This window comes from Carassius carassius, chromosome 2, assembly GCF_963082965.1.
Source record: "Carassius carassius chromosome 2, fCarCar2.1, whole genome shotgun sequence".
NCBI lineage: Eukaryota > Metazoa > Chordata > Actinopteri > Cypriniformes > Cyprinidae > Carassius > Carassius carassius.
In genome coordinates, this window is record NC_081756.1 from 4,786,675 (window position 1) to 4,924,249 (window position 137,575).

General features: G+C 42.1%; 1 protein-coding gene and 2 long non-coding RNA genes across 5 annotated transcripts; 1 reads left to right on the forward strand and 2 right to left on the reverse strand.

The window, feature by feature from the left end:
* Positions 1-2,609: 2,609 nt before the first annotated feature.
* On the reverse strand, positions 2,610-75,666 carry LOC132096018 (titin-like). Its single transcript, XM_059501132.1, has 5 exons — positions 75,381-75,666; positions 54,837-55,118; positions 48,731-48,895; positions 46,382-46,663; positions 2,610-2,974 (listed from the first exon to the last, which is right to left on the reverse strand). Exons 1-5 carry the CDS (start codon positions 75,664-75,666, stop codon positions 2,610-2,612), a joined length of 1,380 nt encoding a protein of 459 aa, XP_059357115.1.
* Positions 40,918-43,457, forward strand: LOC132100764 (uncharacterized). The gene is made up of 3 exons (XR_009423119.1): positions 40,918-41,078; positions 41,613-41,733; positions 43,099-43,457. It is a non-coding gene; the product is annotated as an uncharacterized LOC132100764 (long non-coding RNA).
* A 45,639-nt stretch (positions 75,667-121,305) lies between the features above and the next one.
* On the reverse strand, positions 121,306-126,262 carry LOC132100677 (uncharacterized). Of its 3 annotated transcripts, none has more exons than XR_009423110.1 (6): positions 126,174-126,256; positions 125,830-126,008; positions 125,012-125,162; positions 122,219-122,303; positions 121,601-121,728; positions 121,306-121,465 (listed from the first exon to the last, which is right to left on the reverse strand). It is a non-coding gene; the product is annotated as an uncharacterized LOC132100677 (long non-coding RNA). The 3 variants fall into 3 exon arrangements; XR_009423109.1 differs by having other exon boundaries at positions 121,308-121,465; positions 125,012-125,127; XR_009423111.1 differs by lacking the exon at positions 125,830-126,008 and having other exon boundaries at positions 121,313-121,465; positions 125,012-125,127; positions 126,174-126,262.
* Between the last annotated feature and the right edge of the window lie 11,313 nt (positions 126,263-137,575).

The following is a 137,575-nucleotide window of genomic DNA, read 5'->3' on the forward strand; positions in this document are numbered from 1 at the left end:
AACAACTTGTAATCACGGTAGACTCTGCGTACATGATGGAATATCATACATCTCATAAGTTATTTTGCAAAAAAAATCAATTTATCCAGATTAAATGTTATTTGGGCTAAAAGTGGGTTACACATAGCCGGACTATATCGGGTCTATATTTAACCCAGACGTTGAAATGACGGCTATTGCTTACTGGGAACACTTATCTTATTTTGCAATGTGCTGCAAACCCTTTTTTTAACCCCTGTGTAGGTTTCAGAATATACAAATGTACGGTGGCCGAGAAGTGCAAAACAAATCACAATTACAAAAACAAAATAACAAATCCAAAAACACAACGACAATTCAGAAAACACAACGACAATTCAGAAAACAAAATAACAATTCAGAAAACACAGAAGTACTAACCACATTGTCCGGTAGCCGAACAACTGTCCTGGTCCACGCAGCTCTGCTCTAATAGCATTCTTTACTTCGTCTATTCTAGTTCTTTCTTCTGAACTTACCATTATTCTTCAGGTGTGTTTTTAAAGAGCGCAAGCTCATTTTAATGTTGTGGTATGTCGCCAGCATGTCCACAATCACGGCATATGAATGTCCTTCTCCAAAGTAGCGTTTAATGTGTTCCATTTTAGCAAAATTCAACATTTGATTTCAACAAAGTTGATCACAATTTATTTTTGATTGACAGGTGTCTCATCCAATCAGCGATAAGTATGTCGTTCTCAAAATATACCTACCTTTTCCGTTTTGTATGAATTGTCGTTGTGTTTTCTGAATTGTCGTTGTGTTTTCTGAATTGTTATTTTGTTTTCTGAATTGTCGTTGTGTTTTTTGAATTGTTATTTTGTTTTCTGAATTGTCGTTGTGTTTTTGGATTTGTTATTTTGTTTTTGTAATTGTGATTTGTCTTGCACTTCTCGGCCACCGTACAAATGCCACCAAAATTACAGGGTATCACCCCATTTCCATTGCCCAGGCTGTAAAAACAAGGATTTCTTTAGTCATTTGTTGTATTGATGTTTTTAAAGTATATGTGCAATTTTAACTTGATAGGTATATAATACGAAACATGCTATTTTTTCTAGTTTAGACGGCATATTCCCTGCATGAAGGTGATGAGGTCTCGACAGAGAGAGTTGCTCTTTCTGGACTCTATGTACCTTAAAACTGCAGGAGAATTTGGAGACATGTCCTGACAAAATGTCCTAAGGTTACTTAATGAAGACGTGTGTTTTGGGAGCCACGTTCCCCTGGCCAGCCTCAGTTTGTTTCATTTGGTGATCATGTTCTCTGGCCGGGGAACACTTTATGTGTGACTTTAGTGAATGAACTGTTCATGCTTCAGGTCTAGTGTTTCAATCATGATCAAACAAAACAGAGGACTTCATTCTCCATCCTCTTTTTATTTTTATTTTAGTAAACCTGCACAGAACTGTGTCCCTGGAAAATGGTTAGAAAAAACTGGAAGTGATTTAAAGGTAAACTACTTTAAACTTTTTTTAAACACTGTAACTTCAAATACTTTGTGTGTGATTATGAACTATTCTTTATCTTGTATTATCACTGAATAAGTAACAATAAAATCATCTATTTAAACGGAGAGTTTCTGTGCAAGATTATGGGAATGACTGCGGTCTCTTCATGATCATGGTGTGAGTTAATAGTTAAACTGACAAAATATTAAATTGACAACATTGTTAAAAAAAATAAAATAAATAAAAGTGAACATTCATTTTTAACAGTTGTATGCTGTTCAGCTATACTGCATGACAAACATGTTATTGAAAATATATATTTAATATGCAGTACCTCTGGTTTATGGTAATGGAGGCTTATTTTGATTTCCCTGTGGTAAGTGTTGATTAAAATTGACGTTATACACCTTTCTGAAACAAGATAACCTCTCAATCATTTCACATACCTCACGTAGGTGTAATCTTGTAGTTACTGACTTGCTGAATTGTGGTTTTGTGATTAACTGATTTGAGTCTTACTCCTGTGTTTGACTTAGTTTATATGAATTGTTTTAGAGGAGAAATGTAAAATGAATTGTTTTCCTGTTTAGAAGAACATGCCAGATCTTAGAAGATGGTGGTTTATAGTTCTGATGGAGAACTTTCATCTAGTAGAGTAATCTTATTAAATTGACTTAAATGCTTTTAATGCAACTGTTAAAATAAAACCCAAAAGTCTTATTTTCATTAATGTGCATTTGCAGTCACTGGAAAAGATTGCACATTGGACTGAAGATGAGAAACAAACTCTTAAAGGAACTTTTACCCCCGTCTTCTGCATACCAAGGAATATAAATATTGTTTAGATTTATAGAGGGCACATTAACTTCTTTCTAATACAACTCTGTGTTTGCTGCTTTAAAACATGAGTTGATATTTGCACGGATCTGATCCGGTAACGGCTGAACACAAAGCAGCTTCACGCTCACAGGTGAAATGACAAAAATAACAACGTCACGTTTCTGAGGAGAGTCGGTTCCCTTAAGATACATTCAATTAAAGACATCTGCGACTCGTTTTGTATTATAATCAAGACATTTCTTATACTATTGAACATATTCAAATCTTATCATACCGTCAAAATATAATCCCGGCCCATGTCTAGTCACAACTGAATCTTATTCTGATGTAGTAGAGAGAGTTTAGGAAGATGATGATATTAAACTCACCCGTCACAGAGAGAGAAACAGCAGAGCTTGATTGTGATGAGTTTGGTCTATCATCTCTCCATCCTCTACACGTGTACTGACCCTCATCAGATGATTCAGATCGTTCAATAGTGAGAGTGTTTCTGTCTACAGTGTAACGCTCAGGCAGCTGTGATATTGAAGTGTAGTATGTGTTTCCTTTCCACCACTCATATCTCCAGTTATTGTAATAAGATGTTATCACACACGTCAGAGTCACTCTCTCTCCAGTGAATACTGTTTTGTCTGGAGTCACAGTCAGAGTAGATCTGGGTAAACCTGTGAACAGAAGAAAATAAACTCTGAATATCTGACTTCATGTAGTTGATAGTGATACAGTTGTGATTAAAATTTACTGTTATGATTAAAGTTGCAATAAAATATTTATTTATTTGTTTTGTCAATTCAGCTGTATTCTGAAATGAGAAAGTTTTTAAAACATTATTGAACAGTTCTTGTTCTGGTCGGTAGGTGGAGCTGTTTTCAGTCAGAGGTTTCAATAAAGCATTTATTTTAGTTTAGTTTATTTTTTGGTGCACGACATCTGATCCCTGAGTCATATGAATTTATTTTATTTATTTATTTTTCTCTCAACAGTTATCAATCCATGACTATGGTACACAGTCGTCCAGTGCTGCTCTTCGAGAATTTGATTTAGTTTGAACACTTTTAATGTAAATCCTATCTTTTACTCCTGGAGATAACATGCTCAGTGTGTTATTGTTTAGTGGGAGATTGCTGTTCTTCAATAATTACATAAAATAACATGAAATCACATCTACATCCTCTAGATGTCTGCAGTGATCACTCAGTGTCTCGTCAGATTGATGTGGAGACATTCAAACATCATCATTATAACAAAACAATGAACCTTTTTCTAAGTTTAACTTGTTTTGTGCCATTTTTGCAGTCATGTTACAATATTCTGATAAATTATGTAACAGAGGAATTATTATTATTATTATTATTATTATTATTATTATTCTCATTTGTTTATGTAGTAATATTCATCTCAGATGTGTGTCCTCATGAACCATCATGACAGATCACAGTTACACATTGTGGATGTTTTAAATAACCTGAACATCACAAAAGAGTTAATGAAACACTGTCATTTTTGCAATAGACTACAATAAGCTTTTTATTTAATTTGTTTTTATTTTATTTAACTTTCATCATAAACTGCAGAAACAGCAGTGTTTTAGCAGCATGAGGAGCTACACATATAAATGATGCTGAGTGAAGATGAACAACAGCAAAATATGGACATGAATTATCAGCAAAGAGACAAATGTGTGATCCTCATGTGATCCATGTAGACAAATAAACTACTACAACACTATTCATATTTAATAAATCAAATGTAAATCAGTAGAGCACAATACCTTGAGTGAGTCCAGAGTGGATGAAGGACATCAGCACTAAACACAGAAGAAACAGATATGAATCATTTCCATTGGTTCAACACAATGCAGATCACAGAAACATGTCTAGAGTTTCAGCTGAAAGTGTTTCTCTGTTTTGATGCTCCATGAGAACCGATGGAGGATATTCTCCATCATTTAACACACACAATGTCATCACAGCATGAGTCTAGAATACACTGAACCTGTCCCTCGACTCCACATACTTTTATTAAAATCTACATTTGTCTCACACATGTTTTCAGTCAAGTGTGTTCAGATCGAGGTTTTCAAGAGACAGTGTGAAAAAGTCTAGATTTAAATTCAAAGAGACAAAATAGTTTATGAATGACCCGGCGTCTTAATTGTATCAGAAATGAGCCGATGTGAACATTATAGAGCACTAGGGATACGCCGGTATCACATTTTCCTGTTGCGATTAATTGCTCATGCTTTTACCACGGTATACAGCATTATTAAATATTGGAAGACCCAAGATTAATGAATGTTCAGAAGATTTTTTTCATTGGCAGTTTATGTTGACGAATGAATTAAGTAAGGAATAATTGACGACAGGCCGTTGAATTATTAGAAAAATAATGCACACCCGAGGTGGTGATGCGGTCACGACGTGAATATACTGTTACCACACCTCAAGACATCGATCCGATGAGTTATTTAAAGGGATTCGTCCGGTTTTTGTATTGTGAGCAGTGTTGGGAACGTTACTTAAAAAAAGTAATTAGTTATAGTAACTCACTACTTGTTCCAAAAAGTAACTGAGTTAGTAACTGAATTACTCTATAATAAAAGTAACTCATTACCAGGGAAAGTAACTATTTGCGTTACTGTAAAAAAAAAAAAAAAAACGTTGCTATATGTCAAAGAATTTTTTTTTAGCAGTTTTCACAAGTCAGTTGAAATGAGTAGAACAGACAGGTGTTCGTACATAACTTTCGAGATTTATTGCACGTCAACAGAAAGCAAGAGTTTTATCCTGCACTCTTTGTAAGAAAAGTGTTTTTGGCCACTAGCTTTGTAGATGCGTGTGTCACACATTACATGTACACATTACATGCACGTTCTTGCCTTTGACTACAATGAATTTGAAGTAGTGCTTATATCTCCACCTTGAAAATGCCAACTTTTCATCAGATTGCTCCTGACTCGCCATTTCTCCTGCTGCTGCGAATCTCTGTGTAGCTGTTGCGTCTTGCGTGTGTGTGACTGTGTGTGTTTTTGGCGCCGCTGGCGCGTGTGTGTAAAAACGCTGGCGCGTGTGTGTAAAAACACTGGCTCTGATTGGCTACCATGAAACACATGACTCTGCCTTAGCCAATCATAATCGCTTATCTCGTTATTAACCCACCTGCTCACTCGCTGTGTGAGCCAGGGCTGCGTTTGGATTGCATATTAAATCAATGCATAGTAACGCACCGCATTTAACGTTCAGTAACATTAACGGCGTTGTAACGACGGGAAAAGTAATTAGTTAGATTACCCCGTTACTGAAAAAATAACGTCGTTACCTAATGCCGTTCTTTTAAACGCGGTTATTCCAAACACTGATTGTGAGTAGGACTATTTCTAACGCATCTCATCCGTCTTTTGTTGGTACCGATAACGGAGGCTTGAGCTGTTGATAGCATTCTAATGCAGTTATTACTTGAGTTATTAGAAAGAGAGAGAGAGAGAGAGAGAGAGAGAGAGAGAGAGCGTTTGTGTGAATAAGGCTAACGTACCTCTGTGCGTCTCTAAACTCTCTTCTGCTGCAACTTCTGTAAACAGCGCTGTTATTACCTCTCTAGTGATGTGTCGTTCTTGAACGATTCGTTCATTTTGAACGAATCTTTAATGTGACTCGGGAAGAACGAGTCGTCTCGGGGGATGATTCGTTCAGTCGCGCATGCGCAGTATTCTATAGGTTCTGTTCTGCTAGTAGTAATTCACCTGTGTCAGGCAATGCAATCTGAGCCGGAAAGAGAATTGGGCCCGGTTCCCCAAAACGTTCTTATCGCTAAGTAGTTCTTAATCTATTCCTTAACCTCTCTCTTAACCTTATGGCACGATTCCCGACACGTTCGTGCGCTAAGCATATCTTCTGTAAGTCACACTTTCGTAAGGTTGGTCTGGACCATTTGTAAACTCTCTCTTAGCGTTGTTTGAGCTCAAGACGCTAGTCGTCATCACTGTACAGCAGTCTTTAGACATCAGCACAGCGCAGTACAAGTCAAACTATGGTATGTTGACAATGTTATGGCTCAACAAGGATTTTATGTTATGGAAATTTTAAGACTCATAATAAATTATGTTTGCAATGGATACAGGCCTATTTATGAAGTTGACTTTATGTGGTATCAGAACTAATATGGTGGTAATTAGCCTAGGCTGTTTCGTAATGTAATTAAAGCATTTAAATTGGCAATCACTTTTGATAATTAAAATCTGGCAAACAATTTGGCTCTAAATGGCTAAGATCTATAAATGGGTAAGCGTGGTGGTGTCCAGTAAGTGACCAACTATGGCAGCGATCCAACGTGTCCTTGTATTGAATCAAAGACGGAGCCGTTTAGTCTATGTCAATTTTTTATTCGGCAAAACTTAAGCCCTTTTGACATTTTGCCTGACGGCTATATATAAAAAAATTTGCCTCCCAAGACAGCTCATTATGAAGCTGCTGGACCTTCTCAGACCTGCGCTTGCCAGACTAACGCGGCGGAATTTTGCTTTAGGCCCTGAAGTCCAGCTGCTTGCAGGGCTAAGTTTTTTTTTTTTTTGCTACAAAGAGATTCATCGAGGTCATGGGAGAGGGCTACGGCCTGATCAAGACCTCGGTGTAGAGGTGCGTCCACACTGTCACCAACGCCCTTCTGCGCCACACCGGGGATTACACCCTGGTGTATGGCACACTCATCCCTATCGCCAATTCATCAGTGATTGATCAGGCATAGGCTACTTATCGCGAAAGGGATATGCGGCCATAAACGTGCAGGTTATAGTGGACCATATATATATATATATATATATATATATATATATATATATGTGATCTCTGACCTGGTGGCTAGGTTCAGCCAGGCCCGGCTGCAGGATGAAATGACTGAGGGGGCATGTGAAATTGTTAAGGGGGCTTAACTTTATTACACCATCAATGATTAATACACACTGAGATCTCGCTTTGCAACGACAGATTTTTAAATACAGCGCTCCCTAAAACACTTAAGTTTAAAATATTCTAACTGACTCCCGAGAGTAAGATTTTTCAAGGCGACAGTTATTTTAGAACGTTCCCCCTTAATGTTTCCATGGCAACGCATCATATTTGTCATGTGAAACACCGCAGCCACAATAATAACACTGTATAACAGATGTAGGCAATCCTTCATTTCGTTTTTCCTTTTTTATTCGAAATATTCACAAACTTACTTACCATGTCATCAACTATCTGATATTCCGATTCTCAAATATGTTTAAGTGAGTGTGTTTGGTCGTTGAAAAACCTTTATAACAATAGAGTAAACTTTATAGTTAGCCTACTTCCACTGTGTTTGACTGATATGAAAAACACACGTCATCAAATTATATTTGAATAGATTGTTATTGCTGCTTCCACAGACTCCAAATGTAGGCTATTGTTTTACCAGTGCTTATGTGTAGCCTATTTAGATGTCTGAAATCTAAAATAAACATTATGAGGTTGAAAACACTGCATAGTTGTGATATATGAGAGCGCTGAGCTCGCCCGTCTCTGGCTCAGCGCCAACCAACGCGACACTACCACTTGCTTCCACAGACATCAGTGTGTATTTTACAAACTCCAAATGTAGGCTGTTGTTTTACCAGTGCTTATGTGTATTTAAATGTCTGAAATCTAAAATAAACATTATGAGGTTGAAAACACTGCATAGTTGCGATATATGACAGCGCTGAGCTCGTCAGTATCTGGCTCAGCGCCAACCAACGCGAAAGACGTTTGAATCTGGCAGTAATGTCACGAGTCACAACACTGAACATTCTAAATCCCATGGGGATAAGGTTCAATTATTATTTAACTCAAAAGGTTGAACATTTTATTTTTAACCATGAATACAAAAATGAAACAGAGGGGGCACAAGTCAGATCTGAGGGGGCATTGCCCCCTTTTTCCCCCTTGTGGCGCCGGGCCTGGGTCCAGCAAAACTTCAAGTTCCTCTGACGAGAGGCTTGGTGCCCTTTTTTACGTTGCTTCCCCAGCATATTTTGTATCTAACTCTCTCTCTCTCTCATGTTCATTGTAGATAGGTTGCTTTTTATTGAAAACATAAACCAATTGCAATCAATACCGCATTAAACAGAAGTAACTGCAGCTGCTTGCCAATCAATTCTGATTGTAAAGTACCTTACCATTAATATACAAGTGTATTATATAATTTTTAGTCGTTAAACCCATGTCAAGAAAGGCAAAAGTCACACAAACGGGATATGGAGGGTGGATGATTAGCGAGGGATTCACAACATATCGTGTGAACATATTACTGACCATTTGATAATTTAATTTATAGTCTATATTCTATTCTATGTATTTTTTAGATATTAGTACTCATTCATTAGATACTAGTACCTATTAAATAGACACTAGTACTTATTCATTAGATACTAGTACTTATTATTAGATACTAGTACTTATTTTTAGATACTGGTACTTATTTATTAGATACTAGTACTTATTCATTAGATACTAGTGCTTATTTATTAAAAACTAGTTCTCATTCATTAGATACTAGTACCTATTAAATAGATACTAGTACTTATTTAAAAGATACTACTACACATTTATTAGATACTAGTACTTATTCTAAATGTTACTAGTATGATTTTTTATTTTACTAGTATTTTTTTTTGTTGAACTCTACTGTAGCCATTTGGACTAGTCATAACATAAGACGAGTAAAAAAGCAGATCTGACTAGTAAGATAAGAATAGTTACTAGTAGTGATTAAAAAAGGTACTAGTGTCTAAAGAATAAGAACGGGTACCTAATGAATAACTATTATTCACTAGTATCTATTAAGTATCTAGTATCTAGTATACATAACCGAGACGTTCCCTTTCAGTCGGTCACTCTCGATGCCACGTCGGTAACCGACGAATATGGGATCCCTATCAAAGCGCCATGGGTGCTGCCCCTTCCAGTGCCCTGTGCGAGCCGCCTGCGCCCCTATTAGGTGTAGGCCGGGGCTCAGAACAAGTAGCTCCACTCACCGTTGTCAAAGCACTCCCTCACTGGGTGAGATTGGATAACACTGGGAAAACGTACCCGGTCCGCTTGGAGCCGGGACGCTGCGGAAGCCCCATCCTTCCCGAAGGAGGTCTCGGAGGCAAATACACATATAGCATCCTTTTAGGAGTATGTGGAGAAATTTGAGGTGATTAAAACCCTCTTGGGAAGGCAGAAGTCTGGCGGAAGGCGGAAACACGGGCTCTAAGGCTATACCGTGGACTATACACATATGAGTACCGCTTAGGTCTCAATATGGAACCCACCCTTCCATGGTTCTCACGGATTCATCATGAAGGTCTGGCGCCGGATGTTCCGCCGTGTCCAGCTGCCTAGGGTGATGGAGGATCTCAACAGGGTCTACAGTACAGACACTCTGGAGCGGTTTACTCTCTGGAGCGACACTAACTCTCAGTGCCACTACCCGTTTGAGGTGAGAACACAGGAGGATACCGGCTCTACACGAAGGCTATAGAACCTAGCGAACGTGTTAGGGGTCGCCCAGCCCGCATCTCTACAAATATCTGTCAGCGAGGCGCCAAGAGCCAGCACCCAGGAGGATGCAACACTTCTAGTTGAGTGAGCTCGCAACCTGAATGGGCAGGGCACATCCTGAGCCTGATAAGCCAGGGTTATGGCATCCACAATCCAGTGGGCCATCCTCTGCTTAGAGACGGCACTCCCCTTCTGCCAGCCTCCGTAACAGACAAAGAGCTGGTCTGAGGTCCTGAAGCTTTGTGTCCGGTCGACATAGCACCTTGATGCTCGGACGGGACAAAGCAAAGCCAGGGCTGGGTCTGCCTCCTCCAGGGGCAGCGCTTGCAGGTTCACCACTTGGTCTTTGAAGGGTGTAGTGGGAACCTTGGGCACGTAGCCAGGCCGGGGCCTCAGGATTACCTGGAAGTCAGCCTGCCCGAACTGTAGGCACGAATCGTCGACCGAAAATGCATGCAGGTCCCCTACCCTCTTGATGGAGGCCAGTGCAAGCAGGTGCAGAGTTTTCAATGAAAGAAACTTTAGCTCAACTGAATGCAAAGGCTCGAATGGGCCCTGCTGTAGTGATTTAAGCACTAGAGACAGGTCCCAAGAGGGTATACAGGGGGCCGGGAAGGATTTAACCTCCTGGCCCCTCTAAGGAACCTGACGATGAGGTCATGTTTACCCAGAGACTTCCCATTCACGGGCTCATGGTACGCAGCAATAGCGGCAACCTGGACTTTGAGGGTGGAGGGAGACAGCCTTCGCTCCAACCCTTGCTGCAGAAAGGATAGCAGTGTGGGGTGTGCGCAGCCTGCCTGCGCCCAGCTCCACGGCACCACTTGGAGGCTGCTGCAGATGCGGCGCGTGAGTGGGGGCAGACGCAGGGGGCTGCCCTCGGTGACGATCAGGCTGGGGCACTGCAGCCGGCGGGTGGGTGGAGGCAGCAGCTGCCCGCCGGGGCAGGATATGTCAGATCGCTGAATCGTCATCCGACAGCTCTCCCTCCGATGCTGAGATCGACATCTGGTCGGGGGGAAATCCAACTGGATGCCGCTGGTACGCTCCACTGGATTGGAGGTGCAAGAGGAGTGGTGATCCCCAGAGGGTTGGTTCCCTGCGGTTTGCAGCTCTGAGATGGTCATATTCCCGCAGTGAGAACATGACTCATCCACGAAAGCCACCTCAGCGTGCTCGACCCCCAGACACGTGAGGCAGCGATCGTGACCATCACCCGTTTCCAGGTAACGACCGCACCCAGAAACGCACGGGTGACACGTCATCCTTACCAGGACGATCCGTCGTCTTTACAAAGACGCACCCGTGAAGCTCTTTTAGAGAAATTTGCTCTTTAGGAAAGGCTCTTTTAGTGCTGAGGCGCACAGGGGAATTGGCCGCTTGCAACACGACAGGGATAGTGCAGCCTGAAGTGTGCAATCCACTCGACACAGGAACGACCGCCGCTGAAGCGCTGTCTCGCCAACACACGAAGCTTCGGAGAGCGTGCTGAACTCGTAGTTCACAGCAGACACAGTTGAGCAGAGCGATACTAACGCTCGGCTCCGAAGCGAAAAGCTGGTATGCATTGCACCTGCTGCCCTGTTATACTCACGCAGTGATCAGCGGCAGCTGGATGCAATAATTGCATGCCAATGTGCATTGGCTCGTTTAGTTTACACTCGAAGTAGATTGGTCTATCAAAGCGATATCCCATATTCGTCGGTCACCGACGTGGCTTCGAGAGTGACCGACTGAAAGGGAACAGAATAACTCCGAGTCCCTGTTCGTTTGGAGATATCTTCAACCTCATTAAGAACAAGTAAGAACGCATTTGGAGATATCTTCATTTAAACAGATCACTACATAAACATGAGTATCTCTCCACTGTCCAATCAGAGTCCACATGGTAATACAACACGCAGAATAAGAGCAATGTGAGAGCAGAGATAAAAGCATATATTGTCGCAGTCAGTGTTTATTTTCATCAACTTTCATCAGTAAAACGTCTATCTGAATGTTATTCAGCTACATCTACAGTGAAAGCTGAGTTTCCTGGAACTTCATCAGTGAGTCTCACTTGTGGAGTTTCTGCGCGAGGGCGCCCTCCGGCAATGAGTATGAATTAAAAATAAATTCATTGAGTAGTCATTATTGCTTGCAAAACCCTAATTTGAGTAAAAATAGCTAAAATAATTAAGAACTTTGAAGTAAAAATTGGCAATATGGACACCCTTGGTAAATATGATCAAAGAAGGCTGTAAAAATTAATCTACATTGTTAATCATTTTGATCCTTTATTTAAAAAAAATGCAAAAAATTCTAACCTTTCATTGAATAATAATAATTTAAAATGGGGGGAAATATCATTATGAAATAAATGTTTTTCTCTAATAACCATTGGCCATCCAGAATCACTCCAGACCCTTTTGATTTCCAGCTTCTCCTCTTCAGTTCACTCCTCTCACTTTCTGTAGGGTTCAGGTCAGAGGACTGGAAGGGCTATAGCAGAAGCTTGGTTTTGTGCCCCGTAACCCATTTTTGTGTTGTTTTTGAGGTTTGTGTTTGGATTATTGTACGGTTGGAGGATCCAAACATGGTCCATTATAAGATTTCTAACAGAGTAAGTCACTTTTAGATTTTTTATATGTTGGTATTTGATAGAATCAAAGATGCCATGTATCTAAACAAGATGTCCAGGACCTCCAGCAGAAATATAGGCCCACAACATAAAAAAACAGCTGTATATTTCATTGTACACATGGGATACTTTTTATCCCTGTGTTCATCAAACCCATCTTGAGTGTTTGCTGCTAAACAGCTCATTTTTAATTTCATCTGACCATAGAAGCCAGTCCCATTTGAAGTTCCAGCTGTGTCTGATACATGAATATGCTGGAGTTTGTTTTCGGATGAGCTAGGAGAATTTTTCTTGTAACCCTTCTAAACAACATGTGGTGATGTAGGTGCTGTTTGACAATTTTTTTTAAGGTTTTCTGAGCCCGAGACTCAACTATTTTCTGCAGTTCACCAGCTGTGATCCTTGGAGAGTCTTTAGCCACTCAAACTCTCCTCCTCACCGTGCATTAGGACGATAAAGACACATGTCCTCTTCCAGACAGATTCATAACATTTTCTGTTGATTTTAAATTCTTAATTATTGCTCTGATGATGGAAATGAGAATTTACACTGCTCTAGCTCATTTGTTAAAGTCACTTTCTAATTTGTGAAGCTCAATTATCTTTTACTGGATATCAGAAATATATTCTTTGGTTTTTCTCATTGTGATGGATGATTAAGGACATTTGGGCTTTGTTTTCCCTCCTCTTTATATTTCTGTGAAACAGGAAGCAATGGCTGGATAATTTCATGTTTATAATAATGCTGGAGTGCTCAAAATTGTGAATATGAATGGGAATATACTTTAGAGTTATTTTACTCATAAGAATTTCTAGGGGTGTTCTTAATTGTGGCCAATGTGTATTCGAGAAAAAACATTTTTTTCATAATAATATTTCCCCCCATTCTTATTATCCAATGAAAGGTTAGATTGTTTTGTGAATTTTTATAATAAAAGATCAAAAGGATTAACAATGCAGAATAATTTTCACAGTCTTCTTTGATCATATTTACCAAGGGTGTCCATATTTTTGGGCATGACTGTATATGAAAAAAAAATAATAATAAAGTTAACATACAGCTCGTGGATGATATTTATTGTTTTTACTGGAGGAGAAATAGGAAAATAACAGCTAATACAATTGGTGTCGTATCTCCATCCTGCCAGCAGAGGTCACTCAAAGACCAACAAACACATTAGGCTATATATTTACGAAATTACAGTTAAAAAACTGACAAAAATATGTTTTCTATGTGCTTGTCTACAAATAATTGTTTCTTTTCTATTTGGTTTTCTAACAAAAAGTACATCCATCTCCTTTTTTCTGTTTCCTTTTTAATCTCTCTCCTATATGTTGCTGGCTCATTAATATTCAACATACAATTACCATACTGGACAGAAATGAAAATTTAAAAAGTACTAGTATCTATTAAGTTCAGGATATCTCTGGTCTAAAAAGTTACTAGTAACTAAAAATTAAGTACTAGTTCTATTTTTTGTGAACACGAATAGGTTAATTAAATACTAGTCATTATTGGAATAATTACTAGTGTCTAATTATTAAGTACTAGTATCTAATGAATAAGTACTAGTCACTTTACAAAAGACACTAGTACCTAAAGAATAAACACTAGTAGTTAATGAAAATATACTAGTCTAAAAAATAAGTACTAGTAACTTGAAAAAAGATACTAGTACAGCTTATAGATTAAACGTTAAAAAGGCTTTCCATACAAGATGAACTAATCAATTCTCTTTCCGGCTCAGACTGCATTGGTTTAGCGTATGGGTCTGTCACGTGATTAAGGAATGACTTGAAACCGAAGACTTGTCAGACAAGAGATGAGGTGAGCTAATCACAGACTGAAGACCCCGGCAAAAAAATGAATTAATCTTTTCTTTATCTTATAGTATTTTAGTTTTGTATTGTTTGTAGTGTGATCAATGTTTGCGTAAGTACTAGATGTGTTGGGGAAGTAACACGTAACATTTTTATTACATTTTGCTAAAATGAACGAAATGACTTGAAAAAGGTTCGTTCATTTTGCTGAAGGAGACTCAAAAGTCAGAGTCTGTAAAATGATCCGAACTTCCCATCTCTATTGAGAAATGTCATGTGTAGCCTTTAAGTTGCTAACTGATAACATCATCAGGGCAGCGCTGACAACACCTTCTTGTGCAAACTGCGTGACCGTTATTACTGTTAACTATGTGAAGTGATCTGGAACTGTAATGCGGTCAGAGAGCTGCCTGGAACTACATTCACTGTGCGTTTCCCAGAAAATAATGTCACACCTCAGAACGTTCATCAGCCAATCAGATTCAAGCATTCAACCGCCCATAGTATAACTAATGTTAACTAGTGAAGCCCTAATGTAAATTGTGAACGAATAATAAAGAATCAAAACTCTAGGGCAGTGGTTCCCAACCTTTTTCAACTGGCGGCCCACACAACCAAACATATATGTTTGCGCGGCCCACTGCAAAAAAGATGAACTGACCCCGCTATTATTGGGTTAATAACTTAGTACTCAGAAGCTAGATTGTTAACTGTATTTAATGAATGAACTAGGGCTGTGTGATATGGACAGAAAAACTATCGTGATTTCTTTGATAAATTTTGCTATTTCACACATATATGCTTTATAGTCATAAATGCATTTAGGATGAATTTGAAACATATTTCCGAAAGAAAACCAATTAGAGCTTTATCAAAAAGTTGTAACGTGTCTAGAACAGACATAAGTCAAAATAATCACTACACTCAGGTGTTGAATTAGATTTGTTATACATTATACAGGTTCACACGTTTGCAGTGTGTATACAGTATGTGTATGCAAGGCAGAAGCAGCATAGAGAGTGCATTATTGTAACACGAAAGCACATTAAAATAATGCACAAGCGCGAATCTTTCCGCTCACACGCAGATTTCTTTTGCTCTGTCACAAAACCAGACGTGCTTGCTCAGATACACGCTGCTCTCGCGCTTAGAGTGTGCGCACTTAAAACGTGTCTCCTCTCACTTAAACTCACAACTCTCTCTATGCTCATGTGCTAGATATTAATTATTTTCAGACGTTTTTATTTCTAGCCTTTTACCGCGTGCAGTTAGAACCAGGGTTAGCCTATTAAGTCTAAATATTTATGTATTTGGTGCTGTGATGAACACCATAGCAGATACACAAATTTGAATGTCTATTTAAATATGTTTTAGAAAGTAGTGCAGCTGCTTTATTTATGGGGTTTCCAGGGTAACAGCTGCATTTCATTATTTAGCGCCATCTGCTGTCAGAGAGTGAATGTGCTTTCATGCAGCGCGTCTCTCACGTGTTCCTCATGTGTTTGATTACATCAGAACACACGCTCTTTCAAGCAGTAAATGTTGTTGTTGTGTATTTTGACCAGTTGATGGGAATAGTATTCTTAAAATGCATTCCAAATTATGAATAATTTTTTATATATAATTATTCATGGTATTTAGAAGTGCCCACGATAAAAATATTGTGCATATTAATTACAGTGATATATCACATTACTGAATACCGCATATGTCTATAGGAGCGTTAATAACTCTCATGCAGTTTATATTTAATTCACACTGGAAGCTGGATTGTGTTCTCGTACAGAAAGTCAAATACAGTAATTGATTGTTGTTCAGAAGAAATAACACAATATTGATGTGCAATGTTTCCCTTCTAGCAAACTATCCAGCTATCAAAGCTAAACTGAATAAAAACAAACGTTTAGATTGATGAAGCATGAAGACAACAAATATGTGATGATATAATAATAATATATGACAAATAATATATGGTTTATATGTGTGTAATCTTCAGGTAGGCTAAAAAAATAATAAAATGTGAAAAACGCAGTGCTAATTTATCTATTATATTCAGGGGTGCACATAATTTTTTCAGCCTGGTTCTCATAAGAGAACCTGGAGATTTGGTTTGGTCCTCACACTGCATATAGCGTGACCCATTAAATCCAACTATAAAACATTTATTAATAATATTTATAATATTATTACACTTTATTTTTTTTTATTAAATAATAGTTAATAAACTAAATAATAGTGTGTCATAATATTATTAAAAAATAAAAAGCAGTCTTAGTATTAAATACAAATGCATTTATTTTATAGTAAATAAACTTAAAAATAAAATGCTAATATTTACTACTACTTTGTTTGATTGCCTCTTTCAGGAGAATCGATTTATGTATTCCCCAATTTTAAGTCGCTTTGGAAAAAAGCATCTAAAAATAATATACAAAAGCATTTTCATCATATTCAAGCTTAAAATCAGCCGACTTTTATTTTGGCGGATTGCCTGTCTATGATCATAGACAGTAAAAGAAATGGACAAAGCGACCCCATTGGAACTCAATTGAGACAAGTGAAGCCAGAGGTGGGGACAAGTCACACATGGCGAAGTCTAAGGAAGTCTCAAGTCTTAACCATCAAGTCTCGAGTCAAGTCTCAAGTCACAGTTCAGATAAATCAAGCAAGTCAAGTCAATTCAAGGGTTCACCCTAAGCAAGTCAAGTCGAGTCCTGATAAGTTTCAAGTCAAGTCAAGTCACAGTACTAAAATAAAAAAATGTTGATACATATTTATTTTTTGCAAAGAAAAGATGAAATTGTAAACATATATAATGTATCTTATTCATTATACATTTGCAATATATATGAATCACATGTATATCTGTGCTACATTAATATCTGAAAATAAAATAAAATTGAGATTACACAAAACATTTAGAGTCTAAGATGCATAATCCAATCTGTCTAATTCAGTTTAATTGAAACAGTCTAAAATGTGGCCGCATAATAATCCCCCCATGACTGAACACACGTTCGACAGGTGCGCTTGAAGCAGGCACAGCTAATACCCTCATTGCGATTTGGAACAGTGAAGGCATTTTCTCCCTGTTCATTCCCCAAAACAAAAGGCAGTTCTGGCCATCACAATTGTCCAGGTAATGGTTGAGCTGGGCCGCAGGGCTGAAATGAGTGGATTTCTTCTGCTTTTTGTGGTATAAGAACAGCCCAGTTTCATCACCTTTGATTTGCTCTTCTTCATCTCCATCACCTGTCTGTTCCATATTAGTATTCTATGCCTCCTGGAGAATCAGATCTAAAACACAAAAATGTAAAAAAACAAATAAACCTACACAACATTCTAGAGAATTTACTAAATGTTCTGACAAAATGTTAATTGCTCTAGTTTATTTAAGAATATTCAATTTTAAAGATTTTTTTAAGCAGTCAGAAACTGAATAAATGATTCAATGTCTCATTTTAATACTTATACATGATAACTGCTCTCTCTGGGCCAGCAGCAGTGCCAATGCAGAATTTAATGTTTGCTGTGATCGTACTTTGAACATTGTCATTTAGGAATAAGATTACTTGGGTGTTTAAATCAAGATTGCAAACTTTTAATGGTTTATTATGCAGCACTTCCAATTTCTGAAAATAAATAAATAAAATACTACTAATAAATGTAATATTTACAAGTATGGGGTCTCATTATAGAATTAGCCTATAACTTACTTTTTACTTCCATGGTCAACTGCTCCTTCAGCTTGTCATCAACCAATACATCATGCTCTATCCACATAACCCCAAAGGCTGGATCAAGAACAGCTGCTTTGACATAAACAGGATCAGAGAATGGCAGGATTCCTTCATTGGTCTCTGGCTGAGACATGTTTACACTGACAAAGATTCCTTTGAATCTTCTCTGCAGTGATCTTTGAAGACTGTGGATTAGGTTGACCAAGTATTGTGTTCCTTCTTTCTGATTTTCCAAGTGATTGTTGAGGGAGAGAACACAGGGAATCACAGCACTTATGGTTACAACTTTCTCTCCTTGAGTGAGATCAGTGGCATCAGCAAAGGGCTTCAGAATGTTGACCAGTTCTTTAATCTGAGCCCACTCTCTTAGAGTAAAAATAGTCTCTCTGTGCCCTCTAACATCCAAGACCTTGCACAAAGTTTGGTAGTCACAGCTAAGCAAGGACTTCAACTGTCGGAAAGTCGAATTCCATCGAGTAACAACAGAAGCAGGCACTCCACGTTGGCCAAATTCTTTCTCAAATTCCTCCTTAAAAGAAGTACTTGTGTGGAGCAGAGAACTGATCCGCGATGCTTTGGCCAGAGCCGAACTGACAGCCCTGGTCTCTTTAAGACCATCACCAACAACCAATTGTAGTGTGTGTGCAAAGCACTGCAGTCTATGCTGACTTTTGGAGGTCAAGGTCTCATTCAGCCTCTCCTCTTCATCCACTGGAAGGGCATTCCAAAGTTCTGCATCATCAAGGCAGTCATCATCATCCTCATCTGCTTCAAGGGAACTGGGAAAACATGTGGTGAATGCCTTCTTCATATTTGGTGCATTGTCACAAATTATATGATCAATCTTTTGTTTGATTTTATACTGATCACATATTTGTTCAAATTCTTCACAAATTCTCTCTCCCGTATATGACCGCTTGAAGCGGTTGCAAGCTAGTAGATGAGATTTCAAAGTTATAGCATCTGCTGCAGTGTTCATCCAGTGAGCGGTGACACCAAGGTAGCCTCTCATTCTTCTGTCTGACCAGATGTCCACAGTGACAGATAGATTTTCAACTGTGGCCATTTCAATTATTAGTTTTGATTGTCTCTCAGACACCACTGTGTCAAGTCTTGAGGTGATGGTTCTGCGGCTCACTGCAGTATATTTTGGGTCCATAATGGAGAGAAAGTGAATGAAGTGCTTGTTGTCAGTGATAGACAGGGGCATGTTGCAATTAATGATCAGATCAGATATTATTGCTTCTGTAATGGCTTTTTGTCGAGGATGGTTGACTGGATATGTAGTAGTCTGGGGCACAATGAACTGTGACATGGATGGCTGCTGTAGATCGCTACAGTGTATCTTGGATTTGAGATATTCATCATATCTGCATGGATAAAAAAAAACAATCAGGGAAAACTGTAAACATTAACATTAACTGTTAACATTAAAACAAATTTATTTTCGTATGCACAAACATTCTTTACATTTTTTTAAATACTGTAATTTAAGGAAAATCTAAATCTAAATTAATTTAAGTGATGATCATTTACTGATGTATTCACGTAAAGATTGGTTCCAGCATTCACACATTATCATATGTTTACACAGAAATGTAAATACTTGTAAGTTACTGATAGAATGTAAAACTTAAGCATGTATAAGGACTAATAATCTTATAAACTAATTACTGTGACTGAAAAACTGCCTAATATGTAATTGCGCTGAAATTATTCTTGTCTGTGTGACCAAAAAAAAAAAAAGAAACTTGTAGGTGCTAGTGATCACATCGGCGCCTCCATGTTAGCCTGTCATGCAATATGGTATCAGCACAATGCTTTTTAGTTTCCACACGCAGTCCACTAACACTTGAAAATGCGCACATTTAATACAGACATTATAGCCTACATGTAATATATGGAGCGTCCCGCTCATTTTAAGATGCCAATCAAAATCAAAAATCAGGCTACAGCACTGTTATAGCCAAATACCCCAAATAACTATTCCAAATAACATCTATTTACGAAACGTATCATAATGATAATGGTCACATTTCTAATAAGAAAAAAACATAATATGCATCAAGGCCAAATTATACCAAACATAAAAGATTAATTCATTACAGTATCGTTATAGATCTTAGTGACACTGACTGACAAGAAAGAGATTACTTTCTTACCTTTCCTTGTGGTTCTTGAAATGTCGAATGGAATTTGACGTCGTGGTTGTCGTGTCGGATATTTTTGCGTTGCATATTTTGCATCTGGCAAATCTTTTTTTATTAGCATGGTCCAGTTCAAAGTCCTTATAGCCAAACAAGACTATTTGTGGAGCTCGACTAACATTACTGTCTTCCATGTTTGGCGCGGTTTGAATTGTGCAGCGTTAAAGGCACAGACGCTGATTAGTGGTGCTGACGTCACAATAAGAATATATATTTTTTTAAATTAATTTTATTGCTGTTTGATTATTATAAGTTCAAGTTATTGTCGAGTATTCCACTTCAAGTCAAGTTAAGTCCTGAAAATTGTGACTCGATTGAGTTCTTTAGCGTGAGTGAGCAGGAGTAAGTATTCTGATTAATTATTTTGTATAGTACTTTAAAATGTAACGCCAGGGCTTGTATCTATGGGCTTCTCTCTTGACCTCTCCCCGATTGCCTGCGAGGTTCTCCTCCTGTCTGTACGGTAATTTCTCTACTGTGCGACAGTGAGTCGAGTGGTTATGACGCAATCGTTAGCTTATTTCTACAAAAACTGTTTCTACGGGGCCATAATGTAACATAGAAGGTAATGGAGCCCTTTATACATTGTCGTGTATCTTTAGAAATAAATAATGGACAAACGGAGTCTTTAAACGACTCAGATGTAAAGTTATTCGCTGTCAAAGTGACGCCAAAATGAATGGGAGTCAATTGGATGCTAACGCAAGTGAAGTTCTGCTACAAGATGGCGGCACGCAGCCGACTTCAACTTCCGGTCGACTTCCCGCCTGTCTATGATTAAAGAGCGTCAGTGGATGAATGTCACAGTTTTTAATTGTGCTTTGAAACGGTAGGCATTGCCTAGATTTATGCTTTCAGGTTGAAAATAAAACTTATATAGTACAGTTTGTGATCTAAAATGGTAATTGTGCATTAACAGCTGTCAACCATGTGGGTACGCAAATGCGCTGTCAGAACATATTTATATTACACATTTTTTATTTTGGTCGCGGATGCGGACCTGCGGACCACTTATGTGCACCCCTGATTATAGTATTGAAATGATAAAATATATTTAATATATATAAAAGTATATAATCCACTATATAGAGAAAATATAGAGAAAAAATATAGAACACAAATGTTTGTTTATTGTCCAGCAGTATATTTGATTTAACCAATTAAAAGAGATAAAACAGCAATATAATAATAACCTGTCCATTAGATAAAAAGTACTATATTATATATATATATATATATATATATATATATATATATATATATATATATATATATATATATATATATATATATTATTATATACATATATATAATTTCTGTAGTAAAACAGTTGCACACTTGTAAACACACATTACAAGCAGATATGAACATTAATGTGATGATTGTTTCTCATCACTGACTCTTCACTGGAACAGAAGACCAAACCACATCAGGTCAAAGTGTTTGAGAACACAGCCTAACTTCCTGTTTGACTCTGATATCATCGACTCCACCCTCATCTTGTGTTCAGGACATTCTGAACCAGAGAGAATTTATAATATATATATTTTTTTTTTCAAAAACTACAAGTTAATGTTATCACATTGGACTAAAACCTACTGACTTTGCTCAGAGAGTAACAACTTCACAACATTTTTTGTATGTTGTGAAGTCTCCCCCAACTTGTTACACTTTCTGTGTTCCGGGTCAAAAATGACCGGCCTACAAAAAATTCCTTATAAATCTCTCATTATGCTCTATATCACTAAATATTAAATTCAATATTTTTGTCAGCTTGTTTTCTTTCAATTGGGACAGGGTTTGATTTTATTTTTTAAACTGATCGATTGCAGACATCATTGATCTGAGCCTAAAACACACTATAGTGTGATAAACAGTGCAAATTATTTTCATATTTTATTGCTTAGTGACAAAATGATCCACAAATAATGATTTTTTCCTCTCAATCACTGAGGTGCTTAAGCTCAATATAAATAACACCTAATTTACAATCACTTTTTAAAAGGGCTGCCTTTCAAAGTGTTATAGGGTTTTCAGCAGCACAAGGGTTAATTGTGACACTATAGTGGCTGTGAAAGAATCTGAACACTTAGTGTGTTTTCACATGAAGTATTTTTTTAAATGAACCAAACTCAGTTCAGTTAAAGAACCAGCGGTGAGTATGTATATGAAGTATATTAAGAAACAATAAATATGTTGTTCAAAATGAAGAGCGAACACACTTTCTGACTGTCAAGTGTTAGAGGAACATGTTCATAAGTTAATGATGAACTACAGCTGTGGTTTTTCTGCTGAGAACTGACTTCACACATCTGCTAAAAATGATGTTGAGATAAACTGATTAAAAATAAGAGAAAAGGTGTCTCAGAAAACAGAAGTTCGTTCAGAGAAACATTTGAGCTTCATTTTTTGGCAAATGTGACGTGTTTGATAGACTGTGTTTTCTGCAATGAAATTCAGTCATTTTAAAGAGTGATTTAACGAACTAACATTTTTTTTTTTGGGGGGGGGGACTATATGCACAATTCATTTTCAATAAGAGTAGCAGAAAGAATTAAAAGTGATGAAAACTTGTGTTTGGTCACTGTTCTCAAACTCTTGATGTCTCTGAAGGAAAGTCTATTTAAAGAAACAATATCATACAACACCAAACTCATATTAAACAAATACATCTGAATTAGCTGAACTACCTGAAATATCAAGAACATGTATTATAACAAAACCAAGCAAAAGCACACGTCCACAGAGCCTCCATCTTTCACAAGCAGCACAGATAAATACATGTTCTCTGAACTCTGGATCTGATCCACATGTAACATATCATCACATTAATCTGAACAATAAAGAATATGATAAACAGCAAGATGGTGGATTCATAGACCCTCCTACACACAGCACAAGCATTAATCTTCAGCTGAATACTGTATTAAAAACAGAAGATAGTGTAGAATATAATGAAATACTCACAGAGTGTGAGAGACAGTGCACTGGAGCCCATACTGACACATTAACAGACTGTTTTAACTAAATCAGACACTTCCTGCTTTTCACACTTCAAGAAGAGATGAGGGAGGAGACAAACTCTACACACAAATACATGAAGAAATAGGAAGAAAACCAGACCTATTCGAAGATATTTACTCTTTTATTAAAGTTGTCAAAGCTGTTTTTCTCCTTGAAAAGAGAAAGTCTTCAGTAATTGTTCTCACACTGCTTTGTTTTGTTCGTTCACAGCCAAAGCCTCACAGATTATGGACAGATCAGAGAATAGCAAGTAGATCATGAGCTGACTTCTAATGTAGTTCTGTTCATGTAAGACCCGCTCTTATCTGAGTTATTCTCTCATCAACAATTGCAATTACAATGTATGCAAGATGGCAATGCGTCCACACGCAGGGGCTTCCCTCTGTCCAGTCAGAATGGTGTTTTCGTGTTTTTTGTCTTGTGAGTCACAGTTTTTTTGTATGTCTTCATTGTGTCTACCTGTCTTTAAGTGTGCATACAGTCGTGAGTTTTTGCTGGATGTTGGCAGAACCACATTTTTAGAGTTTAACTCTGCGCACGTGGAAGAGCAGTGGGACCTCTGTCTGCTCCTGAGGCCTTCACCATCATCGACTCCCAACTACTGCATCTCGCCCAATAAGTGGTGTGAGAGGAAATAGTAGAGGGGTTAGCGTGGAGGTATTTGTGTTTACATCAATGATGTGTGGTTCCACGATGCTGTTTGATGCTTGTGATCTGCAAACACTGCTCACCCCTGCTGGAGTTTATGATTGTTAAGTGCCGATCGTTCTATCTGCCGAGGGAATATACAGCCATACTGCTCGTTGCTGTATACATTCCTACGAACCACAACAACAGCAACAGGAACGATGCACTAAATTAACTGAACCAGCTCATCAGTGAGAAGCAGACAGCACACCCTGAGGCTTTTCTCATCATAGCTGGGGATTTCAACCATGCAGACTTAAAGAGTGTGTTTCCAAAAACACACCAACACATTAACCTTCCAACACGAGGTAATACAATTTTAGACCTTGTTTACACAACACAGAGAGGAGCCTACAAAGCCCTCCCCCACCCCCACCTCGGAGCCTCAGACCACATCCCTGTCATGCTAATGCCTGCTGTAACAGACCGCTCATTAAAGTCACCAAACCAGTTCACAAACAAATTCAAGTGTGGCCTGAAGGGTTGTCAGAGGGTCTTCAAGACTGTTTTGACACCACTGACTGGAATATGTTTAAGCAGGCTGCCACATATAATAGCACCACTGACCTCCAAGAGTACTCAGAGACTGTCACTGCCTACATCAACAAGTGTATTGATGATGTAACGGCCACATACACCATCACTGTCCGGGCCAACCAGAAGCTGTGGATGACAGGAGAGGTCTACAGTCTCCTGAAGACGTGGAGCGCTGCCTTCAAAGCTGGAGATGAGGTGGGCCTGAGGACAGCTAGGGCCAACCTATCCCGCGGCATCAGAGAGGCTAAAGCCCCTTTCACACTACACGTCGGACCCTGCAAATTGCAGGAACATTGCCGGGTCGCCTTCTGTGTGAAAGCAAACACGTCCCGGGATTGATTCCGGCATTGAACCCGGGTCGGGGACCTAGTAACATTGCCGGGTTTAATCCCGGGACGAGCGCTGCGTGAACAAAAGCCAGATCTAATGCCGTGTCATAGTGATGACGCATGTTATCGAGCGACTCTTTTACCGGCTGTTTTGAAGGAAGATCAATGTTTGCAACAAAAAAATATGTGCAAACTGTAATGAAGCAGAGATCAGTTAGTTCCTCACTTTCCGCGCTGACGCCGAGATCGTTTGCCAGCTTCAGTGAAAGTATAACGTGCCTAAAGTTTTCGTCATGCCCTGATGTCACCTGTCATTACGAGACCTTTACGGGTTGTGTGTAAAAGCACGGACATATCCCGGGTAATAACTGGCAGTGTGAAAGTGCAAAATCTAGCGACCCGGGAACAATTGCCGGAACACTTTATCCGTGTATTTGCCAGAATTGCAGTGTGAAAGGGTCTTAAGAGACAGAACTCCAGGAGGATAGCCAATTGTTTCAGCAACAGAAGAGACACTCAGAGCCTGTGGCAGGGGATACAGACCATTACGGACTACAAGCCCCCACCGCAGACCTGTGACAGCAACATCTCCCTGCTGAACAAGCTGAACGCCTTCTTTGCTTGCTTTGAGGAACAAAACAGCACCACTCACACATATAGACAAAAAGGACTCAGAATGCTGTTCATAGACTTCAGTTTAGCATTCAACACAATCATCCATAAACAGCTCATTCACAAACTGATCCAGCTGGGGCGCAACACTTCACTGTGCAACTGGCTGTTGGACTTTCTGACTGGAAGACCTCAGATAGTACGAGTCGGCAGTAACACATCCAGCACCATCACACTGTACACTGGGGCCCCCCAAGGATGTGTGCTGAGCCCGCTCCTCTTCACTCTGCTGACACATGACTACACACCGTCACACAACTCCAACCTCTTCATTAAGTTTGCGGATGACACGACTGTGGTGGGTCTCATTAGCAGATGATTCTGCAGCCAGATGACCCCAAAAGGGAATTTCCATGTAGGTCAACTGGATGTTGTTAGACCAGCCTTAGACCTGACCTGAGTAGATCATTGCAGTCTTGGTACAATATTTATAATGTTTAGGATTAATTACATATATTTTACATGTATTCTGTTATGAACAATGCTTTGGCAATACAGTGTGTACCCAAGTATGTCATGCCAATAAAGCAATATGAATTTAAACTAATATAAATTTAAGAAAACAGAGATTCTTCAATGTGACATTGAACATGTTTTCTAAGAAGGGAAGTAAATGAAAATGACATGAACATGTTGCTGGGAATCTTTTGCTCTTGTGGTAATATTTTGAGGTTTATGAAACTAGAGATGCAGAATAAGAATAACTATCTTCCCCGCTTTGGTTAAAACTATAGAGCAGAAACAGAGCAGAAGTCAAACCACAACCATCAGCTCAACCTTTATTAGGCCTCTTTTAACACTTCTGTCATTTTCTCACTTCAAGCAGCTTCTAAAGTCATCAACGCACAAATAAAGATGTGTCTTCAGTGATGAGCTAAAGAAGACAATGCAACACATGAAAATGTGAGGTGTATTGTAACAGTATTTTCCACATGGCTGCAGAAAAATTAGGCCCACAATAGAAACAACCCACAAAATGTTGTGACTTCCACTACAAGGTACATTATCTACCAAACCACAACACTGAGAGAAGCATCTGCAGAACTCACTTTGACTGTGAACATTGATGCTATGATTATATTAGAGATGTTACCATTTTTTATGGTTATCGTATTTCTACAAACATTATCTAATTATAATAATTGAGACACATAATTATTGCATATTTATAAATATGTACAGAAACACTTGCAAGAAGATCAGACATGATTCTGCAGCCAGATGAGCCCAAAAGGGTCGACTGGATGTTGTTCACCAGCCTTAATTTGGGTGAGCCTTACCTCTGTTTACTGTAATATTACTCCAGCTAAGTGAGAAACCATGGTATGATTAAAACCAAAACCATTATCAGAGAAAGTAATGTTGGTCTTGGCTACGATGTGGAGAAGAACAACTCTCGCGTCAAGATCGCTGTTAAGAGTCTGGGGCCGGATACACGAAACTGTAATTTTCTTCTTATTTTTTAACTTAAAGAAAAAAAGTTCAGAATATTTTGTATTCCCAAAAATTATTCTTAAAAATATATTTTATATAGAATAAAGTAAAAGACAAAACTAAAAAAGAATCTTCTTAAAAATCATTGTGAATAACTTTTTTAATTTAGGACAACCCCAGACTTGTCTTAAATCCCAAAGAATAAGAATTACTGAATGAAGTTATTGGGTTATTTCAAATTAACTGTTATATTTAAGAAATACAACAACACTAGCAACGTATACATACACAGCAGGACTATTAATAGGGATGTGCACAAGTTTTCTGAAGTAACAGATGACTGATAATGTAAACAATGATCGGTCATGATTAGCCTATGTATGTGTGACACTACTTTTTGCTGACTTAAAAACTCAGTAGCATCTCTACAAAATCGAGTCAGATATGAAAGCGCAAAAACACACCACAAAAATGAATGAAACAGATCGCTGCAGCTTGAGACAGGCTATTTTAAAAGTAACTTCAAAACGCATTAAAAAACATGAAGCTGAGTGCCGGTCAAAGTTGCGACGAAAAGAGTGTGCTTATTATGATTATTAGCAGTGTTGCCAAGTCCGCTTATTATAAGCAACTTTGGGCTTGTTTTTCTGTAAAGTCAGATGGCAACGAGTACTAGCCAATCAGAGGCAGAGCAGGGCAATCTGTTTTCTTTTTCTGGTTAGGAAATGTCGTCATTGTGTGACGTAAACTTTAAATGAAAGCGCACGAGTTGCGACTGACTGGACTATAGGAGAGTTTTTTGGAGGAACAAATGTCTGGGACAAAGTGGGCAAAATACGGTTATAAATAAAACAAAGAATGGAAGAAAGAGAAAGGAGTAAAGAATGGATTAAACCCCATCGTGGGGGAAACTCAAAAGCAATGTGCAGAGTAAGTGTGAAATATGTGCGGACCATGCAGACCTCGTACAACATGCTAACACAGAGAAACAAAAAAAATGCAGCACCGTTCTCCTCAATGAGGCTTACGGTCATTGGGTTTCGCGGTCTCCAAACAGAACGAGTCAAGACAGAGAGCTGAGCTGATGTAGCTTGTCACACATCCATTAAATCAGTGGATCACCTTGGGGAGTTAATGTGCTCAACTTGTGATAAAGACATCAAAATGCAAGGCATTAATAAACCATGCCATTGCTCCGTGTTTGTTCACAGAACTTCAGAGGGATATTGGAGGTGCTGATTACTCACTTGTTTTTGATGAAAGCACAGACATTTCATCTGTCAAGCAACTGTGTGTGGTAATCCGCTACTTTAGTATAACACTGAACAAAGTTGTGTCCACCTTTTTGGGTTTAATAAACTTGGAGGGTGAAATAGCAGAGGTATTGCCTCCACTCTGACCTGTTTTCTACAGAGTATTGGACTGGAAATCAAAAGGTGCATTGGATTAGGTAAAGATGACTGCAGTGTCATGGTAGGGAAGAGGAATTCAGTGTACACTCAACTTCTACAGAAAAACCCAAATCTCCAGCTGCTCAAGTGCTTGTGCCATTTCATACAGCTGTGTGTAAGCAAGGCAGTGGAGATCCTCCCACACAACCTTGAATACTTGGTCTCTCATTCTCACAAACAGTGCTCTTTGCCGCCGTGAGTATGCAAAGATCTACAGTCTCATCAATCCTAGTGAAATCCCTTTGATCCTTGTTCAGATGGCAGGTACACGGTGGCTTTCCATCCATGATTGCTGTTCACACATACTCAATCAGTGGGATGGATTGAAGCTTCACTTTCAGCTAACCAAAGAACACCAGAGATGTTATGATGCTGAAATCCTGCACCAGGGCCCCGTTCTTCGTATGTCGCTAACTCAGTTAGCTGGATTTGAATGTTGACGATTTGGCGTGATCTTGGATCGTTTGGTTCTTCGAAGCTCATCCCGGAGCTGCTGTCATAGCAACAGGTCCGTAAGCTTAAACCTGCTCGGGAGCAGCTTATTTCATGTAAACAGGATTAGATCGCTTCTTTTCAACCAGAACTGATACTCAAAATATGTCTGTTACCACCGCTACGTTATTACAAGAGTATCGTACCGATCCAGGGACAATAATTTAAAATAATAATCATTTAAAAAATTATTTAAAAATAATATAAAAATGCTGTGTAGTCCATAACAGCCTACTATAGACAGCCAGTTTTACTCACTGAAATATTTATTTGTCATAAAACTATTACTTCATAACTGTATTAGAGTCTTACACACATGCTATACAGATAATAGAGTCGTGCATTATTTTGAGTGATGACTGCTATTATAAGAGTGGCTTGATGGAGCGCAGGAGATGCAGATAACATGATATTAAGAAACTTTCATTAATGCTTTCACGTAACAAATCTGTCCAAATATAAAATGAAATGAATAGATAATTTCTACATTGAAATAAAAATGTAAAGACTGCACAACTATTATAAATTGTGAATATAAATAATTGGGAATCATGAAAAAAATTCTAATAAAATAAAAACATGCATCTATTATCTGTTTCATGTATCTATTATAACATTTATGTAGTTTTGTTTGCTTGGCTGTTTCCTTATGAAAGTCCAGAAATTTGTAAAGTTTTTTGTCGGGTGTCATTTTAAATTATATGACATCATTACATTGCCGTCTTGCCACCAGCCAATCGCTGCACTGCTGATCATGGTTTCGAGTATCGATACATATCCCGTTTTAAGCCAACACATGAACGCGCAATTATCTCAACCCAGCGATACTAATCATACACAACAGGTGTGTTCGAAGAACCCAATTAGCCGGATCATGATTAGCACGATGATATCATCTTGGATGTGTCATTTGATCTCGGATGTAATAAGCGACGTACGAAGAACGGGCCCCAGATGTACAGTGATCCTGTTAACAAACTGTACCTGCTGTTTTTAATGCCTTTTCTAGAAGAATTCAACAGGATCAACAAGCTGTTCCAGCAGGACAGGGGCAATCCATTCAAGATGTTGGAGTGTCTGCTTCTTTTCTTTCGCTGCCTCATCTCCAGAGTGGTGAGACCTGGAATGATCCCCACATCAGATGAACAACTGCTTGCAATTGACATTACAGACCCCAGTGTTGTGTTACCTGTGGGTGCAGTCAATAATGGGGTCACCTTCATGATGGCATTGGATGAAGCAAGAATGGAGAGCACGGCTGAGAGAAATATGAAGAGCAGGTGCCGTGACTTCTTGGTGGAGGCGGGCAGACAAGTGCAACAGAGACTCCCAGCTAACATCCAGATATGGAAATCTATGACTGTGTTCAGTCCGACTGCCATCCTGTCACAAACTAAACCACAGCTCAGCTCAGTCTCAATGCTGAAGCTCTACTCTGGTGATCTCGCAGCTCTTGAAACACAGTATCAGGCTGTTGCATATCTCCCATGGACAAACAAGGACGACAGCCAGGCAGAGGCCTTTTGGGTTGAGGTGCTCAATTACAAAGACAGCAGTGGAGACCACACTCACAGATGAGCCTGGTCAAGTCCAAACTGAGGAACAGAATGGGACAAGAAACTCTCAGCAGCATACTCCACATAAAATACAGACTGAGAAGAGAAGGCTTATGCTGCAAGCCAAGAGATGTTCCAGTGTTTCAATAGTCACATGTACTCTGTGAGTGGAGCATCAGAGAGCAGGGAGATGGATGCAGATGAAGACAGTGAAGATGAATTTTAATTAAGGTAAGCGCTGTTACTGTATCTTTTTTTATTAGAGCCAGGATATGATGCTAAGAAGGAAAGTTGTTTTTGATGAATGATGATGATCCTCAATGTACTGTAATGTTTAATAGGATTTAGGGAATCCTAGATATAGTGTTATAGCTGAAGTATAATTTGACCGTATCCCTTATTAGAAAATCTTACCTTTTCTTTCTGCAGCACAAGCTCTGGCCTCTACACATGAAGGAAACAGCAGTGGAGGTATGAAGAAACACCTGAAGACATCAGTACAAGGCCATGATCTACAGAGAGTGAAACTGCCTCCTCTGTCCCTGTCCTGTGGCGTCTTAATCTCATACGCACTTTGACATTTGACTTTGATTGGCCTTCTTTGGGTCCCCCAACCCATTCTCACCCCAAAGGCGTCAAAAACCGAAGAATGGTCAAGCGCCCCTAGCGTCACTTTACTGACGCCAAATGTGCCTATTGGCGTCGAAATATCGACGCCCTACGACCTTCATTGCTTTCAGTGGGAAACGTTTGGCGTCAGAACTTCGACGCGATGACATGAGATGTTTAACGCTATGAAATCACGTTCAAGAAGTCTCATTCAGCACACATCGCAATACTTGCCGTCAGTTCCACAGTTTGGGTGAGTAGTCGTAAATACGCTCTTTTAATGCCTTTTATAAAATGTATTCTGTCTTCTTTATTAATCAGATTAGCGCCATATGTTTAATCGCTGTATTATATCGGTCATCCGCGGCTGTCTGTGAGTTTCATTGCATTTAAATAAATGAACACAGCTGCTAACTGGGGTGATTAAACTCTATCGGTCACGTGACTTGCCATAGACCTTCGATCCGATTTATATTAATTTCAGGTTCAATGATGTTGTATTTGTAGTAAAATCATGGTAATCACGACACTTACAGTAGTAATAAATGAAATGTGAAGTCAAAACACAGTAAACGGGACATTTACCATGTTTTTACCACAGTAACTGTAGTTTTACCATGGTATATTAGTAACCAATACAACAATACAATAATCACTAAACCAGCTATGTTTGTATCACTGTAATGTTAGTGTTTTTATGTGCTCTTATATGACAGATATCATAGTAATCATATGTTCTGTACCATGCTTTTAATACCTTTTAATGTAAATCCAAAAAAAATAAAACATTATAAAAAAATAATAAAAAAATGTATTTTTCCATCTTGCAGTTCATTCATATCAGTTTATATCTAAATATTTTGCTCACAGATCATTATTAACATTCTGTATATTATTCAATTTTATTTTCTCTCCCCTTTTTTATTATTTTTATTTTTAGCTGAAAAGACGTAAAGGCAGTCAGTCCAGTGGTGTTTCTGGAGAGGTATTCCTTTAGAAATGGAGAAGACAGAAAGCTGCGGAGGCAGACATTTGCAGCAGTAAGTCTGTGATAGTTTGTCTCTTTTATCAAACATTCCTGCTGTTATAATTTGTACAGCATTTGTTGTTTCTTAAACTGTTGCACTGTCCAAATACCCACACTTGCCATCTTTGCACTTGACCACTTGATTACTTATTTGACGTCTTTCCTGTATTTGGCCTAGTGTTCGAGTGAGCATGATGACCACAAGTGTGTGTGTCGAACTTTTCATGACCTGATGACTGTGTTTCCCAATCCTGATCCTGGAGAACCCCAACACTGCATGGTTTTGGTGTCTCTCTTATCTGACAAACACAGTTTTGAGGCCTTGGAGTCTTCACTGATGAGCTGAATCAGGTGTGTTTGAACAGGGAGACATATCAAATGTGCAGTGTTGGGGTTCTCCAGACCAGGATAGGGAGCCACTGCCTTATGGGACACACTTATGTGTTTACAGAAATTTTTAATATCTAATAATTAGTAATATTTCACATACTGTACATTGATCTCGGCAACAAGTCTGACGATTTACTCCAAAACATGATGCATGATGGGATACACTAAGCGTTGTATAGTGCTCCAGAGCAGTATTGGAGAGGTTTAGTGTGTGTTAAGGATGCTGTGCTTTGGCATTATTAAGACCGGGGACAGTCTGTATAAAATGTACTTGGTACATCAGTCTATATTTTATATCCCATCAGTTTTCTAATGTTAAATAATGTTAAAAGGTGGTTTAACTCCCTCTTGTGGTCATTGTCCTGAAGCTCAGGGGAAGAGAAATAAATAAACTGTGTGTGCATTTTTGTAAATTGAAGGATGCAAATTGAAAACCTGTACCCACAGTTTAAAATCGTCCCCATGGATTGTAAAACTTATTTATTTTAATAAATTTATTTTTCTCTTTCCAGAACCTGGGGGGGGGGGGGCTTATGGCGTTATATTTTAGTCAAAAGTTATGAGCGTGTAAGACACGGGCATTATGTTATTTCACTCGCGCAAAAATGAACCTTCATCTGGCATGATAAAAGTACTCGCGCACAAATTCATCAACCGAGAGGTGTACAGGTAGCTGTGAGCGAGCGCCTGGCTTACTCTCATAGGTTAACTCTGCTTGTACAGTGGAATCCTGCTCGCGCAGTGGATTTCTGCTCCCTCGAGTCTACATGACTTTTGACAATTTGGGGGCGGAAACCAAGGAGGGCACTGACCCTCTTATGATTGGTCACTTTCACACAGGGACATCCTTGTACCTTGATTGACAGCTCTCATTACAGGAAGCACGGAGTTGGGTTAAGTTACCAACGACATCTTCGAGCGCATCTCCGGTGAGTCGTCTCGTCTCGTCTCGTCTCGTGTCGTGTCGTGTCGTCTCGTCTTGTGTCGTGTCGTGTCTCTCCAGCACCACATCGAGAGAGATCCAGACCGCCGTGCGTCTGCTGCTGCCGGAGAACTGGACAAACACGCCGTGTCTGAGGAACAAAGACCGGGACCAAATACACCAACATCATCAACGAACCCGAAGACTCTTGAAGAGCACCACATCATCTGGAGAAGAGGTCTTTCTGTTAAATCAGAAGAATTTCTATAACTGTTAATTCATAATGTGATGTTTTTCTATATATTTTCATCAGATCATGTACATTTGTGGTCATGGTAGAACAAGTTTTATATATGAGATTAGGATAAATCACTTTTTTATATATATGATAGTTTATTGAACATTTTTATAAACAAGGAAAGGTTAAAAAAAAAAAAAAATACTCCAAGGCCCAAACGAAGCAAAAATGTAATTTGGTGCAGATGATAATAGTTATATGGAGATAAAATTCTGAAAGATGATAATGTAAATCAATGAGATCTTTAGAACAGTGTAACAGAATATTTACATAAATGATATTTAAATACTTATAATGTTGAAGATATAACACAACACAATGATAATTGAGAGAAGAACAAATACAGTTATGTTTGGATAATCAGGTAAATATAAGCTGCTTCAGTCCAGTAAGTGTTTGACTTGAAATATTACTAACACTGTAAAAGTTACTTTTACCTTAAATTCTGTAAAGATTTAACAGCAAAGAGACATTTATAGAATTACACTCAAACTCCTTTTACTCCGACGACAGAAAGCATCTAGCATCATAAAAACAGCATGTTGTTCAGGTGTAATTTGACATTATAATTGTTGTTTGTGGTATTTAAAGGGTAACTTTCAGTAGCTTCCAGTGAATCTGACACACATGAAGAAACTGGTTTTGGAGTCGATGATGAGCAGGAGCTCTTTCTGTGTGGAGTTAGTTCTCTTGTTCTCCATGTGTTGTGTTCACAATCTAATCTACAGCGCAGGTGAATCAGAGACACTGGATTGAGTGAGAGTGTGAATGTGTGTGTGTTAGTCTTGTGATGGACTGCTCGTGTCCAGTGTGTTTCCAGCCTTCAGCCTGAGACTCCAGCATCCTGTGACTCTGAGCTTTGGAGAAGAGACGATTATTCCTCTGTTACAGCCGACTGCCTTTGGGCTTCACTAGATTTAACTGTCAAACACACACACATAAAACATTTATATTCAGCTCAATTTGACACTTTCTGTTTTGCTTCCACTGCAGGTATTGATTTATGAATCAAATAATATTTATAGATAAATATGGATCTATATAACAGATATAAAAGACAGAGTAAAGGTTTGTCTGAATGTGAATTGTTTGAGGAAAAAGACATTGGGCCTCATTCATGAAACACGAGCAGAAAAGATTTTTTTTTAAATCATTCGTAAAGCAGTTCTGACGTAAACTTTCAAATCATGAAAATGTTTTTATTTTAGTTATTATTTTTCTTCATGATTATTTTACTTTCTTTTATGTTTAGCCCTTTGAATGTGGGAAGTCGTGGCCTAATGGTTAGAGAGTCGGACTCCCAATCGAAAGGTTGTGAGTTCGAGTCCCGGGCCGGCAGGAATTGTGGGTGGGGGGAGTGCATGTACAGTTCTCTCACCACCTTCAATACCATGACTAAGGTGCCCTTGAGCAAGGCATCGAACCCCCAACTGCTCCCCGGGCGCCGCAGCATAAATGGCTGCCCACTGCTCTGGGTGTGTGCTCACAGTGTGTGTGTGTGTGTGTGTTCACTGCTCTGTGTGTGTGCATTTCGGATGGGTTAAATGCAGAGCACAAATTCTGAGTATGGGTCACCATACTTGGCTGAATGTCACTTCACTTTCACTTGAATTACCATTGTGTTATAAACTTGCCTTGCAACAATTGTGATGCATTTCAGTGGAAAGTTAACGTCGTCTAGCTGAAGTGATGGTGATTTGTAAATAGTCTTGAATGCATAAAGTCATCATATATTAGCCTCTGATTGGTTTTATGAATCTGTTGCATGACTGGTAATCTTGTGTTGACTGAGTGACAGCACAATAAACTGAAGTACGCTCGTTGTGAAAGCTTGTTAATTACTCATTGTTTTACCATTTTAAGTTGTTTTTAATAATCTTAGTGTTTTAACTGTCACGTGCTCACAGTCAGCCTGTTTAACTTAACCCCACAATTCATGTTATGAGTACGTCTCTTCTTTACTTCCTTTCCTTTCCTTCCTCTCTTCTTTTTAACATGGTTTTATAATGTTGATTGAGAGATATGACATTTAATATTCAGACAATACATAGAAGTCATCATAATAACTGACTGTTAAAACACACGTGTTACATTGTGTCATGTTTTGGTTCTGTTTCTAAAGTCTGTACAGACTGATGTCTCTAATGTATGTCTGTTTTAAATTATTATTATTATTTTATTATTGTGTAAGATCTTGCTCAGAAAATTGATCCTGGACTGAGAAGACTGGGCATGATATTGTGGTGAATAGTATATTGCAGAATTAAATATTTTAATGAAATATGATTGCCCGTAATCTGCATTTCATAAACAAGACGTGATAAAGAGGACAGCAGCTGATGTTTCATGTTTCACTAATATTACCTTTTGTTGATTTATTATCATTTTTGTAGATTATATTTAGTTGATTATATCTTGTAACGCCAGATCTGTGGAAATGACTGGGATTTTTCTGCTTGTGATAAAGCGGCCTTTGTTTTTACATAATGTCCAATCTTTCCTGTTTTTAAGCGATAACTATTTCTGTTAACCCAGCAGTGATTCTGTTCTCTGTTTACTATTTCAGTGAAGCTGAAGAATTGAATCGAGTGATAGAGAAACAACTGAGAAAAGAGGAGAGAGAATCAGGTGAAGTGATGCTGCATTCATCACAATGTGTGCTTTACATATTATATTATTATATTATATTATTATATTACTTATATTATTTATATTTAGATTTCTCGCATATCTATAATTTGTTTCTCAGTTCAGATGGGTTTTATTGACATGAATTTTTCAAGAAACATTTTTTGTTTCCAAATCTTTGAACTGTATGAAATAACAGAATTTTGAACATTAATTGGTATAAAGATTTATATAATTATATTTCTATTGTATATGTGTGTGCTCTCTGTTGTCACTAAGATCTTTTAAATATGAAATTTAAAATGAGAGAATAAAACATGTTCAACTAAACGTTTCTTATTTCATTCACTTCTCTCTCTTTCTCTCTAAGAGTCGCTGAAGATGTTGTTCATCAAGTTCTTTTTGAGGTTTTTGTGTGTGTTCAAGTTCATCTGTTGTAATATATTATTTTATACAACCATAAATCTACGCCAGAGTTATCCTTGTGTCTTCCCTCTGTTCTTGAAAATGAGGTTAGTCTAGTGACTGAAAAGACTAAACCATGATTCCTTCTTTATTTTATTGATGAGTTATTATATTATGATACTTAGACCCAATAATTACTCAACATCCCTAGGAACACGGTTTAATTGCAATAAAGAAAGTCGTATTTGGGTCAAATAAACCTTAAATAAAAACCTCTAAAACTCTTAAGTAGTTAAAACCGGGTGAAAATACTGCCTTTGTGCACTTTTATCGGTTCTCCAGATCTAGGGTCCTGGAAATGTGTTCCTGGGACTGCGGTTATCCGACTCGATACGAGACGCTGTCACAAAAACACTAGGGTCCTAGAACTGTGCTCCTTCAAATGTGTTCCTGAAAGAGCGGCCTCCAGTATTGCAGACAGACAATATTGAGTTTTTAGGAAGCTCTGTTTTTGCACAAATTCCTCATAATTTACTCGTATATTTACTCAGGTTTGATGAATGAGGTCCATTGAGATGAGAGACGGATCAGACAGAAGTGTTACCTCTCGCTCTGTAGCATTTGTAAAGCAGCACGACTGTCACCAGCAGATACGGACAAGCTGTCAGAAGAAAACTGAGGATGATGATGACAGAAATCTGATCTGAACATGACCCTGAAAAACAGACACACAAGCACATTATTGAGAACATTACAGAGCTCCTAAAGACTTTCAGCAAGTTTGTTGGGGAAAACAAAACATTTTTGTAAGCAATTCTGATAGTGGCCGGGGGCGTGGTCAACATGGACAAATAAAGGCAGAGGGCAAATTTGTGTGGATAATCAGCAGAGTCAGATAACTAACGTACACACCATTGCCGGAGCCTTTCTCGTTCTCGAGTCAAGAATCGGTTGCATCGGTTTTCGGATCATAACTACACTGAACCGAGAACCGTTTCTGTCGGTTAACAGTTAACAGCTTAAGTCATTTGTGGATTAATGCGTATTGGAGACGCGAACCGTTTTAAACGATTCAGTTCGATTTGGTGAACTGGTTCAAAAAGATCCAGTTACAGCGAATGATTCATTCGCGAACCGGATATGACAAACTGCTTTGTTTTGAACTCTCTCACATTAGACACGGAAGAGAAGACAATGCTGAATAAAGTCGTAGTTTTTGTTATTTTTTGACCAACATGTATTTTCGATCCTTCAAAAAATTCTAACTGACCCTCTGATGTCACATGGACTACTTTGATGATGTTTTTCTTACCTTTCTGGACAAGGACAGTATACCATACACACAGTTTCAATGGAGGACTAAATCTAAAATATCTTAAACTGTGTCCCGAAGATAAATGGAGGTCTCACGGGTTTGGAACGACATGAGAGTTATTAATGACATCATTTTCACTATTCATTTAAGTTACGATGCTTTTGGGAAACAGACCGTAATATTAAGCAGGGGCGCCATGTCACTTTACATTATGAAACAAATATCTTATATTCGTATGCACATCTGCACCTTTTGTTGTTTTTGCTGAGAGAATTCGCTAAATAATTCAGTCAGAGAAAAGGTAAACAAAAAACCGTGTTTCAGTTATGACTCTTCTGCACGTCTCTGATTAGCCATTGCATTCATAAGTGCAACAGAATCATTTATGATTGGTTATCATGAAGCATTGGCTCAGAAATCTGACACCTCTGATATTAAGAACAATTGTACGATCGTTTTTACAAACTTCTTAGGCTTACAAAGCTTTTGGGAAACTCAGCCCAGGCTAGTAGAATTTTGTGAGTGCAGGTTGGAAGTAAATTAATATTTATGAGATAAACTAAATGTTTCAACTGGTAGGTTGCAGAATTCATGCCTACACAAAAGAAAGCTCTGTAGGCTCTGCCTCGGTACAGTTTGTGTAAAGCCATTCATTCATTCATTTTATGATCGTTCGCTATTGTTTCACGTGCGTTTCCCAGAAATGCGGTTATGTTAAGTGAATTTTGGGGAAACGCACGTGAAACAATAAGGAACGATCACAAAATGACTCGCAAACCTGGCCCTGGCCCTGTTTAATGAAGAGAAAGAGAAAATGTAGTAGAAATAAACATGTTAAGAATACGTAGAAGCGTAGGACTCTTATTATGTTTTTAGGACTATTATTTTGTTGTAATGTTCGGTTGACCACAGCGGAGAGGGGCGTTTAATTCCCGCCCACGTGTAGAAATCGATAATTCAAGTTGTTTATTTGTTTCCTGTCCTTGAAAGTAAAAACGAAAAAATGAAGCCTAAGTCTTGATTTTTCGTTTTGTTTGAATAAATGGAAAAATGAAAAATGTGGCATTTTATCATTTTTAAGATTTCAATATTAAATGTAAAAACGAATTATACGCAGGTACTCGGACCGTACATGGCCCGGATCCCGATAACGCTCACTCTTAGCACGCTAAGAAGACTCGAAAGATACACTGTAAAAAAAAACTGTTATTTTACGGAATTTTACTGTTTTATTTTACAGTTTTTTCCACGTAATTTTGAAATACAGTTTAAAATTGTACAATTGCAGAAATAGACTGTAAATTTACATATCCTATGTAAAATCACATGAAAAACATGTCAATGTGCATAACGCCACAAAAATATTTTTGAAGATTTATTTTACATAACACACCAAAAACAGTGCGCTATATGTATGTTTATGTGCAGTGTGTGTGTGTGTGTGTGTGTGTGTGTATATATATATATATATATATATATATATATATATATATATATATATATATATATATATATATATATATATATATATATATATATTTATATATGTGTGTGTGTGTGTGTGTGTGGCATTAATAATATAATGTCATATTTTTTAATAGATTAAAAATATAAATAACAACTGTACAAAAGTTCACGTTCATTATTATTATTATTATTTTTATTATTATTATTATTATTATTGATATAATATGTATATGTTGCCTACATTGCGTGCTTGCATAAAAGAGCAGGTGAATCAGTTTTTGAACAGGTTTGTTGAAACATCCTTCCCTAAAAAATCAATTCGAGCAAAAGAATCGTATTTCCATAGTACTGTCAACTGATATCTTCAATCTTCATCTTCTTCCGCTTGTCAAAATAGTTCTGCTCAGTTTGGTGTTTTATTACGCATTTATTCTCATAGTACCGTTTCATAATGTGATATAATACTATAATAATATGCTGATATTTAAATTACAAAAAAAAAAAAACATTTTAAATAATCGTTATTTTAAATAATTATGATGTTTACCTTTTTGAATCGTTAAACCAGTGTTTCAAACTTCGGCGCTGACCAGTGCCGTTAGTCGTTAAGTGTGGATAACTTCTAACGTTATTTTGTCCCTGAGGGAAAAACAGGCTGACTTTAAGGAAAGTAGTTAGCTGGTTGTCTACGATACTGTTATTAAATATTATTATCATTTGTGGTTTACGAACTCATGAATTTAACAGTTAGCACAGGTAAGTTAACGTTAAATTCGAATATGTAACGTTAGATATGTTGCCAACTTTACCGAACTTCGAAGCATAATGCAGTGTTTTCAATCAGTTTTGATATACATAATCGTAGGCGTCGTCTAAAAGCTCAAAAAAAATCTTATTTTTCGAGGCGAGATTGGATGAAAATTCTGAATTTAAAAAAGATTCATTAGGACCAGCGCTTAAAGTGACGCGCGATTTGAAACGTTATGTTCGTCGGGCACTTAACGTTATCCCTCTTCAAGCACTGGTTATTACGCTTGTATAAGGAAATTCACTTAACTACTTTATTTTGTCTGCATGTTTTACTCTTTTAATTCCAGATATAGTCTCACTGATGGTCTGAAATATTGTTACAGTCAATATTTAATCACTTTTTAATAAATTATTTATGTTGGTTACCCTTTATATCTGTCTATTGGTTAAGCAAATATTAAAATTATTTCAAAAAGCTGGTGGTTAAAACCACTGACCAGTTAAAATTGTGAATGAAAAAACAATGTCTGCAGTGTGTCATCTGAGAATTAATATAACCTTTGTAATCTTGTAATCTAACGTTACTCCTAGGGAAAAAAGTTTCACAACTTCTGTTTTAATCACCCTTCTATAATTAAAGACTGTTATTGAAGCTTATAGGGTTTATTGATGCTCACTGATGGGGTGAACAGGTGACACAGATAAGGTTCAGAACTATAGATATAATACATTTATCAATATATTTCTTTGTATTTTTGTAGATTTCCTAAAATTTCACATTTACATGCTTTTTTTTCTCCTTACAGATAAGTTTTGTGAGCGGCTAAAACCAAGGTCAACATGAAAGGGTGAGTTGCACAATGCAAAGATGTTCACAGATTACACTTGTAATAGTTACGGTGTTTCTTTGAAAACTCACAATTCACAACATCAAGGGCTACACAGAAATGAGGCACACTACCTATTAGCTTGTTGCTAGCAGCTTGCACTTACGGTTCAGAAATTACGATGCATTTAAAATGTAATCATCAGCAGTTATCTTCTGTGTCACAGGCAGGGACCTTTTCATGTCAATTTACTAGCTGTCAGAAAAATAATTGTGTGTGGTATGTTTGAATATATTTAATGGAAAACAATTTAATATTTGCAGTAAGTTTATCACAGTGTCAATGTCAATGTCACCTTTATTTATATAGCGCTTTAAACAAAATACATTGCGTCAAAGCAGCTGAACAACATTCATTAGGAAAACAGTGTCAATAATGCAAAAATGTAATGTAAAAAAATGTAAAATCAGTGTAACTGATCTCTTCTTTTTCTTATGCATGACAACAGGAAGTTCCCCTTTTGACTGCAGAGAACTTTGTTTTCTGTTGACCAAGTCATAGTTAACGGCCACATCACCATCTTCTACGACGCTCTGAAGCTGATGTTTGCTTCATACTACTGCTTGAACATTTCATACCCAGGAAACCAAGGAGAAACGCAAGAGATTGTGCAAAGGTAAAAACACACACTCATAAACTCACTCTCACACGTGTGTTCTCACACACAGTCACTCACTTTTTCAACACACACTGACTTACGCATCCTTACATACACTCACTCTAACACACACTCTCACACACAGTCACACACGCACCCACACACTCACACACATTCACACATGCATACTCACACACACAGACACTCACATACATGCAGTCACACACACATCCTCACACTCACATAGACAGACTCACAAAAGCATCCTCAAACTCACACACTATCACATACACATTCTCTCACATGCATTCTCACACACACACTCAGTCACACATGCATCCTCACACTCTCACATATACACACTGTCACACACACATCCTCAAACTCAAACTCACATACTCACAAACACATGCTCAGAAATGCATCCTCACACACACACACACACACACACACACCTTCGCACACACAGTTACACACTTTCACATACTCTTACAAATGCATCCTTACACTCACACACTCTCACATACACATTCTCACACACGCATCCTCACACACACACACACACACACACACATCTTCACACAGTTACACACTTTCACATACTCTTACAAATGCATCCTTACACTCACACACTCTCACATACACATTCTCACACACGCATCCTCTCACACACACACACACACACACACACACACACACACTCTAATACAAACATCCACATACTCTAACATAGACAGTTACACATGCATCCACACACACACTCACACGAATCTTCACACACACAGTTACACACTTTCACATACTCTTACAAATGCATCCTTACACTCACACACTCTCACATACACATTCTCTCTCACACACACACTCTCACATAGACAGTCACACATGCATCCTCACACACACTAACACACTCTCACGCGCATCCTCACACACGCTTCTAAGGCTGCATGATTAATCACATGCGTTTTTCAGGCGTGTCTCGTCAGTAAAGCCGGTCCTGTGATTAGTAGTAAATATCCATCACCTGTTTTCAAATCAGCAACATTTAATACACAGAGCTGTAGTTCACTGACAAGCTCCACAATATCCTGTTCATAATCGAATGCGATTCATCTGCAAACGCATCTCACAACCGCATGTGATTAATCGTGCAGCCCTACATGCATCCTCACACTCTCATCCTCACACAACACACTCTCTTACATTGTCACAACCTTCGCAGTCTGCCTCACACACAACCTCTCACATACTTATTTATAGCAAACATCCACCACAAGCATGCCCTTTACAAGTTCTTATTTTCCTGCTTTCTTTTTATATATATTCACAGCATATGTTACAGTCCATGTTTTATTACTAAGGATTTTTTTTTTCATTCAACAGATGCCTTTTTAAGATGAACCCCGAGAAGGGACCGGAAGTGGATAAGACCACATCGAGAAAGAAATCGTCAGTCAGTCCAAAGGTTCTTTCACTGATTAACAAGATTGCGGACTATGAAAGGATGGAGTAAAACTTTGAGTGTCAGATCTTCCTATATTGACTAGCAGAAATTCTTGACAGTGTCACAGACTTAAAATACTTGCTGATTATTTGATTTCATGGTTGAATTATTTTTTTTCATGCATCATCTGTTGTCAAGATAAATTAATCAGTTCACAGGTGGTTCAGTTTTAAGGACAATTTAATTATTAATTTTTATTTGTTTACCAAACTGCTATACTGTTGCAGTTTTGAACAATTATTTTATTGTGTGTTGTTGCAGTTATGATATTTTATATATATACCGGTATATATATATTTTTTTTATATACTGTTGCAGTTATGAACAAACTGAATTGGTATGTTGTTGCAGTTGTGATCTACAGTAATTTAAACCTTTGGGCTTATTTTTTTACTGGAATATTGTTGCAGTTATGATCGTTTGTAATAATATTTTTTATACTATTGCAGTTATGGACAAATTATTGGAATATTGTTGCAGTTGTGCTATAATCTTTATACTGGTATATTGTTGCAGTTTTGAACAAAGAATATTAGTAAATTGCAGGTCAATAAATTATTAAAACACATTTTCGCACTCATGGCTGATTATTTGAAGTTAAAGTTTTCAAACTTTATGATAATTTAATGTTTTTTTCTCAACTTTCCACAATATTTATGTAAAACATCTTATTAAACATTAAAAGCTGAAGAAAATACAGAAAATCTCATGTAAAATTACAGCAAAAAACTGTATTTTTGAATTACGGAAAATTACCGTTACTTAATGTGCCCGTTATTTAACGGTATTTTTCCGGCACCCCAGCTGCTGGAATTTTACCGTTTTTTACTGGATTTTTTTTTACAGTGTATATCTTTTTGTTTTTGTTCCTAAGTGTGTTCCCCGAAGTGTCCCTTAGGAAGCTTCTTAACACGCTGCCTCTTACATCCGACGTTACAATGTCGCTGTCCTGAGTGAAAGTGCTGAACTAGTTGGCATCGATTGCTCAGGAATCAATTTTCCACTTCACGCTAAGGTGCATTTCGGCATTAAGAAAGACAACACGTTCTATGCAAATGAAACATTCCTCAAATTATTCCAGTAACATTTATTTTAACATAGTTTAAGTTATCAGTAGAATATAGACTCTAAATTAAATTATCAAATGGTCATTAAAATGTTCACACGATATGTTGTGACGGTTAGACGAACCAGGTATCCCTCGCTAATCATCCACCCTCCTTATCCCATTGTGGCACTTGTGCCGCTTCTTGACATGGGTTCAACGGTTTCTAAAAATTCTGTAATACATTTTTATATTAATGGTAAGGTACTTTACAATCAGAATTGATTGGCAAGCAGCTGTAGTTACTTCTGTTTAATGCGGTATTGATTTGTCACAGTCTTGTCTTTTTTGTCACTGTCTTCTGTGAGTGTTGTGTTTTTGTGCCATGTGCTCTCTCCTGTCCTTTTCTGACCACGCCCACTTTGTAACCTCATCATTATTTTAGTTGCTTCACCTGTGTTTCTCCCGGACTCATTTACCTTCACTCTGCACACCTGTAACTCACTTACACACACACACAGCTGTTCCCTGTTGGTTCCTTAGTATATATTCTTTCATCACCCACCACTCTGCCTGGCTGTATTGTTTAATGTTACTTGTGATTTGTAAGTGTTCCTGGTTCTCGTGTTTTTTGCATCTTGTGTTTGTTTTTGCCGTGTTGGCCTTTTTGTTCTATTAAAGTTAATCTTCCCTGCATTTGGACCCAGACCCTGTTCTTTCTTTGCTGGCCCGTGACATGATTGCCATTGGTTAATGTTTTCAATAAAAAGCAACCTATCTACTGAGAGTTAGATACAGAATATGGTGGGGAAGAAACGTTAAAAAAGGGCACCAAGTTTCTCGTCAAAAGAACTTGAAGTTTTGCTGGACCTTGGCACCAGGTCGGAAATCACACCCCTATGGTCCACTATAACCTGCACATTTATGGGATGCCAGCAATGGTGCACCTGTGTGACGAGTGGGGCGGGGCCGAGGGACGTGGGAGCGACCTGTTCGACCCACCGGCCTCGCTCCCACGTCCCTCGGCCCCATCCCACTCGTCTCAACCTGTAATCCCTGGTATTGCGCAGAAGGGTATTTGTTCAGTGTGGACGCACCTCCACACCGAGGTCTTGCTTAGGCCGTAGCCCTCTCCCACGACCTTGATGAAGCTCTCTGTAGCAAAAATACTTAGCACTGCAAGCAGCTGTACTTCAGGGCTTAAGGCAAAGTTCAGCTGCGTTAGCCAGGCAAGCACAGGTCTGAGAAGGTCCAGCAGCTCCATAATGAGTTGTCTTGGGAGGCAAAAGTTTTGCTGAATAAAAAAATTGACATTGACTAAACGTCTCTGTGGCCAGCGCCGTCTTTGATTCAATACAAGGACACGTTGGATCGCTGCCATACTTGTTTGCTTATTGGACACCATGCTTACCCATTTATAGATCTTAGCCATTTAGAGCCAAATAGTTTGCCAGATTGTTATCAAAAGTGATTGCCAATTTAAACACTTTAATGACATTACGAAATAGCCTAGACTAATTACCACCATATTTCTGATACCAAATAAAGTCAACTTCATAAATAGGGCCTGTATCCATAGCGAACATATTTTATTATTAGTCTTAAAATGTCAATAACATAAAATCATTGTTGAGCCACAACATTGTCAAGTTTGACTTGTACTGCGCTGCGCTGATTTCTAAAGACTGCTGCACAGTGGCGGTGACTATGTCTTGAGCTCAAACAACGCTAAGAGAGAGCTTACGAATGGTCCAGAACAACCTTACGAAAGTGTGACTTACAGAAGATATACTTAGCGTACGAACGTGTCGGGAATCGTGCCATAAGGTTAAGAGAGAGTTTAAGGAATAGGTTAAGAACTACTTGGTGATAAGAACATTTTGGGGAACCGGGCCCATGTCAGTATGACTTGTTAGTTATACTTCAGTTCATGTGAGTTTTGTGAAATAATAAACACATCTGTCAATAACTAATTGCTCATTAATAAAACTAATGACACAGTAGAACAAACCACACTTTCTCTCTCATGTCACACACACGCATTTTAGGATCTATTTTCTTTTTAATGGCAGTTACATGTCTAAATGTAAATGTAAGTGTTTATTTTATTTACTCACCATTAACAGCGAGATCAATTCGGTTACTCTCCTGTGAGGATGAAGGTCTTCCATTTATCCATACTTTACACGTGTACTGATCCTGATCAGACTCAGTAGCTCCTCTGATAGTGAGAGTGTCTGTGTTTACAGTATAACGCTCAGACGACTGTAACTTTACACTGTCTTTATACCACTCATATCTCCAGTCTCTGTGAGACTCAATCACACACTTCAGACTCACTCTCTCTCCAGTGAAGACAGGACTGTCTGGAGTCACAGTCAGTGAAGATCTTCGGGAATCTGTAGAAGAAAAAAAAAGGTGAAAATGTATTACAAATTTCAGTTAGGGATAATAAAAAAAAATCCTCCTGAGGCCATAAGAGGATGCATCAAGCGAAATATTCTGCACGTTTCTTCAAAGCGTTATAAAATAATACGACTATCTTTGAAAAAAGTGCATACTGTTTAAAATAATGTTTATAAACTACATATAATTAATAAAGTTTCTTAATTAGAAAAAAAAAAATCCATGCATGAATGTGTAGTTTAATACAATGGACCGAAAAACCAATCACAAAAGTAAATTACATTTTCATTTCAAAACATGAATGCAGTGGTCTAGAGATATGTTTTTTAAAAGTTGAACTTACATTAATTCTACATGACTTTCTAAACATGACTCTCTTGTGCGAGACGCAAGTGCATCGCTGATAGATGTCTCTCTAGAAAATGTGATAAATATGTGTTCTGTGTGAACGGCTTGGTTTCAGTTTTGATGTAAACAGCATCTTCTCCACACTGATGCTCTCGTTTTTCACAATATATTGAATGAACAACGTAGCAGCGCTGCATCGAGTGTGTTCAGCTGGACAGACTAACACAAGCATTAAAGTGCATTGACTCTTACATCATCTGAACACATTCAGTGAAATATTTCATATATATAAAAATCTGGATTACTTAGCAAAATCAGCAATTTATGTCATAGAGGCCATCAAGACATGGGTTATGAATCATTATTTCTAAATGTGCATTTGTTTTTCATGATTTATCAGCTCTATTACTTAGAAGATTGGATATGTCAGGCCACATTGCTTTTTAGTCTCAAAATTAATAACATCAGACCAATAAGATAATTTGCTAAATGTACTGTTATGTCAACAGTTCGAACATATTTGCAGTCATTGGCTGTTAACTTTTAAACAGAAGACACTCAAACCTTAAAGGGGGGCTACAATGGTGTTTCATGTATTCAGAGTTGTTCACAGTGTTTAACATGAGATTATGTGAAACTGTGTTATGTACCATTTAAATGGCCCATTTGACCTGCAATCACCCTACTGTACACAAACTGTACCACTGTACTGTACACTCTACACTGTAAGAAACGGGCTGTGAAATTCAAGGTAATTTACCAGCAGCAAGTGACAAGTAACTTATTTATAACTATTCTCTCTGTGTGTTCAATTACAGTAGCAACAATGAAACTTCAAAGCACTTCTTTTTACAGCAATACTGTTTTAAATATAAAATGAATCCCCAACCCCCCCATAATACTGAACTTCATAATGTGAAGTCATCACACTGCATTTAAACATTTTTGACAAACTGACTTAACACACCCCTAAATGAGGACAGGTGTAAGCTAACACATAAGACAAAAATACGTAGGAGAATAGAGATCAAACAAAAATGTTTTATTTTGAATAAAAAATGTGGGAAGGCTTCAACTGAGGTTCTTTCCCAGTTTGGGGTATCATTAGTCTCTTCCTTCCAACATGTGAACCAAAAGTATCCCACTGTCAGTGGAGAAGAGAGGAAAAAGTTGTGCATGGTTATACAGGTTACAGTTTGCACATTACAATGTATTATAACATGTTGTATGTCAGTACCATTCAATTCAAATAAGGGCTGTTTTTTCAGAGGTAAGAAGTTCAACTAAAAACTGTCTGGAAGTAATATAAACTCTTAATGGATAAATTCCATTAGAAGGAATTCTTAAAAGACCATTATGCTATCAGAATCCCACCTCTATCTAGTTATTTTGCCCGTCAAAGTCAGTGAAGTCTCTCATGAAGTCAACAACACGTGGGTTCATATATGTTGTCTTACACTGTACATTTTTCCCACTTTTCCTGCTTGTCTGGACCTTGCTACTGCACTTGCTGGACTCAGGATTAACATTCGATCAACTGAAGACCTATTGTGTGCTGCGATCTCTGCTAGTGTCATATACATTTGCTAAAATCGTATGTTTCTTTCTCCCAGGTCCTAGAGGATTAGCAACTTCAAATGAATCTTGATACAAGATTATGGATACTGAGGATGGTGATTCCTGTAACAATTTATTGTTTTTGATGACTTTACCATCTCTCAGGTCTTCCGGCACGTCTGGGGTTGTTGGTGTGTCTGATTTTGCCAGGAGATATTGCTCTTGAACTGAGGTCTGAGAGAGTAATCCCTTCACTGTATCTTTAATGGACACATACTGGCAAAACCTCTCTTTTCCATTTGAACTAATTCCCATATAAACTGTTGGATCAACATGATTGAATTTACACTTGAAGAATGATTTTCGTGTCTGATCAGTTCTAAATACTCCCTCATTGCATCTTTTCAGGAGGTCATTTTTTGAAAGATCATCAAGGAGATGCGCCTAATATTATTTTCAGGGACATTTAACTGTTAAATCCTGATCCATTTTAGACAAAAGATGGGTTGTGTTGTAACTGTGCACCTCCTGGAACTCTCCAATTAGCTTCTGAATCATACTAGCTGGCAACAGCATTTCAGCTTGCATTTGAAGATAAAAGAAGGCCAGGTTGTTCATAAAATCATTCTCATCTACGAACTCATTACTTGCATGATTTCCATCCAACTCCGGTAGTTCTGGTACATATGGTTTCAAAGAGCACATAGCTACTAGTAATGGCACAGTTCAACTTTTTCACAGTTCGGTTTGTTTCATGGTTTTAGAGTCACAGTTTTCGGTATGGTTCGGTATGCTATGTTTATGGAGAATCTATATTTAAAAAAAAATCGAACTACGAGCAACAGCACAAATAAATACAACAGAGTAAAGATGCAAAAAAAGATGCACTTTAAGAGAATGCACTGATGTACGTTCAGCCGGCTATGTCTGCTGTAGGATACTTAACAAGACGGGCATTCTAACATAATTTTTTCAATTTAAACACAATACTTCAGGGGCCTGTCTCACAAAGGAGGTTAAGTGAAAACTCTGAGTATGTTAACACTGAAATGAGGGAAACTCTAGGTTTTCTGTTTCAGAAAGGGAGTTTTGACAAACCCTAGAAAGGTAACTTGGTAACTTACTGTATGAACCTAACCTGGTCAGGAGCAGCTTTTCTTCGGTAAACCCAGGGTTTCTTTCGCCCTCCTCCCCTTTTTTAAACATTTCATTGAGGCACGCTGGAAAAATGCTCTTCTTACTAAGTGTTTTTTTTTCTTCCCCCCCAATGGGTCTAAACAAAATGCTGAATTGAGAAAAGGTTAATTGAAACAAATTGTCCAAAAGTTAAAAAATACATATATTTGGTTGCTTAGACAATTGGTTGCACCGAAAGGCGTGGCACTTATATGAAAATATCACAGTTTCAGATTGGAGCTGGAGAGATAGGCTATTACTGACACTGTAATCTGGACATTCATGGAGGCTGTTCTCGTTTGTCCAGAGTGCCAATTTGATATATTGGAAAACCTTTAAATGAATATGTTTCCAATTTGTGTTTCAATAATCTTGTTTTCCTTAAGCTCCTCATATTTATGGAGAAAAAGTTTTTTAATGATCATTTCCTTAATTACCATCTGCAAAATTAACAATATATTAAAGATACCACAATATAATGATGCCAGGGTAGCTTGAATACATTTTATTAGGCTGTATCAAACATAGAATAAGAAACATTTGCATCAATCATTTTGGGTTGGCACTGAAACTAAACACACACACACACACACACACACACACACACACACACACACACACACACATATATATATATATATATATATATATATATATATATATATATATATATATATATATATATATATATATATATATATATATATATATATATATAAACCTTTAAATGAATATGTTTTGCTATATATGTGTCCTATTGGTCCTTCTTAAGATTTATGTTTGATATGTTTTATTAAAGAACTGTCTGGTCTATTCACTGCAAATATGTAACAGAATTTCAAGAAGATAATGGTTACCTTACTATAATTGGCTGGCAGCCTGCTTCAAATGCAGTGTGTTGTCATATTAGGCTACTATGTTTTTCCTATAGTATAAATAGTTATTGTGATTTTCCACAGGACATTAGCAGTTAACTGTGATTTTATATCAGCTGTTTCTTGCTACTGTGATTTTCTACAGGACATGCCTGTGTACTGTGAATTTTACAGTACTTCTGTTTTTACTGCTACTTGCACTAACACAGTAAATCACTGTAGATTTCACATGAATTTTTTACAATGTATTATTCTTTTTCTTTTTTCCCAGCTGCAACATGCTTTGGCAGAACAAATGTACAGTTTTTGTCATGCCAATAAAGCTGAGTAATATAATGTAGCGATCTCATAGACTGTAAAAAAGAGTGATCCAGTAATAAAACTTTTATTAAAAAAAGTTGTGCATGGGGAAATACACAAGATTATCTGCTCTGATTAGTGTACTAGTGGTCTGTGTGTGTGTGTGTGTGTGTGTGCGTGTGTGTGCACGGATGTGCGCGTGTGTGCGTGCGTGTGTGCATCAAGTGACACATTAATATAGCTTTTTATGCACTTCTGTTCAAAATCAGTTTGATTTTTTTATGATTTTTACCGGAGTCTCTTATGCCCATCAAGGCGGTATTAATTTGATAATAGGTTTCCTATTTTAATATAGTTTCAAATGTTATTTATTTCTGTGACGCAGTGCTGAATTTTCAGTGTCTTCAGTGTTACATGATCGTCAGAAATCATTCTAATATGATTTATTTACAGTGTTCAAACTGGTTTTTTTTTGGAACCTGTGATACTATTTTTTGATTATTTTATGAATAAAAGGAGGAAAAATAGCATTCATTCTAAATACTGATTCCAAACTTTTGAATGGAAGTGTGTGTATGTGTATATAAAACTTATATACTTATATATATATATATATAAAGTCAGGTTGATACACAGCTGATAGTCCTACTGAATAGACTGTTAGAATTTGTATTATGGCAAGAAAAAGCAGCTAAGTACAGGAAAACGAGTGGCCATAATTGCTTTAAGAAATGAAGGTCAGTCAGTCCGAAAAATTGGGAAAACTTTGGAAGTGTCCCCAAGTGCAGTCACAAAAACTATCAAGCGCTACAAAGAAACTGGCTCACATGCAGACCGCCCCAGGAAAGGAAGACCAAGAGTCACCTCTGCTGCAGAGGATAAGTTCATCCGAGTCACCAGCCTCAGAAGTCGCAGGTTAACAGCAGCTCAGATTAGAGACCAGGTCAATGGCACACGGAGTTCTAACAGCAAACACATCTCTAGAACAACTGTTAAGAGGAGACTGTGTGAATCAGGCCTTCATGGTAGAATATCTGCTAGGAAACCACTGCTAAAGAAAGGCAACAAGCAGAAGAGACTTGTTTGGGCTAAAGAACTCAAGGAATGGACATTAGACCAGTGGAAATCTGTGCTTTGGGCTGATGAGTCCAAATTTGAGATCTTTGGTTCCAACCACCGTATCTTTGTGCGAAGCAAGAAAAGGTGAACGGATGGACTCTACATGCCTGGTTCCCACCGTGAAGCATGGAGGAGGAGGTGTGATGGTGTGGGGGTGCTTTAATGGTGACACTGTTGGGGATTAATTCAAAATTGAAGGCATACTTAACCAGCATGGCTACCACAGCATCTTGCAGCGGCATGCTATTCCATCCGGTTTGCGTTTATTTGGACCATCATTTATTTTTCAACAGGACAATGACCCCAAACACACCTCCAGGCTGTGTAAGGGCTATTTGACCAAGAAGGAGAGTGATGGGGTGCTGCACCACATGACCTGGCCTCCACAGTCACCGGACCTGAACCCAATCGAGATGGTTTAGGGGTGAGCTGGACCGCAGACAGAAGGCAAAAGGGCCAACAAGTGCTAAGCATCTCTCGGGGAACTCCTTCAAGACTGTTGGAAGACCATTTCAGGTGACTACCTCTTGAAGCTCATCAAGAGAATGCCAAGAGTGTGCAAAGCAGTAATCAAAGCAAAAGGTGGCTACTTTGAAGAACCTAGAATATGACATATTTTCAGTTGTTTCACACTTTTTTGGGTAACACTTTAGAATACTGTTTCTTACTTACTACATAACTAACAAGGAATTATTGAAGAACTAACAGGTGATTCATGAACACTTAACTCACTACTGTTAACTACTAAGGAAGATGTGTTAATTAATCAGTATGTAATATAATTTTATGATTGTGTTAAGTAACAGTTAGCTAATCAAAACTAATGTATTCTGTGATACCTCCTGAAGAACTACTATTAATTATCTACTAGTTAGGGTTCAAGAAAAATAACTATGAAGTAACTACTAATGAACAGTTTTACACAATTACATTGAATTGTGACCCTTTCATATAAATGTTATTAGCAATTGTAGTAATAATATAAACATGCAATATTAATAAAGCAATGCATTTTATGGTTTTGCTTCTGTAGTGAGTGGTTTTGTGAGTGTGTTTTGTAGGAAATCAGCTCATAGGAACCCCACCATGACTCCAGTGCCTTGTGATAACTTACCTTAGTTTTTATATTTTATATACAGTACTGTATGTGTGCCTCCTCAGCATATACCACATTATCATTAATTCAATTTCTGTATGTAAGGCAAAGCCTGAGGAAAAGTGAAAATACAGGTATCCAATTTGTAATTAATAAAGATTTATAAAATAATTATGCAGGACTTATTTTGAACCTGAAACATTAAGCCTATTCTAAAGTGAAAATATTGGGAACCCATTAGTAATTAATAAAGAATTATCAGATAATTCCTGAAAAATTACTTAGAATCTGAAACATTATTCCAAAGTGAAAATATTGGCAACCCATTAGTAATTAATAATTAATTATCATATAATTCTGCAGTACTTATTTTGAACCTGAAACATTAAGCCTATTCTAAAGTGAAAATATTGGGAACCCATTAGTAATTAATAAAGAATTATCAGATAGTTTTGCAGGACTAACAGAATTCTAAAGTGAACCTATTAGTAAATAATAATAAACTACATCATTTTGACAAAAAAAAAAAACCTATAAAAGTAATCATAAACTTTGTAAAATACTCTCATCTGTTTATTTCAGATGAGAACATTTCTTAATATAGCATATTTTATTCCATTTTAACATGCATATTGCCCACATTTTAACTAATTTAACAAACATTTCATAATCAAAAGTTAAACATTTAGAAGCAAACAAAATCCATATTTCATTTCCAGTATAGGCTAATAAGTGGGCTGTAACAAAGTTGCTACTGTAGTAGTACTTTGTACACTTTGTACATACTTGTCATTTTGAAAAGGGCTACTCATAATTTTACTGGAGTAATATTTTATTGAGGTATCTGTACTTTTACTCAAGTACTTGATTTGTGGGACACAGCCTGATTATTATAGTGATTTTTTTTTTTGCGTATAACTGTTCAGTAGTTGTTATTTCATAGTTATTTTTCTTGAACCCTAACTAGTAGATAATTAATAGTAGTTCTTCAGGAGGTATCACAGAATATATTAGTTACTGATTAGCTAACTGTTACTTAACACAATCATAAAATTATATTACATACTGATTAGTTAACACATCTTACTTAGTAGTTAACAGTAGTGAGTTAAGTGTTCATGAATCACCTGTTAGTTCTTCAATAATTACTTATTAGTTATGTAGTAAGTAAGAAACAGTATTCTAAAGTGTTACCCTTTTTTATGTATATAATTCCACGTGTTAATTCATAGTTTTGATGCCTTCAGTGTGAATCTACAATTTTCATAGTCATGAAAATAAAGAAAACTCTTTGAATGAGAAGGTGTGTCCAAACTTTTGGTCTGTACTGTATATACATATATATATATATATATATATATATATATATATATATATATATATATATATATATATATATAACAATTTGTCCCCCCAATGTTCAAGACATAGTTACAGCCTTGATGATTACAAATAATAATAATAATAATAATAAAATTATAAATAATAATAATAACTTATTTGTGTGCCCCTATTAGCCTATTTCTCTATGCGACGGGCTGGTCCTGCTGATTTGTATATTCAGTCAACATTTATGCTCTTTAATTTACACATTACCAAATTTTACAGTATACAACATTTACATAATTTAAAAGTATATAAACTTTCAATAAAATCCTAAATGCTAAATTATGAGGACACTGATATTAAACTCACCCGTCACAGAGAGAGAAACAGAGCTTGATTGTGATGAGACTGATCTTCCATCTATGTGTCCTCTACACGTGTACCGACCCTCATCAGATGATTCAGATCCTTCAATAGTGAGAGTGTTTCTGTTTACAGTATAACGCTCAGACGACTGTAACTTTACACTGCCTTTATACCACTCATATCTCCAGTCTCTGTGATCAGACTCAATCACACACTTCAGAATCACTCTCTCTCCAGTGAATACAGCAGTGTCTGGAGTCACAGTCAGAGTAGATCTGGGTAAATCTGTGAACAGAAGAAAAAAGGGACTGAAACAAAACTAACAGTAACAAAATTGTAAATGGTTTACACAATTATACAGTTCAATTATTATGTCATATTTGATAACATCAGTCATGTTCTGGTTTGTTGTGGTCAGTTTTGTGCTCTCAGTGTTTTCTGGAGGCTCTGGCTCCGTCTCGTCCTCAGACAAACACCTCTGACTCGTCATAGAAAGCAGAATGAAGCTCCTGCTGAAGGAGAGCTGAACACCTCCAACTACAACCTCATATGAGGAGACACTGAATCTCAATCAACTTCAGCAGACGATCTGAAGACTTCAGCAACTCATTTAACATCATCATCTGGAAGTCACTTCACTCTCTCTGACTTCAGGACTAAACTCATCTCTATTGAACTCTGTGACTAAAGTAATCATTAGGTGTGTAACGATACACTCATGTCACCATTCACTTCAACACATGACACTGATCTCACTATATACTCGAAACAAGACTGAAACAGAGTTAAAATATCAAGTTTTATATTTAATTATTGTATCTAAGGCATAGAAAAAGTTAACAAAAATAAATGTTTATTAAAATGCTAAATTTGGTGTTATATCAGGAATGGAGTTGAAAAGGCTTTGGTTTGGTGCTTCTCTCTCATGAAGAGCACAAAAGAGACACCAGAATAGAAATTTACATTTACATTTATTCATTTAGCTGACGCTTTTATCCAAAGCGACTTACAATTGCTATATATGATGTCAGAGGTCGCACGCCTCTGGAGCAACTAGGGGTTAAGTGTCTTGCTCAGGGACACACTGGCGTTTCACAGTGAATTCGAACCTGGGTCTCTCACATCACAGGCATGCGTCTTTTCCACTGCGCTAACACCAACCCCGGAAAGAAATATTGCAGAAATATTGATGATTCTGCAAATAATACAGTTTTATATTATAAACATCTGATTTTACTCTGACTACATATGGTAGAGGTTTTAAATATTGCTTTTTATTGAATAAAATATTTGTATTTAATTGATTAATAATAAATTAATAAACATGGAAGCTCAAGTGTGTGTCCTTCTGGGTTCATTATATTTTGTGTATCATATTTGATGCTAAATTAAATATATTTAAATATCTGGTTAATCTATAAATGATTCACTGTTTCTATCCATGATACTGACATGACAATGCTCTCGTGTTTCTGTTTTGTGTTTAAGGACTTTTATTTTGAAGTTTTTCTCATTCTTTCTGTGTTCACTTCCTGTTTCCCTTCTTGCTTTGCCTACCTTGTTTGTTTCCATGGTTACCCTCCTCTGTTCCCATGGCTACTCATTGTCTACACCTGTCTCTTCTTGTCTCTATGATCCAGTGTTTCTCTTCTTTGTTGTCTGGTATGGATGTGTGCTGCACATTTGTTTCAGTTCCTGTATTTGGTTTCTCTTGTTCATTGCTGGATTTACTGTTGTCTTGTTTAAATCAGCATTAAACTGCACTTGGATCCAAAATGATGTTTTACTGAAACAGCCACGTTACAGAAACAGCAGACCATTGATAGATCTAGTCGTATTAATTCAGCTTCAGCAAGAAACTCATTCACTCGAGGACCATCGAAGACTTTCTGGACATTTCTGATCTAACTGAGCGGCCTGACTTTCCTCTCATTGATTTCTTCTGCCATGAATCAACAAGCGTTACAATCTACACTGATCTGTGATGATCCTCGAGGATCTCTGAGTCAGTTTCTAGAATGACACTCTTTGTGTGACACTGATGTTAAAGAGGAGAGATGTGGAGAGGAGACTGATGTCTCTCCTCGTCTGATTCACTGCAGGTTTAATCTGATTCTCAAACAATCATGACACTTACTGTCAACAAGTGTGTTATTGTCTGCTCTCTTTAATTTAACAGTGTTTTATATTTGATGCTGAGAACTTAAGGAGCTTCTAGATTCATTGTCACAACTGAATCTTATTCTCTGTAGTAGAGAGAGTTTATGAAGATGATGATATTAAACTCACCCTTCACTGAGAGATAAACAGAGCTTGATTGTGATGAGACTGATCTTCCATCTATGTGTCCTCTACACTTGTACTGACCCTCATCAGATGATTCAGATCGTTCAATAGTGAGAGTGTTTTCTTTTACAATGTAATGCTGAGACACTTGAATGTTTGAGTTTCCTTTCCACCACTCATATGTCCAATTATTGTAATAAGGTGTTATTACACACGTCAGAATCACTCTCTCTCCAGTGAATACTGTATTGTCTGGAGTCACAGTCAGAGTAGATCTGGGTGAATCTGTGAACAGAAGAAAATAAACTCTGAATATCTGACTTCATGTAGTTGATAGTGATGCAATTGTGATTAAAATTTACTATATTATGATTAAAGTTGTTATAAAATATTATTACCCATTTGTTTGTTTTTTCAATTCAACTGGATTTTGAAATGAGAAAGTTATTAAAACATTATTGAATTATTGAAACATTATTATTTACGTTCAGTGTACATTGATTTGATAAGGTCATATGTTTTACTTCATATACCATTTTCAATAAGTTTGTAGAATGGTCTTTGGTGCCAAATTGAGTCAAAAGTTGTTTTTTTAAGTCAAAACATGCATATATTTTACCTTTATCTTGGTTAACATATTTTTCAATAAAAAAAAAATAAAGTTCACTCTCTCTCTCAAAATTTTGATTTGTCATTTCAGTCATTCTAACAGCTTGTCAATGTCAAAATGACTGAAATGACAAATCAAAATTTTGAGAGAGAGAGTGAACTTTATTTTTTTTTTATTCACTCTATATTTTTATTCACTCTATAGGCTTTGATCTGAACTTAGCACATACTATGTGCAGGCGCGCAGATGGCGGGACGGGGGGGACATGACCCCCCCCAGGTTCAGAGTAACCAGATCTGTCCCCCTCACGGTCTTTTTTAGCAGCCAAGGACTACTACTATAGACCACGGTTCAAAGTAACCTACCCAACAACTGATCAGTAAAAAACAATAGTGTTCTATTGTGAAAAAATGGACTCCCAAGAAGCAATAGTTTATAAATAGGGGTCCATTCCACCACCAGCACCACTCACCCACCTGGCAAGGATTATGTATGCCAGGGCAACCATTCTTCAAACTGTGGGTATTTAGAGTACAGTTACCTTAAGCAGACAAAAATTGACAGTTCCGATACCTTTGTACCTCAATTTGAAATGATCCTTGTACAAAGGGAAAGGGGTTTAACTCTCAGCCGCAAATCCCTCAGGTTTATATCTCTCCAGTAGATGTTGCTTTAGTTTCTTTTTAAATATAAATAATGAAGCAGATTGTTTTAAATTAGTATCCAGCTCATTCCATAATTGTGGACCACTGTAACAAACACTAAACCTAGCACTTGTACCTCAGACAGTCACAGTACCTTTGTACCTCAATTTGATGAGGAGTAGAGGGTATTTAAAAAATCAGTTCCCTTTATATCTTCTTAATAAATGTCAATATTAAAGTCACCCATAATAATACTGTTTTTTTCATCTGGTTTATACTGAAAAGGAGATTATCAAAGTGGTTTCTAAATGTTTCATAGTCAGAGTTTGGTGGTCAATATATTACTCCAGTGATGATACATGCACCACTCGACATTTTAACTTGTAGGAATAATGAATCAGTGTGGTCATCATCAACTGTCAAATCATTAAACTCCTTCTCAGAATAATGAGAGTTTACATACAACGTTTGCAAACACCTCCTCCCATTCTACCCTGCCTATTAACACAATACAATGAGTATCCATCTATCTAAAAGGGTTTGCTCACTCATCCATGTTTCACTACAACCGATGATATCAAAACTTTTTCCTGTGCTAGCAAGAAGTGCAACAAGATCGTCATGATGCTTTTTAAGACTTCTAATATTTAGATGCATTACAGAAAAGGAAAGTCATAGTTTTGTTTCAGATCTTCAGGTTTGTAATAATCACAGCTTGTATTAGTAGAGGTACAGAGGTAATGTTCAAATTTCTCATATACAGTACTACAATTTATGTCTATCACACCCATTGTTTTATACTAAAATTATATTTCGGTTGCATAAATATATTCCATACAGAAAACCTAGGACCATACTCTTCTTTTTTATTGAGGCACCCGGTGTATAAAAAAAATAAAATAAATAAAATAAAAACAGTTGGACATCCATCCAATCATTCACAATGTCCAGTTACCAACTCTCCATTTAGGATGTAACTTACACTCACCTAAAGGATTATTAGGAACACCATACTAATACTTTGTTTGACCCCCTTTCGCCTTCAGAACTGCCTTAATTCTATGTGGCATTGATTCAACAAGGTGCTGAAAGCATTCTTTATAAATGTTGGCCCATATTGATAGGATAGCATCTTGCAGTTGATGGAGATTTGTGGGATGCACATCCAGGGAACGAAGCTCCCGTTCCACCACATCCCAAAGATGCTCTATTGGGTTGAGATCTGGTGACTGTGGGGGCCATTTTAGTACAGTGAACTCATTGTCATGTTCAAGAAACCAATCTGAAATGATTCGAGCTTTGTGACATGGTGCATTATGCTGCTGGAAGTAGCCATCAGAGGATGGGTAAATGGTGGTCATAAAGGGATGGACATGGTCAGAAACAATGCTCAGGTAGGCCGTGGCATTTAAACGATGCCCAATTGGCACTAGGGGGCCTAAAGTGTGCCAAGAAAACATCCCCCACACCATTACACCACCACCAGCAGCCTGCACAGTGGTAACAAGGCATGATGGATCCATGTTCTCATTCTGTTTACGCAAAATTCTGACTCTACCATCTGAATGTCTCAACAGAAATCGAGACTCATCAGACCAGGCAAAATTTTTCCAGTCTTCAACTCTCCAATTTTGGTGAGCTCGTGCAAATTGTAGCCTCTTTTTCATATTTGTAGTGGAGATGAGTGGTACCTGGTGGGGTCCTCTGCTGTTGTAGCCCATCCGCCTCAAGGTTGTGCTTGTTGTGGCTTAACAAATGCTTTGCTGCATACCTAAGTTGTAACGAGTGGTTATTTCAGTCAACGTTGCTCTTCTATCAGCTTGAATCAGTCGGCCCATTCTCCTCTGACCTCGAGCATCAACAAGGCATTTTCGCCCACAGGACTGCCGCATACTGGATGTTTTTCCCTTTTCACACCGTTCTTTGTAAACCCTAGAAATAATTGTGCGTGAAAATCCCAGTAACTGAGCAGATTGTGAAATACTCAGACCGGCCCGTCTGGCACCAACAACCATGCCATGCTCAAAATTGCTTAAATCAAACTGAATGTCAGAATGGGAAAGAAAGGTGGAGTTCAGGAGATTGTCTTGACCAGGACCACACCCCTAAATGCATTGAAGCAACTGCCATGTGATTGGTTGATTAGATAATTGCATTAATGAGTAATTGAACCAGTGTTCCTTTTTTTTTTGAAAAATTGCTTTTATTAAGCAGACATTTCAGTACAATACAAAATTTTAGATACCAATCCAGACTGCGGCCATACCCCCCACCCACCCACCAAACCACCAGGCAGACACACACTGTGCCGAGAGAAGCAAGACACTGCAGTGGCAAAAAGTTCAAAGTGCAATACTCAATCACACTAAGAAGAAAAATAAATAAATAAATCAAAATATACACAAATTCAAAATAAATTATACATAAAAAAGTAGATACAAAAGATTTAACAATGTCAAAGATAGCACTCCAGGTTTTCAAAGTTTTTGTCGTTGCTCCATGAATACGAGCTGTAGATAGTTCCATAGAAACAATGTCAAGCAAAGATAAGCCCCATACACTTCTGGTCATTGAATGAGGAGTAACACAGCGACTAACTAACATTTTTTTTGCAGCATTAAGAGCAGCTAAAAGTAAGTTTCTCTGTTGTGGAGACAGCGACAATGTTGAAAAATTATTTAAAAAGAAAAGATCTGGAGTCAAAACCACATCCTTTTCTAATAGAAATGCTATATCATGAGCAAGCTGAGACCAGAAAGAAGAAAGTGCAGAGCGTTCCCCCCGAAAAAATGTAAATATGTACCAAGAACCCCTTGTGGACATAAATTGCAATTTGGGGGAGGTGACATGCATATAGAAGCGTTTTATAGGGGACAGATAGAGTCTGTGTAATAATTTCCAATGGATCATCTGATGATTTGGATTTTTTGAGGATGATATGATTGTCTCCCAAATTTGATCGGAAAATAAAGTTTGTAAGTCACCACTGATGTCCTTAGACTAGATAGTTGTTATGGATAATGGTTTGTATGTGTGACAGAGTGACCTGTCCCTGTTGGTTAGCGCAGCACACACAAATACACACACACACACACACACACACACACACACACACACACACACAAACACACACACACACACACACACTCTTACCTCATCCTCCGTTCCCTGTTGGGGCGTTGTGGGTACACACGCACGCCATTAGCACGCTGGTCATCATACACGTAAACATAGCCACTCCATTTCCATCCCCGTTAGAATCCCTTCTGCACATAACAACATGCATACATACCTGAGTTGTGTTTGTTTCTGTTTCCATGTTTTCTGTTTCGTCATGTTATATAAATACATACCTGTGTTCGGTGTTTGTCAGCGTCTGGGTTGCCGGTCTTTCGTGTTGCTTCTCCACCATCGATCGACCGAACCCGAGTGTCACCCAGCGGCCTGGATAAATAGTGCCAGGACCGCTGTGTGTGGCCGCATCGACGCGAAGAAACCGGAAGTCGGCTCGTCCATTGTCTTGGTTCGTTAGGGGGGGATAATGGAAATTTGTTATTATTAATATTATGCTAATTTTTATGTGTCTACATTTTGTATTTGTTATTTTTGATCATTGGAGGAGTTTGCGTATATATATATATATATATATATATATATATATATATATATATATATATATATAATTTTATTTTTTGGTTTTCTTTTCCTTTTGTATAGTGGTTATTGTTTCAGTTTTTTTTTTCTTCTTTGTTACTTTTGTATATAGCTTTTGGTCGTTTGTGTACTGGGACTGTTTCACCTCTTGAACACCGTAAATAAACATCACTTTACACCTTACATCTCTGCGAGTATTGCCATATCTTTTTTTTTTCTTTTTTTGGCAAACACAGTTTCGCCTGACAGCGGGCCTGTGAAGACTCGTTGTCCCACAGTATGTTTGTTGAAGGAGAAAAGAGTAAATAACTGAAGCAGAAATAATAGAATTATCTGTGGGGAGAATAACTTTTCGCACGGGATGTAAAGGCAATTGTGACAAAATATATGCAACTCTCTGGATGCAATTTGATTGAAAGGCAAGGTTGAATAACACCTAGGAAGCTGCATCAATGACAGATCATGGAACACATTTTCCCCAAGCATTCCAGGCCTGTTGAATAGGATCTGGCATAAGGGTATCATCCCAGCCCTGGACTTCATCCAGCATTGTTGTATGATGACTTTAGCTCGCGTTGTAAAGGGGGAGATGTAACGCAAGGGGTCATAGTGACTGGCGATGACTTTATATATATTGCACAGGGTTGTTGCTTTATACTCCACAGCTCGGGATCGATACCCCAATGAATCAGAGGGACCGTGCCAACTCAGACCCAGAGCTCCTTCTTTAGGATCCAAATGGTCTTGATTGATCCACAGTTCAGCACTTTCAGATGTGGCTTCAGGAGGAAGGTGTCGGACATCAGGCTGGTTACTTGCCCACTGTCTGATTTCAAATCCTCCACTCCTCAGTAGAGAACGAATTTGGTCTAGGAAGTTTTTTGCTGGGGAAACTCTCTAAACAGTTGTCCACATAGAATGACTGAAGTATAGAATCCACTATATCTTCATATCCTTCTTGGTGATCATGGACATGCCTTTGTAAAACATATATTGCGCAACATGGACTACATACTGTTCCAAAGGGCAAAACTTGCCATTCGTAGATGTGAGGTGGGTTTGACCTCTGCATGTTGTGCCACAGGATGCATAGAAGAGAACGGTCTTCTGGTAGTAGCCTAACGCGGAGGAACATAGATTTGATGTCCCCACTAATTGCCACTGGGAATTGACGAAACCGTAGTAAGACACCAAGTAAGGAAGGGCCAAATTGTGGACCAGCAAGAAGTTGACTATTAAGTGAAACACCTTTATATTGATAGGAGCAATTGAAAACTATTCTTTTCTTTCCATTATGTTCCACGATATGATGAGGAATATACCATGAATCATTTGATTAGTCATGAGAAAGTTCCACTTTGGAAACATACCCAGATTTCTCCAACTTCGCAATTTCTTGGTCATACACAGCAGGAGTTGTGGGATCTCTCTGGAGGCGACGCTCAATACATCTAAGAGAAGACATGACTGCATTTGGTGAGGCTCGTAACTTTATGGCGGAAGCAGCACGCAATAACGTGGCATACCTTTTCATACTATCCACATCAACTATTTTAGACTTGGAGGCCAACAAGTCCATAGCTCCTTGGTCCTGCTTGGACCAAATAATGACCTTTTCATTCTGGAAAGGAAGGATGTATACCTTCCATAGTTTCTCCACATCGTGGCGAAGTTCTTCTAATGGATTAGAGATGGTAAAAAGACACTGCATCTCATCGTTGTTAGGAATCGGTATTGGGCCTTGAAGTACACAGCCTAACCTAGTCTGGATTGCTTCTGGAGATTTAGGAGGCCCAAAATACACCTGAACGATTGGGTTTATCAGGTGTGGATAGTCTGCACCAATAAGAATAAGTTGTTGGACATTATTGAAAGCTGGAAGGGGTAAGTCCTGAAGATGTCTGAAACACTTCTGCAAGATCTCAACAGGATAAGTCTGTTCTGCCAGTCCCAATCTGGTGGCAGAAAAGGCATTGGAAATTGAATACTTCTTCTCTGGATTGACCATGGAGGATATCTCAAAGGTTACAGAAGAGCCTTCAAGAGCGAGAGTCTCTTGACGTACAGTTCTGACAATTAGGGACTTGGTTACCCCATTGAGGCCCAAATACTCAGATTCTTGAGGTAGCAACATGGTGCATTCTGATCCATCATCCAGGATGGCATAGGTTTGCAAGGATCTGCCTTTGTAATGGAGAAGTACTTCAACAACTTTAAGCAGTACCTTCCCAGAACCTCCAAGGCGACTAAGATAAAATGTACCATTATCTTGGTCGCGAAAATTAACTCCATGAAGAATACCAAGATGTCTGCCTTTGCACTGTGGACAAGGCTTTTGTAAGTCACAGTTGACGGCTAGATGTTTAAGCCCGCATCTCCAACATCTTTTGTTCTCTCTAAGCCATGCATCCTTCCTGCTGTCATCTAAAGATTTAAAAGAAGTGCACAGGCCAATGAAATGGTCTCCACTGGAACAATATGCGCATGAATACTTTGAATTCCATTCTCCCTCTCTCATATTCTGGGGTTGCTTAGCTGTGGATCTTGGCTCAACAGAATTACCGTTGACTCTGTACAAGACTGTTCGTGTGTTAACATACAGTAGGTCTTTGGACACTCAGCCTCTTCTTGGAGCAAGGCGGAAAAGGTAATACGTTTGTAGCTTTGGCCCTTTAGGATTGTACGGGCATAATGGGCAAAGTTTGTCACATGCTCTGTGGGCAGTTTACCGAGTAGTTGCTGTACATGAGAAGCGCAGGATAATTCAGATTTAACTTGTTCTTGGCCAAAAGATTGGATCATGCCAACCAAAGCTCGAACCTTCAGTGCGAAGCTACTAAATGCTCTGCTGTGGAGAGCTAGGATGGCTTTGATTTCTCTCAAAACTAGTTGGTGAGGTTGCCCATATTTCTGCTGTAGTGCAAAAAGAGCCATGCGGTAAGGCCTAGGATCATTAGCATAAGCTAAAGCTAGATCACGAGCTTGCAAAAAATTAAAATGATCCAGTCATGGGGGCAACAGTCTAAGCAGAGACGCCCATACTTCCCTCTCCTTAGCCACTTCTTCCAGCTCTTCCGGGGGGACCCCGAGGCGTACCCAGGCCAGTCGGGAGACATAGTCCCTCCAGCATGTCCTAGGTCTTCCCCGGTGCCTCCTCCTGGTGAGACGTGCCTGGAACACCTCCCTGGGAAGGCGTCCAGGAGGCATCCGAAATAGATGCCCAAGCCACCTCAGCTGGCTCCTCTCAATGTGGAGGATCAACGGCTCTACTCTGAGCTCCTCCCGAGGGACCGAGCTTCTCACCCTATCTCTAAGGGAGCGCCCAGCCACCCGACGGAGAAAGCTCATTTCGGCCGCCTGTATCCGGGATCTTGTCCTTTCGGTCATGACCCACAGCTCATGACCATAGGTGAGAGTAGGAACGTAGATTGACCGGTAAATCGAGAGCTTTGCCTTACAGCTCAGCTCCTTCTTCACCACGACAGACTGGTACAGCGACCACATTACTGCAGAAGCTGCACCGATCCGTCTGTCAATCTCACGTTACATCCTTCCCTCACTCGTGAACAAGACCCCAAGATACCTGAACTCCTCCACTTGAGGCAGGAACTCTCCACCAACCTGAAGTGGGCAATCCACCCTTTTCCGACTGAGAACCATGGCCTCAGACTTGGAGGTGCTGATTCTCATCCCAGCCGCTTCACACTCGGCTGCAAACCGTCCCAGTGCACGCTGAAGGTCCTGGTCTGAGGAGGCCAACACGACAACATCATCCGCAAAAAGCAGCAACGAAATCGTATTGTGACAAGTGGGGCGGGGCCGAGGGACATGGGAGCGAGGCCGGGGGAGTGATTGGAGATGAACTACACCTGTTCGACCCACCGGTCTCCAGGGAGCGGAGGAGTCGGCGCCGTTCGCCAGGTGGCCGGAGCCTGCTGCCTCCGCCGGAACGGGGAGGAGCAGGGAACGGGGGACTCCTGCCGGCTGCCCAAAACCGGAGGAGCCGTCGCCGTCCACCGGGCGGCGGAGGAGTGTCGTGCCGTCCGCCGAGGGCCGTCCAGTGCCACCGCCAGGCACCGCGGAGGAGATCACCCAGCTGGTGGAGGGCCGAGCAGCGGTGCGTCTGGGAACCGGAATTTTTTTTTTTTTTTTCCTCTCTCCCCTCTCTCGTCTCTGTCGCTCCTCCTTCCATCTCCTTTTCTCTCGCCTCGTCTGTCCTACCCCCAGGTTCCCGCAGGTCCCCGTGAGCGGCCCCCCCGGAGGGAGGGGGGGGGGGGAGTAGAGCGCAGTCTCGGGAGTACCCCCCGGCCTGCGAGGGGCGATGGGGGTATGTGACGAGTGGGGCGGGGCCGAGGGACATGGGAGTGAGGCCGGGGGAGTGATTGGAGATGAACTACACCTGTTCGACCCACCGGTCTCGAGGCCCATGGAGGAGATGGAAGGATATAAAACTGGAGCGACGACAGTGAAGGACGAGAGAGGACCAGGCCTGGGCTTTTAGTTGTGTTTTGGTTTTTATTTTATGCGCACCAGTCGTCCGTGAGGGGCTGGTGCGCTGTTTTGTGTTTATTTTGTAATTAAAGTTTCATTTTGATTGTTCGCCTGTTCCCGCCTCCTTCTTCCCGACGATTAGGAAGGTTATATCATTACACGTATGTTCCCCAAACCGGACACTCTCCGGCCCTTGGCTGCACCTAGAAACTCTGTCCATGAAAATTATGAACAGTACCGGTGACAAAGGGCAGTCCTGCCGGAGTCCAACATGCACCGGGAACAGGTCTGACTTACTGCCGGCAATGCGAACCAAGCTCTTGCTCCTTTCGTACAGGGACCGAACAGCCCTAAGCAGGGGGCCGCCGACCCCATACTCCCAGAGCACTCTCCACAGGATGCCGCGAGGAACACGGTCGAATGCCTTCTCCAAATCCACAAAACACATGTGGACTGGTTGGGCAAACTCCCATGAACCCTCCAGCACCCTGGAAAGGGTATAGAGCTGGTCCAGTGTTCCACGACCGGAACGAAAACCACTCTGTTCCTCCTGAATCCGAGGTTCCACTATCGGCCGAATTCTCCTCTCCAGTACCCTGGGATAAACTTTCCCGGGGAGGCTGAGAAGTGTGATCCCCCTATAGTTGGAACACACTCTACGGTCCCCCTTCTTGAAAAGAGGGACCACCACCCCGGTCTGCCAGTCCAGAGGTACTGTCCCCAACCGCCATGCAATGTTGCAGAGGCGTGTCAGCCAAGACAGCCCCACAACATCCAGAGACTTGAGGTACTCAGGGCGGATCTCATCCACCCCCGGTGCCTTGCCACCGAGGAGCTTTTTAACTACCTCGATGACTTCAGCCCAGGTGATGGACGAGTCCTCCTCCGAGTCCCCAGCCACTGCTTCCTCAACGGAACACAAGTTGGTGGGATTGAGGAGATCCTCGAAGTATTCCTTCCACCGCCCGACGATATCCCCAGTTGAGGTCAACATGTGCCAATCTCCACTGTAAACAGTGTTGGTAGGGCACTGCTTCCCCCTCCTGAGGCTTCGAACAGTTTGCCAGAATCTCTTTGAGCCCAACTGATAGTCTTTCTCCATGGCCTTACCGAACTCCTCCCAGGCCCAATTTTTTGCCTCCACGACTACCCGGGCTGCCGTCCGCTTGGCTTGCTGGTACCTGTCAGCTGCCTCCGGAGTCCCACAAGCCATCCAGGCCCGGTGTCCACCACCGGGTTCGGGGATTGCCGCCTCGACAGGCACGGAGACCTTATGGCCACAGCTCCTAGCAGCCGCAGTGACAATGGAGGTGGAGAACATGGTCCACTCGGACTCAATATCTCCAGACTCCCTCGGGATCCGGTCGAAGCTCTGCCGGAGGTGGGAGTTGAAGATCTCTCTGACAGGGGGCTCGGCCAAACGTTCCCAACAGACCCTCACAGTACGTTTGGGTCTGCCGAGTCTGTCCAGCTTCCTCCCCCGCCATCGGATCCAACTCACCACCAGGTGGTGATCAGTTGACAGCTCCGCCCCTCTCTTCACCCGAGCGTCCAAGACATATGGCAGAAGGTCTGATGACACGACCACAAAGTCGATCATCGACCTCCGGCCTAGGGTGTCCTGGTGCTACGTGCACTGATGGACACCCTTATCCATTGATGACATTCAAGAGGTGACATTCCAAGTCCCTAAAGCCAGATTCTGTGTCCAGAGATCGGGTCGTTGGGGGTCTCGCCTTTGACTGTTGCCCGATCCACTATGCACCGGCCCCTTACGCTCCCTCCTGCGGGTGGTGAGCCCACAGGAGGGCTGGATACGGATGAAGGAATGGAATTGTGTTCATCTGGGTAGTGGGAGCAATTGGTTGAATATAGGAAGCAGGATTGTGTATAACCAGATTCCCTTCCTGATCTACAGACTGTGGTTGAATTTGAGGACTTACATTAGCGGAGGATACATGAGGAATCGCCAAGCTAGAAGATGGTCCTAACGGCTGTGAATACTGCGAAATAGCATACAGTGGCTGAGGAGGTAACTGTGCTGATGTTACTTGTGAGGATAACTGAGTATGAGCCGTCGAAGGGAAAAAAAGACTACATGATATACCTGGCTCTGGTGAACCAATTGTATCAACACTGGCGATGTTTGCACTTGAAGGGAATGACATTTAAGAGGCTCAGGAATCAATGGAACAATAGAAGGTTGTAACATTACTTGATTGTAATTGTGAAGTTCTATCATCTGTGCGCATATGTTGGGGTGGATTATGTAACAATGAGGAAGGAGGAAGAGTCAGAGAACTAGGCCTACTCAATGGAGGCGGTGAAGGAACAGTTGAGGAATTGCATTTCTCACATGTACGTTTCTGTTCAGCATTCTTAATACATGCAGGCAATTCCTGAACAATAGATTTAGTAGCAAATGCATTATCATCATCAGAAGCATCATCAAAAGACTCAGAAAATTCAGAACGTTTAGAGGAAACGTACTCGGTTACTAAACGTAACCTCGGTTCTCTCTAGAAGAGCTCTCTCGTACTGCGTCTTAGCTAAGACGCTACGGGAAAAGTCTCTTTTCACGAAATACTGAAGCAAAAATTATCATTAATTTTGTATTTTTGTAAAGCACATTTGCAGCAGTACACAGCCATAGGCGAGACGGCTTGTTCGCTCATTGGCTTGTTCTGCGGCAACTGCACAGCCTATCGAGCGCAGGCTGATGCAACATCAGACCAATAAGGGCGCTTGGCGCCCTTCTTGCCACTTCCCGCTGAAACGGGTGTGGCCCAACCTATAAAAGGAGCTCGAAAAGTTTGACTCACCTGATTTCTTTCATCGCCGAAGCGAACCCGAGTGAATCGTGCGCACGGCAGAGAACGCAGTACTCGTTCGCTCTTCTAGAGAGAACTGAAGTTATGTTTAGTAACCGAGTACATTCTCTTATGAGAGCTCGCTCATACTGTGTCTTAGCTAAGACGCTACGGGAACCCAATGCAAAACGCCGTGCGCGCAGGGATCACACACCAATAAACCTGAAGCAACGCCCAGGATTTACAGTGCACAGTCACCTGAGGGACTCACAGAGAGTCCAGGACAGAAAAGGGGGAAAGCCCTCCGTCCCATATCTAGCAGCATCCGTAGATGCGGCAATATGACATCACACAGCTGCGGCAAAGCCTGACCAATGTGGCAATGCGGGTCTTACGCAATACTGCCCATATAACAGTCGGCAGCGCATAGCGCTCATGAACTCAGAATTCCCCTCAGGGCCCTGATTCGACTATACTGACAGCAGCCTTGCTTGCAAGGCGGGAACCTCCAGGTTATAGAACCTGATAAATGTAGACGGCGAGGCCCAACCTGCTGCCATACATATATCCTGCAAGGAGATCCCAGTAGACCACGCCCACGACGAGGCGACGCCTCTTGTGGAGTGTGCTCTGATGCCCAACGGGCACTGAAGGCCCCTGGAAGCGTAAGCTAACGCTATGGCGTCAACTATCGATCTGGATAGAGTCTGTCTCGAAACAGCCATTCCCTTGGAACGTCCACCGAACGAGACAAACAGCTGCTCCGTTTGCCGAAAGGCAGCAGAGCGAGACACATAAGCTCTTAAAACCCTGACAGGGCAAAGAAGACTCGAGTCTCTATCCTCTCCTGACACCGGCAGGGCAGACATGGCAATAACCTGAACCCGAAACGGCGTGTTGAGGGATTTCGGCACATAACCGTGCCTAGATTTGAGTATGACCCTTGAGTCATTAGGCCCAAGCACATGCAAATCACCCACACGCTTCACCGAAGCGAGAGCCAACAAGAATAATGTCTTGAACTACAGATGCTGAAGGCTAACCGATTGGATAGGCTCAAAAGGGGACCCTTCATGGCCTCCAAAACCGCCGCGAGGTCCCACATAGGGACTGACGGAGGTCTGGGAGGATTCAGCCTCCTAGCTCCTCTGAGGAACCGGATGACCAAATCATTCCTTCCTATTGACTGACCGAGCACTGTTTCAGAAACGCTGCGATGGCTGCCACATAAACTTTGAGCGTGGATGGGGCTCTGTCCCTATCCAACAGCTCCTGTAGGAAGGAGAGAACCTCCGTCACCTCACAACTAAGGGGTGAATATCCTCGAGCTGTGCACCAGCTGGAGAACACCGACCACTTTGAGGCATACAGACGTCGTGTCGACGGAGCTCTAGCCTGAGTGATGGTATTCAGCACTCCCACTGCGAGATCAGTGGGTAACCGTTGAGCGCACACACCAGGAGACCAGGACAACTAGAGCCCCAGATACAGATCCCCTGTAAAGACCTTGTCTCAGAGGAGCACCAGGACAAGACCACAGGAAACAGATGATTCTTCTGCACAATCTGACTTTGCTGCAGCCTGGAATTGAACTACTGGTTTCGTCTGGTCAGAGGAGAACTGCCCCCCCAACTGAGCCTGGTTTCTCCCAAGGTTTTTTTCTCCATTCTGTCACCGATGGAGTTTCGGTTCCTTGCCGCTGTCGCCTCTGGCTTGCTTAGTTGGGGACACTTCATCTACAGCGATATCGTTGACTTGATTGCAAATAAATGCACAGACACTATTTAACTGAACAGAGATGACATAACTGAATCCAATGATGAACTGCCTTTAACTATCATTTTTGCATTATTGACACTGTTTTCCTAATGAATGTTGTTCAGTTGCTTTGACGCCATGTATTTTGTTTAAAGCGCTATATAAATAAAGGTGACATTGACATTGACATAGGTTGGGCCACACCCGTTTCGGCGGGAAGTGGCAAGAAGGGCGCCAAGCGCCCTTGTTGGTCTGATGTTGCATCAGCCTGCGCTCGATAGGCTGTGCAGTTGCCGCAGAACAAGCCAATGAGCGAACGAGCCGTCTCGCCTATGGCTGTGTACTGCTGCAAATGCGCTTTACAAAAATACAAAATTAAGGATAATTGTTTGCTTCAGTATTTCGTGAAAAGAGACTTTTCCCGTAGCGTCTTAGCTAAGAAGCAGTACGAGAGAGCTCTCGTAAGAGAACTACTAACTGTGACATTTTAGACATCATCTCACCAAGCATACCCTTAAGTCCAAGTATTTCTTGTTTAACATCCTTATCGATTAAATCATGTTGAGACGGTTGGTAAGCAGATAAACATGGGCCAGGTCTTGAAGATGGATTTCCATACTGGGTTTGGTGATGATCACTTACAACTAGTGTTGGTGAGGAAGGAGGAGGGGGAGTACATTCTCTCACCATACAGTCAGCAAAATGGGCAGGAGGTCTTCTCCTTCTTAGGATGCGCCGGATTGCAGGTCTTGAGTGGTAATCCATTCCACCAAATTTCTACGTTCCAGCTCGAAGGACCATTATTAGGATTTCAGATGTTAATATATCCAAAGTTCATCGGAGTTTTTTTAAACTTGATGGTGTGTCTGATTAAAACACAGGACAGATACCAGTCCTTTGCTCTCCTTTATTTTTAAGTTCAAGATGATTATTCATAAACAATTCCCATGGCATGGAGATGGACATATGTTAATGGATGGACAGGATGAACTGGATGGGCAATATGTACAAAATGTACAAGATGTACAATATGGTCTTAAGTCACTACAAACAGTACAATAAAATAAATCAACTCAATTAATCAACAAACATTTCAACAACACATACATATATATACTCAATCCAGACAATAAATTGGCAAACAAACTTACTTAAAGCATCCTAAGGAAAGGACTCAAAGGACATGGTTGGGTGTCCATTCAAACACCCACACCTCACCAAAGGAAGAAAAACAATGGAAGGAAGTGAGGTATACTTATAGACCTTGACCAGGAAGTGTATGGGTAATGTAGTGCACTTGCATGGGTATTGTAGTCTGCTTGGAATTGTGGGATATGTAGTACAAATATATATATATATATATATATATATATATATATATATATATATATGGGAAAGAAAAATAAAAATTAAAGATAAGGGTCAAATTTACAACAATGAAAGCACAGACTTTGAGATGACAAATAACTGACGTTACAGTGGTGTAGTCTACTACGTGATACCCACTTTTAAAAAGCAAAAAGCGTGAGGATAAGTAACAACTTTGTTTTGTGTCAGAATTTTCAGACTTTCATTCATAAATTCACCCGTTTGTGTTTGCAAAGCGACAGGGATTGAATCGCGGAATTCAGTCACAAATAGAACTTGCTGTATAAAGCAGAACGTCACGGAATTCGGCCATTTTTGAATGAATAAATCAAAAGTAGAGCTGTACATTTAATCAATATGGATATGGACTATTGTCTGTGAATAATAAAGGTGTTCAAATATCAGTTGATCAGGTGTTCAAAGGGAGTCTTAAATTTAGGGGCCATCTCTAAAGTTACATGCGATATTGGTATACACTTTTCTAATGTCAGTGGCATTTGAGGAGAATGACTTACATTCATAAAAACAGCTGTAATTATTCATCTAGGTGACAGCAATAATGCACAATTGAATTGAATGTTGGATATTTATTAAAATAAACTGTAAATCATATGTAAATTATGCTACTTTTTCACATGGGCTCAAATGCAAATTTGAAGCTCAATAGCATTTGAGGAGAAAGACTTGCAGTCATAAAACAATTGTAATGTGTTCATTTAGGTGTCAGCTACAATGCACACCTTATACATTTTTTATATATATTAAAATAAATTATAAATCATTAAGGGAAAAAATAGGCCGTTTATCACTTTCAGGAACATTCCTGTGAAAGTTTTTTTTATTTTTTTATTTTTTCAGGTTCTCTTATGAAAATTACCCATGGTTTTAACAATAACACCACAAATCAACGTTCTTGTAGCCATGGTAACTGCAAATTAACCATTTGTTACTTCAAATAATAATTTACAAAGTATTAATATACTGTAATTTTTTTTTTATGTTGTTGTTGCTATAAAAACAGACCTAAGCCACCAATAGCCAGGGAAATACAAAATAAGCAATTTATGTACGTTATTACAAATGCCTACAAAGGGAGCCAAATGCCATGTAATTGCTGCTGTTACACTTACAGGACAATCAAATCCTTGTTTAGGCTACTGACCAAACATTTAATTCAAATATTCACTTCATCTTTCATTTTGGCCACCTTTTTGCTATAGATGACACAGCCTTTATAATTTCTTCAACAAAAACATGCATATCACAACCCTTACAAAAATAAACCATGGTTTTATCATAGTAAAACTGCTTAATTTCCTTTTGCATGATTTCTTAATGCTTGAGACTATAAAATAAATTAGAGTCATAATAAAGTTATAGCCATAGTTAAATGACGAGAGCTACAATTGTAATTTGTAAATAATACAATTTATTCATTTACTTTTTTATTTGATTAAAGTTCTTTTTTCACCCCTATAGTAGGTGTTTTTTTTCCATCCATCATCATATTTGAGGAAGGGGGGCAGAACAATACAATCCTGCTTAGGGCACCTGTTTGGCCAGCAGCGGCCCTGAAGGTGTTGTTATACACGTCTCTGGGAATGTGTGCTCTACTACACACACACACACACACACACACACACACACACACACACACACACACACTGAAGCACGCATGGTGTTTTCAGCTCTTCACTATATTGACACATGATGAAGCCTACACATGTGCACAGCACGCTATGAGAGGATTTCACCATTTCATTTGTATTCGTATCGTATACACTGACAGAAATGGCAATGTCTTTACGACAACCTGTCAAAATAAAATTTCGGTATAACTTGAAATTTAAACAGAAATATAGTACTATTGCACAGTAGAGTATGCTATACTTCACAGAAACTCTGTCCACAACCCACCAACATAAACGTTTGGTCTAACTCAAAGAAATGATGTAAGAAATTGCACAGTAAAATATACTTAAAAAAGGAAATACTAAAACGTTATTTTAAAGGAATATCACACAAGTTTTCATAGATAGAGTTTTAATTTAATCTTGCCAAAACAATAACACCACATTTTTCAAAAACAGTTTCTAAAAGGACATTTGTATTTGTGCCTATAATGTTTATTCATTCATTATTATTGTCAGCTAATAAAACCTATGCTTCAGGGACCATATTCATATAACATCTAAGGCTAAATGTAGCTTTTGACTGCTTGAGTTAGATGGTGATTAACACTAAACTGTAGAAAATCAGTTGAGTCTCCCCATCTGTAAATGTCATTGGCTATTAAAGTCTTGTGTTTCTTATAATAAATTGACATACTGATAACACTGAACTTTTATAATGCTCTTAATTACATGTCGATGCATACTGTATGCATTAGTGAGTGTGGTGCTGCTTAATGGGGTATGGTCACTTATTCCTTATATGAACTGTTTCAAATGCAAGACATTGATTGTATGAGATTAAGTTTGTAAATGATAGCCTTTGCCCTTTTGAAGTTTGCACATATACAGTAAGTCAGTTTGCAGTTTTCCCTATTGCTCGTGTGCCAGCGATTATCAATCTGTGTGCCACTGTTGCCGACCCATGCTCTATACAGTCTATGATTAATATACATATTATTTAATTTTGATAGAAACAGCATTACAGTATCATTACCACTGTTATGAACTCAAAATCTCCTTATGAGAAAAAAAACTGCACTAAATTAAATATCAGGTTTGCTCGTTGTTGGTGTTAATTTCCAATTTTTGCTAACAAATGAAACACTGATTTGTATATTCCGTCAACATTTATGTTCTATAATTCACATATAACACAATTTCATAGTGTACCACATTTAAATAATTTAAGAGTATCATACAATTTCAATAACGTCAAATAGGTTTATTTATGTGAACAATGATATTAAACTCACCCTTCACTGAGAGAGAAACAGAGTTTGATTGTGATGAGTCTGAACTTCCTCTTCTCTCTCCTTCACACGTGTACCAACCCGAATAAGATGTTTCAGCTCGTTCAATAGTGAGAGTGTTTTTGTCTACAGTGTGACGCGGAGACACTTCAGTGCTGCCTTTCCACCACTCATATCTCCAGTCACTGTGATTAGACTCGATCACACATGTCAGAGTCACTCTCTCTCCAGTGAATACTGTATTGTCTGGAGTCACAGTCAGAGTAGATCTGGGCGAATCTGTGAACATGTAACAGGTATGGAAAGGTAATGTTCATTTCATATATAAAATTACACAAAAACTGTTCAAGATGTATACCTGAATATGTCTGTCTGTGTGTGCACTTTCCCCTTTAAATTTCTGACGGAAGTATTGGTCTTAATTTCCTGTCTTTCGTCTCCTCTTCCCTTTCTGCGCTGTCTGTGGATGGGAAAGGTGGGTTTCTAATTGGCTCTGATCAATCCAATTTCATATTTGCTTTAAAAATCACTTTTATAATTTTATACTCTATTTAAATCATATTTTACATGCATATTTGATTATTTCTGTATTTTCACTTAGTTGAATCATTTTTCTGTGGATCGATGCACTTGAAGCATGTGCTAATTGTATTGCACTTGACTTTCATTTAACAGAAAAGACAGGGGCGAAAACACACTGTTATGTTTTATCAGGTATGTTGTTTTGTCACTTGTTTAATTTTGTATGAAAATTTTATACAATTTTCTCTTCCCTTTCTGCGCTGTCTGTGCATGGGAGAGAAAAGGCAGGGGCGAAAACACACTGTAAAAGACTGTGTTATGTTTTATCAGTAAATGAAGAACCGTCAACTGATGTCAGTCTGGTTACTAAAGAAAAACAACAACACAGATGACACCGGTCACAAACAGAAGAAAATAAACTGAATATCTGACTTCATGTAGTTGATAGTGATCCAATTGTGATTAAAATTGACTATGTTATGATAAAAGTTGTAATAAAATGTTTTATTCATTTGTTTGTTTTGTCAATTCAGCTGTATTTTGAAATGAGAAAGTTATTAAAACATTATTGAACAGTTCTTGTTCTGGTTGGTAGGTGAAGCTGTTTTCAGTCAGAGGTTTCAATAAAGCATTTATTTTAGAGATCATTATGATTATAATCTTCAGAGAAAATGGTAAAGTTCATCTATCCTCTAGGTTCTGTTGTCAGACTCCTTTAACTAACACTGTATTGAATGAACATCATCAAGCACAACTTTAAGAACAGATGATTCTTCTGCACAATCTGACTTTGCTGCAGCCTGGAATTGAACTACTGGTTTCGTCTGGTCAGAGGAGAACTGGCCCCCCAACTGAGCCTGGTTTCTCCCAAGGTTTTTTTCTCCATTCTGTCACCGATGGAGTTTCGGTTCCTTGCCGCTGTCGCCTCTGGCTTGCTTAGTTGGGGACACTTCATCTACAGCGATATTGTTGACTTGATTGCAAATAAATGCACAGACACTATTTAACTGAACATAGATGACATCACTGAATTCAATGATGAACAGCCTTTAACTATCATTTTTGCATTATTGACACTGTTTTCCTAATGAATGTTGTTCAGTTGCTTTGACGCAATGTATTTTGTTTAAAGCGCTATATAAAAAAAGGTGACTTGACTTGACTTGACATTAAGTATAGTTAGTACACGAGATCTGAACCCTGATGTGCTGGTGGCTTAGGACAGGGGTCCTCGAACCTTTTGGGGCCACTTTGAGAACCCTTGATTTAGTTTGAACACTCAGATCACATGATCAAATACTGTTTCTCCTCTTCTCTTCTGTAATATCAATCACTTTATCAATGATTTTACTCTACAAATGGTTTACAAAGTATATATGAATTAATTCGATTTTAACTAATATTTGTATTTTTTTTTAAATAACTTTTTGTGTAAATTCTGTCTTTCAGTCATGGAGATAACATGCTCAGTGTGTTATTGTTTAGTGGGAGATTGAGGTCCTTAAATAATGACATAAAATAACCTGAAATCACATCTACATCCTCTAGATGTCTGCAGTGATCACTCAGTGTTTCGTCAGATTGATGTGAAGACACTCAAACATCATTATAACAAGAAAACAATGAACCTTTTGTATAGTGTAACTTTTTGTACTAAAGTAATATTTTGCAGTTATATTACAATATTCTGACAAATTATGTAACAGGATTTATTTATTTATTTATATTTGTTTACACATTTATGTTGTAATATACATGTCATTATGAACATTTATGAACATTATTCATCCAGATCAGCAGTTACACATTGTGGATGTTTTATAGTTTCCGCTTCTACAACGTCTTTTTTTGTTTTGTTTTCTGCTTTGTGGCTGATGTAGTGACTGCATTTGACAAAATTGATGAAAAAAATAAATAAATAAAAAATTAGGTTTTGTGAACCATTCATGTCCATTGTGAGTTTTGTGGAGAGCCTGTTTTTATTGTAGAGCAGTTTCTACAAAATCATGAATTCCATGCCATTTATATGAGAGGAACATATATGTTGTAATTTGGCATCTGAAATAAATCTGAACATCACAAAAGAGTTAATGGCTCACAGTCATTCTTGCACTAGGCTACAATAAAATTTTTAATTATTTTAACTTTCATCATAAACTGCAAAAATAGTGATGGACATGTGACCGAGTATGATGACACACACTTTGAATTAGTGCTTTGCATTTATCCCATCCAAAGTAAACACACACACACACACAGACACACACACAGACACAGCAGTGAACACACAAACACACACACACACACACACACACACACAGCAGTGAACACACACACACACGCACAGCAGTGAACACACACACACACACACACGCACAGCAGTGAACACACACACACACACACACACACACAGCAGTGAACACACACACACACACACACGCACAGCAGTGAACACACACACACACACACACACACACGCACAGCAGTGAACACACACACACACACACAGCAGTGAACACACACACACACACACAGCAGTGAACACACACACACACACACACACACACAGCAGTGAACACACACACACGCACACACACAGCAGTGAACAAACACACACACACACACACACAGCAGTGAACACACACACACACACACACACACACGCACAGCAGTGAACACAAACACACACAGCAGTGAACACACACACACACACACACACACACACACACACAGCAGTGAACAAACACACAAACACACAGCAGCAGTGAACACAAACACAAACACACACACACACACACACACAGGAGTGAACAAACACACACACATAGCAGTGAACACACACACACAGCAGTGAACACACACACACACACACACACACACACAGTTGGGGATTCGTGTGTTACTCAAGGGCTCCTCAGTCGTGGTATTGAAGGAGAGAGAGAGCTCTGTACATTCACTCCCTCCACCTACAATCACTGTCAGTATAAGACTCGAACAAACAACCTTTGGGTTACGAGGCTGACTCTCTAACCATTAAGCTACAACTTCCCCCACAGCAGTGTTTTAGCAGCAAGAGGAGCTACACATATAAATGATGCTGAGTGAAGATGAACAACAGCAAAATATGGACATGAATTATCAGCAAAGAGACAAATGTGTGATCCTTATGTGATCCATGTAGACAAATAAACTACTACAACACTATTCATATTTAATAAATCAAATGTAAATCAGTAGAGCACAATACCTTGAGTGAGTCCAGAGTGGATGAAGGACATCAGCACTAAACACAGAAGAAACAGATATGAATCATTTCCATTGGTTCAACACAATGCAGATCACAGAAACATGTCTAGAGTTTCAGCTGAAAGTGTTTCTCTGTTTTGATGCTCCATGAGAACCGATGGAGGATATTCTCCATCATTTAACACACACAATGTCATCACAGCATGAGTCTAGAATACACTGAACCTGTCCCTCGACTCCACATACTTTTATTAAAATCTACATTTGTCTCACACATGTTTTCAGTCAAGTGTGTTCAGGTCGAGGTTTTCAAGAGACTGAAAAAGTCTAGATTTAAATTCAAAGTGACAAAATAGTTTATGAATGACCCGGCGTCTTAATTGAAAGTGAAAAAAGTGACGTGACATACAGCCCAGTATGGTGACCCATACTCGGAATTTGTGCTCTGCTTTTAACCCATCCAAAGTGCACACACACAGAGCAGTAATAACACACAAACTGTGAACACACACCCGGAGCAGTGGGCAGCCATTTATGCTGCGGCGCCCGGGAACAGTTGGGGGTTCAGTGCCTTGCTCAAGGGCACCTAAGTCGTGATATTGTAGGTGGAGAGAGAACTGTACATGCACTCCCCCCACCTACAATTCCTGCCGGCCCGAGACTCGAACTAACAACCTTTCGATTTTGAGTCTGACTCTCTAACCATTAGGCCACGACTTCCAGAAATGAGCCGTGGTGACATTACTGAGCACTAATCACTCTCATGCAGTTTATATTTAATTCATACTGGAAGCTGGAGTGTGTTCTCAGTAATTAATTGTTGTTCAGAAGACAGAAATAACACAATATTGATGTGTGATGTTTCCCTTCTAACAAACCATCAGCTATCAAAGCTAAACTGAAAAAAAAACAGAAACGTTTAGACTGATGAAACATGAAGACAACAAATATATGATTGAATAATTATATAATAATAATAATAATAATAATAATAATAATAATAATAATAATAATAATAATATGGTTTATGTGTGTGTCATCTTCAGGTAGGCTAAAAAAATTAAACTATGGCCCCATCCACACGGAGACGTGATTCTGTGAATACGTTCAAATCTTTTATCGGATAGGCATTTCGTCCACATGGATCTGGTGTTTTGAAAGAGTGGAACTGATATTTTTTTTAAACCAGGTCCCAGAGCGGATAAATTTGAAAACGCCGCCTTTGCGTTCTCATGTCGATGGCGAATCTGTGTATTTTATATTTTCTGAAACGATGACGTCATTAGCCCACGTCTCGTCCCTAGTCACACATAATCCATGTCTTCTTCTCCATTTTAAGTGTATCTCTGTGGCAGAATTACAGCGCCACATGCTGGTCTGGCATGTATACTACAGCGTTTGAGATCGTTGAGACGTGGAAAAAAAAAGTTAGGATTTGGGTAAACTCCGTTCCTGTGTAGATGGGGCCTCTGTGAAAAATGCAGTGCTAATTGATTTATTATTGTATTGAAATAATAAAATATATTATCTGCCCTATTCTGTGATCAAAATAAGAAAATGTGTATGAGCCACTTGTAAGTATATAAATCACTCATAATCACTCATAGAACACAAATGATTGATTATTGTCCAGCAGTTTATTTGATTAAAAAACAATTAAAAAAGATAAGAAAAAAATTAATATAATAACCTGTCCAGTAGACAAAAAAGTACAATATCACACACACACACACACACACACATATATACACTTGCACACTTGTAAACACACATTACAAGCAAATATGAACATTAATGTGATGATTGTTTCTCGTTACTGACTGTGATAACAAGCCGAGCAGTCACAAGGAGGATATTTTACATATATATATATATATATATATATATATATATATATATATATATATATATATTCATATGTTAATGATGAACTACAGCTGTGGTTTTTCTGCTGAAACTGACTTCACACATAAAAATGATGTTGAAACAAACTGATTAAAAATAATTGAAAAAGTGTCTCAGAAAACAGAAGTTAGTTAGTATGGACAATTAATTTTCAATAAGAGCGGCAGAAATAATTAAAAGTGATGAAAACTTGTGTTAGGTCACTGTTCTCAAACTTCTGAACCTCTGATGGAGAGTCTATTACAAGATAAAATGAACTACCTGAAATATGAAGAACGTGTATTATAACAAAACCAAGCAAAAGCACACGTCCACAGAGCCTCCATCTTTCACAAGCAGCACAGATAAATACATGTTCTCTGAACTCTGGATCTGATCCACATGTAACATATCATCACATTAATCTGAACAATAAAGAATATGATAAACAGCAAGACGGTGGATTCATAGACCCTCCTACACACAGCACAAGCATTAATCTTCAGCTGAATACTGTATTAAAAACAGAAGATAGTGTAGAATATAATGAAATACTCACAGAGTGTGAGAGACAGTGCACTGGAGCCCATACTGACACATTAACAGACTGTTTTAACTAAATCAGACACTTCCTGCTTTTCACACTTCAAGAAGAGATGAGGGAGGAGACAAACTCTACACACAAATACATGAAGAAATAGGAAGAAAAACAGACCCATTCTAAGATATTTACTCTTTTAGTGCATTAAAGTTGTTAAAGCTGCTTTTCTCCTTGAAAAGAGAAGTCTTCAGTAATGGTTCTCACACTGCTTTGTTTTGTTCGTTCACAGCCAAAGCCTCACAGATTATGGACAGATCAGAGAATAGCAAGTAAATCATGAGCTGACTTCTAATGTAGTTCTGTTCATGTAAGGCCCGCTCTTATCTGAGTTATTCTCTCATCAACAATTACAGCGGCTCGATTAATGACAACTAAACTGCTTTTACACAATGATCGATGTAATGAATAATTAATCCAGTGTATCTGTTATTATATTCTGACATTATCTGAATATTTATTTCATTAAAATCATTATTTCTCTAACAGATAAAAATCAGAAAAATTATTTGTTGTCACAAAAGTTTTGTTGTATAAATCACCATTATAGATCATAGAATAGCAAATAAATCAATATTTCATGTAGGTATTTCATGTTGTATAAATCACCATATAGATCATAGAATAGCAAATAAATCAATATTTCATGTAGGTATTTCATGTTGTATAAATCACCATATAGATCATAGAATAGCAAATAAATCAATATTTCATGTAGGAAGGAGCCAGAATCAAAACCCTGTGTAACTGTTGTTATAGAATTAAATAAACACATCTATAAATGTAAAAAGTGTTTTTTTAAGTCAAACATAAGTGATGCATTCAGTCTATTAAATCATGTACTCGGATGTACTGACGATTTGCCGGAACAATATTTAAAATATTTATTTATTCTCTAAAAGGAGTAATTACATGACAGCGTTTACTTTTAGAAGTGAGAAGTGAAACCAGGAGACTCTGAATCTTTAGCAGTTTTCTTTATTTCTGTTTGATGCTCCAGTCATTCAGTCTAATAAAGCAGACACATGTTAGTTTATATACATTTTAGAGAGCAGTCCTTAAACAAAGGATGTAAACAGTTGTTAGGAGCCTGACCAGTTTCACGAGGCCCGATCAAAACAGTATAATTGTACCACACAGATACCTCACAGAGATAAAAATACATCCTCAACATTAGTATTTCTGCTCATAAACATTTCCACAACTTTAAAGACTGGAGCATGGTCATCAAAATCCATCAAAACATGATCAGCTCAGATACTGCGCTTGATTAACTCTCAATATGAAGAACAAGAACTAGAAGAAGAATATGTGTATATACTGTTTTATTTGTTTTTATTCTGTTATGAAGGCTCAGAGCTTTCTCTCCCGACAGCACGCCAAATATGCTTAACTTTATTTAATTATAAGTAAATGTGAACTCATGAAAGCAATATGAACTGGAACAGATTTTCTAAATAGAGTAAATGAAAATGACATGCACATGTTGCTGGGAATCTTTTGCTCTTTTTGTAGTATTTTGAGGTTTATGAAACTACAGATGAAGAATAAGAATAACTATCTTCATCGCTCTGGTTAAAAATATAGAGCAGAAACGTCAAACCACAACCATCAGCTCAACCTTTATTAGGCCTCTTTTAACACATCTGTCATTTTCTCACTTCAAGCAGCTTCTAAAGTCAGCAACGCAAAAATAAAGATGTGTCTTCAGTGATGAGCTAAAGAAGCCAATGCAACATATGGAAATGTGAAGCGTATTGTAACTCAGAAATTTAATTTTAACTATATATGGACTCAGAAAAATAAAGCCCACAATAGAAACATCCCACAGAATGTTGACTTCCACTACAAGATTCATCACCAAACCACAACACTGAGAGAAACATCTGCAGAACTCACGCTGACTGTGAACATTGATGCTATGATTATATTAGAGATGTTACCATTTTTCATGGTTATCAAATATCTACAAACATAAAATAATTATAATAGAGACACATAATGATTGAATATTTATAAATATGTACTTAAGAAACACTTTCAAGAAGATCAGACATGATTCTGCAGCCAGATGAGCCCAAAAGGGTCGACTGGATGTTGTTCGACCAGCCTTAATTTGGGTGAGCCTTACCTCTGTTTACTGTAATATTACTCCAGGTGTGAAACCATGGTATGATTAAACCAAAACCATTATCAGAGAAAATAATGTTGGTCATCTTTTATCTATAATAGTGTTCATGACCTCGGACCACAGATAATGTTACTTTCTTCAAGTGTATACAGATCTATAGTAACTAAAATTGGTCAAATAAATAAATACAAATTAAATAAAACCATACTGCCTTATTTGTGGCAATAGGGAAAAAGATTGGTGTGTCCCTCGCCGTTCTGAAGAAAGCGATCGATGTGGAGAAGAACAACTCTCACATCAAGATCACCTTTAAGAGTGTGGGGCCAGATTCAACTAAAAACTATTTTCCTTCCTATTTTTGAACTTAAAGAAAAAAAGTTCAGAATATTTTGTATTCCCAAAAATTATTTTTAAAAATATAACATTTCTTAAGATTGTTTGTAAGACAAAACTTAAGAATCTTCTTAAAAATCATCATAAATAACTTTTTTAAATTCAGGACAGCCCCAGACATGTCTTAAATCCCAAAGAGAAGTTATTCAATTAATTTATTGGGTTATTTTACATTAACTGTTATATTTAAGAAATAAAACTACACTAGCAACATATACATACACAGTAGGACTATTAATAGGGATGTGCACAAGTTTTCTGAAGTAACAGATGACTGATAATGTAAACAATAATCGGTCATGATTGGCCTATGTATGTGTGATGCTACTTTTTGCTGACTTAAAAACTAAGTAGCATCTCTACAAAAACGAATCAGATAGGGAGCTTTAATTGGACACTTTTAATTTTAGCCTATAAATATTCTTTGTCAGTATTCAGCGCATGAACGTACCGATACACAGGACGCATTTGCTGTAGCTTTGCAGAAACACATACTGAAAGCGTTAACTCGAATGAAAACACAAAAACATGCCACCAAAATGATTCAAACAGATCCCTGCAGCTTGAGAGAGGCTATTTTAAAAGTAACTGTTCAAAAACATGCCCATTAACACGCTCATTTTCCAACTCCCCTAGAGTTAAACAGTTGAGTTTTATCATTTTCAAACCCATTCAGCTAATCTCCGGTCTGGCGGTAACACTTTTAGCTTAGCTTAGCATAGATCATTGAATCCAATTACACCATTAGCATCTCGCTCAAAAATGGCCAAAGAGTTTTGATATTTTTTCTATTTAAAACTTGACTCTTATGTAGTTACATCGTCTACTAAGACCAGTCAGAAAATGACAGGTTACGATTTTCTAGGCCGATATGGCTAGGAACTATATAAACTCATCACTTTTAAAAAACTACAATTAATAAACAACTTGTTTGGACTACAATGCATATTTTCCAGGATTTATGATACCACAAATATAGACAAATGGGACGAGACCTGGTTGAGCTGCACTAAAGAAGGCAGGAGTGTTATTACTATGTCGGAGACACGCTAGCTTTCCCAAAGTAGACTAACTTAAAATGGTTACAATCAAACACATTTAAATAACGCTCAAAAACGTATTTGATTATGACGCAAAATTCACACTGAAGCTACCAGTAAGGAGCTATGGAAAGAGGTTTCACATTTCCCGAGCACTGTCCTAGCTCACCGATCACAGCACAAACTGGCCCAGATCACCAATCACAACACACTGGCCAAGCTCTCCGATCACAGCACACACTGGCCCAGCTCACTGATCACATCACACTGGCCCAGCTCACTGATCACAACACACACTGGCCCAGCTCACCGATCACAACACACTGGCCCAGCTCACCAATCACAGCACACACTGGCCCAGCTCACCGATAACAGCACACACTGGCCCAGCTCACCGAACAAAACACACATTGGCCGAGCTAACCAATCACAACACACTTTCACAACACACACTGGCCCAGCTCACCGATGACAGCACACACTGGCCCAGCTCACCAAAAACAACACACACTGGCCCAGCTCACCGATCACAACACACGATCAAATCACACACTGTCCCAGCTCAACGATCACAACACACACTGGCCCAGCTCACTGATCACAACACACGATCACAGCGCACACTGGCCAAGCTCACCGATCACAACACATGATCACAGCACACACTGGCCCAGCTCACCGATCACAACACACAATGGCCCAGCTCACTGAAAACAAAACACACTGGCCCAGCTCACTGATCACAACACACGATCACAGCAAACACTGGCCCAGCTCACCGATCACAACACACAATGGCCCAGCTCATCAAACACAACACACGATCACAGCACACACTGGCCAAGCTCACCGATAACAACACACAATGGCCCAGCTCACCGAACACAAAACACACTGGCCCAGCTCACCGATCACAACACACAATCACAGCACACACTGGCCCAGCTCACCGATCACAACACACAATGGCCCAGCTCCCCGAACACAACACACTCTGGCCCAGCTCACCGATCACAACACACGATCACAGCACACACTGGCTAAGCTCACCGATCACAAAACACGATCGCAGCACACACTGGCCAAGCTCAACGATCACTACACATACTGGCCCAGCCCACCTGAACACAACACACACTGGCCCAGCTCACCGATCACAACACACGATCACAGCACACACTGGCCCAGCTCACCGATCAGTACACACACTGGCCCGGCTCACCAATCACAAAAAATGATCACAACACACACTAGCCAAGCTCAACAATCACTACACACACTGGCCCAGCTCACCAAACAGAACACACACTGGCCCAGCTCACTGATCACAGCACACGGTGGCCCAGCTCACCGATCCCCGCAAACACTGGCCCAGCTCTCCGGTCACACCACACTTGGGCCCAGCTCACCAAACACAACACACACTCACCCAGCTCACCGATCACCGCACACACTGGCCCAGCTCACCGAAAGCAGCACACACTGGCCCAGCTCACCGATCACAACACACACTGGCCCAACTCACCAAACAAAACACACACTGGCCCAGCTCTGCGATCGCAACACACACCGGCCCTGATAACTGATCACAACACGCACTGGCCCAGCTCACTGAACACAACACACACTGGCACAGCTCACCGATAACAGCACAAACTGGCCCAGCTAACTGATCAGAACACACACTGGCCAAGCTCACCAAACACAACACACACTCGCCCAGCTCACCGAAAACAACACACACTGGCCCAGCTCAACAATCACTACACACACTGGCCATGCTCAGCAAACACAACAAACACTGGCACAGCTCACCGATGACAGCACACACTGGCCCAGCTAACTGATCAGAACACTCACTGGCCAAGCTCACCAAACACAACACACACTCGCCCAGCTCACCGATCGCCGCACACACTAGCCCAGCTCACCGAAAGCAGCACACACTGGCCCAGCTCACCGAACACAACACACAGTGACCCAGCTCACCGATCACAACACACACTGGCCCAGCTCACCGAAAACAACACACACTGGCCCAGCTCACCGAACACAACACACACTGGCCCAGCTCACAGTTCACAAAACCAATGGCCCAGCTCACCAAACACAACACACACTGGCCCAGCTCACCGAACACAACACACGATCACAGCACACACACTGGCCCAGCTCACAGTTCACAAAACACACTGGCCCAGCTCACAGTTCACAAAACACACTGGCCCAGCTCACCGAACACACACTGGCCCAGCTAACAGAACACAACACACACCGGCCAAGCTCACCGATCACAACACACGATCACAGCACACACTGGCCCAGCTCACCGATCACAACACACACTGGCCTAGCTCACCGATCACAACACACGATCACAGCACACACTGGCCCAGCTCAACGATCACAACACACACTGGCCTAGCTCACCGATCACAACACACGATCACTACACATACTGGCCCAGCTCACCTGAACACAACAAACACTGGCCAAGCTCACCGAACACAACACACACTGGCCCAGCTCACCGATCACAACAAACGATCAAACACTGGCCCAGCTCACCGATCAGTACACACACTGGCCCGGCTCACCGATCACAACAAATGATCACAACACACACTGGCCCAGCTCGCCGATCACAACACACACTGGCCCAGCTCACCAAACAGAACACACACTGGCCCACCTCACCGATCACAGACCAGCTGCAAACACTGGCCCAGCTCTCCGATCACAGCACACTGGCCAAGCTCACTGATCACAACACATACTGGCCCAGCTCACCGATCACAACACACACTGGCCAAGATCACCAATCACAACACACACTGGCACAGCTCACCGATACCAACACATACTTGCACAGCTCAAAAATCACAACATGCACTGGCCCAGCTCATTGAACACAACACACACTGGCCCAGCTCACCGATGACAGCACACACTGGCCCAGCTAACCGATCAGAACACATGATCACAACACACACTGGCCTACAGTAGCTAAACGATCACAACACACGATCACAGCACACACTGGCCCAGCTCACCGAACACAACACACGATCACAGCACACACACTGGCCCAGCTCACAGTTCACAAAACACACTGGCCCAGCTCACAGTTCACAAAACACACTGGCCCAGCTCACCGACCACACACTGGCCCAGCTAACAGAACACAACACACACCGGCCAAGCTCACCGATCACAACACACGATCACAGCACACACTGGCCCAGCTCACCGATCACAACACACACTGGCCTAGCTCACCGATCACAACACACGATCACAGCACACACTGGCCCAGCTCAACGATCACTACACATACTGGCCCAGCTCACCTGAACACAACACACACTGGCCAAGCTCACCGAACACAACACACACTGGCCCAGCTCACCAAACAGAAAACACACTGGCCCAGCTCACTGATCACAGCACACAGTGGCCCAGCTCACCGATCCCTGCAAACACTGTCCCTATGGATTGGCCTATGTATGTGTGATGCTACTTTTTGCTGACTTAAAAACTAAGTAGCATCTCTACAAAAACGAATCAGATAGGGAGCTTTAATTGGACACTTTTAATTTTAGCCTATAAATATTCTTTGTCAGTATTCAGCGCATGAACGTACCGATACACAGGACGCATTTGCTGTAGCTTTGCAGAAACACATACTGAAAGCGTTAACTCGAATGAAAACACAAAAACATGCCACCAAAATGATTCAAACAGATCCCTGCAGCTTGAGAGAGGCTATTTTAAAAGTAACTGTTCAAAATCATGCCCATTAACACGCTCATTTTCCAACTCCCCTAGAGTTAAACAGTTGAGTTTTATCATTTTCAAACCCATTCAGCTAATCTCCGGTCTGGCGGTAACACTTTTAGCTTAGCTTAGCATAGATCATTGAATCCAATTACACCATTAGCATCTCGCTCAAAAATGGCCAAAGAGTTTTGATATTTTTTCTATTTAAAACTTGACTCTTATGTAGTTACATCGTCTACTAAGACCAGTCAGAAAATGACAGGTTACGATTTTCTAGGCCGATATGGCTAGGAACTATATAAACTCATCACTTTTAAAAAACTACAATTAATAAACAACTTGTTTGGACTACAATGCATATTTTCCAGGATTTATGATACCACAAATATAGACAAATGGGACGAGACCTGGTTGAGCTGCACTAAAGAAGGCAGGAGTGTTATTACTATGTCGGAGACACGCTAGCTTTCCCAAAGTAGACTAACTTAAAATGGTTACAATCAAACACATTTAAATAACGCTCAAAAACGTATTTGATTATGACGCAAAATTCACACTGAAGCTACCAGTAAGGAGCTATGGAAAGAGGTTTCACATTTCCCGAGCACTGTCCTAGCTCACCGATCACAGCACAAACTGGCCCAGATCACCAATCACAACACACTGGCCAAGCTCTCCGATCACAGCACACACTGGCCCAGCTCACTGATCACATCACACTGGCCCAGCTCACTGATCACAACACACACTGGCCCAGCTCACCGATCACAACACACTGGCCCAGCTCACCAATCACAGCACACACTGGCCCAGCTCACCGATAACAGCACACACTGGCCCAGCTCACCGAACAAAACACACATTGGCCGAGCTAACCAATCACAACACACTTTCACAACACACACTGGCCCAGCTCACCGATGACAGCACACACTGGCCCAGCTCACCAAAAACAACACACACTGGCCCAGCTCACCGATCACAACACACGATCAAATCACACACTGTCCCAGCTCAACGATCACAACACACACTGGCCCAGCTCACTGATCACAACACACGATCACAGCGCACACTGGCCAAGCTCACCGATCACAACACATGATCACAGCACACACTGGCCCAGCTCACCGATCACAACACACAATGGCCCAGCTCACTGAAAACAAAACACACTGGCCCAGCTCACTGATCACAACACACGATCACAGCAAACACTGGCCCAGCTCACCGATCACAACACACAATGGCCCAGCTCATCAAACACAACACACGATCACAGCACACACTGGCCAAGCTCACCGATAACAACACACAATGGCCCAGCTCACCGAACACAAAACACACTGGCCCAGCTCACCGATCACAACACACAATCACAGCACACACTGGCCCAGCTCACCGATCACAACACACAATGGCCCAGCTCCCCGAACACAACACACTCTGGCCCAGCTCACCGATCACAACACACGATCACAGCACACACTGGCTAAGCTCACCGATCACAAAACACGATCGCAGCACACACTGGCCAAGCTCAACGATCACTACACATACTGGCCCAGCCCACCTGAACACAACACACACTGGCCCAGCTCACCGATCACAACACACGATCACAGCACACACTGGCCCAGCTCACCGATCAGTACACACACTGGCCCGGCTCACCAATCACAAAAAATGATCACAACACACACTAGCCAAGCTCAACAATCACTACACACACTGGCCCAGCTCACCAAACAGAACACACACTGGCCCAGCTCACTGATCACAGCACACGGTGGCCCAGCTCACCGATCCCCGCAAACACTGGCCCAGCTCTCCGGTCACACCACACTTGGGCCCAGCTCACCAAACACAACACACACTCGCCCAGCTCACCGATCACCGCACACACTGGCCCAGCTCACCGAAAGCAGCACACACTGGCCCAGCTCACCGATCACAACACACACTGGCCCAACTCACCAAACAAAACACACACTGGCCCAGCTCTGCGATCGCAACACACACCGGCCCTGATAACTGATCACAACACGCACTGGCCCAGCTCACTGAACACAACACACACTGGCACAGCTCACCGATGACAGCACAAACTGGCCCAGCTAACTGATCAGAACACACACTGGCCAAGCTCACCAAACACAACACACACTCGCCCAGCTCACCGAAAACAACACACACTGGCCCAGCTCAACAATCACTACACACACTGGCCATGCTCAGCAAACACAACAAACACTGGCACAGCTCACCGATGACAGCACACACTGGCCCAGCTAACTGATCAGAACACTCACTGGCCAAGCTCACCAAACACAACACACACTCGCCCAGCTCACCGATCGCCGCACACACTAGCCCAGCTCACCGAAAGCAGCACACACTGGCCCAGCTCACCGAACACAACACACAGTGACCCAGCTCACCGATCACAACACACACTGGCCCAGCTCACTGAAAACAACACACACTGGCCCAGCTCACCGAACACAACACACACTGGCCCAGCTCACAGTTCACAAAACCAATGGCCCAGCTCACCAAACACAACACACACTGGCCCAGCTCACCGAACACAACACACGATCACAGCACACACACTGGCCCAGCTCACAGTTCACAAAACACACTGGCCCAGCTCACAGTTCACAAAACACACTGGCCCAGCTCACCGAACACACACTGGCCCAGCTAACAGAACACAACACACACCGGCCAAGCTCACCGATCACAACACACGATCACAGCACACACTGGCCCAGCTCACCGATCACAACACACACTGGCCTAGCTCACCGATCACAACACACGATCACAGCACACACTGGCCCAGCTCAACGATCACTACACATACTGGCCCAGCTCACCTGAACACAACACACACTGGCCAAGCTCACCGAACACAACACACACTGGCCCAGCTCACCGATCACAACAAACGATCAAACACTGGCCCAGCTCACCGATCAGTACACACACTGGCCCGGCTCACTGATCACAACAAATGATCACAACACACACTGGCCCAGCTCGCCGATCACAACACACACTGGCCCAGCTCACCAAACAGAACACACACTGGCCCACCTCACCGATCACAGACCAGCTGCAAACACTGGCCCAGCTCTCCGATCACAGCACACTGGCCAAGCTCACTGATCACAACACATACTGGCCCAGCTCACCGATCACAACACACACTGGCCCAGCTCACCGAAAGCAGCACACACTGGCCCAGCTCACCGATCACAACACACACTGGCCCAACTCACCAAACAAAACACACACTGGCCCAGCTCTGCGATCGCAACACACACCGGCCCTGATAACTGATCACAACACGCACTGGCCCAGCTCACTGAACACAACACACACTGGCACAGCTCACCGATGACAGCACAAACTGGCCCAGCTAACTGATCAGAACACACACTGGCCAAGCTCACCAAACACAACACACACTCGCCCAGCTCACCGAAAACAACACACACTGGCCCAGCTCAACAATCACTACACACACTGGCCATGCTCAGCAAACACAACAAACACTGGCACAGCTCACCGATGACAGCACACACTGGCCCAGCTAACTGATCAGAACACTCACTGGCCAAGCTCACCAAACACAACACACACTCGCCCAGCTCACCGATCGCCGCACACACTAGCCCAGCTCACCGAAAGCAGCACACACTGGCCCAGCTCACCGAACACAACACACAGTGACCCAGCTCACCGATCACAACACACACTGGCCCAGCTCACTGAAAACAACACACACTGGCCCAGCTCACCGAACACAACACACACTGGCCCAGCTCACAGTTCACAAAACCAATGGCCCAGCTCACCAAACACAACACACACTGGCCCAGCTCACCGAACACAACACACGATCACAGCACACACACTGGCCCAGCTCACAGTTCACAAAACACACTGGCCCAGCTCACAGTTCACAAAACACACTGGCCCAGCTCACCGAACACACACTGGCCCAGCTAACAGAACACAACACACACCGGCCAAGCTCACCGATCACAACACACGATCACAGCACACACTGGCCCAGCTCACCGATCACAACACACACTGGCCTAGCTCACCGATCACAACACACGATCACAGCACACACTGGCCCAGCTCAACGATCACTACACATACTGGCCCAGCTCACCTGAACACAACACACACTGGCCAAGCTCACCGAACACAACACACACTGGCCCAGCTCACCGATCACAACAAACGATCAAACACTGGCCCAGCTCACCGATCAGTACACACACTGGCCCGGCTCACCGATCACAACAAATGATCACAACACACACTGGCCCAGCTCGCCGATCACAACACACACTGGCCCAGCTCACCAAACAGAACACACACTGGCCCACCTCACCGATCACAGACCAGCTGCAAACATTGGCCCAGCTCTCCGATCACAGCACACTGGCCAAGCTCACTGATCACAACACATACTGGCCCAGCTCACCGATCACAACACACACTGGCCAAGATCAACAATCACAACACACACTGGCACAGCTCACCGATACCAACACATACTTGCACAGCTCAAAAATCACAACATGCACTGGCCCAGCTCATTGAACACAACACACACTGGCCCAGCTCACCGATGACAGCACACACTGGCCCAGCTAACCGATCAGAACACATGATCACAACACACACTGGCCTACAGTAGCTAAACGATCACAACACACGATCACAGCACACACTGGCCCAGCTCACCGAACACAACACACGATCACAGCACACACACTGGCCCAGCTCACAGTTCACAAAACACACTGGCCCAGCTCACAGTTCACAAAACACACTGGCCCAGCTCACCGACCACACACTGGCCCAGCTAACAGAACACAACACACACCGGCCAAGCTCACCGATCACAACACACGATCACAGCACACACTGGCCCAGCTCACCGATCACAACACACACTGGCCTAGCTCACCGATCACAACACACGATCACAGCACACACTGGCCCAGCTCAACGATCACTACACATACTGGCCCAGCTCACCTGAACACAACACACACTGGCCAAGCTCACCGAACACAACACACAATGGCCCAGCTCATCAAACACAACACACGATCACAGCACACACTGGCCAAGCTCACCGATAACAACACACAATGGCCCAGCTCACCGAACACAAAACACACTGGCCCAGCTCACCGATCACAACACACAATCACAGCACACACTGGCCCAGCTCACCGATCACAACACACAATGGCCCAGCTCCCCGAACACAACACACTCTGGCCCAGCTCACCGATCACAACACACGATCACAGCACACACTGGCTAAGCTCACCGATCACAAAACACGATCGCAGCACACACTGGCCAAGCTCAACGATCACTACACATACTGGCCCAGCCCACCTGAACACAACACACACTGGCCCAGCTCACCGATCACAACACACGATCACAGCACACACTGGCCCAGCTCACCGATCAGTACACACACTGGCCCGGCTCACCAATCACAAAAAATGATCACAACACACACTAGCCAAGCTCAACAATCACTACACACACTGGCCCAGTTCACCAAACAGAACACACACTGGCCCAGCTCACTGATCACAGCACACGGTGGCCCAGCTCACCGATCCCCGCAAACACTGGCCCAGCTCTCCGGTCACACCACACTTGGGCCCAGCTCACCAAACACAACACACACTCGCCCAGCTCACCGATCACCGCACACACTGGCCCAGCTCACCGAAAGCAGCACACACTGGCCCAGCTCACCGATCACAACACACACTGGCCCAACTCACCAAACAAAACACACACTGGCCCAGCTCTGCGATCGCAACACACACCGGCCCTGATAACTGATCACAACACGCACTGGCCCAGCTCACTGAACACAACACACACTGGCACAGCTCACCGATGACAGCACAAACTGGCCCAGCTAACTGATCAGAACACACACTGGCCAAGCTCACCAAACACAACACACACTCGCCCAGCTCACCGAAAACAACACACACTGGCCCAGCTCAACAATCACTACACACACTGGCCATGCTCAGCAAACACAACAAACACTGGCACAGCTCACCGATGACAGCACACACTGGCCCAGCTAACTGATCAGAACACTCACTGGCCAAGCTCACCAAACACAACACACACTCGCCCAGCTCACCGATCGCCGCACACACTAGCCCAGCTCACCGAAAGCAGCACACACTGGCCCAGCTCACCGAACACAACACACAGTGACCCAGCTCACCGATCACAACACACACTGGCCCAGCTCACTGAAAACAACACACACTGGCCCAGCTCACCGAACACAACACACACTGGCCCAGCTCACAGTTCACAAAACCAATGGCCCAGCTCACCAAACACAACACACACTGGCCCAGCTCACCGAACACAACACACGATCACAGCACACACACTGGCCCAGCTCACAGTTCACAAAACACACTGGCCCAGCTCACAGTTCACAAAACACACTGGCCCAGCTCACCGAACACACACTGGCCCAGCTAACAGAACACAACACACACCGGCCAAGCTCACCGATCACAACACACGATCACAGCACACACTGGCCCAGCTCACCGATCACAACACACACTGGCCTAGCTCACCGATCACAACACACGATCACAGCACACACTGGCCCAGCTCAACGATCACTACACATACTGGCCCAGCTCACCTGAACACAACACACACTGGCCAAGCTCACCGAACACAACACACACTGGCCCAGCTCACCGATCACAACAAACGATCAAACACTGGCCCAGCTCACCGATCAGTACACACACTGGCCCGGCTCACCGATCACAACAAATGATCACAACACACACTGGCCCAGCTCGCCGATCACAACACACACTGGCCCAGCCCACCAAACAGAACACACACTGGCCCACCTCACCGATCACAGACCAGCTGCAAACACTGGCCCAGCTCTCCGATCACAGCACACTGGCCAAGCTCACTGATCACAACACATACTGGCCCAGCTCACCGATCACAACACACACTGGCCCAGCTCACCGAAAGCAGCACACACTGGCCCAGCTCACCGATCACAACACACACTGGCCCAACTCACCAAACAAAACACACACTGGCCCAGCTCTGCGATCGCAACACACACCGGCCCTGATAACTGATCACAACACGCACTGGCCCAGCTCACTGAACACAACACACACTGGCACAGCTCACCGATGACAGCACAAACTGGCCCAGCTAACTGATCAGAACACACACTGGCCAAGCTCACCAAACACAACACACACTCGCCCAGCTCACCGAAAACAACACACACTGGCCCAGCTCAACAATCACTACACACACTGGCCATGCTCAGCAAACACAACAAACACTGGCACAGCTCACCGATGACAGCACACACTGGCCCAGCTAACTGATCAGAACACTCACTGGCCAAGCTCACCAAACACAACACACACTCGCCCAGCTCACCGATCGCCGCACACACTAGCCCAGCTCACCGAAAGCAGCACACACTGGCCCAGCTCACCGAACACAACACACAGTGACCCAGCTCACCGATCACAACACACACTGGCCCAGCTCACTGAAAACAACACACACTGGCCCAGCTCACCGAACACAACACACACTGGCCCAGCTCACAGTTCACAAAACCAATGGCCCAGCTCACCAAACACAACACACACTGGCCCAGCTCACCGAACACAACACACGATCACAGCACACACACTGGCCCAGCTCACAGTTCACAAAACACACTGGCCCAGCTCACAGTTCACAAAACACACTGGCCCAGCTCACCGAACACACACTGGCCCAGCTAACAGAACACAACACACACCGGCCAAGCTCACCGATCACAACACACGATCACAGCACACACTGGCCCAGCTCACCGATCACAACACACACTGGCCTAGCTCACCGATCACAACACACGATCACAGCACACACTGGCCCAGCTCAACGATCACTACACATACTGGCCCAGCTCACCTGAACACAACACACACTGGCCAAGCTCACCGAACACAACACACACTGGCCCAGCTCACCGATCACAACAAACGATCAAACACTGGCCCAGCTCACCGATCAGTACACACACTGGCCCGGCTCACCGATCACAACAAATGATCACAACACACACTGGCCCAGCTCGCCGATCACAACACACACTGGCCCAGCTCACCAAACAGAACACACACTGGCCCACCTCACCGATCACAGACCAGCTGCAAACACTGGCCCAGCTCTCCGATCACAGCACACTGGCCAAGCTCACTGATCACAACACATACTGGCCCAGCTCACCGATCACAACACACACTGGCCAAGATCAACAATCACAACACACACTGGCACAGCTCACCGATACCAACACATACTTGCACAGCTCAAAAATCACAACATGCACTGGCCCAGCTCATTGAACACAACACACACTGGCCCAGCTCACCGATGACAGCACACACTGGCCCAGCTAACCGATCAGAACACATGATCACAACACACACTGGCCTACAGTAGCTAAACGATCACAACACACGATCACAGCACACACTGGCCCAGCTCACCGAACACAACACACGATCACAGCACACACACTGGCCCAGCTCACAGTTCACAAAACACACTGGCCCAGCTCACAGTTCACAAAACACACTGGCCCAGCTCACCGACCACACACTGGCCCAGCTAACAGAACACAACACACACCGGCCAAGCTCACCGATCACAACACACGATCACAGCACACACTGGCCCAGCTCACCGATCACAACACACACTGGCCTAGCTCACCGATCACAACACACGATCACAGCACACACTGGCCCAGCTCAACGATCACTACACATACTGGCCCAGCTCACCTGAACACAACACACACTGGCCAAGCTCACCGAACACAACACACACTGGCCCAGCTCACCGATCACAACACACGATCAAACACTGGCCCAGCTCACCGATCAGTAAACACACTGGCCCCGCTCACCGATCACAACAAATGATCACAACACACACTGGCCCAGCTCGCCGATCACAACACACACTGGCCCAGCTCACCAAACAGAACACACACTGGCCCACCTCACCGATCACAGACCAGCTGCAAACAATGGCCCAGCTCTCCGATCACAGCACACTGGCCAAGCTCACTGATCACAACACATACTGGCCCAGCTCACCGATCACAACACACACTGGCCAAGCTCACCAATCACAACACACACTGGCACAGCTCACCGATACCAACACATACTTGCACAGCTCAACAATCACAACATGCACTGGCCCAGCTCATTGAACACAACACACACTGGCCCAGCTCACCGATGACAGCACACACTGGCCCAGCTAACCGATCAGAACACATGATCACAACAGACACTGGCCTACATTAGCTCAACGATAAAAACACATGATCACAGCACACACTGGCCCAGCTCACCTGAAGACAACACACACTGGCCCAGCTCACCGATGACAGCACACACTGGCCCAGCTCACCGATCACAACACACGATCACAGCACACACTGGCCCAGCTCAGCGATCATAACACACACTCGCCCAGCTCACCGATCACAACACACGATCACAGCACACACTGGCCCAGCTCACCGATCACAACACACAATGACCCAGCTCAAAAAACACAACACACACTGGCCCAGCTCACCATCACAACACACACTGGCCCAGCTCACCAAACAGAAAACACACTGGCCCAGCTCACTGATCACAGCACACAGTGGCCCAGCTCACCGATCCCTGCAAACACTGTCCCAGCTCTCCGATCACAGCACACACGGGCCCAGCTCACCGATCACAACACACACCGGCCCTGATAACCGATCACAACACACACTGGCCCAGCTCACCAATGACAGCACACATTTACTCAGCTAACCGATCAGAACACATGATCACAACACACACTGGCCAAGCTCACCGATCACAACACCCACTGTCCCAGCTCACCGATCACAACACACACACCGGCCCTGATAACTGATTACAACACACACTGGCACAGCTCACCGATCACAACACACAATGGCCCAGCTCAACAAACACAACACACACTGGCCCAGCTCACCGATCACAACACACACTGGCCCAGCTCACCAAACAGAAAACACACTGGCCCAGCTCACGGATCACAGCCCAGCTCACTGATCACAGCACACAGTGGCCCAGCTCACCGATCTCTGCAATCACTGGCCCAGCTCTCCGATCACAGCACACACGGGCCCTGATAACCGATCACAACACACACTGGCACAGCTCACCGATGACAGCACACATTTACTCAACTACACTGCACTGCAGCTACACTCAAGCACACACTGGCCCAGCTAACCAATCAGAATACATGATTACAACACACACTGGCCAAGCTCACCGATCACAACACACACTGGCCCAGCTCACCGAACACAACACACACTCGCCCAGCTCCCGATCACAACACACGATCACAGCACACACTGGCCCAGCTCACCTGAACACAAAACACACTGGCCCAGCTTACTGAACACAACACACTGGCCAAGCTCACCGATCACAACACAAGATCACAAAAGACACTGGCCTACAGTAGCTCACCGATCACAACACACGATCACAACACACACTGGCCCAGCTCACCGATAACAACACACGATCATCACAACACACTGGCCCAGCTCACCTGAACACAACACACACTGGCCCAGCTCATCGATCACAGCTCACACTGGCCCAGCTCACCTAAACACAACACACACTGGCCCAGCTCACCGATCACAACACACACTGGCCCAGCTCACCTGAACACAACACTTACTGGCCCAGCTCACCAATCACAACACAAACTGGCCCAGCTCACCGAACAGAACCCACAATGGCGCAGCTCAACGATCACAGCCCAGCTCACTGTTCACAGCTCACATTGGCCCAGCTCACCGATCCATGCAAACTTTGACCCAGCTCTCCGATCACAGCACACACTGGCCCAGCTCACCAAACACAACACACACTGGCCCAGCTAAACGATCAGAACACATGATCACAACACACACTGGCCAAGGTCACCGATCACAACACACACTGGCCCAGCTCACCGATCACAGCACACACTGGTCCAGCTCACCGAACACAACACATACTGGCTGAGCTAACCGATCCCAACACGCACTGGCCGAGCTAACCAATCACAACACACGATCACAGCACACACTGGCCCAGCTCACCGTTCACAAAACACACTGGCCCAGCTCACCGATCACAACACACACCGGCCCTGATAACTGATCACAACACACAATCACAGCACACACTGGCCCAGCTCACCGTTCACAAAACACACTGGCCCAGCTCACCGTTCACAAAACACACTGGCCCAGCTCACCGATGACAGCACACACTGACCCAGCTAACCGATCAGAACACATGATCACAACACACACTGTCCAAGCTCACCAATCACAACACACATTGGCCCAGCTGACCGATCACAGTCCAGCCCACCGATCACAACACACACCGGCCCTGATAACTGATCACAACACACACTGGCCCAGCTCACCGATCACAGCCCAGCTCACTGATCACAGCACACAGTAGCCCAGCTCACCGATCCCTGCAAACACTGGCCCAGCTCTCCGATCACAGCACACACGGGCCCAGCTCACCGATCACAACACACACCGGCCCTGATAACTGATCACAACACACACTGGCCCAGCTCACCGATGACAGCACACATTTACCCAGCTAACCAATCAGAACACAAGATCACAACACACACTGGCCAAGCTCACCGATCACAGCCCAGCTCACTGATCACAACACACACACCGGCCCTGATAACTGATTACAACACACACTGGCACCGATCACAACACATACTGGCACAGCTCACCGATCACAACACGCACTGGCCCAGCTCACTGAACACAACACACACTGGCCCAGCTCACCGATGACAGCACACACTGGCCCAGATAACCGATCAGAACACATGATTAAAACACACACTGGCCAAGCTCACCGATCACAACACACACTGGCCCAGCTCACCGATCACAACACACACTGGCCCAGCTCAACGAACACAACACACACTGGCCAAGCTCACCGAACACAACACACACTGGCCCAGCTCACCGATCTCAACACACACTCGCCCAGCTCACCGATCACAACACAAGATCACAGCACTCACTTGCCCAGCTCACCTGAACACAACACACACTGGCCAAGCTCACCGATGACAGCACACACTGGCCCTGATAACTGATTACAACACACACTGGCACAGCTCACTGATCACAACACATACTGGCACAGCTCACCGATCACAACACGCACTGGCCCAGCTCACTGAACACAACACACACTGGCCCAGCTCACCGATGACAGCACACACTGGCCCAGCTAACCGATCAGAACACATGATTAAAACACACACTGGCCAAGCTCACCGATCATAACACACACTGGCCCAGCTCACCGATCACAACACACACTGGCCCAGCTCACCGAACACAACACACACTGGCCCAGCTCACCGAACACAACACACACTGGCCCTGCTCACCGATCTCAACACACACTCGCCCAGCTCACCGATCACAACACAAGATCACAGCACTCACTTGCCCAGCTCACCTGAACACAGCACACACTGGCCAAGCTCACCGATCACAACACATGATCACAAAAGACACTGGCCTACAGTATTTTAACGATCACAACACAGGATCACAGCCCACACTGGCCAAGCTCACCGATCACAACACACACTGGCCCAGCTTACCGAACACAACACACACTGGCCAAGCTCACCGATCACAGCACACACTGGCCCAGCTCACCTGAACACAACACACACTGGCCCAGCTCACATGATTACAACACACACTGGCCCAGCTCACCGATCACAACACACACTGGCCCAGCTCACAGAGCAGAACACAGTGGCCCAGGTCACCGATCCCTGCAATATCTGGCCCAGCTCTCCGATCACAGCACACACGGGCCCAGCTCACCGATCACAACACACTGGCCCAGCTCACCAAACACAACACAACACACACTGGCCCAGCTAACCGATCAGAAAAGATGATCACAACACACACTGGCCCAGCTCACTGATCACAACACACACCGGCCCTGATAACTGATCACAACACACGATCACAGCACACACTGGCCCAGCTCACCGATGACAACACACACTGACCCAGCTCACTGAACACAACACACACTGGCCCAGCTCACCGATCACAGCCCAGCTCACCGATCACAACACACACCGGCTCTGATAACTGATCACAACACACGATCACAGCACACACTGGCCCAGCTCACCGTTCACAAAACACACTGGCCCAGCTCACCGATGACAGCACACACTGACCCAGCTAACCGATCAGAACACACACTGTCCAAGCTCACCGATCACAACACACACTGGCCCAGCTCACCGATCACAGCCCAGCTCACCGAACACAACACACATCGGCCCTGATAACTGATCACAACACACACTGGCACAGCTCACCGATCACAACACACACTGGCCCAGCTCACCGATCACAACACGCACTGGCCCAGCTCACCGATGACAGCACACACTGGCCCAGCTCACCGATGACAGCATACACTGACCCAGGTAACCGATTAGAACACATGATTACCACACACACTGGCCAAGCTCACCAATCACAGCACACACTGGCCCAGCTCACCAAACACAGCACACACTGGCCCAGCTCACCGAACACAGCACACACTGGCCAAGCTCACAGATCACAACACAAGATCACGGAACACACTGGCCCAGCTCAACGATCACAACTCACACTGGCCCAGCTCACCGATCACAGCCAAGCTCACTGAACACAACACACACTGGCCCAGCTCACCGATCACAACACACGATCACAGCACACACTGGCCAAGCTCACCGATCACAACACACGATCACAGAACACACTGGCCCAGCTCACCGATCACAACACACACCGGCCCTGATTACTGATCACAACACACGATCACAGCACACACTGGCCAAGCTCACCGATCACAACACACACTGGCCCAGCACACCGATCACAGCCCAGCTCACCGATCACAACACACACCGGTCCTGATAACTGATCACACGATCACAGCACACACTGGCCAAGCTCACCGAACACAACACACACCGGCCGAGATAACCGATCACAACACACGATCACAGCACACACTGGCCCAGCTCACTGTTCACAAAGCACACGGGCCCAGCTCACCGAACACAACACCCACTGGCCCAGCTCACCAATGACAGCACACACTGACCCAGCTAACCGATCAGAACACATGATTACCACACACACTGGCCAAGCTCACCGATCACAGCACACATTGGCCCAGCTCACCGAACACAGCACACACTGGCCCAGCTCACCGATCACAGCACACACTGGCCCAGCTCACCGATCACAACACACACCGGCCCTGATAACCGAACACAACACACACTGACCCAGCTCACCGAACACAACACACAGGCCCAGCTCACCGAACACAACACACACCGGCCCAGCTCACCGATCACAACACACACTGGCCCAGCTCACCGATCACAGCCCAGCTCACCGATCACAACACACACCGGCCCTGATAAATGATCACAACACACGATCACAGCACACACTGGCCCAGCTCACCGTTCACAAAACACAATGGCCCAGCTCGCCGATGACAGGCACACACTGACCCAGCTAACCGATCAGAACACACACTGTCCAAGCTCACCGATCACAACACACACTTGCCCAGCTGACCGATCACAGCCCAGCTCACCGAACACAACACACACCGGCCCTGATAACTGATCACAACACACACTGGCACTGCTCACCAATCACAACACACACTGGCCCAGCTCACCGATCACAACACGCACTGGCCCAGCTCACCAATGACAGCACACACTGGCCCAGCTAACCGATCAGAACACATGATTACCACACACACTGGCCAAGCTCACCGATCACAGCACACACTGGCCCAGCTCACGGAACACAGCACACACTGGCCCAGCTCACCGATCACAACACACGATCACAGCACACACTGGCCAAGCTCACCGATCACAACACACGATCACAGAACACACTGGCCCAGGTCACCGATCACAACACACACCGGCCCTGATAACTGATCACAACACACGATCACAGCACACACTGGCCAAGCTCACCGATCACAACACACACTGGCCCAGCACACCGATCACAGCCCAGCTCACCGATCACAACACACACCGGTCCTGATAACTGATCACAACACACGATCACAGCACACACTGGCCAAGCTCACCGAACACAACACACACTGGCCGAGCTAACCGATCACAACACACGATCACAGCACACACTGGCCCAGCTCACTGTTCACAAAGCACACGGGCCCAGCTCACCGAACACAACACACACTGGCCCAGCTCACCGAACACAGCACACACTGGCCCAGCTCACCGATGACAACACACACTGACCCAGCTCACTGAACACAACACACACTGGCCCAGCTCACCGATGACAACACACACTGGCCCAGCTCACCGATCACAACACACACCGGCCCTGATAACCGAACACAACACACACTGACCCAGCTCACCGAACACAACACACAGGCCCAGCTCACCGAACACAACACACACCGGCCCAGCTCACCGATCACAACACACACTGGCCCAGCTCACCGATCACAGCCCAGCTCACCGATCACAACACACACCGGCTCTGATAACTGATCACAACACACGATCACAGCACACACTGGCCCAGCTCACCGTTCACAAAACACACTGACCCAGCTAACCGATCAGAACACACACTGTCCAAGCTCACCGATCACAAACACACTGGCCCAGCTGACCGATCACAGCCCAGCTCACCGAACACAACACACACCGGCCCTGATAACTGATCACAACACACGATCACAGCACACACTGGCCCAGCTCAGCGATCATAACACACACTCGCCCAGCTCACCGATCACAACACACGATCACAGCACACACTGGCCCAGCTCACCGATCACAGCACACACTGGCCCAGCTCACCTGAACACAACACACACTGGCCCAGCTCACATGATTACAACACACACTGGCCCAGCTCACCGATCACAACACACACTGGCCCAGCTCACAGAGCAGAACACAGTGGCCCAGGTCACCGATCCCTGCAATATCTGGCCCAGCTCTCCGATCACAGCACACACGGGCCCAGCTCACCGATCACAACACACTGGCCCAGCTCACCAAACACAACACAACACACACTGGCCCAGCTAACCGATCAGAAAAGATGATCACAACACACACTGGCCCAGCTCACTGATCACAACACACACCGGCCCTGATAACTGATCACAACACACGATCACAGCACACACTGGCCCAGCTCACCGATGACAACACACACTGACCCAGCTCACTGAACACAACACACACTGGCCCAGCTCACCGATGACAACACACACTGGCCCAGCTCACCGATCACAACACACACCGGCCCTGATAACCGAACACAACACACACTGACCCAGCTCACCGAACACAACACACAGGCCCAGCTCACCGAACACAACACACACCGGCCCAGCTCACCGATCACAACACACACTGGCCCAGCTCACCGATCACAGCCCAGCTCACCGATCACAACACACACCGGCTCTGATAACTGATCACAACACACGATCACAGCACACACTGGCCCAGCTCACCGTTCACAAAACACACTGGCCCAGCTCACCGATGACAGCACACACTGACCCAGCTAACCGATCAGAACACACACTGTCCAAGCTCACCGATCACAACACACACTGGCCCAGCTCACCGATCACAGCCCAGCTCACCGAACACAACACACATCGGCCCTGATAACTGATCACAACACACACTGGCACAGCTCACCGATCACAACACACACTGGCCCAGCTCACCGATCACAACACGCACTGGCCCAGCTCACCGATGACAGCACACACTGGCCCAGCTCACCGATGACAGCATACACTGACCCAGGTAACCGATTAGAACACATGATTACCACACACACTGGCCAAGCTCACCAATCACAGCACACACTGGCCCAGCTCACCAAACACAGCACACACTGGCCCAGCTCACCGAACACAGCACACACTGGCCAAGCTCACAGATCACAACACAAGATCACGGAACACACTGGCCCAGCTCAACGATCACAACTCACACTGGCCCAGCTCACCGATCACAGCCAAGCTCACTGAACACAACACACACTGGCCCAGCTCACCGATCACAACACACGATCACAGCACACACTGGCCAAGCTCACCGATCACAACACACGATCACAGAACACACTGGCCCAGCTCACCGATCACAACACACACCGGCCCTGATTACTGATCACAACACACGATCACAGCACACACTGGCCAAGCTCACCGATCACAACACACACTGGCCCAGCACACCGATCACAGCCCAGCTCACCGATCACAACACACACCGGTCCTGATAACTGATCACACGATCACAGCACACACTGGCCAAGCTCACCGAACACAACACACACCGGCCGAGATAACCGATCACAACACACGATCACAGCACACACTGGCCCAGCTCACTGTTCACAAAGCACACGGGCCCAGCTCACCGAACACAACACCCACTGGCCCAGCTCACCAATGGCAGCACACACTGACCCAGCTAACCGATCAGAACACATGATTACCACACACACTGGCCAAGCTCACCGATCACAGCACACATTGGCCCAGCTCACCGAACACAGCACACACTGGCCCAGCTCACCGATGACAACACACACTGACCCAGCTCACTGAACACAACACACACTGGCCCAGCTCACCGATCACAACACACACTGGCCCAGCTCACCGATCACAGCACACACTGGCCCAGCTCACCGATCACAACACACACCGGCCCTGATAACCGAACACAACACACACTGACCCAGCTCACCGAACACAACACACAGGCCCAGCTCACCGAACACAACACACACCGGCCCAGCTCACCGATCACAACACACACTGGCCCAGCTCACCGATCACAGCCCAGCTCACCGATCACAACACACACCGGCCCTGATAAATGATCACAACACACGATCACAGCACACACTGGCCCAGCTCACCGTTCACAAAACACAATGGCCCAGCTCGCCGATGACAGGCACACACTGACCCAGCTAACCGATCAGAACACACACTGTCCAAGCTCACCGATCACAACACACACTTGCCCAGCTGACCGATCACAGCCCAGCTCACCGAACACAACACACACCGGCCCTGATAACTGATCACAACACACACTGGCACTGCTCACCAATCACAACACACACTGGCCCAGCTCACCGATCACAACACGCACTGGCCCAGCTCACCGATGACAGCACACACTGGCCCAGCTAACCGATCAGAACACATGATTACCACACACACTGGCCAAGCTCACCGATCACAGCACACACTGGCCCAGCTCACGGAACACAGCACACACTGGCCCAGCTCACCGATCACAACACACGATCACAGCACACACTGGCCAAGCTCACCGATCACAACACACGATCACAGAACACACTGGCCCAGGTCACCGATCACAACACACACCGGCCCTGATAACTGATCACAACACACGATCACAGCACACACTGGCCAAGCTCACCGATCACAACACACACTGGCCCAGCACACCGATCACAGCCCAGCTCACCGATCACAACACACACCGGTCCTGATAACTGATCACAACACACGATCACAGCACACACTGGCCAAGCTCACCGAACACAACACACACTGGCCGAGCTAACCGATCACAACACACGATCACAGCACACACTGGCCCAGCTCACTGTTCACAAAGCAAACGGGCCCAGCTCACCGAACACAACACACACTGGCCCAGCTCACCGAACACAGCACACACTGGCCCAGCTCACCGATGACAACACACACTGACCCAGCTCACTGAACACAACACACACTGGCCCAGCTCACCGATGACAACACACACTGGCCCAGCTCACCGATCACAACACACACCGGCCCTGATAACCGAACACAACACACACTGACCCAGCTCACCGAACACAACACACAGGCCCAGCTCACCGAACACAACACACACCGGCCCAGCTCACCGATCACAACACACACTGGCCCAGCTCACCGATCACAGCCCAGCTCACCGATCACAACACACACCGGCTCTGATAACTGATCACAACACACGATCACAGCACACACTGGCCCAGCTCACCGTTCACAAAACACACTGACCCAGCTAACCGATCAGAACACACACTGTCCAAGCTCACCGATCACAAACACACTGGCCCAGCTGACCGATCACAGCCCAGCTCACCGAACACAACACACACCGGCCCTGATAACTGATCACAACACACACTGGCACTGCTCACCAATCACAACACACACTGGCCCAGCTCACTGATCACAACACGCACTGGCCCAGCTCACCGATGACAGCACACACTGGCCCAGTTCACCGATGACAACACACACTGGCCCAGCTAACCGATCAGAACACATGATTACTACACACACTGGCCAAGCTCACCGATTACAGCACACACTGGCCCAGCTCACGGAACACAGCACACACTGGCCCAGCTCACCGAACACAGCACACACTGGCCAAGCTCACAGATCACAACACACGATCACAGAACACACTGGCCCAGCTCAACGATCACAACTCACACTGGCCCAGCTCACTGATCACAGCCAAGCTCACTGATCACAGCATGCACTGGCCCGGCTCACAGATCACTGCACACACTGGCCCAGCTCACTGAACACAACACACACTGGCCCAGCTCACTGATCACAACACACAATCACAGCACACAATGGCCAAGCTCACCGATCACAACACGATCACAGAACACACTGGCCCAGCTCACTGATCACAACACACAATCACAGCACACAATGGCCAAGCTCACCGATCACAACACGATCACAGAACACACTGGCCCAGCTCACCAATCACAACACACACCGGCCCTGATAACTGATCACAACACACGATCACAGCACACACTGGCCAAGCTCACCGATCACAACACACACTGGCCCAGCTCAACGATCACAGCCCAGCTCACCGATCACAACACACACCGGTCCTGATAACTGACCACAACACACGATCACAGCACACACTGGCCAAGCTCACCGAACACAACACACACTGGCCGAGCTAACCAATCACAACACATGATCACAGCACACACTGGCCCAGCTCACCATTCACAAAGCACACAGGCCCAGCTCATCGAACACAACACCCACTGGCCCAGCTCACCGATGACAGCACACACTGACCCAGCTAACTGATCAGAACAAATGATTACCACACACACTGGCCCAGCTCACCGATCACAACACACACTGGCCCAGCTCACCGATCACAGCACACAGTGGCCCAGCTCACCGAACACAGCACACACTGGCCCAGCTCCCCGATGACAACACACACTGACCCAGCTCACTGAACACAACACACACTGGCCCAGCTCACCGATCACATTATAATTTAAAATATAATGGGTCACCATACTTGGCTGAATGTCACTTTCACTTCACTCACTTCACAGCACACACTGGCCCAGCTCACCGATCACAACACACACCGGCCCTGATAACCGAACACAACACACACTGGCCCAGCTCACCAATCACAACACACACTGGCCCAGCTCAACGATCACAACACATTTGATGCAGGAACTATTTGAGCCGTTCATGCCAGACTGGGGAGAGAGGTGTTGTAATAATGTAAAATATGTAGAAAATAATGTGTTTTTCGAACAACCTTGTATGAGAGCCTGTTTTAGTACACCCTCAAGACACAATAAAGACTTTGTAAGAGAGCATAATAGGATCCCTTTAAAATAACATGATTCAGGACCAGTGCCACAACTTTTCCCACCCCCTCACCCAAGAGTGTGAAACTAGATTTTATTTATGAAATATAATGGTTTAATTAAAAAACTGCTGAAAATGCATAGGATTTCTTGCATTAATATGATGCTACTATAGCAACAATTTAGGACAGTATGTTTCACAAAGTCGCATTTTAATTGTTACATCTCTGACACAATTTTCCTTTTAAGAAGTGCAGCACTACTGAGTAAGATATGATGGAATATATTTTTTATAGACGGCTAGATGATAGTTGGTTAATTATTTTATGTATTGGGTTTGCTGCTGTTCAAGTTGTTCTAATTTAAAATTATGAATCTGTTAACTAAACCTTTAATTTCTGATTAACTCAAGAAGTATGTGTGTGTCGATATGTGTTTGCTTAAAAACTTATTTCAGTATCTTCATCATTTCCTCCAACATGACCAGTCACCTATAAATATTCTGCTACAATTCTCAGTTGGCATATTCGGTGCAAACCTTGCAGTACTTCTATTAATATATATTTTCTAGATTCTGATCGTCCACTCAGTATATGTCACTAATAGCGCCTCTGTGGCCCTTTCTGACCGAACACAGCGGGAACCATCACCCGAATATTAGTTCCGCCCGGACTCTTTTCTCATACGGACCCAGTACTTTTAGGTCTCAGCTGTGGCTTATCATCTCATTAGTTATTGCCTTTAATAGGCGAAGACTTTCTTTGTTCATTGCTAAGTCTTATCGTTCCCTATGGTCGTAATTCTGAGCATTTATCTCTGTGTTGGATTTTCTGTGTATGACTCTGGACTGTGTACCCCGTTGACGATTACTGCTGCCTGCCATTGCGACCATTGCCTATCTATTGAACTGTGTTCCGGATTACCTACGTTGTTCCTGTTTTCTGGTGATTATTCCTGCCTGTTGACGATTCTAAATAAAGCTTTGCGGATGGATTCGAATGTCTCTGACTCCGTGTTACAGAAGACTTGACCACCTCAGGATCCAGTGGCTTTAGATAGAGTGGTTACTGAATTGACACGACAAGCCTCCCTGTTGACTGTGCATCACCAACAGTTAGATCGGCTGACCACCATGACCGAGGAATTGGTGCGGTCTATGCGGCCGCTCCCACAGGCTGTGCCACAAGATCTCACTGCAGGCCCCACCGCGCCGCCTTCTGCGGTCTTCACCACGGGAATCCACGCACCCCGCTTGGCACTTCCAGAGAAATATGACGGCTCCCCAGGCAAGTGCAGGGGCTTTCTTATGCAGTGTGCCATCTAAGTGAACTAGCTGCCGCCAGGCTCAGTGACAGAGAATGGCAAGGTTTCCCTCGTCTGCACCCTTCTCACCGGTAAGGCCTTGAGCTGGGCAACGGCTTTGTGGGAGGGCCAGCAGATGGTTTTTCCGTCGTATCAGCACTTTCTCACCAAATTCCGAGAGGTGTTTGACCACGCTGAGGATGGCAAGGAGGCGGAGGAGGAACTATTAAACCTTCGCCAGGGATCTTCCACCGCTGCGGATTACGCTCTCACGTTTCGCACGCTAGCAGCCCAGGCGGGCTGGGAAGGAAAACCCCTTAAGACCATGTTCCGTCGAGGGCTTCGCACGGACCTGCAGGCTGAGCTCGCTTGTCGGGATGAGAGCAAGAATTTGGAGGAGTATATGGAGATGGCGATCAAACTGGACCATCTGCTCCGCTCTCGCAGGAGTCGTCAACCACGATTACCTCTCGCCTCACCCCAGTCTTCGGCTCACGCCCTGGAGGAGCCCATGCAAGTGGGATTTTCCCGCCTCTCTGATGAGGAGCGCGAGAGAAGGATGAGAAATCGTCTATGCCTCTACTGTGGTCAGTCTGGTCACTTCCGAGCTCAATGTTCCGCTCGTCCTCCTAGAACCACCAGCACTCGGGTAAGCCACAATTCCTTGTCACCCTCTCTCTTGTTGGATGTGTGCTTGATCATCCATGGCCGCCACATCAAGACTAAAGCCTTTATTGACTCAGGGGCGGCCGGTAACTTTATTGACCAAGACTTTGTTAATCGCCATCGCATATCTCTTGTTCCATGTGACCCTCCTATGGCGGTGGCAGCCCTGGATGGAAGACCACTAGGTGCTGGAAAGACCTACCACATCACTGAGGCCATCACACTGATCACCAGCTCCCTGCACACCGAGACCATCCAGCTCCATGTCACTCAATCACCTCACCACGCCATTATTCTTGGCCACCCCTGGCTCACCCTCCACAATCCACAAATTTCCTGGAAGGATCAGGACATCATCCAGTGGTCCCAATCTTGTCTCCAGCGGTGTCTCAAATCCCCACAGAGGAACCATCACGTGGTCCCAGTTCCCCAACCTGAAGGTCAACCCCCGCAGGACCTTCCCGAGGTTTACTGGGATTTCCACTCGGCATTCAGCAAATCCCGGGCCACCCAGATTCCACCTCATCGGGACACGGATTGTGCCATCGAGCTCTTACCTGGAGCCACGCTCCCCAAGGGTCGTGTAAACCCCCTGCCCCAACCCGAGACTCTGAGCATGCAGCAATACATCGACGAAGAACTCGCCAAGGGGTTCATCCGACCCTCCACCTCACCTACCTCGGCGGGCTTCTTCTTCGTAAAGAAAAAAGACGGATCCTTGCGTCCCTGCATCAACTACCGAGCCCTCAACGAAGTAACCAGCAAGTACCGTTATCCCCTACCCTTGGTACCCTCAGCCCTGGAACAACTCCGCACTGCCCGTATCTTTACCAAGCTCGACCTGAGATGCGCCTACAATCTCATTCGCATCCAGGCAGGTGACGAGTGGAAGACGGCCTTCTCCACGACGACTGGCCACTATGAATATCTGGTCATGCCCTTCGGTCTGTCCAACAGTCCCTCCGTCTTTCAGGCCCTTATCAACGATATTTTCCGAGATATGCTCAACAAGTGCGTCATAGTCTACATTGACGACATACTGATCTACTCCAACACCCTGTCTGAACACGTTCAATACGTACGAACTGTGCTCCAAAGATTAATCCAGAATCAGCTGTACGCCAAACTCTCTAAGTGTGCCTTCCACCTCTCCACCGTCTCCTTCTTAGGATACATCATCTCTGCTGAGGGAGTCACGATGGATGACAGCAAGGTTTCCGCCGTGCTACACTGGCCTCGTCCCCAAACCGTCAAGGACCTCCAACGTTTCCTGGGGTTTGCCAACTTCTATCGAAGATTCATCCGGGGTTTCAGTCAAGTAGCAGCTCCTCTAACTTCTCTCACTCGCAGTGGAGGTGGATCCAATAAGCTGGCATGGTTTACGCTCTGCGAGAAAGCGTTCCAAGTCTGAAGACTCGTTTCACCTCGGCTCCCATCTTGAAACACCCAAACCCCCGACGTCAGTTCACTGTGGAGGTGGACGCCTCCAGCACAGGTATCGGAGCAATACTGTCACAACGCCAGGGAACCCCGGAGAAATTGTACCCTTGTGCCAACTAATCTCGCAAACTCAATCCCGCGGAACGTAATTATGACGTCGGGGACAGAGAACTGTTGGCCATGAAAGCGGCCCTGGAGGAATGGAGACACTGGTTGGAGGGCTCGACCATGCCCTTTCTCATTCTAACCGACCACAAAAACTTGGAGTACTTGAGAACCGCCAGACGTCTCAATGCCCGCCAGGCCAGATGGTCGTTATTCTTCTCCAGGTTTCTCTATACTATAACCTATCGGCCCGGGTCCAAGAACGGTAAGGCGGACGCACTCTCCCGCCAATACGACTTGTCCCAATCAGACACCTCTCCGGCTACCATCATTCCCATCTCCCAGATCGTCTCCCCCGTGCAACGGGACATCATGGCCGAGATCACTGAGGCCCTAGAAACAGACCCTGCTCCTCCGGAATGCCCTCCTGGACTGACCTACGTCCCGGCTCCCCTACGGCATCGCGTACTGACACTGATCCACGAGAGTCCCAGCACCGGCCACCCCGGCATCCAGGCGACCAGGGAACTCGTTCTCAATAAGTTCTGGTGGCCTTCCATGACTCAACAGATTCTAACCTTTGTCAAGGAATGTGTCACATGCAACCAATCCAAATCCCTACGCCAGCGCCCTGCCGGTCTGCTCCAGCCTCTCCCTATCCCAGAAAGACCATGGTCCCACCTGGCCGTCGACTTCATGACTGACTTGCCCCCTTCTCACCACAACACCGTGATCCTCACCATCATTGACCGGTTCTCAAAGTCATGCCGCCTCATTCCGCTTCCCAAACTTCCCACTGCATGGGAGACGGCTCAAGCCTTGCTCAACCAGGTCTTTAGATTTTATGGTTTGCCCGGAGACATAATCTCGGATCGGGGACCCCAATTCACGTCCCGTGTGTGGAGGTCCCTCTGGTCTCAGTTAAATGTCAACGTCAGCCTCACGTCAGGGTACCACCCGCAATCCAATGGACAAGTGGAGAGGCTGAATCAGGAACTCTCCCGCTTCCTACGAGCTTACTGTCACCTCCATCAGGAGGACTGGAGTGAATACCTCATGTGGGCCGAATACGCCCAGAATTCCCTAAGGAAGCCCTCCACCCAACTTACCCCATTCCTCTCATTACCACAAACTATCACAGACTTACTGCTGCAAATGTCTGCCTCCGCAGCTTTCTGCCTTCTCCATTTCTGAAGGAATACCTCTCCAGAAACACCACTGGGCTGACTGCCTTTACGTCTTTTCAGCTAAAAATTAAAATAATAACAAACGAGAGGAGAGGGGGACCAGGACGAGGCCACTCCGGCAGAGACTCCTCCCCTAATGGACGCAGAGGAGAACATTTATCAGATCAACCAGATCTTGGACTCTCGGCGCCGAGGCGGGGTTCTCCAGTATCTCGTGGACTGGGAGGGATACGGCCCCAAGGAGCGGTCTTGGGTCAATTCTAAGGACATGCTCGACCCCCAACTTACTGCTATGTTCCACCGGGAACACTCGGAGAAACCCGCTCCTCGTCCTCGTGGTAGACCTCGGCGCCGAGGAGGAGCTCACATCGGGAACCGTTCGCAGGGGAGGGGCTCTGTCACTAATAGCGCCTCTGTGGCCCTTTCTGACCGAACACAGCGGGAACCATCACCCGAATATTAGTTCCGCCCGGACTCTTTTCTCACACGGACCCAGTACTTTTCCGTCTCAGCTGTGGCTTATCATCTCATTAGTTATTGCCTTTAATAGGCGCAGACTTTCTTTGTTCATTGCGAAGTTTTATCGTTCCCTATGGTCGTAATTCCGAGCATTTATCTCTGTGTTGGATTTTCTGTGTATGACTCTGGACTGTGTACCCCGTTGACGATTACTGCTGCCTGCCATTGCGACCATTGCCTATCTATTGAACTGTGTTCCGGATTACCTACGTTGTTCCTGTTTTCTGGTGATTATTCCTGCCTGTTGACGATTCTAAATAAAGCCTTGCGGATGGATTCAAATGTCTCTGACTCTGTGTTACAGAAGACTTGTAAATGCAGAATATAAATCTGAACAGATCACAACTGTTGTTGGTTGGATTTCTTCAACTCACTGTAAAGCTTTCTGAAAAGAAAAGGTTTCTCCCTGCAAAGCTGTCACAGGAGAAGATCTAAAAGATCACAACATATTCAATGGCTTTGTTCTGAATCTCCTCTATCTTAGTAAGTAATGAAGCTGATGCTGAGCCCTATATTATTCTACAATCTACAACAATCAATAAGAGAATGTCTTGTAGCTGGACTCTGATTTGACGTAACGAGTGAAGTTTAGAATAAAATACTTATTGTATCATATTTGGTTAACCAAAACTTATATTTCAACAATACAATATTCTGCATGGAAACATCTACAATATTTCACTTATCTCAAAGGAACAGGATCTGATGGAGATGATAGACGTAAACAAAGACCATGGCAAAAGCGGCTGCAACAGAGGGCAGCTCGTTTAGGACTTCTGTTCCTTCAATGACAATTTTAATGTCTTTGGGTGGATGGAGAGGATCGTCTTTTCCAGTGATAAAGATTGCCATGGTTATCTGCTCCGATTCCTCAACTTCATTTTCCTGCATAAAAAGAAAGAGAAAATAAGTACGTTATAGCACCATTCTCACTCCAAAGGCGTCAAAAACCGAAGCATGGTCAAGCGCCCCTAGCGTCACTTTTATGACGCCAAATGTGCCTCTCGGCATCGAAATATCGACGCACTAAGACCTTCATTGCTTTCAGTGGGAAACTTTTGGCGTCAGAATTTCGAGGCGAGGACAAGAGATGTTTATCCCTATGAAATCACGTTCTAGAAGTCTCATTCAGCACACATCGCGATACTTGCTATCAGTTCCACAGTTTGGGTGAGTAGTCGTAAATACGCTCTTTTAATGCCTTTTATAAAATGTATTCTCTCTTCTTTATTAATCAGATTATCGCCATATGTTTAATCACTGTATTATATCGGTCATCCGCGGCTGTCTTTGAGTTTCATTGTGTTTAAATAAATGAACACAGCTGCTAATTAGTGTGATTAAACTCTATCTGTCACGTGACGTGCCATAGACCTTCGATCCGTTTTATATTAATTTCAGGTTCAATGCTGTAAGTTGTATTTGTAGTAAAATCATGGTAATCACGACACTTACAATAGTAATAAATGAAATGTGAAGTTAAAACACAGTAAACGGGACATTTACCATGTTTTTACCACAGTAACTGTAGTTTTACTTTGGTATATTAATAATCAATACAACAATACAATAATCACCAAACCAGCTATGTTTGTATCACTGTAATGTTAGTGTTTTTATGTGCTTTTATATGACAGATATCACAGTAATCTTATGTTCTGTACCATGCTTTTAATACCTTTTAATGTAAATACAAAAATAAAACATTAAAAATAAATAAATAATAAAAAAATGTATTTTTTCATCTTGCAGCTCATTCATATCAGTATATATCTAAATATTATGCTCACAGATCATTATTAACATTCTGTATATAATTACATTTTATTTTCTCTCCCCTTTTTTATTATTTTAATTTTTAGCTGAAAAGACGTAAAGGCAGTCAGTCCAGTGGTGTTTCTGGAGAGGTATTCCTTCAGAAATGGAGAAGGCAGAAAGCTGCGGAGGCAGACATTTGCAGCAGTAAGTCTGTGATAGTTTGTCCCTTTTATCAAACATTCCTGCTGTTATAATTTGTACAGCATTTGTTGTTTCTTGGAGTCTTCACTGATGATCTGATGAGTTGAATCAGGTGTGTTTGATCAGGTAGACATCTCAAATGTGCAGTGTTGGGGTTCTCCAGGACCAGGATTGGGAGCCACTGCCTTATGGGACACTTATGTGTTTACAGAGATTTTTAATATCTAATTATCAATATTTCACATACTGTACATTGGACAGCTTTCCGTGGCAAAAAGTCTGACGATTTATTCCAAAACATGATGCATGATGGGATACACTAAGCATTGTATAATGCTCCGGAGCAGTATTGGAGAGGTTTAGTGTGTGTTAAGGATGCTGGTTTTGGCATTATTAAGACCGGGGGCAGTCTTGTGCACACACTGTCACATACACACACTCTCAAGTGGCCAAGACTGCAAGTGTGGGTATCTGGACAGGGTCAAAGTCTTAAATAATGTACCCTAAACACAGTCGCACATCACAGTCTTAATAATTCAGTTTAACACTTGTATGATATTGTTTCATCTGACACTATCAGAAGAATTCATATGACTATACCTTGCTATTAATTACTTGCTTTCAATAATGGATGCATTTAACATTTAATTATACAGCATCTTTACAGAGGCTGCTTTTATGGTCTAAACAAAACCCAGTGTAATGTATAAGTTGAATGTAATTTAATAATATTTCCTTCCTTTCTGTCTTACAGGATTGTTTGCAGATAACACTGTAGTTTTTCGTATTGATAAAGCATTGTGTTCTCTTTTTCAAGCTTCATACAGTAAACTTTACTTGGTGTCTTCCTAATGCTTTTATCATTAAAAAAAGCATCAGTTCTCATCAGGAGTTTTAGTAAAGGAGATATTCATACACAGTCATCCCCTAGTTCCAGTCATGAAGTTAATTAATGATGTTATTGTCAAAGGTAGCAGGTGGTTTGTTTTCCTGAACACTTTCTCTGTCTTCCATTGTTCGGCCAATCAGTGTTTATTTGATGCTGTGCTGATAGATCTATATAGATGATATTACACACTTGACGTGCATGTCTTCATGGTGTTATTTTGTGAGTTTGAAACATTTACATTGTGTTGTATAACATTTTGGTCAATTTAATTTTTAAGAAAATTGATCTTTTTCCAGTGTTCTCTAAAAGACATACTGTATTTACTGTTTTTTTTTTTTAATAAAAGCATTTTCATTTGCATACTGAAAATAGTTAACGTTTACAACATAACTGCCTTTTTATTCTTTATAGTGGCTAAAACGAGCTTGGTGACAGAGTAATTTGGGTACGTCTTTAAATGAGTTTGACATATCAATAAATAATGGAAGATCCTTACAAAAATATGCATGTTCATTATGCTTTATGTATTTATGTGTTAATTCATTCATTCTGTTTTTATTCCTAGAGTTCAAATGGTAGAGAATGGTAAATCACAGAAACACAAATGTGAACAATTTTAACTTTTAAACACAATGTAATATACAATGTAAATTTTAGAAGCACATCATTTGATTAGTAATTATATTTGTCTTTGGTCAAAAAAAAATCTTAAAAATGTGTCATATTTAATGAGAGGAATCTATCTGTTGGATACAACTGCGACTGCTGGGGATGTGCACATCACTATTGCCCAATTTTTGTCAAGCTTGACAACGGAGGAAGGTGTAAACGTTAATAAAACAGAATCTTATAAATATAGCAAATTTAATCTATTGAAAAACGAAAGGTCTCCTTTACCTTATTAGAAATGCAAAATTTACTTGGCAGGAGCCAGGCCTTTCTCCAATTTATATTTGTTATAAAGGAACCCCAACAGAATTTCCCTCTTGGAACAATCTTTCTCTTTGTCTGAAATATTTTGCGGATATGTCTGTTATTGCATTTCCGATCTAAAATACCAATACCCCCCAAACGTAAAGACGGATAAACGCTGTTGCCTTTACTTTTAAAGTAAAATTTAAGGTGACTTGAAATTAACTGAGTTAAACCTACTGGGATGGCTCTCATCAAATTATTATATTCCTTTGGTGGGACTGGAAAATTATGAAGATTCATAAATTGTTCGTAAGTTAAAATATTACCAAACTTGTCAAACACAGATAGAATAGAGTTCAAGTTATTATTAAACCATCTAGGGAAAAAAAGTGATTTATTTCTAACCGTTCTATAAGCATTATTCCAAAGGAGAACTTTATGGGGGGAGAAACCATGGACAAAACACAATTTCCAGGAAAGAAGTAAGTCTGATGATAAAATGAAAGATGATGAAAGTTAGATAAGGAAATAGATAACTTGCCAGGCAGAAAATTACATTTCAGTAAGAAAGATAGGCCACCAAGTTGGTCAAATATCTTATTTGGGATAAAAAAAAATGAAAGACATCTGTCATAAATGGATAAGGAAGTGTGACGACCCCGCTGCTCAGCTTTGATGTCATTGGCTGTGAATTTTTAGGAGAGTCTGTGGTTGGACTATCTTTTAACCCATATTAAACAGCGCATCATGTTAAAAAGTATGTTTTGCTGCTATCATCACATTAGTAATATATTAAGTCAACAATGAAGTGTTGCTATCTTGAGAAAAATGATATCTTTAGTGAGATCCTAACCCTAAGCATAACTTCAATGAACTACAAAAAACAGCCCCTAGTTTTGCCTTTCCATAGATAGAACGACGGAGGCTTGTGGGTAATGTAGTTTAAAACTTTTTATTAACTAAACAAAATAAATTATTTATTTTAAGGAAAACTGGATATCTAAATATGTTCAATGTGCAAACCTCTATGATATATTTGAGAGGCAGGCTGAAATGTGGTATTTTACAGTGAGCAATATTTAAAATGCCTTTATAATAGCTTTCCATTTATATCTGAAAAATGAGCTCAACATTATTTTATCAGCATAGCATAAGTAATAATCCTGCCCATTTTTTCTTTGATATGTTAATTGGACTCTGATTTACAGCCATTTGAAATGTACAGTTTTGGGCTCTTCCGGGGGGTGCTACTGGGCCCCTGGGGGTAGAAGGACAGTAAAACCTACATATATGTATTCTCCTCATCATGGACAACAAACTGAGTGGAGTCACATTTATATCTGACAGTTTTCAGAGTCCTCTGTTTTCTATTCTTACATCATTGCTATTATACCTTTTGACAGGACATTGTGAGGCCATCTGATGAAACATGGAAAAATTAGAAAGAAATTATTTAATAATGAAAATAATAAATTATTTCTTTGATTTTTGAAGTAAATGGCAATAAATATAATGGATGAACCTGCAACAACTTGCCTTTATCGATTCCCCACTGTAGCAGTAATCAAGGACGATTTATACACATTGTGATACTTCACTATTACAAAAGGACAAATTCATGCAGTGCTAAGAATATATATATATATATAAACTAATTAGCAAAAATCAGTGTAAAAATGTCCTCCTCACCCCCGTATCTTACTCCTCACGTGCTTGTCATCAGTAATGTGCCTGCTCTTGGTTTGAATACAGTACAAGACCACGTTGATCATTCCTGCTACATTCTCAGTTATCCCTCAAGTGTTTGTAATAATAAAGCCCATGGCACCATCTTGTAATGCAAAATAAATAATCTCGTAACTCCCTTTATTTCACAAAAAATGTGCATATGTGTTACTAAAATATAAAAAATAACTTTCTGGTGTACTGATGTCCCAGATGTTATTAATCCGACCAAAAATGTTTATGTCTTAAGTGAAAAATAATCCCAATAATTAATATGTAGTTTTTCCAAGTCTAAAATAAACACATATGAGCCTACCTAGTAAAATGATGTGTTTACCAAGAATCTTCAGAACACAATATTGACCATTTTCATTTTATTGAAGCATAGACTATAAAGATGATAAAGTAGCATCAAGACAAATAAGATTCAAGGAAAATAATTATCATCAAAAATACATTAACCTCATATATTAATCAGTTCACACAGAGGAGTGATGAAATGTCCTTAAAAGTAAAAAGATTCCATCCAGTCAACTGTGACACGTCATATGATACAGTACATATAAGACATGTGATACTGTTCCAGAAAACAATGATTCCTTATCATCACATCTAAACTGGTTTCATCTCCCCATCATGATCTTCTTCTCGTGTCTGGAAACAGTTTGTGGTTGATATCCAGCACTGATGTGGTGTAGCTTGTTCTCAGCCAGAGGATCTCTCAGTCCTAACATCCCAGACCTGGTCAAAGTGAAAAACAATCCAGATGAAGTTGTTTAATGGACAGAGAGCTCAGCTTATGTTGCTTAGCATTATGTATGCTGTGTGATTGTAGCAGGGTGAGCAACTATGACTCTTGTAGTACTGTACACTTACCATTCTTCAAGCTGTTTTAAGACCTTTTGAGAAGCTTTTTCTCTGAAGACAATTTACCACATCCTCTTCTTTCACTCCTTTCAAGAGCATCACTTGGTCAAAACCCCTCATTTGGCTGATGAGATCATCTGTACAAATGGAAATACTGCAATTAAAATTTCACAAAGTTACAGAGGCAAAGGACTTGCTCATGAGACTGCATTAGCATGTGTAGCTCTCAGAGACTCTATAATTCATCTATTGTTGCAGTAAATGTGTCTTTCTTCCTCTAGAATCTTTCTCCAAAGTTCCTGACTTCTCTAACAAATGTGTTTTAGTCTGTGCAGTGTAAGGCCTGGCTTCAAACTAATCAACTATCATTTCAAAATTCATAACATAACATTTACAAAACAATGAGATAATGTCAATTGGGGTTTATATCAACTAAACCAATTTCATGACACTTGTCTGCTTTTAAAACAGGTGGTGTGTTTTTAAAAATATGAGATTAAAAATGTCCAGTCACATGCTGTAATTGTAATAGTATAAAAAAAATCAAGGCTGACATGAACAGTCCTGTGAGAGATCATCATAAAGTGCTGTAACAAATAACACAGCATTGCTTCAACACACACATACCAGAGGACTTCTGTTTGTTTGAGCACAAGATGGCCGTCTTCATTTCTCATCCTGAGCAAATATTGTCCTTGGTCTTCCTTCTCTTCTGTGAAACAAGATAATCTCTACTTACTCTGTGTGCAATTAATATTGCTCATTAAACATTTGGGCCCAGTTTCCCGTTAAGGACTTAAAATAAACCAGGACTAGGCTAATTCTACTTAAATTAATCCACACTAAACAACTGACTTTCTGAGATGTTGCTTAAATTTGGATAAACTAGTTCTAGACTACAGAGTCTCAGATTAAGGTAATCAAGGACCAGTGAGATCATCTTTTGGAAACCCGATTAGATTAATGGCATGCACATGTGGCTAAGGAGAGGTTGCTATAAAAACCTGGTATGGAATACTTGTAATTCATTATTCTTAAGGAGTGTGTGGAACAGGAGTCACTACACTTAACCAAAAAATGGATAAAGTCCGAAGAAAATGCTCAAAAAACTTCAGTGAATTTGAGAAGACCCTTTTTTAAACAAATTGTATCAAACTATCCTGTAATTGAAAACAAACAGCATGATTCAGGTACAGAAAACAAGAAGAAGGAGGCATGGATTTCCATATTGAATGAATTCAACTCAAATGAAAAAGTAACAGACACTCCAACAAGTTCAGGTAAGATTTATTGTTGCCCCATTCTTACAAATCAGTCAATTATAAATGTTTTCATTAATTAAATGTAAAAAGAAAACAATATTATATAGAACCCCATACTTCAGAGTATATATTATCTTGTAAAGGTCCTGTGGAAAACTTAAAAATAAACCTGAAAAAAGCAACTGCTGCTACGCGTCAAGAGTGTTTCAAGACAGGTGGGGGAATCCCAGTTCCACCAGACACAGAGGAGTTGGGGGACTTGTTGGCTGGGATTATTGAAAGTCAGCCACCCCTGGAAGGTATTCCAGATGATGACCATTTGGACAGTTCAGGTGAGGAATCTTTCAAAGACTCATTTGATAGGACACGTCTCATTTACAGTAACGTGCTATCCCATCCAACATAATTAAATGCAAGTCATGTCTTGTAACAAAAATTATGTAATGACCTTTATTGTTGAAGTCAAATGTAATGCTACATTTTTTTTTTTCTATACAAAGATGACCTGATCTTGACACAGGACTTGGGGGCGCAGGGAACAGTCAAGATGCTCAAATGAATCCAGCAGCAGCCAGCACCAACATGCAGCAGCATCCAGTCTCCTGCAGTAGCATTAGTCAGTATCCAGCAGTCTCTAATCCAGGCAGCAGCATATTCTTCATCTTGAGTTGTCTATGAAAGAGAGAGACATGAAGCAGCAGCAGTGTCAATTGTCTTTGGAACAAAATCTCAATTAAATAATTTCCTTAATTTTGTTTTACCTGTCTATGCCAATCATTTATGTATCACTCATTTATGAGAAGTGCTGCAAAGCAAAAGCATCTCTGTAAGCAAGTCAATTTCTGTCACTGGCTAGCTCAGCGATAGGGACATGTTGGTCATCATCTTCAATATCAGGGTCTGGGCAGCCACACTGTTTAAGAAAATTATGAAGCACTGCTGTTGCAATGCAGCACCTCCTAGGTTCAAACCGCAGTGTATTTTGGAGACACTGGAAACGATTCTTCCATACACCAAATATGTGCTCTATTAGCCCTCTGGTGAGCATGTGAACTTGGTTATAGTACTGTTGCTCTGGTCTGACTGAATGGAGATAAGGGGTGAGCAAGAAGTTTGTCTGTGCATACCCACTGTCACCAAGTAGAATTCCAGAGTGTTGTCTTGTTTCAAACTGACCGTACAAAGAGGAGTTGTGGAAAATCCTTGAGTCATGAGTTGAACCTTTCCAATGTGCAACAATATTGGAGAACTGCATAGTGGGAGTGCACACTCCTTGTACATTTATAGAAAACCAGTTTTTACGATTTCTGAATTCCTCAGCATCTGCTGTAGAGGGACACCTGATGGGTATGTGGCAGCCATCGATACAACCAATGACTCCAGGGAAGTTCCCATATTCATAGAAATCTACCTTGTAGGTGGCCTGTTCAGCAGCATTTGTGAATTTGATGAAATCCTTTTTCAGTTCACATATAGCACTGCTGACTTTGTGTACTATTTTGCAAACTGTTGATTCACCTACATCACACAAATCCCCAGTTTCACGATGGAAGGTTCCACATGCCAAAAAAGCTTAAGGTAATTAATATTTGTAAGGAAGGAGAAATAAGGGTGCCCCTGACTAAGTCACCTGAAAGCTTGTGCTGCAGAAAACCAATTATTTCTGTTGCATTTTCCTTTGACATACGGAAACGGTCAAGAAAATGTAAATCATCAAAATCATTTAGTGGGTTGCTCCTGTCTTTCAGCAACCTTATTTCTGTTCTTGGTGGTGGTCTCTGATTGTCGTTGAAATAGTCAAGGTAATCCATTTTCTGCTACTGTGGACGTGAGCCTTGAGGCAAGAAGTTTTTAATCTGAGGTTAAACCTGCTTCTGACCAGGTTTAATTTAAGACTTCATTTAGATCTGAATTAGGTCTAATCCTACATCTAGAAATCTGATTGTTTAAATCTAGACTAGTGCAAGTCTGAGACTATTGTAATCCATGTGTGAGAAAGCTACTTCAATAAATCCAGGTTTAAAATGACATTTAGTCTACGTCTAGACTTAATCCCCGTACGGGAAACCGGCCCATAATTAAGTTCATTTAAAATAAGATTCAGACCAGAGCATTTGATGAGTAAATGTTGATTTAAAAAAATTCTAAACAAATGTACCTGGGAAGAGCTGATCATGGCAAGATTCGCTGAGACTCAGTAATAGCTCTTTTAGTTTTTAGGAAGGTTTGTGTGGGTTGGCTCTTTAAAGAGCTGTTGAGCTCGATATTGTAGACCTGAAAAAGAAGAACAGCATTATCTGCAAACAATCCTGTAAGACAGAAAGGAAGGAAATATTTTTAATTACGTGCAACTTATACATTACACTGGGTTTTTGTATAGACCATAAAAGCAGCCTCTGTAAAGATGCTGCATAATTAAATGTTAAATGCATCCATTATTGAAAGCAAGTAATTAATAGCAAGCTATAGTCATATGAATTATTTTGATAGTGTCAGATGAGACAGTCCTGGGGCTTGTAAAATATCAAACTGTGATGTGTGACTGTGATGTGTGACTGTGTTTAGGGTTCATTTTTAAGACTTTGACCCTGTCCAGATACCCACACTTGCAGTCTTGGCCACTTGAGAGTGTGTGTACGTGACAGTGTGTGCACAAGACTGTCCCCGGTCTTAATAATGTCAAAGCACAGCATCCTTAACACACACTAAACCTCTCCAATACTGCTCTGGAGCACTATACAACGCTTAGTGTATCCCATCATGCATCATGTTTTGGAATAAATCGTCAGACTTTTTGCCGAGATCTCACAAGAGGTCACGGAAAGCTGTCCAATGTACAGTATATGAAATATTGATAATTAGATATTAAAAATCTCTGTAAACACATAAGTGTGTCCCATAAAGCAGTGGCTCCCAATCCTGGTCCTGGAGAACCCCAACACTGCACATTTGAGATGTCTCCCTCATCAAACACACCTGATTCAACTCATCAGCTCATCAGTGAAGACTCCAAGGCCTTAAAAGTGTGTTTGTCAGATAAGAGAGACACCAAAACCGTGCAGTGCTGGGGTTCTCCAGGATCAGGATTGGGAAACACAGTCATCAGGTCATGAAAAGTTCGACACACACTTATGGTCATCATGCACACTCGAACACTAGGCCAAATACAGGAAAGACGTCAAATAAGTAATCAAGTGGTCAAGTGCAAAGATGGCAAGTGTGGGTATTTGGACAGTGCAACAGTTCAAGAAACAACAAATGCTGTACAAATGATAACAGCAAGAATGTTTGATAAAAGAGACAAACTATCACAGACTTACTGCTGCAAATGTCTGCCTCCGCAACTTTCTGTCTTCTCCATTTCTGAAGGAATACCTCTCCAGAAACACCACTGGGCTGACTGGCCTTAACGTCTTTTCAGCTAAAAATAAACAAAAAAATAATAAAAAAGGGGAGAGAAAATAAAATTGAATTATATACAGAATGTTAATAATGATCTGTGAGCAAAATATTTAGATATAAACTTATGAATGAACTGCAAGATGCAAAAATACATTTTTTTATTATTTATTTATTTTTAATTTGTTTTATTTTTTTTATTTACATTAAAAGGTATTAAAAGCATGGTACAGAACATATGATTACTGTGATATCTGTCATATAAAATCACATAAAAACACTAACATTACAGTGATACAAACATAGCTGGTTTGGTGATTATTGTATTGTTGTATTGATTATTAATATACCATAGTAAAACTACAGTTACTGTGGTAAAAACATGTTAAATGTCCCGTTTACTGTGTTTTAACTTCACATTTAATTTATTACTATTGTAAGTGTCGTGATAACCATGATTTTACTACAAATACAACTTACAGCATTGAACCTGAAATTAATATAAAACGGATTGTAGGTCTATGGCACGTCATGTGACAGATAGAGTTTAATCACACTAATTAGCAGCTGTGTTCATTTATTTAAACACAATGAAACTCAAAGACATCCGCGGATGACCGATATAATACAGCGATTAAACATATGGCGCTAATCTGATTAATAAAGAAGACAGAATACATTTTATAAAAGGCATTAAAAGAGCGTATTTACGACTACTCACCCAAACTGTGGAACTGATAGCAAGTATCGCGATGTGTGCTGAATGAGACTTCTTGAACGTGATTTCATAGCGATAAACATCTCATGTCCTCGCCTCGAAATTCTGACGCCAAAAGTTTCCCACTGAAAGCAATGAAGGTCTTAGTGCGTCGATATTTCGACGCCGAGAGGCACATTTGGCGTCATAAAAGTGATGCTAGGTGCGCTTGACCATGCTTCGGTTTTTGACGCCTTTGGAGTGAGAATGGGTTGGTTATAGTTTCAGAAATCTCCCGGTTTCATGTTAGATCATAATGTGCCAAGCTCTTACACACTCTAAACTTTCAAAACTTGAATAGGCACAAATCAAATTATTCAAATATTCAATTGTGTGACTAGATTAAAGTGATGAGATTTCTTGTCTGGTTAGAAGCCGTCAACAACATACTGTAGTAATATAAATTTAAATTAAATTAAATTTATGCATTTAGCAGACGCTTTTATCCAAAGCGACTTACAGTGCATTCAGGCTATCAATTTTTACATATCATGTGTTCCCGGGGAATCGAACCCCCAACCTTGCGCTTGATAAAGCAGCGCTCTACCAATTGAGCTACAGGAACACTATAAAGAGTAACATAAGTTGTAATACATTTTTAAGGAGTGATAAGTAACTAGTAACCTATTACAATTAATGAGCAACATGCCCAACACTGATGACGTTATTCTCATTATATTCTGACTTCTTTCTGGACATGTCAGAGAACACCGATATGTGGGAGAGATTCTGAATGTGCAGAAATTTTGGAACATGGGCAGAAAGCCTGTTGAAATAGAGGAGCTATTTACGTCTAGGAGTTTATAACTGAATTAAAATGTATGAAATGTTTCGAGGTGAAAAGGTGCCCCAGTCACATTTAAAGAGATTACTTCTCCAAAAGACACAAAGAGGAGGCAAGACTAAATCATGCCTGCTTGTGGGCTGACCCGGCAGGAGTTGATTTAGAAAAGTTGTTATAGTGTTAGGTTTTGAATTGTCATCTTGCCACATGCATTGTGTTTCCCCCTTAAATAAATAAAGACATTTCCACTATAAATTGGTGCAGAAAATTTCACCAGAATGCAGGAGATTAAAGGGTTAGTTCAGCCAAAAAGGAAAATTATGTCATTAATAACTCACCCTCATGTCGTTCCAAACCAGTGAGACCTCCATTCATCTTCGGAACACAGTTTAAGATATTTTAAATTTAGTCCGAGAGCTCTCAGTCCCTCCATTGAAGCGGTGTGTACGGTATACTGTCCATATCCAGAAAAAAAAAACATCATCAAAGTAGTCCATGTGACATCAGAGGGTCAGTTAAAATATTTTGAAGCATTGAAAATACATTTTAATCCAAAAATAGCACAAACTACGACTTTATTCAGCATTATCTTCTCTTCCGTGTCTGTTGTTAGAGAGTTCAAAACAAAGCATTTTGTGATATCCAGTTCACGAACGAATCACTCGATGTAACCGGATCTTCTTGAACCAGTTCACCAAATCGAACTGAATAATTTTAAACGGTTCGCGTCTCCAATAAGCATTAATCCACAAATGACTTAAGCTGTTAACTTTTTTAATGTGGCTGACACTCCCTCTGAGTTAAAACAAACCAATATCCCGGAGTAATTCATGTACTCAAACAGTTCACTGACTGAACTGCTGTGAAGAGAGAACTGAAGATGAACACCGAGCCGAGCCAGATAACAGTGTCGGTTTGCTTCACGCTGAATCACACATCTAACTGACCCTCTGATGTCACATGGACTACTTTGATGATTTTTTTTTTCTGGACATGGACAGTATACCATACACACAGTTTCAATGGAGGGACTGAGAGCTCTCAGACTAAATCTAAAATATCTTAAACTGTGTTTGAAGATGAACGGAGGTCTCACTGGTTTGGAACGACATGAAGGTGAGTCATTAATGACATAATTTTCCGTTTTGGCTGACGGAAACACTTTTTGATGCAAACTCACATTTTTTGCATCATTTGGGCTGATTGTCCAAACTAATCCTGTAAACGGAGTGCCAACAGCACATTATACAATGTAAACAAAAACACATTTTCTTGCGTCTGCCTTTATAAAATGAGCAGTGGTGAAAGTCTAGTCATGTTATGAACGGAAGTGTAAGTGACTGAAGAATGAGCTCTTCTCTGTCTTTGGTTAATTTCTGAAGCAGAAAGAGCACCACATATAGGCCGGGAATATGAAGAAGAATGTGCATATAGGTGTTAAGTCATTTGCAAATAGATTCGTTTGGACACACTTTTTTTTATACTGTTCCAGAGAAGACAGGGGGAAAAAGATTGTTTTGGTACATCTGGACGTGGTCTAAGAGCTTACTGCTCAAAATTCAGCATCAAATGTTTCTTATAAATAGTGTTAAAATCTCGTTTTGTGAGCTTTGTTACTCATCACACCCCTATTTATTAAATATGGCTAGGAAAACCTAGATTATGACCATGTTAGTCTATAGGTGTTAACTGTGTGAGCAAGTGAGAGAGATGCCCTTACCTGATATTCTTTAATATGGTGCTCAACAGGTTCGCCGATGTAGATCAGAGATTTGAGGATGCTTTCTCTTCTGATGGTGATGTCCACAGTCTAAGTAAGAACAGTTTCTATGAATTAAAATTAAACATTTACAACAACAAAAAACTATTCAGCCATGGATCCCACTGACACACAACTTATTCATAGATACCTCATCTAAAACCTGCAAGGTCCTGGTGGTCTCCCCTTTCACAACTCCTCCCTTGCTCCTGATGACCTCCAACAGTTTGGTGGAGTGCTTGTCCAACTGCACCAGATGAGATGAAAATTCTACACTTTAGGATGTCTAATTATCACAAATGCCCTCATAACATTGTAAATAGAACTTACCACAAGCAATGATCACTGGCAGGAACTTTCTAATAATTTGCACCACAGGAACAATTGATTTGGTTGCTTCCCTGAAGCTAATAGAGAATACATGATTAAGTTTTAGCTGTTAGCCATCAAAGTGTGTTAACTACTAACATCATGCACAAATTAAGAATACCCAACATTTAACATAAATAAATATATAAATTAAAATAATATAAATAATTCTTTTGTGACTTTTGGAAAGCTGGCTAACAATTTGGTTCATTTCTAGCACAAGTAACTGCTGTTTACATCGTAGCAAACTAACATTACCAGACAGAAATAGCTGGGCCTTGTAATATTAAGGCTGATAAATACTGAACACAAGACAATTAGGAGTGTAAATAAAAGATCACATATGATATTATGCTATTGACAGCATAATTAACCTAGTGTATATCTGTCTAACATCTGGGACATTGGATGACCAAGATGGCGGCGCGAACACATTGCGAGGCTCAGCGTCTCTCCAGTTTTAGCAATTTTGAAGTATTATTTCTGCTCATCTCGGGTCTGTTCATACTGAACAGCTTTGCTTTAACATCATACACCCGACAGGAGCTTTTGGATATCGGTGAGGACTTTACCAGCAGTTTTATCACCAATCTTCGACTCATCCCTGAGATCGCTAGAACACCCGAGGCTACGCACTCTACCCGGCCGGGCGGAAGTGCTCGCAGACGGCGTCTAGATCATAAACAAAGGCGGGGGAACCGCGGAGGTCTAAGAGTCAAGCTAAAGCTAACACCGCTCCGGCTCTCTTTACCCAGCATTTTCCTCGCTAATGTGCGGTCACTGGTGAACAAAATGGATGAGTTACGACTCTGCATCACCCACAGTAAGGACTGCAGTGTCATGGTTTTCACAGAAACATGGCAACACAGCAACGTACCCAACAATGCTATTGAGCTAGCCGGATGCTACACGTTCCGGGCAGATAGAACGGCAGATGACTCCGGCAAGACAGAGGTGGTGGATTGTGCATTTATGTCAACAAAGCTTGGTGTACGAACACTGTCATTGTTGGGAGACACTGCTCAGCTAACCTAGAGTTTCCCATGGTTAAATGTAGACCTTTTTATCTGCCACGGGAGTTCACTTCCACCATAATAACCGCAGTCTATATTCCACCAGATGCTAATGCCAAGTTTGCTTTGAACGAACTTCATGCAGCCATTAGTAAACAAGAGACTGCTCACCCGAAGGCTGCTTTTATTGTCGCGGGTGATTTTAATCACTGCAAATTAAAAACAGTACTTCCCAAATTTCACCAGCATGTTTCCTGCCACACCAGAGGAGACAAAACTTTGGATCATGTTTATACAAACATTAATGGAGCTTACATCGCGACCCCCCTCCCCCACCTCGGACAGTCTGATCACATTTCTTTGTTTCTCACCCCTCATCAACCGTGTTAAGCCATCAGTGAGGACCATCAAAGTGTGGCCAACTGGAGCAGACTCTTTACTTCAAGACAGGTTTCAACACACTGACTGGAGTAGGTTTGCTTCTCAGGCTGCCTGTGGCTCTCACACAGACATTGATATCTACACCTCCTCTGTACTGGATCACATCAACTCAACCATTGTCAGTGTAACAACAGAAAAACAGATAACAACATACCCTAATCAGAAGCCATGGATGAACAAGGAGGTGCGACTTCTGCTGAAAGCCCGCAACACTGCCTTTAGGTCAGATGACGCTCAGGCCTACAGTAAATCCAGGGCTAACCTGAAAAGGGGCATCAAAAAGGCCAAGTACTGCTACAAGCTGAAGGTAGAGGAACACTTTTCCAACTCTGACCCCCGACGCATGTAGCAGGGCATACAGATCATCAGTGACTACAAGTCAAGCAACTCCACTCCAACGGTCACGGACGTGTCCTTCCTTAGCGAGCTAAATGACATTTATGCTCGCTTCAACAGCGACAGGAAGGAGACTGCCACCAAAATCTCAGCCTCAGCAGACCACCAACCTCTCAAACTCACCTCCACAGATGTCCACACTGCACTGAGCCGGATCAACGCACGCAAGGCTGCTGGTCCTGATGGCATTCCTGGACGTGTGCTTAGGGCATGTGCAGAGCAGCTTGCAGGGGTCTTCACAGACATTTTCAACCTGTCCCTCACCCAAGCAACTGTGCCAACATGTTTTAAGTCCACATCCATTGTGGCAGTACCGAAACACTCCTCCCCAACGTGCCTCAATGACTATTGCCCTGTAGCACTCACACCCATCATTATGAAGTGCTTCGAGCGACTGGTCCTAGCTCACCTCAAAGAATGCCTCCCACCCACACTGGACCCACACCAATTTGCCTACCGCAGAAATAGGAGCACAGAGGAAGCAGTATGCACAGTGCTGCACTCTGCACTCACACACCTGGACCATAACAACACGTATGTTATGATGTTGTTTGTTGACTTCAGTTCAGCATTTAACACCGTCATTCCCTCCAAGCTGACCACAAAACTTGGAGACCTGGACATTAACACCTCCCTCTGCAACTGGATTATGGACTTTCTGACCAACAGGCCTCAGCATGTTCGGTCAGGCCACACCCACTCCACCTCCATCACACTTAACACTGGTGTACCACAGGGCTGTGTGCTGAGCCCATTCTTTTACTCCCTTTACACCCACGACTACAAGCCTGTGCATGGATCCAACTCCATCATTAAGTTTGCAGACGACACCATGGTGATTGGCCTCATCACAGACAGCGATGAGACTGCCTACAGGGAAGAGGTACAGTACCTGGCCACATGGTGCGCTGACAATAACCTGCTCCTTAACACCAATAAGACCAAGGAGCTCATTGTGGACTTCAGGAAGAAGAAAGGAAGCACTCATGACCCCATCCACATTAACGGGATGGTTGTTGAACGTGTCTCCAGCTTCAAGTTCCTGGGAACCACCATCTCGGAGGAACTGTCCTGGGCCACACACAACTCCAGCCTGGTCAAGAAGGCTCACCAGCGCCTTTTCTTCCTCAGGACACTGAAGAAGAATCAGCTGTCTTCATCCATCCTGGTGAACTTTTACCGGTGTGCCATCGAGAGCATCCTGACCAGTTGCATCACAGTCTGGTATGGGAACTCCTCAGTGGCTTACCGCAAGGCACTGCAGAGGGTGGTGAAAACTGCCCAACGCATCACAGGGACACCACTTCCTGCTCTTGAGGACATCCAGAGGAAACGCTGTCTACGTCGAGCTCGCAGCATTCTCAAGGAGTCCTCTCACCCTGACCGTGGACTGTTTAACCTCCTGCCCTCCCGGAGGCGCTTCAGGAGCCTCCGAAAAAAGACCACAAGATTCAGGAACAGCTTTTTCCCTAAAGCTGTCTCCTTGCAGAACTCTGCCCTCTGACACCCCTCAACACCCCCCCACTCCACACACATAGACTCATCCCCCTCTTCAACAATCTGACTGATTTATTTATTTATTCACAACAAGCAAAAAACAGTAACTTGTTATTACTTGCACTACTGTCTGTTCATCCAGGAACACTGTATAATCCATTTGCACACTGAAATATTTTCGATGCACTTTACGGTCCATTGCAATACTGTAAATTATGTTCATAATTCTGCCTATAGTGTACATACACTTTTACACAATCCATCTGTATAGTATGTTCATAGTACACCTATCTGTATATCATGCTAATAGTATTTAATATCTGTAAATTATGTCCATAATACTTATCTGTATAGTTATTGTACATATTATAGACCTTGTATATTCTGTACTTACTGCTAACTGCATTTCGTTGCCTTGTACCTACATGTGCAGTGACAATAAAGTTGAATCTAATCTAATCTAACAGTTTATTGGTCATTTGTTTCTTCACAGTTTTAAATTCCAGTTATTGTGGGCTTGATGTCGATTCATATTTCTTGTAATGTGTGTGATCTAACAGACACACGGTAGTGAGTCGCTTAAAAACAGCAACAACTCCAACAAAATAGTAATTTTATGCAAATCCACAGCTCTTTACAAATAAAGCATTATAATGTGACTATATATATATATATATATATATATATATATATATATATATATATATATATATATATATACTGTATATATCATATTGGACAGTTTAACCGTGCATCCTGCTGGACAAGGCGCGCGCGAGTTTCCGTAAACTTTAATTGAATGATGTAAATATAATTCATTTCTTTAGATTAAGCTATGGTATGGCTTCAGAAGACTTTGTGAAATTATAATCAGATCCTCTCAGACCTGTACGATTCACACAAGTCACCCACACTGACGTGAGAAAAGCGAGAAGTGCCGAAAAGTGTGAGTCCCTGAAGTTTGAAGCTTGAACCTGGGGATTTACTATCGTTTTTTACTATCGTTTTTTACTATAGCTAACGTTACTAGTGATATCTTGTAATTTACATGCTATCAAGCGTGAGTGCTGAAATTACGGCCAGAGTCAAGGCCAGTCAAGTATAACTTTAACTTACTAGGTTTGCTACGGAAATTTTTATAGTTGGGTTTTAGACTTTCTATTTGAGCGTTGCTTTCAGGTTAAAATTGGAGAAGAAATATCAGATCCTTATAACATCCTAAATGGAGCTCTGCAGGGTAGTGCAATCAGCCCGATATTGTTTAATTTAATTATTAAAGGGACAATAAGTAACTTTTTGGGTATTTTATTATCTAAAATTAATATTTTTATTCATAAATATGCCCTCAACGGTGTACAAATACCTATGCCAATGTTTAAACTAATCCTCGTAAATGAATAATTTATTATCTTTATATACATGGGACGGGTAGGTCGACGGAGGCTTCCATGTAGTTCCGCCATCTTGCAAAACTATAATAGCAGAGAGGGACATAAAGTACTAAGCCAACGCGTTTCCACAACGGCAAGTTTAAAAGGCTGGATTGCATTCTTATTATGGACCATACATATGGCGCGCCACAGGAGAAGAAAACATCGTCTCCAAAAAGAAGTGCTATTAGAAGACATCCTGTCAAAGCTTTTTGGTACATATCGCCTACCGTACATGCAACTCGCATTTGAAAAAGCGAGGCGCTGGAGAGCAAAATTAGTTTGAATGCAAAATACAATTTCACCACTAGATGGGAGTAATTCCTACTTACAGTCCCTTTAATGATGTTTTTGATCAAGTAAAAAATAGGAATAGGATCAGCACTTTATGCAGAATATGGAGCATTATGGAAGAGATGACAAGATTAGAAATGTAGTTAAAGGCAAACAGGAGAGTAGTTGTATCATATCCTTTGTGTCAGATTGATTTTTTATGAGTCCTGTCAATGTTGATTGACAGGTTGTCATATGTCAAATGTGTACATGGTCAGATTTATGAGCTGATTTTGTCAGGAGAAAGCAGGCTGGATTCAGATGCGGGTAAACTCAAGGCTTTATTTAAGCAGAGGAGGCAAAGAAGATGAGTCACGTTTCACAGGTTTCACTCGTAGTGAGAGGATGAGAAGCAGATGAGTCAAAGCAGATGAGTAATGTTCCACAGTAGTACGTATAACCGCCGAGACCGTAGGGATGACAGCTGGAAGCTACTAGGAGCTCTGGGCTTGTAAGAACAAGGGCAGAGAAATCAGCTAAAACACACTGGAGCCTGAGGACAAGACACGACAAGGTGAGTACAAAGAGCTGTCAAACCATCCAAACACACACAAATACATACACACACCAAAAAGGCAGGTGATTAGCCCCAAGACCCGACAGTACCCCCCCTCCCAGGAGCGTCACCTGGCGCTCTAGTGAGGGGCCTACCTCGATGCTGCCGGAAGTCCTCAATCAACGAGCGGTCCAGAATGTCCCGAGACGGCACCCAACACCTCTCCTCTGGACCATACCACTCCCAGTCCACAAGATACTGAAACCCCCTGCCGCGGCGCCGCTCATTGAGTAATCTCTTAACCATATAGGTAGGAGATCCATCCACAAGACGAGGGGGTGGGGGGGGTGGGGCGACTACAAGCAGGATTAAGGGGGGAAGAGAACACAGGCTTGACCCTGGAAACATGAAACACCGGGTGAACCCGACCAAGAGTAGGAGGGGGCTTGAGCCTGATCGCCACCGGACTAACCACCTTGGTGATGCAGAATGGCCCAATGAATCTGGGTGTCAGCTTACGAGAAGGCGCCCGGAGAGGCAGATCCTTGGTAGAAAGCCAAACCCGTTGACCACACACATAGGCAGGAGGAGAGGACTGGCGACGATCAGCTGCAGTCTTGGTTCTGCCAGAGGTTTGGATCAAAATCCTCCTGACTTTCTCCCAGGTCCGATGGCAGCGCTGGACGAAAGCCAGGGCGGATGGAACCGCTGCGTCGGGTTCCTGTGATGGGAACAGAGGTGGATTATAACCCACAGCACACTCAAAAGGGGACATACCTGACGCGGCCACAGGAAGGGTGTTATGAGCGTATTCTGCCCAGGAGAGCTGCAGGCACCAGGAACTCAGATTGTTGGATGCTAGACAGCGGAGCATTCTTCCTAGATCCTGGTTGGCCCGCTCACACTGCCCATTGGTCTGGGGATGAAAACCTGAAGACAGACTTGCAGAGGCCCCAATCTGTCTACAAAATTCCCTCCAGAACCGGGAGACGAACTGGGGACCCCTATCAGAAACCACATCCACCGGTAACCAGTGGAGACGGAAGACGTGATCCACCACCAGTTGGGCGGTCTCCCGGGCGGAAGGCAGCTTGGGCAGGGGGATAAAATGAACCGCTTTGGAAAAGCGATCCACCACTGTGAGAACTACAGTGTTACCCTTCGACGGAGGAAGCCCAGAGACGAAGTCAAGGGCAATGTGTGACCAAGGATGGGAAGGGATAGGGAGAGGATTCAGTAGACCATCAGGAGGGTGATTGACAGGCTTACTTTGGGCACATGTGGGGCAGGCCAACACAAACTGTCTAACATCTGCGGCCATAGAAGGCCACCAGAAGCGCTGTCGGATGGCAGACAACGTTCTCTGTACACCTGGATGGCAGACTAACCTGGATGAGTGACCCCACTCAAGGACCTCAGAGCGCAGCGCAGCCGGCACCAGCACCGGCAACCTGCCCGCCGGGCACTCTCCCGGCACCTGCACCCCTCGATTGGCCTCCTCAACTCGCTGCTCAATACCCCACGAAAGAGCCCCGACCACCACCCCATCAGGAAGGATGGCCTCGGCCGCAAACTCCCTCCCCGGAGCACCGAACAGGCGAGAGAGGGCATCGGGCTTGGTGTTCTTAGATCCCGGCCGGTACGAGAGTGTGAAGTTGAATCTGGCAAAGAAGAGCGCCCAGCGGGCCTGACGCGAGCTCAGCCTCTTGGCCGAACGGATGTATTCAAGGTTCTCGTGATCCGTCCAGACCAAGAAGGGCTGCACTGACCCCTCCAACCAGTGACGCCACTCACCCAAGGCCAATCGTACCGCCAACAGTTCTCTATTACCGATGTCATAGTTACGTTCTGCAGGGCTGAGATGACGAGAGAAGAATGCACAAGGATGGAGCTTCCCATCATGGAGGGAACGCTGAGATAGAACTGCGCCAACCCCAACGTCCGAAGCATCAACCTCGACAATGAACTGGGCCTCCGGATCTGGAACAGAACAGGTGCATAGACAAAACGGGACTTTAAAATGTAAAAGGCTACCTGCGCTTCCCGGT

What these genes read in the sequence shown, in the direction of transcription:
- LOC132096018 (XM_059501132.1), bottom strand. Translation starts at nt 75,666, where the DNA reads ATGTTCACAGATTCGCCCAGATCTACTCTGACTGTGACTCCAGACAAT. An exon ending in TGTTTCTCTCTCAGTGAAGG is followed by an intron (nt 55,119 to 75,380) that starts GTGAGTTTAATA and finishes TTCTGTTCACAG; the next exon opens with ATTTACCCAGATCTACTCTG. An exon ending in GCCGGAAGACCTGAGAGATG is followed by an intron (nt 46,664 to 48,730) that starts GTAAAGTCATCA and finishes TTTCTTCTACAG; the next exon opens with ATTCCCGAAGATCTTCACTG.